General features: G+C 44.9%; 1 protein-coding gene across 3 annotated transcripts; it reads left to right on the top strand.

The window, feature by feature from the left end:
* The first annotated feature begins 33,082 nt into the window (after positions 1-33,082).
* On the top strand, positions 33,083-104,214 carry TP53INP2 (tumor protein p53 inducible nuclear protein 2). 3 transcript variants are annotated; one of them, XM_078652170.1, is made up of 4 exons: positions 33,083-33,322; positions 70,486-70,833; positions 82,136-82,283; positions 92,580-104,214. In XM_078652170.1, exons 2-4 carry the CDS (start codon positions 70,713-70,715, stop codon positions 92,827-92,829), a joined length of 519 nt encoding a protein of 172 aa, XP_078508296.1. In that variant the 5' UTR covers positions 33,083-33,322; positions 70,486-70,712; the 3' UTR covers positions 92,830-104,214. The 3 variants fall into 3 exon arrangements, with proteins under 3 accessions (XP_078508296.1, XP_078508295.1, XP_078508297.1); XM_078652169.1 differs by having other exon boundaries at positions 33,089-33,322; positions 81,926-82,283; XM_078652171.1 differs by having other exon boundaries at positions 33,113-33,322; positions 82,139-82,283.
* Positions 104,215-144,179: the final 39,965 nt, after the last annotated feature.

Below are 144,179 nucleotides of genomic sequence, written 5' to 3'. Positions count from 1 at the left end.
ACGCAGAAGCCGAATCCCTAAACGCCAACATATGGTCTGAGCTACTACGGCACCGCACGTCGCTGCATAGAGTTTATCTTTTTGAATCAATTGAAGTCCTAGGTTTGTCTGACACCTGGGAAACGTCTACAGACCTCCAGGCCTTTAAAAAACTGGCTAAAAAATCAGCACGCATCATCTCTGCGATTGAAGACAAGAAAGTCTTAGCAAACAGAGCGTACGGATGGACAACCCTGGGTGGCTATGGTAAAACACAGTCACAAGCATACCTTAACATCGGGATGAAAATACAACTCAAAGAAAAGTTCTTAAAAGTGCGCCTCGGTGTAATCCCGATATTAGCACACCTCCCCCCCTGGGTGAGACCATCCGCTTTGCAACAATGTCGCCTGTGCAAGTCTGGCACGGAGGATATTGTCCACGTGATATGTATATGCCCCAGACTGAGGGACCTGAGGCGCAATCTCCTGCTTCCATCTTTTAAGTCACATGCTGTACGGACTTGTAGGCAGGCAGTTATACTATGCTTTACTTCTAGCAACACAAAATTTAACTGCCAGGTCGTGAAATTCTTTGATGCATTAAAAAAAAGACTTGACATCGTTTATTTTCTTCTTCACTAGCACCTGAGGACATCTTTGATCTGCTCACAGTAATGCAGTATTCTTTTTAATCCTAATTACAGTTTGGTTTTTAATGTTGCTACTGGTATTTTATATTTTTGTAAAGATTTTAATTAATCATGCACAAATAAAAATATTACTTACTTACTTACCTACCATGGATGAAACCATTGATGCAATTGCGACCACACACAGGGGGAAAGCTCCAGGATTAGATCTGATATCGGGTGACCTCTATCTATCAGAACCCCAAATATGGAGTGTCATACTCAACCACATATATAATGCTATATTAAAAGAGGCAGAAATACCAGATTGCTGGCTAGGTGCCGAGGTCGTCCCCATTTACAAAAGGGGAGACGAAAGCGACCTTGCAAAAACAGGACCCATCGGCCTTATAGACAGCACCCAAAAAATATTCTGCAGTCAATTGTTAGGCAGAATAAACAATTGGATAAGGGAGAGGGATCTACTTTCACCCCTGCAGGCAGGCTTCAAAGCAAAGACAAGCACCCTAGATCAGCTGTTCCGTTTTCTCCTCATTCTATGGAAATTTGTGTTAATTGGGAAGGGCACCCTATATGTGGTATTTGTAGATCTCTGCACTGCCTTTGATCTAGTGCCATGGGAGAAACTTTGGGTAGCTTTGGATAAGCTTGGGATCCCAAACCATCTCCTGCATACCATCAAAAGACTACACATAAATAACTATGCCCAAATCAGATAGGGGAAGAAAGGTGGGCTCAGAAATCGGATAGGGGTGAGTCGTGGAGTAAGGCAAGGGTGCGTTCTCTCACCAATGCTTTTTACACTTTATATACACTGCATGATCTCTACACTAACAGATTGTAAGGGCGATCCACCCAAGCTTGCAGGCCAAGAGGTGCCTGCATTACTCTTTGCAGATAACACTTTACTCATTTCACGAATGGCGATGGGGCTCCAAAATCTAGTAGACAAGTTTAGGAGGGCCTGTATAGACCATGGATTGGAAATGAATACTAAACTCATGGTTTTTACCAGTCCAAAGACCTTTAAGCACAACATAATGTTGGGTTCAGCCACATTAGAAGAGGTGAAACAATTTGATTATCTGGGGTTACGGTTTAAAAACACACTCTCTTGTTCACCGCTATTAATGAAAAGCCAGCTGTCATTGCAACATGTGGGGATGGCTCTCATCAAAAAATTAAGGAAGTCAAACTATAGACCACTGAACCCCGCAATTCAAGTGTACCAAGCTAAAGGATTAGGGGCTGCACTCTATGGTGCAGAATTGTGGGGACATATCAATGCAACCACCATCGAAACAACAGAAAATTACTTTATTAAATCCATTTTGGAGCTCCCTCGAAACGCCCCACTAACGCCAATGTGATCTGGGCATGAAGAGCATAGCTCATGCAATTCACTTACAGCCTCTAATCTATTGGATGCGTATTTGGTTAAATGAGTCCCCATTGCCAATGAAAGAATCACTACAAGAAATACTACTGCTTGACACCAAAGGTAGTGTCTGTAGGATTGTGTGATGCAGTCTAGTGTCTGGGGGGTGGAGCCAGGGAAGGAACAGGAACGGGAGGAGCTGGGGGACGGTCTAGGGGCAATTAGAATAGGGACAGGAACCAGCATGGAAGTATAATAAAGTACTCCTATTTACAACATAGTCCAGCGTCATTATTGGGGTAGCAAGATGCTACAGCTGGCGACGAGGGTGGGATCGGGCACACTGTGCACCGGACACCGATCCCGTGGTGCTGCATGACCCTGTCCCCGGTGATGCCGATGAAGAGTTTGCCATCGCAACCACCGCGATCAAAGGGAGCGCTGCGGCGAAGATTAAGCCGCCAGAAACACTGCCTGCCTGTCCCTAAGCTCCGTGGCTGCGAAGGCTGCGTGGAGCATAGTCTGCTGCAAGTGAGCGCCTAGAGGAAGCAGCGAGCGTGATCGCGCGCCAAAAAGGATTCAAAAGCTCACCCCCAAAGCGTGAGTGTCGAGACGGGGGACACGACGTCGGGAGCTCACCCCGGTCAATCCCGTGCTGTTCGCTGCTGTGGTGGAAACAGTGGCAGTTTCTGCATCCCAAAAGGAGCCCCTGCACCCGGTGAGTGCTGCGAGTGGGGCCAAGTGACTGCATGTGGGGAGAAAAGCCAAATCTCGTGAGAGACGAGACCTCATAGCAGCGGCCATCTTAGAGTCAGGCGGCCAGAGAGACATCCCCATGTGAAGAATGTAAGCGGCCATTTTGAGGTCAGGCAGTATCCAGAATCAACAAGCACAAGCAACTACAAAACAAGCATTGGCAACTGTGAAAAACAAGCATCGGCAACTGTAATGAAACAAACATTGGTAAATGTAAAGAACCAGCACTGGTCAATGCACAAGAGCAGGCAGTGGCATATGTAAAGCAACAAGCATTGGTAAAGGCAAGAAATATAAATGAAACAAGCACGGGCAAGCACAAATAACAAACAAAGACGACCTTGAGCACAATCAAACACTGTTACAAGCCAGTACAAACCTCGAATGCGATAAATGTAAGAGGTAAAGCAACTACAAACAAGCATTGGTAAAGGCAAGAAATATAATGAAACAAGCACGGGCAAGCACAAGTAACAAACAAAGACGACTTTGAGCACAATCAAACACTGTTACAAGCCTGTACAAACCTCTAATGCGACAAATGTAAGAGGTAAAGCAACTACAAACAAGCATTGGTAAAGACAAGAAGAGAAATAGTACAACAAGCATTGGCAAATGCATAAGAGCAGGCATTGGCAAAGGTCAACGGACAAACACTGATACAAGCAACAAAAGTGGAATGAACAAAAGTGACTGTTAGAAACAAGCGAAGATTGCACTGAATATAAACAAGCACGAGTACAAGCAACATGAACTGAAACGAACAAAAGTGTCAATAAACACAACAAGCACTGGCGAGTGCAGGAGATACACTGAAACAAGCACAAGCCCACACCAATCCCGAATGTAACGAACACGATGTCAAATGTACCATGCCTCATCGCGGAAGAGCCACAAAACACCTGCAGCTAGCATGCAACTCTAAAGGAAGCGGGAGATCGCTGAGCCACGAGTCACGAGTCACGCATGGTGTAGCTGAGTGGTGGCCATTCCGAACTCAAGAAATCCAAATCTCACTCACTGAAGCATTCCAAGATAGTTGCGAAGCTCACCAACCTCAAAAGGAAACGACCAGATCAAGGATTTCGGCCGAAGAGAGCCAGCAAAGAAGACGGGTAGCAAAGTGAACAGTTCTGTGAACGTATCAGATCATGGCGGTGGGAGAAGCAACACGACGGTCCAATCCCTGCATTGAAGTGCCACCCCCAGTGACACAGACTGACGTTCAGAGTTTGGGTCCCAAATGGAACGAGTGGTTGGAATCACTAGATGACTTTCTTGACGCAATCGGTGAGCGAAGAAATGGAAAATGTCGGATGCTACTCCTCCAACTGGTGGGTCATGAGGGCCGACGCTTAATTAGAACATTCTCTGAAAAGGACACAGAAACCTATGAAAGACTCCAAGAAAAATTACGCGCCCATTTCAACGCACAGGCAGACGTGGAACATGATCGCATTGCCTTCAACACAGCACGGCAGGAACCAGGAGAACCATTGCCAAACGTCATCACCCGGTTGCAAAATCTGCCACAATGCTGCCATTTCAACACATTTACAAATGAGGAAGCAGTTCGACTCCGGATAATCGAAGGCTGTTCAAGTTCTAACACGAAGCGCAAGATCCTTCAAGTGCATTGGTCGCTAAAGGATATCATCAGGAAGGCCGAAGTTGGAGAGTGGGTCAAAGCAAGGAAAATATTCAATAAACTGCACCCGAGTGCAAGACGCAAAGACACTAATAAAGCCCAAGAAACAAACAAAACCAGAAACGGGGAGGGTGAAGGCAGACCAGAGTCAAGACAACGGGAGAGACAAAGTGACATGAAATACTCTGAGTCAACAACACAAAAGACCGAGATGATCCAGGATTGCGACAGCTTCACTGATACAACCTCAAGGAGTTATTCAACCTCAAGGAGTCATTCAACATATGGTGTAAACGATTCTGAAGCAGATGACGTGTCAAGTGGGACAGACCGCACCAATGGACCGGATGACAGCCTGCCCAACAAAGGTGCAAGAAAGGCACACTATAGAAGACTGGACCAGTCACATCAACACTGGAAATCGACACACGATCACACCCGTAACACAGATGTCAGTGCATAAAACAAGCGGGAAGAAGAAGCAAACCGCACAAGACGGACTGATCCACTCAGACACCGGAAAAGGGAAGACAAACGCATCCACGACATCCGAGACAATGAAGAAACTGAGAGGAGGCCATTATCATCACACAAGAGAGACAGAGACGAAATACCCTGGGATCAAACACAAGGAGTAAAAATGTGGTTATCAAACAACCTCTCAAGTGAGGTGACAGCGAAGTCACTTCGAGAAAGGTACCCGGAGAAATATCCCAAAGAGAACTCCGACTCTAGGAGCAGCTCGTCACGGCCTACCTGTTTCAGAAATCCTCCATTCAAGACACACTCAAAGAAACGTTATCAAAGGAAATCGACAAAAGACTCCTCCAATTTCTAAAGCACGTCTGGTCGATCCCTCGAGTCGACCGAGTCATGGACCTGACGACGGTCATGGCGTCAACCACCCGAACACACCCTAGAACCAAAGGACATTCTTCCCATCAAGAGCAACATATCTCACACCAATGTCTCTGAATACTCAATCACTCCACAAGACAACCTGTCATGTCAATCGCAGGTACATCAAGACATAAATAATATACCTTCACCCCTGATGGGGTCAGCGAGGTTGACCCAAAGGACCTACAGAAGGAAAACAGATATAGTGGACATTACCCACCGGATGGGAAAGGACTATCCAGTCACTCTGCAAGGAAAGCCAGACGTGTTAACAGAGACAGATCATCATCAGATGAGAGAGAAACATGCACATGCTCAGACAGTCAAAGGGTTCACCAGTCCTAAACGTGAGTGGGAGTGGGTGAGACAACCAGAGGCAGTGAATGAGTCCCCGAACCAAACCAAGATGGTCTCTTCAGATAGCGCCTTACCGTCTGGTATATATGACTTTGAACAGGAGGGCAGTGTTGCCCTCGACCGGACAAGACAAAAAGAAGTAAAATCATACGCGGGTGCTCGGAAGAGAACCAGAACAACATCCCCTCATGAAGGAGATCGAGCGTCGATCGAACAAGAGCCACAAAGGAAGACAGACTGCCGACATCAAGCTGAGCCTTTCACAGTCACCTCAGAAACTGAAGATGAGTGGATCACCCAGAAGCTGATTGGAAACCACAACGAACCGGAGCACAAGAAGACCACACGAGACGTCTCGCAATTTCAAAGATGCACTCCTGTAATAAAAGATGTTCTCGTCAAAGCGACAGCAAGCCACACAACGGAAATGGAGATGCGTTTCCATAGTTTGAACAGGCGGCCCGCGGACCCGTGTGGCTGACTGAGGAACTATAAACATGTGGAACACAAAGCTTATTTTGTTAACAAGGGGGGAGATGTAGGATTGTGTGATGCATTCTAGTGTCTAGGGGGTGGAGCCAGGGAAGGAACAGGAACGGGAGGAGCTGGGGGACGGTCTAGGGGCAGTTAGAATAGGGACAGGAACCTGCATGGAAGTATAATAAAGTACTCCTATTTACAACATAGTCCAGCGTCATTATTGGGGTAGCAAGATGCTATAGTGTCCAGTGGCTAACCCACATTAAACAAAGGCTGGGTAAACTTGGCATGAATAACCTATGGTTATTCCCCGGAAATATCCCCCAAAAATCTGTCAATCTTCTTAAATAGAAATTTTGCAGCCAAGTAGAGGACACCTGACTAAAAGGGAACAATGCAGGGGCACTAACAATTTCGTTTTTAAATATTAAAGACAAGACGCAGCAGGAAGAATTCTTGGACAGAAAAGAGCCAACGTTTGCAAGATCACTTTATGTTGGTTGCTGGAAGGGTGTCGATGTCTCAACCAGTTGTCCTGGGTGCCAAGTTGTTCTCGAATCAGAAGTCCACTTCTTGTTTTTCTGCCCCATGTATAAGCCAACAAGAAGGACTTGGCTAATCCTGATCTGTCGCATTCTGGCAGCCAATCGCTTAGTAGAGATTGTTAGAATCTTGAGAAGCGATAGTACTGAATATTTAGTTTTTGTTTAGTACAGATATTTATTCTACGCATGGACGGCCCGAAGTAGAGCATTAAAAAACACTGAACGATTAGGGCCAGGGTAGTGTCTCTTATTGTGAAATATACTAGGCTGCACCACTCAGTACATCCACTTCAGATATGCTACATGTGAAGGCTCAAACAATTATGCTGCTATCGTGTTTGTGATGATGATGGAGCAAGGATTCGCACATGAAGAAACTTGCTTGTACTCATGAACCTCGAATAACGTTAATAAAGTAACCAACATGTTTGTCTTACTAATTTAGCATATTTTACATCAACATGGGGTGTCTGAGTGAAGCTTGCTTATGTGTTTACTAATCCTAATACGCTTGCATCTAATATGGCTGCTGCTACGCGAGGGTTTCTATTGCGCATGCGTCTGTCATACTCACGTGACATGACGTACTCTTTGCTTTGGATGGAAACTTTACGCTTCTGTGCACTAGTGCAGTGTTTCCCAAACTGTGGTCCGCGGACCCCCAGGGGTCCCTGACACATTCCCAGGGGGTCCGCAGGCAGCAGTTTTAAAAGCACTGCAAAGTATCTTGTTTAATTAGCAGTTTTCAAAGAACAATAAAAGTGTCAAGATAATGACAGTAATAATTTTCCCTGCTGGAGAGACATGAGAGTTTTGTCCAGTGGCAGCTGTGACTGAAGTAATGTAGCACAGAGGGCTAATATGCCTACTGCAAAGAATCTGTACCATGCGTTTTAAAAAACAGTATTTGATATGCATAGATCAGTGGGTTACTGCTTTTGTCAGAGAGATTCTTTTGTTACAGTGCTGTTCATAAGTGACAATCGCAATCTAGCACAGTGATCAAAAAACTGTCATCAAACAGCTGCTTGCAAACTGCAAGGTGCAAGTTAGTGACTTATGTTTTTTCTCAGTCTTTCAGTATCCTGATGCTTCTAAATTGGTTTATTTGGGTGGAAAAACATTTTTATTGTTAAAGTCATTGCTAACCACTGTGTTATGTTCTGAATCCTGAGTTTGTGCTTCTCCAGACCAGCCTCCTTGGCTTAACAACACACTCCACTACTTCAGAAACGCAGGGCTGCACCATATTTACAAGAATATGGTGCAGCCCTGCGTTTCCCCTGCGCTGGCGCTACACTTAACAGGGGAAGATTGTTTATGTACAGGAAGGTCCCCCTTCCTGCTCATAAACAATCTTTGAAATGTCATTTTGTCACTTCTATGTGTGGTGCTTAATGCATCACACATGGAAGTTACAAAATGTCATTTTTTTCTAAAGATTGTTGATGTGCAGGAAGGGTCGCCCTCCTGCACATAAACAATCCAAGGTGTTTTGCTAAAATGAGGAGTAATGAAGCATTTCTCCTTGTTTCCCCAAGTTAAGACCAGGTTTTCCCTGGTTTTAATTTTGGCGCTGCTTCTCATTTACGCTGCTCTTTTAAATAGGGGGCAGCGTCAAAATGAATGGGTGTTGCAGGGGAAACGCCCACCGCAACACCCACTGCCCACCCCTTTCACGCTAAGCAGTGTGTGAAAGGGGGTCTTATTTATAAGGAACTGTTAAGCCACGTTCAGTGGCTTAACGTTGCCTTGTAAATAAGGCAAAGCCCCTATCGCCACGGAAATGTCTCAATAAGTGATGTTCCCATGGTGATAGGGGCTTGTAAATATGCCCCTAAAATCATTAGTAATTTGAGTATTTGTTTTGTGTGCACATGTGTGTTAATCTTTTTCCGAATTACTGTTTTAATTTTTGAAATTTAAATCTTACAAATTGCTTGGGGGTCCCTGGCTTCCAGTGGTGACTCAACGGGGGTCCTCAGGAGTCAAAAGTTTGGGAACCACTGCACTAGTGTTAATATGGCTGCTCTATGTTCTCACATGCGAGAAGCTTACACTGCTGCTTTCGCCAAGCTGTTTGTTCTGCCTAATGCAAACGCTATAGTTAAAATTAAGATAATGGGTATAGAGTAGAAATGGTATACAGTCAAAATATCGAGTTTTTAATATCGAGTAGCAATAATATTGAGTAAAAAATATAGAATAGACATAATATCGACTATACAGAATATAGACTACCAAAATATTGAATAGAATAGTATTAATATCGAATAGAATAGCATTACTATCGAATCAAAAATATAGAATGGACAAAATCTCGAATGGACAGAATATAGACAACAAAAATATCGAATTTGAGGTAAGTTAGTTAATATTATTTTTAATTTTTGTGTAATATAATTCTGTAGCGGGTTGTGGGTTTATAGAGGAATAGGGTGGAAAGTAATTTAATTATAATTAATTAAATATGTTAATTTATTTATTGGAATTTATTTTGAATAATTGTTAATTAATTATTAATTGGTAATGAATTAAAATATAATTGGTAATTTATTTTAATTGATTATTTGATAAATATGTTAATTGTATTCATTTATTTTTTGTAGCGGGTTGTGGGTTTAGAGAGGAATAGGGTGGGAAGTAATTTAATTATAATTAATTAAATATGTTAATTTATTTATTGGTATTTATTTTGAATTAATTGTTAATTATTATTAATTGGTAATTCATTAAAATATAATTGTTAATTATTTTTAAATAATTGATTAATTGATAATTATGTTAATTTAATTAATTTATTTTCTGTAGTGGGTTGTGGGTTTATAGGGGAATAGGGTGGGAAGTAATTTAATTGTAAGTAATTATATTTTTAAAATTTTTATTTTTTGATCCAATTTTTTTAATAATTGTTAATTAATTTATTGTTATTTGGTAAATAATTTGTATTAGTAGGTAATTATTAATAAAAAGTAATTTTTATTTGTATTTTTAATTGATTAATTAATATAATATATAAAAATGTTAATTATTTAAATTAATTTGTAATTGGTATTAATATTTATGTTATTTTTATTTATATATGAAGTATTTACTTTCCCTACTGTTGCACTCACTGGAGTGGGAATAGTCATTTTTACCCTCCCACTATCCAACGCATTCCCTACTATTGCACTCTCTGGAGTGGGAATAGTAATTTTTACCCATACGCTATCCAACGCTTTCCCTACTGTTGCACTCACTGGAGTGGGAATAGTAATTTAAACCCCTACGCTATCCAACGCGTTCCCTACTATTGCACTCACTGGAGTGGAAATAGTCATTTTTACCCCTACGCTATCCAACGCTTTCCCTACTGTTGCACTCTCTGGAGTGGGAATAGTAATTTTTACCCCTACGCTATGCAACGCTTTCCCTACTGTTGCACTCACTGGAGTGGGAATAGTAATTTTTAACCCTACCCTATCCAACGCTTTCTCTACTGTTGCACTCTCTGGAGTGGGATTTGTAATTTTTAACCCTACGCTATCCAACGCCTTCCCTACTGTTGCACTCACTGGAGTGGGAATAGTAATTTTTACCCTCCCACTGTCCAATGCTTTCCCTACTGTTGCACTCTCTGGAGTGGGAATAGTAATTTTTACCCCTACGCTATCCAACGCTTTCCCTACTGTTGCACTCACTGGAGTGGGAATAGTAATTTAAACCCCTACGCTATCCAACGTTTTCCCTACTATTGCACTAACTGGAGTGGAAATAGTAATTTTTACCCCTACGCTATCCAACGCTTTCCCTACTGTTGCACTCTCTGGAGTGGGAATAGTAATTTTTACCCCTACGTTATCCAACGCTTTCCCTACTGTTGCACTCTCTGGAGTGGAAATAGTAATTTTTACCCCTACGCTATCCAACGCTTTCCCTACTGTTGCAGTCACTGGAGTGGGAATAGTAATTTTTACCCCTACGCTATCCAGCGCTTTCCCTACTGTTGCACTCACTGGAGTGGGAATAGTAATTTAAACCCCTACGCTATCCAACGCTTTCCCTACTATTGCACTCACTGGAGTGGGAATAGTAATTTTTACCCTTACGCTATCCAACGCTTCCCTACTGTTGCACTCTCTGGAGTGGGAATAGTAATTTTTACCTCTACGCTATCCAATGCTTTCCCTACTGTTGCACTCACTGGAGGGGTAATAGTAAATTTAACCCTCTCGCTATCCTACGGTAAAAATATTGTATATGTTTTGTTAATAATATGTATATGTATATATATATATGTATTAAAAAAATGTTTAAGTTACATTAATTATTTATTAATTTTAAGTTTATTTATTTATTTATTTATTTATTTATTTAGTGTATTTGTAATGCGCAGACCTGTCACCCAGAGGGCATCCTGGCGCTATGAACTTCTGGACGGTACACTACTCACTGCTCAACCAATTTTCGGAAAGGTGCGTTTTCAGCGCTTTCCTAAACGGCAGGTAGTCCTTGTGGCTTCTCAGAGAACTAGGCAGGGAGTTCCAAAGTTTGGCAGCTGCAACACTAAATGAGCGGCCACCCATCCTAACTCTCTGAAACCTCGGGACAACCAGCAGTTGTGCCGAAGAGGAACGAAGGGGCCGCGAGGCAGAATACCAGGCAAACATATTCCGCAATGGTATCGGGCCCAGTTGGTGTACCACCTTGAACACCAGGCACGCGGCTTTATACGACACTCGCAGATGTACCGGAAGCCAGTGTAAGTCTCTTAGAGCAAGAGTGGAGGAGCTGGACCTGGGACGGGAAAGAGCCAACTTGGCGGCCATGTTCTGCACTCGTTGTAACTTCCCCAGCAGATTTTTAGGGGCCTCCAGAAGTAGCGCATTACAATAGTCTAAACGACTTAGAATGGTGCTGCGAACTACTTCCGGCCTAGGCTGGGCGGGGAGAAGGGGCAGAACTTTTCGCAACATGCGTAACAGCATCATGCACGTAGAGATAGTTTTATTGACGTGCAGATCAAGCTGTAAATTTGGGCCGAAAATCACCCCCAAGTTGCGTGCTGATCCAGCCGCCGCTACTGGCTCGGGGAAGGTGGTAGGCCAAAAGTTCTCTGGAAGAACACGCGGAATCCGGTCTATAGAGCAATAGAGCACCTCCGTCTTCGAGCTGTTAAATTGGAGGGAATTGGCCCGTAACCAGTCCGCTGTGGCTGTCATACAGAGATGAAATGTCTCCAGCGGGACCGCATTGATTCCTTCCAGAGAAAAGACCAGTTGGGTGTCGTCGGCATAGTTAAAAGCCGAGACACCAAAAGATTTGATAAGCTGGACCAGGGGGCGAAGGTATAGGTTGAAAAGTATCGGGCTGATGGCCGAGCCCTGTGGAACCCCCTGTCCAACTTTTCTTGGCTCAGAACTGAATGGGGGAAGCGAGACCAGCTGTTGCCGATTACCCAAATAAGATATCAGCCAATCTCTTGCACCCTCTGTGACCCCACATTCCTCCAGTCTCCTGATAAGGGTCTGATGGCAGACCGTGTCGAACGCGGCCGACATGTCGAGCAGCACTAGAAAGGCTGCCCGACCACTGTCGACACGCGACCGAATGTTGTCCAGTACGGTTACAAGGGCAGATTCCGTCCCGTGCCCGGGGCGGAAGCCAAACTGGACCTCGTCAAACCATCCGATGTCCTCAAGGAACGCTGAAAGCGAGCGGGTCACCCATTTTTCCATGATCTTAATAGGAAATGGGAGCAAAGAGATTGGCCTATAGTTAGAAAGGCAAACAGGGTCCAGCATTGGCTTCTTGAGCAGAGGTGACACTACTGCTAGCTTCTAACACTCAGGGACCGAAGCCAACTCCAAAGACTGGAGGCAGATGGAATGCAGGGGTTGAAAGAGTTCTGCGTGAAAGGCCTTCCAGAATTTGGGAGGTAGTGGGTCGAGCGGAGAGCCCGAGGCTACCGTATGTGCCAAGCTACAGAAATCCTCAAAAGAGGGACATGGAAACAGTCTTAATTGGGGTCGACTAGAGGAGATCTCCGGAGCTCCCAAATAAAGAGCTGGGTCACTCGGCTGGGGTCGACTGGGTGGTCCATCCGGAGCTACCAGACTGGGGCCAGACGTGCCCGTCTGGGGTCGACTGGACGGACCAGCCGGAGCTCCCAAGCCAAGAGTACCCTGTGCGAGAGCTACGGCAGTCGGCTGGGGTCGACTGGGTGACCCGTTCGGAGCTCCCGAGCCAGGGCAGAGCCCTACTGGCCGGGGTCGACTGAGCGGGCTAACCGGAGCTCCCAAACCGAGAGCAGCGGGCAGAGGGTTTTTTAAGCCCTCTAAGATCTTTACAGTCTTCTCCTCAAAAGCACCCGCCAGGGAGTCGCACAGGGCTTGCGACGCCACGACCGTGTTGGCTGCACACACTGGGTGAGACAAGTCCCTGACAATTTTGAACAGGGCTTGAGATTTATTAGGCGCCTTATTCAAGGTGGATTCCAGAAAGGCCGCCTTTGCCAACTTAATTTGCGCCTTGTAGCCCTGCAGTGCGAGCCTAAACGCTGCCTTATCCGATGCTAAATACTGCTTCCTCCAGACTCTCTCAGCACGTTTACAGCTCAGCTTTCGCTGTCGTAGCTCTTCCGTGTACCAGGGGAAAGCACGATTCACTCTCCCTCGAGACCTACGAAGGGGCACCAGCTCATCTAACGAGTCAGTGATAGACCGACACAGGAAGAGGTAGCTTTCCTCCACCGAGTTGCTCAGACAAAAATTGTCTGGTAGTAAGGAAGGCAGTGGAGATGACTTAAAAAGTCGGGACCAAGGTCTACCCAGTTTCGATAATCCTACCCCGGCAGCTTCAGAGGGATGAACCCCTATGCAAAGGGAGAAAGCCACCAGTGCGTGGCGGTCCAGCATTGGCGTAGGATATCATTGACCACTACTGATTGAGCGTCAGCGAAAATCAGGTCCAGGGCGTGACCTCCCCGGTGAGTAGCGGCGCCAACCAGTTGCTGCAGCTGAATATCACCAACTGCTTGGCAGAGTGTCGTGAACGCTCCGTCCAGTGGGCCGCCCTGCCATAAGTTGAAGTCCCCCAGGACCAACAACTTAGAGTGAGTATTCGATAGGTCGTATATCAGATCAAGAAAGTCTGATAGGGAGGGAGCAGAGCCCGGTGGGGGATAACATAACACACCTGCAAGGAGTGTTCTCTCCAGGTCTTTAATGGAGAATCCCATCAGTTCGAAGCCCGAAACCTCACTGATTTTAAGCTGGAAAAGACCCAACGACTCTCTATAGATGATACCAATTCCACCACCTCTGTTCTTCAATCGAGGGGTGTGAATGATTTTAAAGCCTGGGGGGCAGGCCAATCCCAGTTCAACTAGGCAGTCCTCCCGGGTCCAGGTTTCTGTTAAAAACAACAAATCCAACCCTGAGGATTCAATCAGGAAGGCAATCTCTATATGGTGCTTGCAGAGCGACCGAACGTTAAGAAGTCCACAGGACAGAGAATGAGAGGAGCCTGGGGCAATAACCCTCCGAGTCAAGGGCGCCAGGGACAGTCTTAGTTCCAGTAAGGCAGCCCGAGAATAGACTAGGCGAGGAGAGTGCGATGAGCCAGAGGGAGCGGCCCTATGCGCGCCCGTTGCGCGAACGGGCACAAACGGGCTTACCTCTGGCGCACCTCCGGCGCGCCTACGATGCGCCCACGACGCGCCCGCTGCGCGTAACCGCTGCGCGTTTGAATCTCCATCCTTATCTGGTATTCGGCCGAGCGGAAGTCCGCCTCCTGCGTCCCTTGCCCTCACCAAGATGGCGCCCGAAGTGCTCCCAGCCTTGACCCCCACCCAAGATGGCGGTCGGACCCGCTACACTATCTGTGTCCCGCCAAATGCGGGTGAATGCCAAATTAAAATGCAGGTAAGCCTGATCTGATTCCCCGGCCTAATGATCCGACACCTGGGAAGCAGCGCGAAGTAAAATGAGCCCTAGACGCTCTGTAGCGCGATGACCAACAGCGCGAGTAAAAGCACAAGTAAACACAGTTAAAAATTTAAGTATTTTAAGTATGTTTAAATTATTTATATTTATTATTATATTAATTTTAAATTACTTTTAAGACATTGAAAAAATTTGATATTTTGACTTACTATATTTTTTACAATCGATATTTTGGAGTCGATATTTTTGTACTTACCTGTTTGTAGATAGGAAGTCGATATTCTGGCATTCTATATTTTCTCCACGATATTTTGGCAGGTCGATATTTTGCTCCTCGATATTCTGTCAGTGATCCAGTAGAAATACATGGTATACAGTGTATTCATTTATTCTGTGTTCTAAAACTGTTTCTTTTCCATTTCATGTCGCACTTTGAAAACTGGCCTGGCTTATAACGCTGTACTCCATATTTGTTGAAACTGCGACTGTGCAAAAATCTCAAGTCTCTGGAACAGTGACCTTTGGACTATAGCCAAGGAACTGACTGACTAGAAGATGTTCATGAGAACATGGACTTTTGAACCCAAATTTATACAATGTTAAAAACAATGTACTTGCCAATAGAACATCCATTTTTGGGTGGAATAAAACCACATGAGAACCTGAATTTGATGGGCGGGAACGTAAATTTAAATAAGAGATGGTAAAAGTCTCAAATTTGGTGTGGTGTGACGACCTCTCCTCCTCTTTTGTCCAATCGAAATTGGGGATCCTTACACTTGCAACATTGGGGGGTGGTACACTGACCTGTAAAAAAGTATAACTAGCGTAGGTTTAGCTAGTGAAATTGTCCGACTTGTCAGAATAGCTGACCTGTCACTGACCCAACTCACTCAATAGGTGACTAAGAGCAGAGGGCTGCGGAGCACTCTGTCAGAAGATTCGCTGACCCAATCAGGGTCCAGGAAGCTGAGGTGCTGGCGAAGCACTTTGACGGTGAAATCGATAACCCAATCGGGGTTCTGACTGTTAGCTGCAGAGAGGGAGCAGCGCAGGCATTGCAACTGAACTGCGGTTGCTGGTCTTAACTTTTGGTGGTCTGGTCCTGATCCAAATCTGGTTTATCCTGTCCTGATTCTGATCTGCACTTGCTGGCCTACTGGCAACTGCAACTTTTGGGGTTTCCTGTCTTTAACTGACCCGTGGCCAGGGTTGGTCTTCACACCATTCTAGGTAAATATAAATCTGTGTGGGTATCGTCATTATATTTCTGTGTCCTTTTCTTACCTTCCCTAAATCGATAAAAGCTTTGATTGCATATGTTCCTTTTGTTTCTTACCCTTCCCTTTTAATGTTAGTGTGTTCCATTTTTCTTACCTTCCCTATAGTCATTTGCTTAAAATGTTTTCGGGATTGCATATTATGTTCCCTCTTCTTACCCACCCTTTGGTAATTGCTTAAAGTTGTGTTATATACAATGGACATATTGAGGCGCCGGGGGGGGGGGGAGGAGGGGTCCGGGAGTGATGGACAGTGTGGGGGGGGGCTTTAGTTCGGGGGTATGGTAGGTGCCTTGGTACTGCATAATGGTTTCCACAGGAGTTTGATCCATGGGTGTAGGCCGCTGTGGGTCATGAAGAGGGGATTTACTTGATTGAATTGTTGTATTTGCCAATGAACTTCCGATGCTGACTGATGTGCACTGAAATGGAGTTGTCTTGTTGTAATAAAAAGATCTTAAAAAAAAAAGTTGTGTTATATAACATGTCCTTTTTTTCCCTACCCTTAGACAAATTGTGCAAGTCTGTTTTAATAGCATGTTCCCTGTTCTTACCTTCCCTTTACATTACTGAATGATTGGCATAATATATCTTTTGCATAGCTATACATTATTTCAGATTTTCGTTATTGAGTCTTATTGTGTTCAATCTATGGATCATGAAAATTTATGAAGTTTAGATAAAGAGTTTAAAACATTCCCGAGTCTGTGGTTATTATATGAGTGCTTATTATCCTATTATTCTAACTCCCTGATCCAATAGGTTACAGGTACCAGTGACAAGGATTGGTAAGTCAATGGTATAGGACCTAGTAGGTAAAATATCTGGTAGTTAGAGCGTAGGTTACCTGATTTAAGAAATGTGTAATTGATTATGGGCCCAGGTGAGTATGGTAAATTCCTAGTTGGGTGACCTGCGCGCTCTATCAATGACTACCTTGATGTTTGATGGCTCATATACCTGTGCAGGACTATTAATTGTATCCATAATTAACTGTTAAACGATGCATAGAGTTCTGTGATCGCAAGGAACCAGGCACTTTCTAAATAATTATAATTGGGAGTTTTACGTTGTGTGTAGGTAACAACAATTTTTAACTATGATTTGACTGAATATATTTAATTTTATAAAGACTGTTTAGAGTTGTCTGATCGCAAAGGACATAGGCTCCCTATTCTGATCGTGATGACCACCTTGATGTTTGATGGCTTATGTACTGGTGAAGGAAATATTAATTTTATCTTTGATTTTACTGTACATAATTAACTGAAACGATGGCAAGAATTTTATGAGCGCAAGGCACCAGGCACTTTATAAATAATTTTAACTGGGTGTTTTATGTTTTGTGTAGGAAACACCAATTTTAACTATGAATTTAATATATATATATATACTCAATTTTCTAGAGACTGCTTAGTGTTGTCTGATCGCAAAGGCGCTAGGCTCCCTATTGATAATTCGCCAAGTTTTACAGCAACCATAGATACAGTATGGCTCATAACTACTGATAGAGCAAGCATCGCATTGCGACTTGCTCAAGTCATGAACCTCGCCCGTGTGTAATCGATTAATAATTTGTACGTCTTACTAATCTTTATTTTTATATTTGAACGAGGTAGATGAAACTTGTCTATGTGTTTTCTAATACGATTAATCGATGTCTCTAAAATGGCCGCCGCTTAGTAAATGGCTTCTGCGCATGCGTCAGTCACACTCACGTGCCCTGACGTAGTTATAAGTTTGGAGGGAAAGGGTGCGCATGCGTAATACACAGCTTGCGTGAATAACGTGGTAATGCTCTTGTGAACGTGTATGTGTTGCTAACATTTCAATTGCATAGTATATTTTTATAATGATAAGTTGAAAGTACAAACCCAATGATGTGTTTACGTACGTTTATTTCTATGTTTTAATTTGTTCTCGCTTACTTTTCATGTACTGCGGGAAATGGGGGTCCGAACCGGTTGGGAGCCATATTGAAGGTCCCTTCTGCGCAGACTCGTGGTGCCCTGAAAGGTGGCAACATTGGACCGTGGAACTCAGCCAGCTGGCAGCCACCGTCAAGATGCCCATGGGAAAGCCACCTCTGCTCTACGAGAACGGAGAAAGTTGCTCCTTATATGATACAATGTGTGTTGCGCTACTGTTTGCCATGCAGTTTCTCATGGGAACCCCAATCTCGCTAGGCGGTACCCAGAGATGTAAATTAGGCCTCTAAATAGTCTATTCTGATTGGTGTGTTACCCAAAGCCTACCTTAGGACCAATCCAAATTGAGGGATTCTGACACTTTGCAACATTGGGGGGTGGTACACCGTCCCACAACAGTATAACTACCCTGGGTTCACCTAGGGAATTTGCCCGACTTGTCTGGTTTAGCTGACCTGTCACTGACCCAACGCACTCAATAGGTGACTGAAGATACAGAGCACTGCGGAGTACTCTGTCCGAAATTGACCATAGACTAAGGTTTTACTAAACCTTAAAGTGCTGGCGGAGCACTTTGCTGGGAGTTCGCTGACCCAATCGGGGTCGTGATCGATAGCTGCAGAGAGGGTGGAGCGCAGGCGTTGCTTCCAAACTGCGGGTGCGGTCCTGTCCTGAGCGGTCCTGTCCTGAGCGGTCCTGTCCTGAGGGGTTCCTGTCTTGAGGGTCCTGTCCTGATCCTAATCTGGTTTCCTGTCCTGTCCTGGGTGTCCATTCTGCACCTGCTGTCCATTGAGGGGTATCCTTCCTTGAGGGTTTCCTGTTCTTAACTTACCCGTGGCCAGGGTTTGGTTTCCACACCAGTCTAGGTAAATATCACTCCGAATCTCTTGAAATCTTGCACCTTTCTATTTTTTCTGTCTTTTGCTTTAATAAAGACATACCTTTGCACATGTTAATTTTCCATGCTTTTGCCGCAACCATTGAATCATAAAGTCAATTGCATATATTCATAACGTGTTCCTATGTTACCCTACCTGTTAGAAATCATATTTTGCATTGCAGTTTGTCATTTCCTGATATGGTCTAGGACCTCCTTACTTAAATTGTCTAAAGAACTTTTGCCGTAAAGCATAGCGTGTCTCTCTCCATAGACCCTCCTAGTTGTATAAATGTCCCGAACTCCTGTCTCATTGTTCTGAGATAATTCTAGAATACTAGTCCTAATCGAAGCCTGTCCCATCCCTAGTGATTCATCTTAAACGTTCTAAATTCCTGATTCTTCATTTGAAATGTGTCCTGATTCCCTTAGATTATAAATGGTTGCTCTGACTTATTTGCTATTTAGCTACGTACTTTATGTTATTCTGATTATCGATTGCTTACTTACTGTGAATTTGATGTTTTCAGAATTTTACTAAATTAGATAAAGACTTTAAAACTTCCAGTTGTCCGTGGTCATTTTACAAAAGTATTGAATGATATTGGTTGGGTTTGTATTTTGCTGCCTTTCCTTTTACAGCTAGCTCTCTGATCCATTGTGGTCATAGGTACCCGTGTCGGTGGATGGTAAGTCGGGTACTCTGAGGAATAACGAAAGAAACTCACACATATCTGATAGCAGAGCGTGAGGTCATCTGATCAATGTATATGGTGATTTGAAATATATGGGCCCGAAGCCGGAAGTGGCGAAATTATTGGTCGGGTGACCCCGCGCGCTCTATCAGTATTTCTGGTAGCAGAGCTATGGTTAGGGACTAGTTAAAGGTTAGGCAGGATTAGTTAGACTAGTCAAGTCGGTAGCTGCTAGTATATTAATGCTGCTACAAGAGCGGCCGTTTCGAGGAACTGATCACTCTCTTGAAATGTGTTGCTTTTGAAACTTATGAATTGTTTTACAATTGTTATTCTTGTTCTTATATTGTTATATGTATTAATCCAAGCATATGTAAAACGTACTGTTCAGTGTTGTCAGAACTCCCCGGGGAATTGAATAGGCAAGTGGTGAATAGAATCCATTGCCTTGAGGTCGCAGGCTCAAGGAAAGTTAGGTGCAGGTTAGGTACAACCAGGAAGCACTAACTAGGGTTTTTTCCTGAATACGTGTGTGAATAAATGTCAGTAACGAGGTTCATTGGCAAAATTCCAATAGTGGCGTAACCTAAAAAGGGTCACATCGGAAGAGTAGCAGGTTCATCGGAGCTTGGGTGAAAGCAAAGGGGTCCGCTGGGAAACCTTAGACTCGGATATATCCCGGAAAGAGTGGATGGGTCTAGGGGAGTAACAGGTTCACTGATGCTGGAGTGAAGGGTAGGCGGAAGAGATCTACCCGCAGCGCGTGAAAAGTAAATGGAAGTAGTTTACTTGTAGTAAGACAAATCTTTTTTCTGTCTAGACACTTGAGCACTGTGGCGAATGTGTATTCGTTGTAAAATAACCAAGCACTAGCACTTTAGAAAGAAAGAAAGTTTCCGTTACCTTGTGAAGGGAGGGAGTCAGTCGCGAAGCGTCTCTGACGTCACTCCGTGCCGCGCTGGGATTGGTAGAAGCAGCGGGCGGGTAGCGGGGTTGAAATTGTGAAGGAGGGGTGAGCGCCGAAGCGTGAGAACTGTCTCGCGAAAAGGCCGCGCACCCATTGGCCGAAAATATTTGAACGCGTGCAACCTATTGGTCGCACGGAATTGCAAGACGCATTCTGATTGGAGGTAACTGTAAACAAAGTTAAGCGTAGAAATCGTATGTGGCACTCGTACTGTCCAGAGACTAGACCCGATCCAAGAAACCAAGGGTTTGAAAGGGATCAGTGGAAAGCCAATAGATACGATATTATGTACGGAACCAAGAGAAAAATGTCTCTTGTAAATAAGATGAAGAATTACTTCAAAAAGGACAAGCCGATTAAAACTAGAGAGGGCATTGTTATTCCAGCACCTAATACTCCCGCCTCTTTCATGATGTTTGACAGAGGGTACAATACCTGTGTGTGGTTAGAAAATTGGGTAAAATACACAAAAGACGACGGAATAATGGCCTTTCCGTTAGAAGGTACCTTTAATGGTAGGATCTTATTTAACTTAAGAACCCGAATGAACGAATTACATCCCAGACCGAGACTAACGCAGTATGAGGCATTAGAGGAATGGGAGATTGAGGCTTTCCAACGAGAAAAGCCGCGAATGGATAAAGGGCTGACAAAGTATTACCCAAAACCGAGACAAGAATCCCGAGATAAAAAAATGAAACAATGGAGACAGAGCATGATTGTTGAGGGACTGTTTCCCATGATGCCAGCAGAAGATCCTCCCGGGGGGGGGGAAAGAACAGAAAAGACCAAACATTGGGGGCCCCTGGGAGAATCAGATGATGAATTGTTAGATGACATGTGCATGAGAAGTCCGCCTCCTTATAATGAGGGACACCGACCTTCGAGCGCAGGAGATATTCCCCGGAGACCCCTACAGAGGGAGGAGGTCAGGTCCGTAAGTGTGGGAGGGGATTATCTAATTCCTCCTTATACTGAGAATCTGGGACCCGTAGAAACCCGAAGTATTTATCCCAGGAGACCCGTGGGTGGGGAAACGGGTTATTCACGTGAAGGAGATTTTTTCCCTCGTCCCCCTTATGGAGGAGAGGAGAGGTCTGTCGGTTCAGGAATGCCACGATTACAGTCCCGGGAGGAGGAAGATCAGAGAATTCTAGGCACAGGAAGTTTGTTTCAGAAACCTAATTATGGTGGAGGGCCGAGTGAAACTCATCCCACTGCCCAGAGTTATGCTCCCATTCTGACCCCGCAGGTGTTACATGGAAACACACTGGACAGGTTATTGGAAGAAAAGGAACGCGAAGCATTAGGAAATCAGAGAACTGAGATAATACAGAAAATGTCACAGCTAAATGCAAGTCCCGAAGCCTTGACGATCCCAGTAACAATTGGACCGGTGGTTCCGTTGTATGGGGACCGTCAAGGAAGTCCGAAACCTCCTGTAATTACTCCTGTCATTGCACCGTCCAGACCAGAGCCCTTAATTATAGACGACCAGACCAGTGAGTGCGAGTCGGAGGTCTCGCTGCTAGATCTGCCCATTATGAAGACTGGGAAAAGAATACCGAAAGGACAAAATACTCTTAATGCGAGGGAAATTCAGATGGAATCGACCTCAGGTACTAGGAGTGTCACATTGGTGACTCCTGAAGAAATCGAAAGATGGAGTCAAGAATTGGAAAAACAAGCGTCCCCAACGAAGCCTTTAGATCTCTACAAGCTGAGAGTAGAAATAGAGGAATTGATGGCAGGAAATGTAGGATTAGACAGATTAAATACCTACTCTGAAGACGAAATGCTGTTCATCTGCAAAAGTCTCACTCGAAATACCAGAGTACTTCATGAAAAACTGACAGACACAGCTGCTAGCATGGGAATAGATATTTCTAGATCCAAACCGCTGCGAAAACCATACAGGGCAGATTTCTCAGACAAAGATTTGGAAAACTTGAATATGTCGGGGAAGAAAGCGCAGGTCAAAGAACTATTGACAGTATTGGAGAAATGGGGAGATGTGGACAGATGGAAAGCCAGATGGTCCAAGAAAAAGGATGAGGCCAGGGCTAGGCAGGCAACTCCCGAATTCTTGCTAAAAGAAGCTGAAAAACCAGAACAGTTATGCCCCATGCGCGAAGTACCAGGTGGAAGGTATGTGCACGTTCCATGGTCCAGACAGGATATTGTGTCCTTTACTAACGATTTCCCCAAATTGCGCGAAAAGCCAGTGGACTGGTACCGGCAGGTGGAAAGGTTCGTAAAGGTGCAAAAATGCTTGTGGAAAGACCTGGATGGGTTTTTCGACATTGTGGTCCCGGTAGATCTATGGACCGAGTGTAAAATAGCCATAGCTTGGCCTAGTGAGGAATACCCGAGAGATGGCAACACAGGGGAACCATCGATAGAAGTGATGAAAAAATATGAGCAAGTAATTCAGCATCTGAAACAAAAAGTGCCAGCAAAGGAAACTGATTGGACCAAGATAGATAGAACCACGCAGGAAAGAGACGAGACAGTGCATTCCTTTTATGAAAGGCTGTTGCAGGTGTTCAAAACGTACAGCGGTATAGACAACATCGAGATGAAGGATATGACACATTTTATTTACAGGTTTGTAAATGGTTTAAGACCCGAAATTTGTCAGTTGATAAAAGATAACAAAATCTGTTGGCATACTAAAAAGATGGATGAGGTCCTGCGGTACGCAAAGTACTGCGAGGACGAGATGGCAGAAAAGAAAAAGGCTCTCAAGGAGAAGGTTATGTGGGCTCAAGTGAAGCTCGCAGAACAGCAGGAAAAACAGTTGAATAAAATGGCCAAATCCAATGAGAACAAAAGTCCTGGGACAGGGGGAGGAGGCAAGCAAGGGCCCAAAATGAGCAGGGAGGAGGCTAAAAAGAAATTTCCCTGCCACCAGTGCGGAGAAATTGGACACTGGCGCGACGAGTGTCCCTATTTGCAGGAGGATAACTCCCAAACACCTGATTTAATTCCACAGACGCAGAAAGAAAGACCAAGAAAGACACAACAACAGGTAAAAACGATTCAGTTGCCCAGAGCACCAAAGCAAGTATTTAAGGGAAAATCACCACAGGGTGATGACGTAGAAATCTGGGGATGCGATGAGAACAGAAATACAGCAACTTCGCAGTATTTACTCAATGATACCTTCCTTTGTGATGACCAGTACTGACGGGGCCTGAGAGGGGAGGACAAGGAGTGCGTACTTGGCGCCTCCTTGCCGGTAGACCAGTCCGGACCATATATTGAAGGAAAGGTTGACGGAAATGATGTCACTTTTCTGTTGGACACTGGCGCTACCCGTTCTACTGTAAGGACAGTGGACGTTCCAAACCTACCCCTCTCGGGAGAAGCCATCCAAGTAGTGGGTGTATCTAATCAACTGATTAGTACTCCTGTTACCGAGCCCATGGAGATCTCAATTGGAAACTTTAAACAAATGCATAGATTTGTCGTTTGTGACACCAGTCCAGTGAACTTACTGGGACGTGATTTGCTGTGCAAAATGAACTGTACCATCTTTTGCACACCAAAGGGTGTTGAAATTCAGACCCCAGATGAAGATGGCATTTATAAATTAATGTTAATCAGACCTGACTCAGAAATTAAACGAATGACTATGCAGGATTTGCCCAAAGAACTCCAAGAAACAGTGAAGCCAGAGGTATGGGACTTTACCGGAAAAGATGTAGGATTAATGAAAAATGTAGATCCCATACAGATAGCCATCAAGGACAATGCAGTGTATCCTAATACTAAACCCTACAGAATGAATGCAGAAGTGAGAGCAGGTGTTGCCCTGGAAATACAGAAATTGCTAGAAGGAAACATCATACAGGAAGTAATGAGTAGCCCATGCAACTCACAGATTATGGGCATCAAAAAGCCTAGTGGCAAGTACAGAGTAGTTCAGGACCTAAGAAAGGTAAACAAAATAGTGGTTCCTTGCTGCCCTATTGTCCCGAACCCAGCAGTGATTCTGTACCAGATTCCCTGGGATGCTGAGTGGTTCACTGTGATAGACCTGTGTCATGCATTCTTTTCCATTCCCTTGCATCCAGACAGCAAATTTCTTTTCTCATTTGCCTTCAACAGTCACGTGTATGTCTGGAACAGGGTCCCCCAGGGGTACACAGAGAGCCCCTCTATCTTTAATCAGATCTTGAAAAAATGTTTGGAAACTTTGGTCTTACCTCGAAATTCTGTCTTGGTGCAATACATTGACGATCTCTTGGTGGCGTCCAAAAGTCATAGGGACTGTGTGATTGACACCATTGCCTTACTGAATCACCTGGGTGAGAAGGACCATAAAGTGGCCCCTGAGAAATTGCAGTTCTGTACAAAATCAGTAAAATATCTGGGGCACCAGATAGAGAAAGGCGTCAGGAAAGTAACGTCAGAAAGAGTAAGGATAATTCAAAAGATGCAGTTACCCCGTACTCAGAAAGAAATCAGAATGTTCCTTGGAGTGACAGGATACTGCAGGCAATGGATTGTGGGATTTGCAGTCCTAGCTAGACCCTTGATAAAAATGACCAAAAGAGGAGCGCCAGATATTGTAGAATGGGATGATGAAAGCTTAACAGCCTTCACCAAACTGCGAGATTGTCTGTGTACAGCCCCTGCGTTGGGAATGCCAGACTATTCCAAGGAATTTGCCCTATTCTGTGACACTCGCGATAATTGCGCGTTGTCAGTCCTAACTCAAGAACATGGCACAACCAGAAGGCCAGTGGCATATTTCTCTGCCACCCTGGATCCAGTGGCTGCTGGATTGCCAGGATGCCTGAAAGCAGTAGCTGCTACTTGCACAAGTTTAGAGCAGAGTGAATCCATTGTCATGGGACATCCTGTAACTGTGTATGTTCCACATGGAGTGGTAATTTTGTTAACAAGAACGAAAACTCAGTATCTCACCCCTAGTCGGCTGACTAAATACGAGAGGATTCTCGTGGGTGCTGCGAATGTAAACATTGTCAGGTGCAACATTCTGAACCCCGCCACTCTGCTTCCAGACTCAATGGATATGGAAGGTGGGGGGGAAGAGGAACATAACTGCATTGATTTAACAGAATTTTGTACAAAACCACGCCCAGACATTAAAGAAACACCTTTGCCTAAACATGACATGGAATTGTTTGTGGATGGTTCATGCCTAAGACATGAACAAGGAGGCCTGAGTGCTGCCTATGCGGTAGTCTCCTTAACGAAAATTATAGAAGCAGGTTATCTATTTGGAGTAAAGTCTGCACAAGTAGCCGAATTGATCGCTATGATAAAAGCTTGCAAAATTGGGAAAAACGTACGCCTAACAGTGTATACTGACAGTCAGTACTGTTTTGGGGTTGTGCATGACTTTGGCCAATTATGGCTACAGAGGGAGTTCCTGACTTCATCAGGTACCCCTATTCGAAATGGAAAAGTTGTTCAAGACCTTTTAGAGGCAATCCAATTACCAAAGGAATTGGCAGTGGTCAAGTGTACAGCCCATAAGAGGGACATTGACTCTGTATCATTGGGAAATGGTTTGCTGATCAAGTGGCACAATTATGCGCCAGAGATCGATATATCATAAGTCCAAAACGGGGAGGGCCCGGAACCAGCTGCCAACTTCAGGTGTTTGAAGAAGTGCCTACATGGGATGAAGTGAGAGAATGGCAGCAGGCGGCACCGTGGCAAGAGAGAGAGAAGTGGAAGGAAGAAGGGTGTAGACCAAGACGTGAGGATGGTGTCATCTTGGGCCCAAATGGTATGCCTGTGTTACCCAGACACTTGCTTGGCACAATGGCAAGATTGATACATGAAGGATCACACATTGGTAGGGACGCCATGATTCTAATATTCCAACAGACTTGGTACAGTAAGAAGTTCAGGAAAGTAGCAGAGTCCCTCTGCCAGAGGTGCCTGTCATGTCAAAAGATGAACCCAGGCAAGAAAACAATGGTGGAACTAGGGAAAATTGGGAGGTCAGGGGGTCCCTTTGTGAGAATACAGGTTGATTTCATCACCATGCCCCGTTGTGAAGGGAAGCGTTATGTCCTTGTCATTGTCTGCCTATTTTCAAAATGGGTGGAAGCTTACCCTACTCCCCAAAGTGACGCACTGACAGTAGCAAAGTGTTTACTGAAAGAACTGATACCTAGATTCGGGGTTCCAGTCACGATTGAATCAGATAAAGGCCGACATTTTCAGAATGATGTGATCGACCAACTCTGTAAAGCATTTGGGATCTCGCAAAAACTCCACTGTGCATATCGTCCAGAGGCATCTGGAGTAGTGGAACAAATAAACGGGACCATCAAAACAAGACTAGCGAAATTGTGTGATGCAGCTGGCATGACCTGGGTAAAGGCCCTGCCTCTGGTTCTGATGGGACTCCGAAGTATTCCAGACCGGAAGACAGGCCTGAGCCCCCATGAAATCCTGATGGGAAGAGTAATGAGACAAGCATGGGTGCCAGGAAGCAAATTGTTGAGTATTACTGATGATTTAGTGCTTGAATACTGCAAGAGATTAGGTGACCAAGTGCGTTATATCTCTCGCCAGATCGGAGAAGACGCCGTCGCCAATCCAACGACTCCTCTCCACAAACTGGTTCCCAGGGACTGGGTCAAAATAAAGAAGCATACTCGGTCGAACTGCCTGGAGCCGAGGTGGGGAGAGAAGCGCCAAGTGATCCTGGTAACGACCACAGCAGTGAAGTGTGCAGGTGTTCCACGTTGGATCCACGCCAGCCACACCCAGAAGGTACAACCCGACAAAGAGCCTGGAGAAGAAGACGGTCCAGCAGGGGGGTCTGCAGAAGCAAGACCAGAAGTAACTGACGACGCACAGCCCAGTACCAGTCGAGCTGAGGGGTCTGCAGGCGTTGGTCCAGGAGTGGTTGATGACGAGCTACCCAGAGTCCAGCCTGCTGAAGGGTTCCCAAAGGTTGGTCCAGAAGTAGCTGATGACGAGCTGACAAACATCTGGCCAGATGAGTGGATACCCTTGATTGACCTCACCGAAGACCCGATCAGAACAAGCAAAAGAATCTGGAAAGGTAGAGAGTGGAATAGAGAGGAAAAGCAAGGCACAGGCAAAGAACCTCAGACTCTTGAGATTCACGTCAAAACTGAGGAAGGAGAAGGTCAGACAGGGACTGAGCAAATAATTGATACACCTCCCCAAACTCCAGAAGGGGGAAAACAACAGATTAGACCTAGTAAAGAGATTCGAGCGGAAGAAAGTCAAGAGATCGAAGTGCTCGAACAGGATCAGACAGGGTTAGAAAAACGTGTTCAGGACACAGAAACAGAGACATTTGAAAAACAAACTCAAGACTCTCCTGAACCAGGCCAGATTAGTAACCAGGCAGAAGAAATAGATGCAAGTCCTGGAACTAGTGAGATAGGAAGGGACGAAGTAGCAGAATTGCCACAAACTAATGAAAAGAAAAGGGCAAGAGAAGAAAACAAGGTCTCAGTGCCAACTAAAAGACTGAAGAAAAGAAAGCACATTGAGCACGGATTCATAAAGAAATTGAGGCTGAGGATAAAAACAGTAGAAGAGAAACGTGCAGAAGAGAGGAGAAGTGCTCGCATAGCAGAGCAACCAGAAGACCCTTCCAGAAGAAGGAGCGATCGAATTAAAAGACAAAACAAAAAGTACAAGTCTCCTGAATGGACGCTCGTTTTGGAAGAATTTGAAGATCTTGATATAACTGACGAAAGCGACGGAGAACCCGTCCCTGAGTACTCGGCCGAAGAAGAAGACGAGCCACCGTGAATTTGCACAAAGTAAGCTACTCGTGTAAAGACACAAAGAGGGGTCGAGAAACTTCTTCTGAGCCAAAATGTCTGATTCAAGCGTGAGTGGTAGGCCTAGTCGCAGTTGTTGCAAAACATGCTGCAAGGTATGTGTATGTAGTATAGTTATACTGATATTAGTTTGGATAGGACTAACAGTTTTCATTCCTTTTGCGGTGAGCAAAAATACTAACGTTGACCCTACTGAAATTGTAAATACTGACAATGAGGAGCTGACAACACAGAGTGTAGCAAGACATGAGAGAGCACTTAGACAAACAAAACGAGACTTAGAAGCATCAGATGAGGGAGGACTACATTATCATGGAGTTAAGAATAAGACACATTTAAATGTTTTCGCAAACTTGTTAATACACTATGTAGAGACTATGGAAATTGAAGATTGCTATGTCTGCATGAAGCTACCTACCTCTGTGGCTGAAGGTGTGACATACCATCACCTGCACCTGACATATGGAATCTCCTGTAGCATTTTAGCAAGCTTATTTTACAAAAGAGGACCGTTACAGTACTATTACTCTAACAATGACGTGATCTTTTCTGAACTTCCTATACGTGGGAACTTGAATCCTGTACATACCAAAAGTGACGTTACTCGCTACATGGGCGAATACTTTCTGACTATAGGTAATATCGACATAGGTGACGCACACAGAGATAACTTGACTTGTTCTTTGCGTGAGCAGGAAAAGATGTTCCTGAACATGGCAGAGAAAAGGAGAATAAAAATACAAAGAAAGGCAGATGACGAGAGACAGAAAACGCCAAAATGGGCTGAGAACATGGAAGGCACCTCAAATGGTGGGGCGGGTCCTGCTCTGTTGCTGGATTTTGAAAAGAAAGGCAAGCTATGTCTTCACCGCAAGAAGACTAGCTATTATAATAACATTTTCATTGGTTCCAGTGAATGTGAACATAATTACAAGGTAATTGGAGGATGGGGTTTCAAAAATGGGTCAGAGCCTGTGTTTCCTGGAATTTATTATATTTGTGGGGACAAGGCTTATTTCAAATTGCCGGATCACTGGTATGGAAGCTGCTACTTTGGCATTGTCTTCCCGAAAATATACCATGTGAACAAAGTTGCTGGAAGCAGTGAAAATACTAATGGCTTAGTGCGTAGTAAAAGAGAAAGCGTAGGTGAAATAATGGGTAGTATTTTCAGTGCACTGATACCTGGAGTGGGAGTGGTTCTGAACACTCACAGAATTTGCAAATTGTCCACCATAGTGGATGTGTTGTCTACTGAGACAGCTCATGGATTTCTGCTGGTCAATACCGAAATGGTTGCGATCAGATCAATGGTTTTGCAGAACAGACTTGCTCTTGACACCTTATTAGCAAAAGAGGGCGGAGTCTGCCGGATGTTGAAGGCGCAACATTGTTGCACTTATATCCCGGACAAAAGTGTACAGCTCAAAAGATACGTGAAAAATATTACTAATTTGGAAAGAGAACTCAAACCACTCGAGGTTGACAGTGCCTGGAAGAGACTGGTAGATGGTCTCTCAAATGTAGGTCATTGGCTTGCTAGTTTAGGCAAAAGCTTATTGTTCAAGGTACTGATGCCAATTGGAATTATAGGTCTTATCCTATTTTTCATATTTGTCTGTTGCAAATGTCGTAAGCACACCAGAAAGCATCAAGTGAATGCCAGAGGAGTGAAACGAAGTGTGGATGAGCTTGAATTAGAGGAAATGAATAATCAGATATACAAAAGGGTGAAGAATTCTCACCCTACCAAAAATGAAAAGGAAAAGCTGAATCGCTTGCTGGAAGAGATAGAGTTGTATAAGGTGTGAAGAAGTTGGCATCTGGTTCCATTATATTTTTGTGATGATAGTAAATGTCATCAAAGAGGGGATTGATAGAGCAAGCTTCGCATTGCGACTTGCTCAAGTCATGAACCTCGCCCGTGTGTAATCGATTAATAATTTGTACGTCTTACTAATCTTTATTTTTATATTTGAACGAGGTAGATGAAGCTTGTCTATGTGTTTTCTAATACGATTAATCGATGTCTCTAAAATGGCCGCCGCTTAGTAAATGGCTTCTGCGCATGCGTCAGTCACACTCACGTGTCCTGACGTAGTTATAAGTTTGGAGGGAAAGGGTGCGCATGCGTAATACACAGCTTGCGTGAATAACGTGGTAATGCTCTTGTGAACCTGTATGTGTTGCTAACATTTCAATTGCATAGTATATTTTTATAATGATAAGTTGAAAGTACAAACCCAATGATGTGTTTACGTACGTTTATTTCTATGTTTTAATTTGTTCTCGCTTACTTTTCATGTACTGCGGGAAATGGGGGTCCGAACCGGTTGGGAGCCATATTGAAGGTCCCTTCTGCGCAGACTCGTGGTGCCCTGAAAGGTGGCAACATTGGACCGTGGAACTCAGCCAGCTGGCAGCCACCGTCAAGATGCCCATGGGAAAGCCACCTCTGCTCTACGAGAACGGAGAAAGTTGCTCCTTATATGATACAATGTGTGTTGCGCTACTGTTTGCCATGCAGTTTCTCATGGGAACCCCAATCTCGCTAGGCGGTACCCAGAGATGTAAATTAGGCCTCTAAATAGTCTATTCTGATTGGTGTGTTACCCAAAGCCTACCTTAGGACCAATCCAAATTGAGGGATTCTGACACTTTGCAACATTGGGGGGTGGTACACCGTCCCAAAACAGTATAACTACCCTGGGTTCACCTAGGGAATTTGTCCGACTTGTCTGGTTTAGCTGACCTGTCACTGACCCAACGCACTCAATAGGTGACTGAAGATACAGAGCACTGCGGAGTACTCTGTCCGAAATTGACCATAGACTAAGGTTTTACTAAACCTTAAAGTGCTGGCGGAGCACTTTGCTGGGAGTTCGCTGACCCAATCGGGGTCGTGATCGATAGCTGCAGAGAGGGTGGAGCGCAGGCGTTGCTTCCAAACTGCGGGTGCGGTCCTGTCCTGAGCGGTCCTGTCCTGAGCGGTCCTGTCCTGAGGGGTTCCTGTCTTGAGGGTCCTGTCCTGATCCTAATCTGGTTTCCTGTCCTGTCCTGGGTGTCCATTCTGCACCTGCTGTCCATTGAGGGGTATCCTTCCTTGAGGGTTTCCTGTTCTTAACTGACCCGTGGCCAGGGTTTGGTTTCCACACCAGTCTAGGTAAATATCACTCCGAATCTCTTGAAATCTTGCACCTTTCTATTTTTTCTGTCTTTTGCTTTAATAAACACATACCTTTGCACATGTTAATTTTCCATGCTTTTGCCGCAACCATTGAATCATAAAGTCAATTGCATATATTCATAACGTGTTCCTATGTTACCCTACCTGTTAGAAATCATATTTTGCATTGCAGTTTGTCATTTCCTGATATGGTCTAGGACCTCCTTACTTAAATTGTCTAAAGAACTTTTGCCTTAAAGCATAGCGTGTCTCTCTCCATAGACCCTCCTAGTTGTATAAATGTCCCGAACTCCTGTCTCATTGTTCTGAGATAATTCTAGAATACTAGTCCTAATCGAAGCCTGTCCCATCCCTAGTGATTCATCTTAAACGTTCTAAATTCCTGATTCTTCATTTGAAATGTGTCCTGATTCCCTTAGATTATAAATGGTTGCTCTGACTTATTTGCTATTTAGCTACGTACTTTATGTTATTCTGATTATCGATTGCTTACTTACTGTGAATTTGATGTTTTCAGAATTTTACTAAATTAGATAAAGACTTTAAAACTTCCAGTTGTCCATGGTCATTTTACAAAAGTATTGAATGATATTGGTTGGGTTTGTATTTTGCTGCCTTTCCTTTTACAGCTAGCTCTCTGATCCATTGTGGTCATAGGTACCCGTGTCGGTGGATGGTAAGTCGGGTACTCTGAGGAATAACGAAAGGAACTCACACATATCTGATAGCAGAGCGTGAGGTCATCTGATCAATGTATATGGTGATTTGAAATATATGGGCCGGAAGTGGCGAAATTATTGGTCGGGTGACCCCGCGCGCTCTATCACTACATTTCAAGAAACAGATAATGGAGCTTGTAATATGGTTTTATGATTGAGCGACAAAGAATAGGTGCCAATCATAACCTAATATGCCAATCGGATTATCACTGTGGAACATGTTTACCCCCCGCCCCCACACACACACATACACACACCATCCACTTTCTGTCTGAAATTGTATTGCCGAAATGTTTGTTAACAGTGTGCTTTTATTATGAAAATCGAATAAAGATATACTACTACTACTGCCCATGGCAGTATAAAACCAAACCGATGGGAACGGTATGATTCTTATTTAATTGGAGGTATTTCTGGACGGGAGAAATATAAAAATAAAGCCGATTCAGATTTAGAAATTAGAGCGTTCGTTAGGAGTGTTGGCACGTATGCAGACATCCTAAACATTGCCTTTCAAAAGAAAATGCAAAGTGGGCGGACCCTGGCTCATTCAGATCAAACATGACTTCAGGAGCTAGTAAAGCGTAGCACCTAAACATGATGTCAATAATACCAATACGTCTGTCATCAATCTTCAATATTTTGTATTTGTACGAATATAGGACAGAACGGGAGTTGCAAATGTATTTTCAAACGGGACGGTTTATTTTCAAATCCAATATGGCGGCACGGATATTACAGTATGTAAACACCAAGGCCATATCAGGTTTCAGCATTTTTCAAGGAAAGTTTGCTTTTCAGTCGTCCTTTTACTGTTTCTCGCCATTCCTCGCACGCTCCGCCTAATCCTGTGCGTCCCTCATAATACTATACCCCTTAGGCCGGGGGCTGTCCAAAGCTGAAAGGGGCGGAGCCATCTGCAACGGTGTCCCTTTCCTATTGGGCAAGTGATTATTGCGACTCCGCAAAGGGAGGGATCTGGTAGCTGTCACGTCACAATCAGCTGTTTTTGAAGCGGTTCTAATTTCTGAGCCGAGAACAGAACGGGGTGAAGCCGCAATAAACAAAGAACAGCAGAGCCAGCTCCTTGAAGCCAAGATCTAGGCACCCCTGCATCCCGGCGAAGCACCCCAACACCTGCCAACTACCTCAGCCAAGACCTGCCTAAAGCTCTGCTGCAAGGACCGGGGGGCCTTCTGTTTACATGATAACTTATTACCCAGGGGCAGGTAAGAAAGGGCAACGGCAGTACTTGTTTATTTGCTCTTATATATTTATATAGGTCTAATATATTAGGGGATATACGTATTGTCAGATTTCTGTCAGGTTAGACTTTCATATGCTTATTTTATTCGAATTCTGTAGGCCTTTTTTATCAGGTTTGCATTTGATTATAATTTTTTTATCGATATTACTCTTGGTATAAATTGAATTTTACTCTGAAAATGTTGTATATAGATAGTATTGCTGTCTACTTTCTTCAGGAACGTTAATAAATGTTTTGTTCAAACTCCTATATATTTGCTCACAGAACTATTTCTATTACACGCGTATTCCTGGTTATTTTAGGTTAGTATATCAATCATAGTAATACTTTAATAAGATTATATATTTAAAACAGGGTGCCAATGTTCCTGATCAATGTATTATGCTTGTTTTCGAGAGTAGGCCTTTTACATGTCCTGGATTAATGATAACCAGATGTTACAGTTAATCTCATTTGTTTCTACGTATTATTAGAAACGATAATGCAAATGTTGACGCAAAATCGTCATATTTCTTCACGATTTTATCAAGAATCTAAAAACTAGATAGGTGGTATCGTTAAAACTGGGGTATCCTTTATTTGGGGGGGGTCAATAAAAGCATTGAATGGAGCTGCAGGAACAGTCGTTATTGTAACAAAAAAGCATCGGTAAACAATATGGGTACGTAGCAGTACATTAGATGTATCCACTGCACTGAGAACCCTGTAATAATTCCGTACATCCATTGGATTAAAATAAAGGAGGTTGCATGAAAGTGGGCCAATGCAAAAGGGAAGGGGGAGGTAAAATGGCTGCAGATAATATTCATCTATGTTTGCATTCTGCTTTGCAGGTGCCCTCCCACTCGAGCCCGCGATTTCCATAATGCAAATATTGATTTGTACCCCCTCCCCCCACCCTACACCCTCGTCGAAAATATGATCCGATCCTTTTATGTTCCCCTGTGGCAATGACAGGCTGTGCGACCCACAGTGACGAATTGAAGAAAGGATGTCTTCGAAGGCAGCCTCCTCTTCAATATTTATTGGGTGACCTGCCCCAGAGGGAAAAAAAATATGACCTCCCGGGGGATGTGTAGCGCCCATGGTAGCAGCAGGCTGAGTTTAGTGCTCTCATTCGAACCGTATTAGTAACAAAGAGCAGGCCCTCGCTGCTGTATGATGGCTCCGGTGATGTTTTCGAGCACCCCTGTCCCTGCTGACCTCTGCTCGACAGGCCTGGACCCTCCTATCTTTAGGAAAGGGAGAGGGGAGGGAGGGTCTGGGGATAGAATTATATGGAGGCGCGTCTGCGCGCTGTCTGTCTTTACGCAAGGATGAAGGACAGGCAGAGGACGCTTCATAAAACGGCCTCGGGCATATATTCTTATGAAATAGCTAATGAAAGCCCACTTATGTACCAAGATAAGCCTGAAATAGGGGATTTGGTTGCAAGTGAAGACGGCCAAGGCCTCCAAAGCTGCCCATTTTAAGTCTCTGCATTTACCCTTGTATTCTAAGTTGGGATTTTCCATATTGTTGAAATGAAAGTCAGGGTCAAGGTGAAGTATGAAGTAGAAGTTTATTAAATCAGCCCCACACCTTAAGGCGGTGCGAAGGTCAGTTAGTCAGAATAATAATGGCAGTGGGTGGCAGGGGAACGGAACCTGGACAGGATGGAATGTTGGAGAACCAATGGGAGGGGTGGGGGGCAAGGGATGCTCTCGCGCAGGAGAGCTGGCACACACCACTTGTCATAGGGTCCCGGGGGGAAACCAGAACTAGGTTACAACACATCTTCCTCTCTTGAGGGTTTTGACAGGTATGTCCAACGTGTGGCAGGAAGAACTTTAGGGGTGAGTGAACTGGTAAACATTGGTCACAAAACAGTTTTAAAACATTAGGGATCAGGAAGACTCTCCCTGACGTTCTATTTGCCACGGGAGATGAGGAACGCACTGTGTGTCAGTCTGGGATTCCGTGTGGATTCTGCCCACCCAACGCTGAAGCAGTGACCGCCAAGCTGGCTTCAGAGACAGAGTGGGAGTTGCCGTACAGCTCCGTTTGGTGAACGGAGTGCGTGGGATGGCCCCCAGGGACTGGTCTGAGTGGTTGACAGTCAGCTGAGTCAGTGGCAGGTGGGAGATGGCGTGAGCTGTGTTTATGGGTGTGGGACAGTGTCCAGCTTGGTTGTCGTCCTCAACTCACATATCATAGCATGGAACCTTCAGGGTGGAAACAATGTTGGTGTTTGGTGTGACCCATTCCACATCATCAGACTTTGCATCATTCATCGTGGCAGGGCCTCACACAGTACAGTCACATTCCTAACGTGGATGGTGAGCTTCCGTAAGGGCTCGCTGGGTCTTGTTATCCACAGGTATTATGCTGGCCCGCAGGACCTGTATGCATCTAGTCCGTACTTATGTTTACCACAAGGTGTGGGCATGGTACTGGTCTGAGTGCCCTCTTGTTCCCTTTTTCTGATTCCACATCGTTCTCTCCACCATGGCACTCCCTTATAGTATAGTGCTCCTGTCTGCTGTTACTAGAACTGACTTCTCCACCCTGGTGAGGGACCACGGCTTTGGAATCCTTTTTCTTGGGATATTTCCAGGACCATAATGTGCCGCGTCTGCGCTTACACCTACTCATACCACGGGTATCCCTCACGTTGTCACTCTCAGGGATGGTTCTGACATCACATCTCTTGTAGTACTCTGTACCAGTGTCACTTGTATTTTCTTTTCCAGCAACTCTCATGCCTTCGATACTTGCATCCGCAAGGACCTGTTCTTCCTCTAATTTCATCACGTGAGTTCCCCTAAAGGATGTGGTTGTGTCATCTGTGTCTCTAAATTTACATTCACCCCAGCGTTCCACAAGCCTCTTGTTAATCCTTATCTGTGCTTTGGGGTGAGGATCTAGTACGTGTTTGTGTGCGTTTTTACTTCCATTCTCTGGCTCTACATCATATAACCAGTCATAATACTCTCCTTGCATGTTGCATTTCGACTCTACCAGACACTGACCATCATTTTCTTCTAGGTGACGGTCGTCAGCGTCATTCCTTCTTGTGACGGGTGTTGACTTGATTCTTGCTGTAGAGTGCGACACTTCCACATCTTGGTGGCGGGTAGATTTACAATTGTACTCCACTGGTACCGTGGACAGAGATACCATACACCTTCCTCCATGGGTCAGTTCGCTTTTATCTACCAGGACTTCTTCACTTATATTGTCCTTTACCTCATAACTCGTGAATGCATTATGTTTAGTTTTGAATTTGTCAGTGACTGCTTCATTTTTCCTTATCTTACTCCATGCAGCCTTTGTCCATCCCCTTTTGGTCATGGAAGATGGCTTCTCCTCACTTAACGTCATGGAGCTTGAACTGAGATTGTTGTTGATTTGTGCCAGCCTATTCAAAGGTTCAATACGGTTGGAATCTATCATTTTGTTACATTTCTTCTGTTCTTCCCACCCCAGTACCGAGGGTCCTTCTTCTGAAACATAAATCGTACTCCATGTGCTTCTCTTCATATAGCTCAATTTCGTTACACTACCCCCTGTTAGGTTGATGTTTTCTCCTGTGTATGTTATCGGGGACATTTCAGTTTCCATCAATTCATTGCCTTGTGTCACAGACAATTTACTTTTCCATATATTCATGTTTATCAATGTGCAGATCGAACCTGAATCAGCGATAACGTCAATCCCAACTCCATTTATGTCTATGGTACTCTCAGGTTTGGTTCCACTCATGTTACATTCATTTTTGCAAACACCATTTTCTCGGTGCATTGTGACATTTTGTGTGTTGGCCAATAGTTTTTGTTTGAAATGTTCACTTAAGTCATCCATCACCTCCTTAAAAACATTACTGTTCGCTTCCTTCTTGGTTTCTTTTCCTGGTGGGGGTAAAATGCACATTAGGTTTTTATCCATGTTGCAGTTGCAAACCTATTAGACTTGTATTATTTCTCTTTTGTGTGTTTTATCACGGAAAGTTTCACACCGTATGGCGCCTTACACTGCGTTCCAGTGACGTGGCACGCCTTGGCGCATGCGCAGACGGGTACACAGGAGGGGCGTTTATGGCGCGAAGATCCCCTGACAGGATTTTCTTCAGTCAGACTTGTACAGGAAGGCCAGAAGGGGCTGACGCATACTGGTGCAGAAAGGTCTCTTCACAATGTGCTGCTGAACTATTAAACAATCATGGGTTTACACCGTCGCACTTCAAATCACTTAGGACACGGCTAAACAGTTGTGAGAGGCACTAATCTTTGACGCTGTGGAGAACTCTATGCATTGGGATCCTTTAAATGCTTATGCACACGATCATCTTGATGACCAACGAGTTCATGAAGTGTCACCAGGTGGAGTAGATTACCTTTCGCGATTTACCCTCTATTCACATTGGGGGAGGTTAAGTCTAGGAAGGGGAGCAACACGATCCGTGTAATTGCAGCAGAGACGTGTGTTATTTCAGTTGGTGTTACCCATCTAGAACTTTCACGTTATGCTTGTAGTATTAGTAGCTTTTTGTATTTAATTAGTGCACAGTTCGCAATCACAACATTGACAGGATTGAACACTGACTCATGGGAGGCGTGAGTGGGACGCCCTTGTTTACTTATTGCTCGAAATGGCCTCCAGCGCTGCGTTCCAGTGACGTCACACGCAGTTGAGCATGCGCAGATTGGCTTGAGGAAGAAGCGCGAAAACAGCTGACTGGAATTTGCCTCAGGGAATATGCGCATGAAGCGAAGGTTCGGCCGACAGGGAAAATTTCATCGATGGCTGTGGTCCCACTTAGGCATCCACAACTCGAGGCACTCAAACCTCGGCACCAGAAGTTGACACCGGCAGGTTCTCACACCGCAGAGGATCGGCACACACCTCCGGCCTCAGTGAGTGGTGTCTTCATCATTATTCCACCACAGAATGTCCATTTTAATTCATAAGCGGGAAGGCTTCACAAGGTATCACCCTTTTTTCATTCGGACAGTTACAACTTACGGATTTGCGCCGCACCTCCCTTTCACCGAAACGCACTTTACTTTAACGTAAGACGCTGTCCATTAGACAAGCGCTGCACTGATTTTCAGTCTTGTGGAGAACTTAGCACACTAACTCCTTTCAACGCTTATCAACTGGCAATTCTCTGTCTTTCACACAGCGTTGTCTCGTTTGGCTTGGGTTTGCGCTGTATGCGAAGAAGATCTCACTACACACGCTAACGCGCAGCTTAAATCACCACAACCCGGCTGCCCAGGCTCACCTCTAAGACTTGTTCAGGATCCAGTGATCATCCGCTTCGGGTCTTTGCTTTACTAGCTCCACAAAAGCGCCCAGAGTTTCATTAGTAATCGCCGGTTACATTTACTTTTTAGAAAATCCACGGTTCATTCACCGCTGTCACTATTCAATTACACTTGCCGAGATTGATGGAGGCTGCTCAGTTTCCTTACTGTACTTCACGGCTCACCACTCACTAGTAGCATAAATCTGCTATGAGTCCATGGATGAATTCACATTCGACCCACTCAAAAGTCGATGGCTCCTTTCACGCTCGACTTGCTCAAAAGCCGGCTTGCCGAAATCACAGAGCTGTTCCTTGCTTCTTTCACGCTCGACTTGCTCAAAAGCCGGCTTGCCGAAATCACAGAGCTGTTCCTCGCTCCTTTCACATTCGACTTACTCACAAGTCGAAGGCTATTTCACACTCGACCCGCTCAAAAGTCGACTAGCCGGAATTACGGAGCTTTCCTTAGCTCTTGACCTGTTGCACCGTGCCTTTAGAAGAGGTTGCTTCCGCATTCAAATTGGAAGGCAGTGGGTTCGTGGTGAGGGGCTGAGGTCCTCGTCGCCACTGTTGAAATGAAAGTCAGGGTCAAGGTGAAGTATGAAGTAGAAGTTTATTAAATCAGCCCCACACCTTAAGGCGGTGCGAAGGTCAGTTAGTCAGAATAATAATGGCAGTGGGTGGCAGGGGAACGGAACCTGGACAGGATGGAATGTTGGAGAACCAATGGGAGGGGTGGGGGGCAAGGGATGCTCTCGCGCAGGAGAGCTGGCACACACCACTTGTCATAGGGTCCCGGGGGGAAACCAGAACTAGGTTACAACACATATATACGAATTGTTCCTTTCCGGTGTTGGTGTCAAATTTATTCCACATAGCACTTGTACATGTTTATTAAATTATACTCCTCAAAAATGCTTCCTTCCCCATTAATAGGGGGTCATTTTACCATTTTTTTGCACATAAGTTTCAGGTTGAATCTTTGTTAGCAGTTGAAGAGGCCTAGAATTTCCCGAAATAACAGGTGACTGCTGTGATTGGTTTACCAGTGCTTCCTTATAGATGTTGAATCTGTGCCCTCAGTGGCTGTTTATTTCCTACAGTTGTTCATCCACTCGGTTCTCCCAGACAACCACCCGCCACTAACTCGGCAGTTGGTAATGCGACCACTGTAGGGGCCGTGTTTGACCTCATGGTCACAGGTTCGACTCCTGGTGGGTCCATTCAGCCTTTCATCCTTCTGACGTCGATAAAATGAGTACCATTGGGTTGAGTAACAAGAAACTCCTGTTATTCAGTGCCAAGATACTCTTCTGGGTGAACGTGCACTTTACAAATACACATGTTATGTTATTTGGATCTTTTTTCCTAAAAGGAATATATATGAGTAAAATGGAATATGAAGAGTAAAATGGCATATGAAGTGTACATATGGCAAAGAGCAATTGGCCGTCTGTGGCTAAGACCAGGCTGAACAACAAGAACTAAGTTGTTCACATGTTAAAGTCTGTACTCCTGCTGGGCCTTCTCGATCAGCCTGGCCAAGAATCCTCCAGTGACCTCGGTTGGACATCTCATATGATGTGTGCTTTGCAAGCTAGCTCATCAGAATCCGCCTTGTATGGAGGTGACTGTGTTTTGATCACACAGCCTAGTCATCGCTTCACCCACAGGCCCGCCTCACCACATCACTATCCCAAGGACTCTTTTGTCACAGACCAAAACATGACCTCCTTGAAGCATATCGTACAACGTTCTATTGTATTAACGTACAAGGTCTTTCAGGCCCATTGTACAGCTGTCAGTGTGTGTATCTAATTTCTGTGGATAAAAAACTGGGAGGGTGGGGAATGGGGTGGAGAGACGGGATGTTTAAGGCAATAAATAACCACAGACTCATGATTGTATGCGTATATGGACAGATTCCTGTCTTTGCTTTCTGGATGTGGCTTGCCGAGGCCGCCCTCCCTTGGAAATGGGACTTTTCTGCCAAGTGTCTCCTGCGATGTTGTACATGGACTGAAGCCAGTTTGTGAAAGTAACGGCTAATCCCCTTTTCTTCTTCTCCGCGTCCATTGGTGTGGATTTAACCTCCCTGATTCGTGTTTCAGTGTGCTGCATGGGTGACTAGCCATGCCCTGCAGTCGCCCCGTTTCAATGTTGGCCTCCTTTCTGCCTCAAAGCAGCCCTTCCCCCAAACTGTTTCTACAATCATCTGGCTGAATATTTATTCCATCCTCACAGCCGATTAAGATTAAATCCGGAGCTCGGTTTCTTTTGACTGCGTCTGATTGGGTGAATGGCTGTGACATGAACCTTTCATTTGACTATGACCTTGGTGTGTCACTGTGTAAAGCCGTTTTCTACAAGGCCTTTGAGTTCTCTTTTGACCTGTGAGGGGAAGATTTAATGTGCTTATTGTTATATAAACTTCCCTCCTGTGTTGTATTTCGAATTCATATTGCACGTAAACTATTTTAACTTTTTTTGGGGGGGGAGGGTGCTTGAGTTCAAAACACAGGAGATTGTCCCCCTCCACACTCACAGCAATACCAGACCATACCTTTAAAGAAGTGTCAATGTTCTTGTGTTGGAAGACATAGAATGGCTCCTTGGGAAACTTGCTGCCAGTGCGGTTAGGGTGAAAAAAGGTATACGGTGAACTCATTGTGTGCAACTCCGACCCTACCCATCTAACAAAGGCAACTAGCCTCCTAGAGGAGTTGCCATGTCAGCAAATTTCAATTACCTCCACGTTCAAGTTACTCATGCGTTACTTAAGAAAGAAGTCTCGCTTTCAGACAGGATGTCCACACACTGTATATTTTTTAAAGCTTCACCCTGCCCTCTCTGGGAGCAAGGCTTAGCTTATCTCGGATATCCTAACATGGTTTAACTTGTTTTCTTGAGATGGTGTTCTTCTTCTGTGCTAGGAAACCTGCTGGATTAGTGCCTTGAAGTCATCCTGACCTCTGCCCATCAACCGGGCGGGGCAAGAGCAGTGAGTTGGGATGTTGTCATCTTTTGAACTTGGTTCAGGAGGCTAGTACAAGTAATCTGGTGGGTTGAGTCAGAGGTGTGGCCAGTGGCTCACCAGGATGTTGACAGAAGGTATGGCTGACAAATGCTGCGTGAGACACTTTTAATTGAAATGCGAGGAGTTTCTGCACCCCTGTTGGCACGGAGCTGCGAGAACATACTCGAAGACACATGTAGAGCAGTATACAGCCTTATGGGAAAGGAGAGACATAATCACAGTCACACCGCTAGAAACAGAGAAACATAGTAGTCCTTAAAGTCTGAGTTGTGTCATTTTCCTCCTTACCATTTGAAAGGGGACAAAGGCATCCACTAAAAGAGAAGCAATTACTCTCCGACCTGCTAAGAAAAGAGGGTAAGAGATAATGAATAAAGGAGGCCATGGAAAGTGGACGGGTTCCCAAAGACCAAAGCAGCAAGATTGCTCTTGACTTGTAAAATCATGCCAGAAAGAGTGGTCTGCCAGGATGAAGATGTCTTGACAGAGGCATTAAAGAATGTGCTGGACCATATTTTTTGAGCATGTAGTACCAGGCTGGCGAGGAACCTGGACCATCCAACAGATCTGTGATGAAACAGTATCCAAATCCCACGGATACTAGGGTTGCCAAATTCAGCGGAAAATGAAGTAGGTGATTTTGCATGAGTGCAAAGGGCAACAAATGATTTCCCTACCGGGATCTGAATCTACGATTTAGCAGAGACAGGGATGTTACCCACTGAGGATGCACTATAGACAGATTCTGCTGGCCAGTATCACTAGCAGACTCTTTTATGGGGACCTATTATTACTAGACCAGGGTCTGGATTACATATCTGGTGCACTGAGTCTGGTGGCGCAGACTTAACTTGGTGGAAACTGGGACAGTGTGCCCAATTACAAAAAATGCACTGTTCTCAGTGGAGGTGCAAACTCGGTCTGTGCTAGGAGCAGGACATTAGTGAAAGGTAGATCGACTGGATGTTTGAAATCTCCAGTCTGCATTTCACTCCAGGTGGCAGACACAACCTTACTCTAAAAAGGGTGCGAGGAATCCCGTCAGGCTGGTGGGTGGAACCTTGAGGATCCCTGGGACTGCTGTGTCCCCCTCACAAAGGGCGCTTCTGGATGTGCATTGAGTGCACCACCTCATATGCAGTGCACTCTTAATGTGCCTCCTGACAACTTCTTTGCCCCTGTTGAAATATGGCACGCGCACAATGGCAAAGGGTTTTCTTATTTGCATGGAGGACCATTTCCCCATGCAAATGAGGAAACAACCCCTCGTGATCGCCCAGGTGCATATTTTACACTGGCACGATCCGCACTGGTGCATATTTTGCACTGTCACGATCCTTATTACAAATGGGGTGTGCAAGTGTCTCTCTCCCCACTTCTGTTATGCCAAAGTGCTGAGGGTAGCATACAACTTGTGTGCATGCCTGTTGCACCCCCAGGTCTCTATCCATAAAGGTAGTCAGAAAGGAAAACTCAACATAAAGTAAATCTTATGTTGGATGGTGTCAGGCCTTTTGAACCAACAAGTTTGTAGCATATGCTTCTCAGACATTTATTTTCAGACTTTAATGACCTGGTTCAAGCCATTGAGCAAGGTTTGTAGTGTTCTGGACTACTTACACATATGAAGAAGCAGGCACAACTGATTTCAGACTTATCCTTCCACGCAATTCGTGCATCAGCATAATTGGCTACATGGCCATGCATAGCCACCAAGTGACACGTCCACTTAAGGGACTGGAGATTAGATGCATCTCTATCAGGCACTACAATCAAATTCTTCTGGTTTTCAGTTCTCAAAAGGCACAGCCTGTTCTCAGTTCTGCATGTTCAGGCTGAAAACTGCACCAAGAGTCTTTCACTAAGTCCTGACTCCAGTGGTAGCGTATTTGCACTGCCAGAATTTGACAATCTTCCTTCAAGCAGACACCCATGGCTGGTGAAGGTGGAAAAAATGGCTGAGAACATGGAACTCTCCAGAATCATGGATCCTCTTCAGTTGGAAGAAATTTCACCATGATCTTCTGCAAGATATTACATTTTTCGTGGCTATTATTGGGTAAATACGGCCCCAAAGCATCTGACAAAAATGTATTAGGAAAACCACGAGGCAAGGGAATAAACACTGTCTAGGTTCCAGATACAAGTGTGCATGAGTGTTTGTGTTCCTACTTTCCAGGTTATCTCTGTGTCCATCTCAACTGTCACTGGTCCCCATCACTAGTGTGCTTCAAGGACTTGACCCCAGTATCAAAGGTACTTCTGAAATGTCTGTGGGTGACTCAATCCAGCCTACTAAATGGAGTACCCTTTTGACCCACCACCATAAAGTAATCCTCCCCACAGTGTCCAGTAGAGTAGGATGGGAAGCTACAGTGCGGGGCTAGATAGGTGCTTTGTCCTTCTCTTAGAAAATGTCCTTAAACTGGGAAGGAGCTAAAAGAAGTATCCATGTGATTAAAGCTTATTACAATAGCAGCCCTTGTACCAAAACTGGACTACACACCACAATAGGTAATTTTGATTATGAGAGAGTACTTGAAGTATTTTTTATACAATCTAAATCTCAAAGTACAGATTAGTTCACAAAATAATCACACACATTCTTCTTCTTTCAATCCATGTAAGAGGAGGGAGCCCAAAAAATAATATTCCACGGATAATGTTATTCCCTTAAGAGACATATGGACATGAAATAAACTTCAGAAGCTGCTTGTAACCCGTATAATTAGGACATTTATCAAGTATTCTCTCCCAAGTGGGATCACCAAAGAGGTGTAGCATTTTGTGTGTGCACTCTGTTGCCGGATAGCAGCGTGGAATATTATATTCTTTCAGATTACAAAGAAATAATATATACAATGACTCTAACCCTGATGAAGTCCTTTACAGGATGAAACGCGTTGGCTGGGCTGAATTACCGAATATTGATGAAATACTAATAAAGATGTTATTACTGGGAAATCGTTTGGCTACCTCCTCTTATATGGGTTGAAAGAAGAAGAATTTATGTGATTATTTGGTGAACTAATCTGTACTTTGAGATTTAGATTGTAGAACGAATACTTCAAGTGCTCCCTCTTTTCTCAAAATGTCCGGCATATGTGTTGTGGTGTCCGGGCGGTGAAACCACAAGGGGTTGAGCACTATCAATAAACTCATTAGACACTAACTTCAGTGCGGCTGATCTGGGGCCAACACTGCTCTACTCTTTTTTGCTTAAATCACCATAGGTGTACATTTGATAAACCATAATTGCACTACAAAATGTATTATGTTAACTTGCCCTCTTGCAGTATATGACTATCACAACATAATAGAAAGCTGTGTATTGTTGCAATAAATAACATTATACCACTTTTAATATTGAAATGTCTGTATCAATGTCCTCCCTTAAATGGTTTCTTTTTTTATTTCTGTTCTAGTTTTACTGATTCCTATTTTAAGGATTCGTAGGTTATGTGCGTAATTTTCTTTTGCTAAACCATGCACAATTGGTTGAGGAAAATAATATATGTTTTATAAGCTCTGTATTACAAGGTAAAAAAAACAACGACCCAAGGGAGGTGTGTCAGGTTCTTGATGTTCATCATGGAGAGACAAGTACATGTTCTCTGGTAAGGAGGAACAATATTGAAGCACTTGGGGTTACAGGAGTTTTCTCTGAGGACCTTGGCCGAGTATACGCTGAACACTTATGTTTATTTTCTGCAGAGGACATCGGAAGGGCGGCAGACTGAGACTTTCCAGCATTTGCAGAACAATCCTGTCTGAAAGCGATATTTGGACTGTGCAGTGTATACGGGATGCTTCTACAGGACTTATTTGCATCCCCACACAGTGCACTATGGCCTCAAGTTTGGATGTGGGTTCTCGAACATAAGGTGTAGATGCTTGCTTAGTCAGTGGCTGGTTGCTGGGTTGTATGCCTTCCACCCGTCCGTCCGAATCCTACTTTGTTAAGGCAGATAAGATAAAATAAAATGGCCATAGTAGTGTTGACAAAACAGTTATGGCATTTCTTCTTTCTCAGATTGCAGCCAGTCCTCTTTAGAGATTGAGATCCCTTGCACCTCCAGTGCAAGGGAACACTCACTGGGAAATTCCCATTTAGAATTTGGCTGTTATGGTTTGAAGATTAAGTAAGCGGAACTACGGCATAGGGGCATGCCAGATTCTATCGATCTTCCTTTCCTCTCTTTCGGCATTGTGTAAGTATCCACACAACATTAGTCATTCACCTCGCGTGACCAGGTCATGGAAAGAAAGCATCCACTACCACAATCCATCAGTGTATGGATTCAATTCATGATTCCAGAATTTTAGTCTTTAGCTCAGGATCTCTGACCCCAGCTTGAAGGGAGGGATGGCTATCCAGACTTGATGGAAGAGTGCCTCAGTCCTTAGTGCAGTGATTTGCAAATTCCTTTGATCTGTAGTCAGTAAATTCACACGAGGTGTTTGCATTGTTTATTGACTGTTTGTTTTGCTTTTTTTGGAGCAGGTGAGTCTGAAGCCATGCAACTGTGTTGCTTCTCATAAGTAAGGACCGGTGTAAGGAAGAGCGACCTGGAGTTAATGCGCAGATACTTGTTAGAAATCTCCGTCAGTTTACAGACCCTCACACACCCCAAAAGCCTGTAGTCTCATTACGTTTGTTGGCGTCTTGCGTGGCGATTGTAATACCTTTGGAAATGTATCCCTTGTAATACACATTACAGATTAAAGTCTGAAATTACCTTACGCTGAATTTCATTGAGGCTAGTTAGTATTATCCATGCAGACCTTCTTAGCAATTTGATTTAATCACATAACCAATTAAACATTGTCTCCTTCAGTGCGCAGTTTCCTCCTATCCTCTCATTCTAATCCCCTAATCAACCCTGTCCCTCCACAACATTATTCCTTCTCCTTCTATTTGAACCTGCCTGCACTTTCAAAGAGGTTTTGAGATCCCCGTGCAGGTGGGTGCAGTCAGTGACTGCACCTGCCTGCAAGGGGATGTGGGGGGGGGGGGGTCCATGTGGCACCCTGTACCCCCTGCAGAGGGCTGCTGTCAGGATTCGCATTGATAGTGGGCCACCTTTTAAATGGCGCACTGTCAGTGTGCCTCCTGAGGGCAGCTGTAATGTGGCGCGTACCCAGAGTCAAAGGAATTCCCTCATTTGCATAGGGCGCGCCCCTTGTATAGTTTGTGCTGCAATTCCACAAAAACCGATGTCATCCTAAATGACTTAAAATATCCACCTGCAGTGCATGTGCAGCCTGGCTGTCAGAGGCGGCTTTATCTTGAAGGCTTCCCGGAAGGTCTGTCTTTCTGAACATCTGCTTCTTTCTCCCGTGGATTAAGGAGCTGGTCGAAGCGGGTACTCATCGGATTACCAGCGTTAGGTCTTTTGTTATTCTAATCATTGCCATGGAGTTCCAGCATAGATGAGCCGGTCTTGCAGTGCATAGGTTATGGCGGGTGCAACAGTCAGTGGCAAGAGGAGCATCAGATTCATTAATTAATTCAAAGGTGAGGGCGAAACAGGGGTACTTCTCCCATCTTTATTCTTAATGGATGCTCTAACCTTTGCATGATGTACAGGTGTTTTTCTTATGTTCCCTGCAAACTCTCTCCAAGTTCTCAGAGCCCACAACTGAGGACAGCGGCACAGTAATAGTTTCCTGTAGGGACAGGGGGACCCCAGTCTAGGCGCACGCAGGTGAAGTCTGGACAGGTGGACCCCAGTCTAGGCGCGCTCAGGTCAGGTCTGTAGGGACAGGTGGACCCTAGTCTAGGCGCGCTCAGGTCAGGTCTGGACGGGTGGAGACCAGTCTAGGCGCACGCAGGTGAAGTCTGGACAGGTGGACCCCAGTCTAGGCGCGCTCAGGTGAGGTCTCTAGGGACAGGTGGACCCCAGTCTAGGCGCGCTCAGGTCAGGTCTGGACAGGTGGAGACCAGTCTAGGCGCACTCAGGTGAAGTCTGGACAGGTGGACCCCAGTCTAGGCGCACTCAGGTGAGGTCTGGACAGGTGGACCCCAGTCTAGGCGCACTCAGGTGAAATCTGGACAGGTGAACCCCAGTCTAGGCGCGCTCAGGTCAGGTCTGTAGGGACAGGTGGACCCCAGTCTAGGCACGCTCAGGTCAGGTCTGGACAGGTGGAGACCAGTCTAGGCGCACGCAGGTGAAGTCTGGACAGGTGGACTCCAGTCTAGGCGCGCTCAGGTGAGGTCTCTAGGGACAGGTGGACCCCAGTCTAGGCGCGCTCAGGTCAGGTCTGGACAGGTGGAGACCAGTCTAGGCGCACTCAGGTGAAGTCTGGACAGGTGGACCCCAGTCTAGGCGCACTCAGGTGAGGTCTGGACAGGTGGACCCCAGTCTAGGCGCACTCAGGTGAAATCTGGACAGGTGGACCCCAGTCTAGGCGCACTCAGGTGAAGTTTGGACAAGTGGACCCCAGTCTAGGCGCACTCAGGTGAAGTTTGGACAGGTGGACCCCAGTCTAGGCGCGCTCAGGTGAAGTCTGGACAGGTGGACCCCAGTCTAGGCGCGCTCAGGTCAGGTCTGTAGGGACAGGTGGACCACAGTCTAGGTGCGCTCAGGTGAGGTCTTATCAGGTGGACCCCAGTCTAGGCGCACTCAGGTGAAGTCTGGACAGGTGGACCCCAGTCTAGGCGCTCTCAGGTGAGCTCTGTAGGGACAGGTGGACCCCAGTCTAGGCGTGCTCAGGTGAGGTCTGTAGGGACAGGGGGACCCCAGTCTAGGCGCGCTCAGGTGAAGTTTGGACAGGTGGACCCCCGTCTTGGCGCGCTCAGGTGAAGTTTGGACAGGTGGACCCCAGTCTAGGCGCGCTCAGGTCAGGTCTGTAGGGACAGGTGGACCCCAGTCTAGGCGCACTCAGGTGAAGTTTGGACAAGTGGACCCCAGTCTAGGCGCACTCAGGTGAAGTTTGGACAGGTGGACCCCAGTCTAGGCGCGCTCAGGTGAAGTCTGGACAGGTGGACCCCAGTCCAGGCGCGCTCAGGTCAGGTCTGTAGGGACAGGTGGACCACAGTCTAGGTGCGCTCAGGTGAGGTCTTATCAGGTGGAACCCAGTCTAGGCGCACTCAGGTGAAGTCTGGACAGGTGGACCCCAGTCTAGGCGCTCTCAGGTGAGCTCTGTAGGGACAGTTGGACCCCAGTCTAGGCGTGCTCAGGTGAGGTCTGTAGGGACAGGGGGGCCCCAGTCTAGGCGCCCTCAGGTGAGGTCTGTAGAAACGGGTGGACCCCAGTCTTGGCGCGCTCAGGTGAGGTCTGTAGGGACAGGGGGACCCCAGTCTAGGCGCGCTCAGGTGAAGTTTGGACAGGTGGACCCCCGTCTTGGCGCGCTCAGGTGAAGTTTGGACAGGTGGACCCCAGTCTAGGCGCGCTCAGGTGAAGTCTGGGCAGGTGGACCCCAGTCTAGGCGCGCTCAGGTGAAGTCTGGACAGGTGGGCCCCAGTCTAGGTGCACTCAGGTGAGGTCTGTAGGGAGAGGTGGACCCCAGTCTAGGTGTGCTCAAGTGAGGTCTGTAGGGAGAGGTGGGCCCCAGTCTAGGCGCACTCAGATGAGGTCTGTAGGGAGAGGTGGACCCCAGTCTAGGCGCACTCAGATGAGGTCTGTAGGGAGAGGTGGACCCCAGTCTAGGCGCACTCAGATGAGGTCTGTAGGGAGAGGTGGACCCCAGTCTAGGTGCGCTCAAGTGAGGTCTGTAGGGAGAGGTGGGCCCCAGTCTAGGTGCGCTCAAGTGAGGTCTGTAGGGAGAGGTGGGCCCCAGTCTAGGCGCACTCAGATTAGGTCTGTAGGGAGAGGTGGACCCCAGTCTAGGCGCACTCAGGTGAGGTCTGTAGGGAGAGGTGGACCCCAGTCTAGGTGCGCTCAAGTGAGGTCTGTAGGGAGAGGTGGGCCCCAGTCTAGGCGCACTCAGATGAGGTCTGTAGGGAGAGGTGGACCCCAGTCTAGGTGCGCTCAAGTGAGATCTGTAGGGAGAGGTGGGCCCCAGTCTAGGCGCACTCAGATGAGGTCTGTAGGGAGAGGTGGACCCCAGTCTAGGTGCGCTCAAGTGAGGTCTGTAGGGAGAGGTGGACCCCAGTCTAGGCGCACTCAGATTAGGTCTGTCCAGGCACATAAATCAAGGGTGAGATTGCCAGGGTTCCTATATAAAAGTTTACCTTTTTGTAAAAAGCTGATTTATCTAAAGGACTGGTAGGGAGTCAGTCACACCTGGACCCATGTCAACGACTGTCTCAATGCAACCTTGCGCTTCAAAGGCACCACTTGCATTCCCCTTTGAGAATGATTCAGAAATGCAGTGTATCCTTTTAGCAGCATAGTGCAGCAATAGAGATTTACTCACTTCAGCACCTTATTTCTTCATGGCGGTGAAGTAATTTAGGCGTTCAGGCCATAGACCACAGCAGGGCTCCAGTGACAGCAGTGCTTCCTCCTCTGGCTGAAATGGCATGGCGCCAGCTGGGGATGATGCAGAGAAGCATGCAGATGGGGAGGAACACACGGCGGTTCCTTCTTGCGCATGAGCACGTCTGCACACTGCAAGAGTGAACGAGCTCTCCTCGCCAGCTGTTGTCATTTGAGCAGGATTACGCTGTCTAGTGACGTGGTGCGTCTGAGTTCATACTGTACTGTGGATTAGCAAAGCGCAGCCAGATTCATTACCTTGGAGACTTGCCAGTGACTTTCCAGGGTGTATTGATCGTCATGAAGCTACTGGAGATGTTGTGTTTCTATTTGGAATTCGTAGAGCACCTTATACCGGAGGGTGTCAAAGCGCTAGCCATAATGAAAGAAGCAAAAAACACGCAGGAGGCCTCCACCAGTCATCATGGAAAGGACAAGAGCCACGTTTTGAGTTTCTTATGGAATACTGTGTGGGAGGTGATCCCACCAATGTTGGGACGGAGCGCATTCCACAACCTAGCTGCAGCCTCTAAAAAGGTACACCCTTCTCATCTGGCTTTCTGGAACCTTGGAGTATTCACCTTCCTAAGAGAAGACAATCTCGACAGTATGTTCGGAATATACCATTGGAATGGTTATTTTAAGGCAAGCGGGCCCTGCAAGTGCAGGGCAGTGTGAACCAGACACAAAACTTTAAATGTCACACACTTACTGATCGGCAGCCAATGAAGAGACCGAATGCTCTCCCTAACCGAAGAACGTTTAGAGCCATCCAGGATCAAGCGTGCAGCCCCATTCTGAGCAAACTGAAGTCTGTTATGAGTATATTTATTGATATTTAAATACAGCGAGTTGCAGAAGTCCGATGAGAGGTAATCAAGGCGATGGCCACTGCAACCCTAAGCGGGACAAGACTAAAAGGAAAGACCGTTTTCAAGATTCTATTGATGAAAAAGTAGGCGCTTCTTGTCTTCTTTGCCTGAGATGTTGAAACCTTTTTCCTGTGGCGGATACAATGATGAGGTCTAGAGATTAAGAATTTTTAAGCAATGTGTACCCAGGCGCCAAAGCAAAGTGTGAGGATGGCATTAGGCGTCCATGATGATGCCTTCATGTGCCCCTGTCTCTGAGGGCATTGATAGCAAATGATGGGAGCACACCAGCTCAACTTTTTTACTGACCTCATATTGAGCAAAGGGCTACCAAGGTTCACACCAGCGGCCTTCAGAATACTCAAAGAAATCTGATCCTGACAAAATGTGCATGGCCACCACTCATCTCTGGTAGTCATTGCTGTGGAGTGTGTGTGCCTCTCCAGCCTCAGTACTGTGAGGGTTCTAGACAACAGGGAAAGGTAAACTGACCCCAACCTGTAAAGGTATATCAGCTGGCACAGTCTGAGCTTGGTGAGGGGGGGTAGCTGGGTCTCTGACGTTGTTGTGATTGTACTTGGAAAAGCAACTAACTTTCCTTGTGACTTTGCTCAACTCCTCTGCGGCTGTTAAACCTACTCGTGGGAGTGCGACAGGTTTGGCTCTTGCCCTTTTTGTGAACACACAGACACACACCCACCCACCCACCATGTTATGTGGCACAGCTTCTCGCTCTCTGGGTTTTTCTTTCTTGTTTTGTCTCCCCGCTGCTTACTAGAGAGGACATTAACCTTAGAGCCACAGGTCTGTCAGCACAGGCGAGTACAGTCCTGTTTGTCTTGTAAAGGTGACTCAGGTTCCTGGTAGCAATTCACAGAATAATAGTGTTGATTTAATTAGAGTTCTTCCGTTTGAGCATATAGTAACGGCCGAGAATAAACCTAACAACCAAAGGCAAATAGGGTCAGGTGCACAGCAACCAGAAAAGCATTCCTTCAAAACCGGCCACTAAAGAAGCACACTATTATTTTAAGAATAAAACATTGGCACTTCCACCCACCCCAAAGATCAGTGGAGTCGAAGACAATGGTATAGTAAGCCATATCCACCGCCGCACAGAAGTGAACGAGTACCACTGTACATCTGCTTATTAACAGCAAATTGCAAGACACCTTCCTTTCGGCACACCTCAACAGAATTTGAATGCGGAGTGTGTTAGTTAACTAGTATTACCATGCATTAACAAGCATTGGCAAAGTCAATAGTTCTAAGTTGCCTTACTGACCTATTAGCTGTGCCAATGTTTTTGCCAATGTTATACAGCATTAGCTAAAAAAGTGCTGGGAGAACATACTAACATCATACCGCTTATTTTTTTATTATCGCTCCCCTGAGGGAGCACGGCGTAAGGAAGGGTGGGAGGCAACACAGAAGACAAGGGCATGGGTGGGGAAGGAATAGGAAAAAAGGTTATATAGATGCTTGTGCATACGTTGATGGTATTGATGACTAGATGCAAACATGGGAAGTCTTTATGGGAAAGAATAGTTATTGTTTTATCAAACTTAATTTGTAGTAACCAGCAACAAACATTTGCTCCATATCACTGCCATAGTTATTTCCATACTACATAAAGAAAGAATGCTGCATCCGTCAACAGGATACCAATAACTAATGCTGTATATTAGTAAAACTAAAGTAAATAAGTTGTCTATGACTACCGTTTCCAACGCATGGGGTAGTCTTATCTAAAGATACTTGCCTTTTCAGCACAGACTAGTCCTTTGCTAACCAAAATTGTTTTCATTCTTACACCCCAATTCATTTTGGGCATAAAGTTTGTGTTTTTAGTGAGCCCAGATTGAATGCATCTTTCTCCCTGACCCATGGCCCAAAGGAGTGTGAACAGAAGCCACATGTTCAGAATGTGGATGGAGTGTCCCTTCCTCATTTATTTATATAGTTCCATGCCGTTCCTTGTGGGGACTTGAGAGCATTTTGCATCAGTACAATGTGATCCTAAATGGAGTTGGACAGGTTTTGTAGTATAAATAAAGCACTTGTAGCCCGAGTTGAGAGACTTGAGTGTACTTCTTAATCCGTGAAGTCGCCATGGAGAATAAAGTCACTGTTTTTTGGTGATGAATTTTAAGGAAGGCATTACCATCCAAACAAACACAGAGTTAGGGGTTTTGGTTGAGTGTGGTGGGGGACTGAAGTAAGTCTCCAAAGCCGGGTGTATATAAGCCGGGCCTGGTGTGCTCTTTGATCAAAGGCTTTCCAGATTAATAGTTTGAGTGTTTCTGAGACACTAACCAGCATACAGTTGTTTTTTTTTTGTTTTTTTTTATTTTGTGGTCTGTCAACAAGGGGAATTGATGGGTCTTTATATGATCAAATGTCCGAAGGTTGATGGCTCCGGTCTGCGGGGGTCTACGCCTTTAAGTTGTGTGCCACGGAATATTTGGTGGCCATGTTGGCAAGGTCAGGCCATACGGGTGCGCGTGGATTAAGACTCTAACACTGAATTTGTTTGTTACATTGCTGTCATCTTCCTGCTGCGTTGTATGTGGCCTCATGGTTTCTGACAGAAACGAGCACATCCTCTCGCCCTCCACCCTGGTCAGCACTTTCAGGACGCCACTGTCCCTACTTTATACCTAGTTTCTGCAAGAAAATGGCTAGTACCAATCAAAATCAACGTCTAGTCCAATGAAAATGCAGGTTGTACTGCTATGCGACAGCCCCTGCCGAAACAGGTTGGATTATAGAATCTGGGGAAAAGTTCAGAAGCAGTCAGTGCTTCTCAAAGCTTTTCCTACACTGTGATTATCTGGTCTTCTGTCGATCGGCCTTTAAAGTAGAAACGATGTGTCGGGACATTGTGGAATCTCGCCATAATTCAGTCTGCGGAAATGCCTTTGCATCTCCATTTGCATATTTCCCAGTTGTTTTGTTTTTGCTTCAAATGTTGTCCGGTAGTGCAATCTCTTGTTCTCACTGTAAGTGGCGTGAAAGTGCCCTTTGGTTGTTGAGATTTTTATGTTGAAGAAAACTCAAATCTGGTGAAGATAAACACACTGAAGTATTTCAAGACAGTATTACAAGACTTGGAAAGACAAAAACATCTGATTGAAAATCGGAGTCTTCGTCCATAGCAGGAAGAGTCTGTCCCGAGTGACGCTAGAGTTGGTGGGTGTGCCGGTCCAAGGCGTCTGCTCCAGCCTCATATTTGTGTTGCTCCTCATCTGCCAGGCTAGTTATGTCTGTTCTGCCACATTCCTGTCTAACGCATCAGTATTATGTTCTGTTCACCCCGAGTGCTCCGTGATATTGCTTGCTGTCTGTAGGCGGATGAATTCTTTACATCTGTAATTTCAAAACAATGCATTATGGCAGCAGATAGCCCTGTGGGAGATGTACATATTTCTGCAGGAGCTCACCGCGTATGTCTGTGATGTAAATACATTCTGGGTTTCACAGCAGTGAGGCTGCTAAATATTCATTCTTTTCTGGAATTGTCACCTCACCCAAGAAAGAAAAAAAGGGAGTGACCCACCTATCAAGGGGCTGGGTACTGATTATAGTCAACAAAGAAAAGTGCCCCTTGAGCAAGAAGGCTTACGTAATAATACAATGTAAATGCATTTACATTGCATTATTACGTAAGCCTTCTTGCTCAAGGGGCACTTTTCTTTGTTGACTATTGTCACCTCACCACCTGTGGTCTGGGTGTGCTGGCGGTCTTAAGAAGTATGACCAAGGAAATTTGGCAGTGTTACCAACTTCGAGCTGGGTGTACCAACATCACTGAGGAGTCTGGAATAGAATTATTGGTAGTAGCGTAAAACGACTCCGTAATGATTCTGAGGGAATCAGGCACAGTGTGGCCCTCACACCCCTTACCCTATAGGGGTTGTCTGCATTTCTTTGGGTGTGTAACACACATAGTCATTCGCAGTAGTATTCCTTATTTTGGGTTGGCCTGTCCTACAAGCACTAGGAGTGTGGCATAGAATTCATGGGTACTTTTTGGCACAGTAGGCTGTTGTTCGGGTCTTGCTGTTGTTGCTTATATATGACATGCCGGAAGATCCTGCTGGTAATTTAATTTAACCAGCTCTTTTTGACACAAGCGGGGGTCATTGTGTTATCTGAACTTCAAAAAGTGTGAGGACACCTATGATTTAAAAAATTCCCAGACGATTAAAAGTGAAAATTGCGAATCGTTAGGATCCTAAGAGTTGGAGCTGTGCACATGGGGGAATAAGCATGATTACGGCTGCAGGACGACCCTTGCAAGCTTCCTGATGGTGGTACCAAAGCCCCGAAGAAGCCCAGCATCCAGTGTCGTCCCCCGTGGTGTACTAGCTCAGTAGCTCACAACTTCCCTGCATTTTGAAGACCCACCTTAAAAGAGAATCAAATGGGATCTGTCAATTAAGATTGAATGGTCAGTCACTTGGAAGAAAAGAGGAAGGTTTCACTATGATTCAATTTCTGGGGAGTGGAGATGGCAGAGCTACAGGTAAGAGGTCTGTACAACTCTATGGTTGGGCACAAAGTTCTAGAACTTTTCACCTTGAGAACATTCCACACCTACCTGGTGATTTCTTTGCTAAACCATCCGAATTAAGAAGATGGTTTTCACTTATTTGGCCATTCAGAATCCTCACAATAGCACATTTGAGACCACTTGCAGCGAAGAGGCCAAGAATTGAACGAGCTTGGAGCCAGAACTACTTGCAGCCCCACTTGCTGGGAAAGTACAGTGTGCTATGGGTGGCCCGTTTCTGTGATTGTGCTCTCAGTCCAAAACCTTTTATGAGCATTGATTTCACCAAAGCGCCGCGAGACAGTTTAGTTCAGGGTGCGTGCTATATACAACAAACACTGGCCAAGCCTAAAGGCCTGTCTCAGTGAGTCCCGAGTACTCAAAAAAAGGTGGCTGCACTATAAGAACAAAACAAAAATGAATTCCTGTATACAATGAGTCTACGAGATAAAGAACTTAATAAGTGATGGTTCACATTACTTTTGGGATGTAAAATAGTCCATAATACACTGCAGTGTGAGCATTCCATATGAGGCAGAATGATACATCAAACAGTCATTAGGATATGTTCCATGTTTGCAGTCTTTGAGCAGGGCCACTGAAATTATACGATTTTGCAGCCACACATTTTCCTGCATAATTATGGACTTGCTGCAGCTGCCACCGTATCCATCATCTGCTTCATTTCCTACAGATGTTAATAAAAAAGGGTTCAAGCTGAAACGGAACAAGCGTTAATTAAAGCATAGCAACTTGTGTTGCTGCGCAATGGAAGGCCCTTTGGAAAGGTTGACTGTCATCATCCTGTGTCTTCTTGCTGGCTTTGGGTGTCTGACTGGAGCTCATGAGCTGTACCCTATGCCTAGATAATGATAACAAGTAAAACAACAACATTAAAGGGTAAATATTGAAGTATCACAAAATGTGCCACATTATGTCGGATAATATGTCTTTTCTTGCCGCACAGTTTGGCCTCCCCTGCCTGCTTAATTCCAGTGGCCGTGCCCTTTGAGTATAAGATTGAGCGAGGTTAGGGGAAATATCAGGGACATTTCATTCGTTTTTAATTAATTAGTATTTAATGAAGGAGATTGTTCGCAGGGAAAAAATACTCAATTGGCAAATGATACGTAAATAAAAAGTATATTCCAACAAGACATCCGAACCGAAATCCCAGAACAGGTCAGTTCAGAGTCTGAAAGTGCTGGAGTTTTGTGTTTCAACACTTTCTCCAGATTTGCCATGTTTACGCACACATAAATATACATTGAAGTTACACAGAGGCGACATTTGAAAGGGAGGGGCAGTGGTCTTCCAACATCCACAGACACTGCTGAGCACTGTCCCAGGTATAACTATGAATTCCTGTTCGAAAATGTATTTACAGGCTAACTCCCCCCGCGCGAATTTCCGCGTGGTCGCCTGATCATGTGCACACTTCCTCGGGAAGTAACAATGGCTGCCTTTTTATCTTCTATTATCATATGGAATGTCTACTATATCCCCCACCAGTCTGTGCGAACTGCCAGTCACACGCAACCAGTCAATCATATGCACCAAGCCTGTTGATGATCAGTTCACAGTCACTCCTCTGCAATCGCATATTATGCGTTGGACCACAATGCTTCCGTTGTCGGTCACCGAGATACAGCATTGTCTGTTACCTACTTAGAAGATAATAAGAGAAAAGAAGACTGATATGCCGTTATTACTGAAGCAGATTGTCGAATTCAATATATCCTTTACATGTATACATTGTAAAATAAGGCATATCTGTGTTATTATCCTGTTTTATTAAGTTAATTTTAGAAATGCTGATTTAGAATTCTAGGGCATAGACAGTATGTCAGTTTAGACCGGTGGTGTATCTTTGGAAGGCAAACAATATTTACCTTGAAAGAGTGTTAAACAGTTTGAAAATAAAGTTTCAAAAAATCGGTAGATGACGCTTAACTTAAATGTTTTAAAAGTACAGTGCTGTAAACCCTCCATGTGTGCACTTGTAGCATGGTATCACTAGAATGGTTCTGCCCCTTACACCCTTACCCTTCGACTGAATGACCTCCGTTTCTGTCGGTTCGTTGGCTCCAGCTTAATATTCGAAGGCTGGTGAGGAGTGGGCCCAGAATGCCGGGTGTTTCAACATGGGATAAATTGGCGCGACCCTCGGCCTAAAGCTGCGTCTCTGTTCCTAATCCTTATTGAGCGCTGTTGCCCTGCGTGACCTTCCTGTACAACCAGCTTACGGTTGTGAGGTATCACCATGGAAAGTCTACACGGTGCTGATACCCGCGAGTGCCAGTGACTGTCTCTCTCTATGCGCGCGCATCTGAGTTCTGCTAGTGTATGCGTGCATATGTGTGCCCTAGGGTTTTCACCACCTCACGCTGGTGCGCCAGTATCTTTGCATGTTCACAGTGGTGTTAGATTGAATGCGGGTTGTTAGACTTGGCCTCTTTTAGCGTGTTTCCCCTGAGTTTTTGTTATCTGACCTTCCGGTTTTGACTCTGTTTTTGCTGGCGTTGTGTTTCTGTGCACTTTTCCCAAGCTGATCAATGTTAAAGTGCAAGTGCTCCTGTGTTAAATTGTGTTAGGATTGGTGTTTCCATGATTGGATATTTGATTTACTTGTTAGTCCCTCGTAAAGTGCACTGAGTGTGCCAAGGCCTGTGAATCAAATGCTACTAGTGGGCCTGCAGCACTGATTGTGCCACCCACTTGAGTAGCCCTGAAAAGGCAACTCAGACATTGCGGAGTCTGCGCGTAGTTTGTACCTGCCATGTCGACTTGGCCAATTTGATAGCGAATTACAGCCAATTTTGTTTTTCTCTATTGTAAGGCTACTGGTTCCCCATAGGACAGAATGGGGAGTTTGTTTATAACATCTTATATACATAACTGGCCCGGGGAATTAGGTAGGAAAATAAAGTTTAGTATGCCTGAACTCAGAATCTAAAGATCCATTTTTTAGTGAAGGTGATTTTTACATTCGGTGTTTGAAAATACCACTTTTAGGTCTTTTCTTGCTCAGTCATCCCGTGTGCCTCTGCTGGAATGTGATTGCCTGTCTGGGTTTTGGATGACAGAAGGCTGAGGAGCAGGAGTGGCTCAATCAATCAATCAATCAAGACATTTATAGAGCGCACTACTCACCCGTAGGGTCTCAAGGCGCTAGGAGGGGGGGGGTGCCGTTACTGCTCGAATAGCCAGGTCTTGAGCTTCTTCCTGAAGGAGAGGTGGTCTTGGGTCAGGCGCAGGTCGGTCGGGAGGGAGTTCCAGGTCTTGGCGGCCAGGTAGGAGAAGGACCTTCCTCCTGTTGTCGCTCTCCGGATGCGGGGGACGGCGGCGAGGGCGTGGCTGGTTGATCTGAGGTGGCGCTTGGGGGCGTAGAAGTTGATTCGGTTGTTGAGGTAGGTCGGGCCTTGGTCGTGTAGGGCTTTGTGTGCGTGGGTGAGGAGACGGAAGGTGATTCTTTTGTTGACGGGGAGCCAGTGCAGGTCTCTCAGATGTCCGGAGATGTGGCTGTTTCGTGGGATGTCGAGGATGAGTCTGGCTGAGGCGTTCTGGATCCGTTGGAGTCTCTTCTGGAGCTTGGCGGTGGTTCCGGCGTAGAGGGCGTTGCCGTAGTCCAGTCGGCTGGTGACGAGGGCCTGGGTGACAGTCTTCCTGGTCTCGGTGGGGATCCACCAGAAGATCTTCCGTAGCATGCGCAGGATGTTGAAGCATGACGAGGAGACGGCGTTGACTTGTCTGGTCATGGAGAGGGAGGAGTCCAGGATGAAGCCCAGGTTGCGTGCGTGGTCCGTCGGTTTGGGTGCGGTGCCCAGGGCGGGGGGCCACCAGGAGTCGTCCCAGGCGGAGGGCGAGGAGCCCAGGATGAGGACCTCCGTCTTGTCTGAGTTCAGTTTCAGGCGGCTGGTCGTCATCCAATCGGCTACATCTCTCATCCCTTCGTGCAGGTTGGCTCTGGCGGCGGCAGGGTCGTTGGTCAGGGAGAGGATCAGCTGGGTGTCGTCGGCGTAGGAGATTATGTTGAGGTTGTGTTGGCGTGCGATGGCCGCGAGGGGGCTCATGTAGACGTTGAAGAGGGTGGGACTCAACGAGGATCCTTGAGGGACGCCGCAGATGACTTCGGTGGCCTCTGACTTGTACGGTGGTAGGCGGACTCTCTGTGTTCTTCCGTCGAGGAAGGAGGTGATCCATTCCAGTGCCTTCTCCTGGATTCCGATGTTGCCGAGGCGTTGCACTAGGGTGCGGTGGCAGACAGTGTCGAATGCCGCGGAGAGGTCCAGGAGGATGAGGGCCGCTGTTTCTCCGTTGTCCATCAGGGTTCGGATGTCATCGGTGGCGGCGATGAGGGCGATCTCTGTGCTGTGGTTGGCTCGGAAGCCAGACTGTGAGGGGTCGAGGGATCCATTTGTCTCGAGGAAGGCGGCCAGCTGTTTGTTGACGGTCTTTTCGATGACTTTGGCCGGAAACGGGAGGAGTGAGATGGGACGGTAATTCTTGAGTTCGGTGGGGTCCGCTGTTGGTTTCTTGAGTAGAGCGCTGAGTTCGGCGTGCTTCCAGCTCTCAGGGAAGGTGGCGGTGTCGAAGGAGGTGTTGATAATGTCCCGCAAGTGGGGTGCGATGACAACGTCGGCTTTGTTGAAGACGTGGTGAGGGCAGGGGTCGGTCGGCGATCCGGAGTGGACGGAGTTCATTGTGCGGACGGTGTCTTCGGTGCTGATTGGAGTCCAGGCGCGGAGGGTGGCGGTGGGTGGCGTTGCTGCGGCTGTGGCGTGCGTCGGTTGGATGCTGAAGCTGTTGTGTATGTCCGCGATCTTGTTGTGGAAGTAGGAGGCGAGGGAGTTGCAGAGGTCTTGCGATGGGGTGATGTTGTTGTTTCCGGCGTTGGGGTTGGAGAGCTCTTTCACGATGTTGAAGAGTTCCTTGCAGTTGTGTGCGTTGTTGTCCAGCCGGTCCTTGTATGCATTTTTCTTGGTGGCGCGGATCAGTTGGTGGTGTTCCCGGGTGGCGAGCTTGAGGGTGGTCATGTTGTCCATTGTTGGTTCCCTTCTCCAGACTTTCTCGAGGGCTCGGCAGTTCTTCTTGGAGCTCTTGAGTTCGTCGGTGAACCATGGGGCTTTTCTGCTGCCGGGTCTGCTGGGCGGGGTCCTCAGAGGGGCGAGTTCGTCCGCGCAAGATAGTCTTGGTCAGGAAAGGGCTGAATAGACCTGGGCTGCAATTGGGGAAGGGGGAGGAGATTTCCTTGCACCTCAAAGGGCCTGGTCTGCCTCTGACCATGCCGCCTCCACCTCCTGCCAGGAATTCACACCAGAGAAGGTAGAACTGGTTCTGGCTGGGCACAGACACTCTCTGCCTAGGAGATCAAAGGATTTGGGGATATAAATATTGGGGCCCAGACCCATGAACTTTAGAACTCTTTTGGACCAAGAAGACTGCCAAGAAGAAGTGCCGGAGAAGCTGTAAGGAGAAACTACCACTTTGCTGTGTTGGCCTGCAGTGGCTGCTTCTGTCTTGGGCAGTGAACGGACTGGACTGAACTTTCTGCAATCTACTTTGTGAGTTTCTCCAAGGGCTTGAGGTAGAGCTTTCCCCCTGTTCAAGAAGTCTCAGGAATAGCAAATACTTCAAGCTCTTCTGCCCTTAGCACTGGGGACTGTGTGTTTTGTGCTGCAACAGAAGAAAAGCAACCCGACAACGTCTACGACGCTGCTGCCTTCTCTGTGTCCTGAAGGCACCGCAGTGGGCACTGCCACAACGCCGCACTGCAACCCTGGTCTCTCCGACAATGCCTGCTGACACCGCCACCGAGCCACTGCTCGCACAGCGACCTGTGGGCACCGCACTCCGCACCACCTCGCTTAACGACGACGCCTTGGTATCCCCAACGATGCCGCTCCAAGCCGATATCTACGCCACTGCTTGCGCCATGGTTCGAGGGCACCGCTCGTAAGGTTACACGAAGCACCGCCCTCATCCCGCACCGCAGCCTTGGCCTACCGACGCCGGCGCCATCTACTCCAGTTCGTCAGATGACGAAGGCGCTTCAGCAAAGACAAGGAGAGGAGTTGGCCTAATGGCTAGGGCGCTCGACCTCGGACCTGGGGATCTGGGTTCGAGTCTCGGTAACGACGCCAAAACCTCCTGTGATTCTGGGCAAATCGGCGATTCAGTTCGGGTCTAGTTCGCGCTATATAAAACTCTGCAAAAAAAAAAAAACACAACAGCGCTGCTTGTACCGCGACCCGCCAGCACCACACCGAGCACTGCATTCACCTCACACCTCTACCCTGGTCTCACCGATAATGCCATCTGATGCCCCCACCTAGCCGCTGCTCGCACCGCGACCTGAGGGCACCGCCCCTCTGCCCTTCGCACCGCATCCCCCGACTCCTGCCGACGCCAGCGCTCCTGGCTCCAACAGAGAGGAGGTCGATCTGCAACGCATGTGACTTCGAGGGTTCGAAGACTCCTGCATCGACCTCCGGGACCAACGCCTGCGGATGCCGTGCTTTCGGAAGCTCAACAAGAGGTCGCCGACGCCCTGCATTTCTAAAAGATACTGTTTGCGAGTCTTCCTGACACTGTAGCTGGCCCCCGACACCGCGGTCAGCCAGAACTGTTTGGATCTGTTTGCTCACGATGCCGTGATAGCCCCGAACTGAGCTATCAACATCAAGGAACTGTTTTTCAAGCATATTTTGATAACCAAAGAATTTTAAGTACTGTATAGTGGATTTCTTTATCGTTTTTAGTCTTGTCTTAAGTATATAAAAATATTGGATATTTTTCTAAACTGGTGTGGTGTCCTTTTGTAGTGCCTACGCTGTATTGCTGTTGGTTAGGTGCAAATGCTTTACACACTGCCTCTAAGATAAGACTGACTGCTTGTGCCACGCTACCAGGGGGGTGAGCAGGGGTTATTTTAGGAGTGTAACTCCCTTATCCTGACTAGAATTGTGATTTCTGCCTGGCTTTGGCACATGCCCAAGCCTACCAAAAATCCAATTTCTAACACGGGTCTTTAAACAAACATTGCATGAAGTACTTTAATTAAAATGAAACTAATACCGTGTGGTCTAGGCATTTCCTGCATGTTCACGATTCACAGGGAAACGTGTTGACCATGTAACCACAGAAGTGAGCCTAGGTACTGTACAAAAAAGGCCAACCCGAGAATTGTATGCCACACAGGCTGCTCATAGTGCAAAGTTTCACCTCTGCCTTTATCTACTGTTGGTCCCTTTTTTAATGTTTAACACTCTTTGAAGTACTTTACTTAGCTCCTTTTTTCCCTGCCACTCCTTCTGGGAGGCTGTTCATAATTTTACCACCCATTCCATGAAAACAAGTTCTGGTGGTACTCATTAGCTTTTTAATAGTGTGCCATTGGTGCTCTGTTACATTTATTCACATTGTGACTCTCTGTGTCGAGGGGAGAGGCGGAGTTGAATGATCTTTCATCCTTCACTGACCCATGCTACTGTGAGTGAAGGCGTTTGAGGAGGTAGGCACACTCCTACACTTTGGTGCTCCGGAAGAGATTGCTGGGGTGGGATCTTGCAGCCTTCCAGTCTAACCTGTCTGAAGTGGTACTCTGCGGTGCTGGGTGCAGTGGGGGATCTTGCAGCAGTGGATCTCTGCTCTGGGAGTCTCGGCCAATCCTTGTGCTTCTTATGCTGTTGTAGTGACCTATGTGGGTAAGTGCTCGAGTAGTTGCAGTGTTTTCATGACTGGACTGATTCTTTCCGGGGGGGCGGTGTGTGTCTTTGGTGGGGGGATGGTTCCTGAGCTTGGCCCTTAGAGAGCCGATGTTCTCCTACTTACTTGTTAATGTGTGGAAATGGCATCACCTAGTTTATTGATTTGTTTTGATTGTATCAAAATATTTGTTACCACCACATTTCAGAATTACCAAAAAAAGTGCTTCGTTATTGCTTCCATAATTTTTATAAAATCTGAAATATTTGCTCAGTTCAATTACAAACATTTAAATGTAATTGTGTGCTAGAAAAAAATAACATTGGACAGCCTACCTCCAGCACACCTCAAGTACACAGCATGATAGTCCCAAAAAAACTCTCACTTTGAAGTCCAAAAAAAAAAAAGTTAAAACCAAGCTCCCTCCGAAGACAGAGCCTAACATTTGACCTTTTTCTTTGAATGCACAGCAAATGTGACACGATAAAAACGAAGTTGAAAGGCCTGTTTATAGAAAGCAAGCACTTCTGGAAGAATACAGTAAATAGGCGATGCTCCACAGGAGGTACAAAGACCTAGTGAACAACCTAAAACAAATTAAGCCAGCAAATACAAAGCAAGCAACAGTGAGCTACAAAACACAAAGTCAAACGGGACACCCTCCCAAAGGGCCTAACAGACAGTCTAGTACAGACAGGACGCGAGCGTAGCGAGGACGGAGGCAACCTGATTCCGGCCCATGACTGCGGAGATTAACTCCTGAGAGGACCCCGGTTTGGCACATAGGCCATGACGCCACAGTGAGGACATTATTTATTATTCAAAGAGATAAAGAAATTAGCAGCTCTAATACACATATCAAGAAGCAAATAACCTAACCACACCACGTCCCTGCTCCAGTCCCTAACCAACTGTTGCTGATTCATACTCATTCGTTGAATGAACTGAAGACACTTATTCATCTACATCTATTACACCCATAAGCAGGAATTGGAAGAGACAGATTTCAGGAGGCTCATCTAGTCCTGATGATGATCTTAAATCAATAAAGATCGAAACGTCGTCGACCTCCCCCCCCCCCCCCCAGGAAAATTCCCCCACCCCATTGTATATAGTTCTGTGGATTACTCCTTGTTTTATGGGCCATTTTCGGATATTCTCACTTAACTCACTCATGTCACGATATGCACCCTGTCACTTATATGAGCACCTGAAACGCATTTCTACATGTTGAAAATACAGAATAAATATTTTTTCTACATGTTACCCTACTTGTGTTTGCTCCTAAAATTAGCTTGATATTGAATGATTCTTGTTATTTCAGGACCTATTCAGGCCACCCCTGAAACACAGTTTTTTCTAAATATACTCTACAACCCCTGGTTCACTTTATGGGGTACCCTTGTCTTTTGAAACTACCCTCCGAAGACAGAGCCTAACCTTTGACCTTTTTCTTTGAATGCACAGCAAATGTGACACGATAAAAACGAACTTGAAAGGCCTGTTTATAGAAAGCGAGCACTTCTGGAAGAATACAGTAAATAGGCGATGCTCCACAGGAGGTACAAAGACCTAGTGAACAACCTAAAACAAATTAAGCCAGCAAATAGAAAGCAAGCAACAGTGAGCTACAAATCACAAAGTCAAACGGGACACCCTCCCAAAGGGCCTAACAGACAGTCTAGTACTCACCATGATCCCAGGGCAGCTCCACCCTAAATTGTTGAGGGTTAGGCCTAATTGCAGGATACTGGGGTGTTGCGATGAAGGAACTCAATCTGCTCCAGTCTGACCAGACTTGTGGGTCATCTAGTTAGTGTGTTGGGAACACAGTGAAGGGCTAAGTGGTGAGGGGAGCTTGGTGGGAGCGGAGACCTCCGCCTACTTAATTCCAGAATATTAGACGGTGCTTACAGCAAGCTGCCATGGTCTGGTGCCCTTCCCGCCAACCTCCGACCACGACCTGGCAATGGGGCATATATCCAGTGAGAAAGTACTGTAGTCCCAGAGCATGATGATAATAATATCCACCATAACTCCTTTATATATAGAAGTTTATACCATCCATCTTCTGTTTCTAAGCGCTCTATATAGCTGGTGTTACTGTTACCCAATTTAATGGTACCCTCTCTACCAACCTCGGAAGGATGAGTCGGCCTGTGAGTTGCAGATAATCACGTTTCAGGGGCAAACATTCGACTCGATGAGCTATAGTTCCAGACAGAGAGCCTGTGTCCTATCCTTATTACCAATTCAAAGAAAAGAGCATATACTCCCCACAGGTGGTGACGGAGCAGGATGAGGCAGGTGTTGTGTGAAAGGGGCACAGCCTTGGGAAGTGTGTGCATAAGGTATTCAAAGCAAACGTGGATGAGACCCACCTTACCAAGTGCTCTGACGTCCGATCTATAGGGGATTCCATTCATAACCTGCGCCATGGGAAAATGATTCTCTTTTACGTGTCGAGTGTGTCCGATTTCATACAGTACGGCAGAGCGACACCCTTGGTTGAAAACATGTTATATAAAAAGTGAAATATACAGGGCTGGGTCAACATAGTGGCACCGTTCAAATCGATGTACTGGGACCCCTGTCTAAACGCGTCACTAATGCAGACACGCCTTCTGTAAATATTAATTCTGTCGTGCACCTAAAGAATAAAACATGTATAGGCGTGACTGACATGATGATAAAAAAGACGCTATTTTTATGTATGGTTTACTTTAAACACCAGTAACGGGGCCAAAGTATAATCTGAATGCAGCCAATCTGCCTATAGCCTGGCCTGCACGCCCCCAGCTCCCTTCATCAGTGGGTGCTCCATAATCTTCTCAAGAGATATGGACCCCTTTTAATTTAAAGAGAGGCAATGCCTTCCTAATGCCTATAATTATAGGATTTGCAAAGGGAATTAATAAAAAAAAAATTGGTGTCCACGTGTCACAGGATGCATCTATTTTTGCAGCTTATTAACAACCTTCTAGGAAGGAAACATTTTTTCAAGTTAATTAACAAAAGAAACATGCATTATCTCTGATGGTACCAAATATATAGTTTATAGGGCAGTGGTGGGTATAGTTTTATCATTGACGACAGACTATTTTTTTTTTAACATTCACCATGTATTGATTTTGGAACGTTTTCTTTTGCAGCAACATTGCGTTTGCGTCCTTTGCCTTAATGCTGTCTGTTTCCTGAGCCTCACATTATTCAAAGGCCAATTGTGATGTCATTTTTGTCTACTGAGATCTGAACCTTTTAGTTTTTGGGTAGGGCTTGCACCCTTGAAGCATTTTTATGCCATTTTCGTGCATTTTTATTCCTTCTTAACTAAACCTGTATTCAGTAGCAGGAATATTTCAGTGGCAGCCTCTCCAAGAAATCTGCATACCTTTGTACTCGCCTGCCAGTGTATCTTGGGCCTCTGCAATGCACACATTAAACAGGAGTTTTAGTCTGCTGTGAGAGTCAGTCAAACTGTTTACCCGACTAATGCTTTTTAAGAAACGGTTTGTAATCCTCGTTACCCAAGCTGCCTAAAAAATATATTTATTCGGCACAGGGAGACAAGCACATTCTCCCCTTCTCTGATACAGTAGGTAGGCCCGCCAGCACCAATCTCTATCTGCTACACCCACCCAGCTTATCCCTGCAGCTTGGAACAGTCCCCTGAGGCAGAGGGGGCATTCCTTGAATTGCTAATGACTGAATTAGCCTGAAACCCGCACTTCCGTATCATCTGCCCGTGGAGGATTGAGACATGCAAGTAAACCATTGTGTATACCTGTGAAGGACTTCAACTTCCGGTCAATCTATGTTATAATTTAATGATTTCAGTGAATAACTCATGCAGAGTGATGGCTGTCTGGGCCGTTGCATCAGATCCATTGATTCTGTGCAAATGACCCCACCCCTCTTTTCTTCCAGCAGTAGGATACCCCATATTTTTAGGTCCAGCCTGGACAGCGCATGCACCGCTACGCGCGGGAAGCTGTATTTGAGTATGGACTTAAAAACCCGCCTACTCTCCGCCCATAATTGTCATTGGCTTAGGTCACTGTCCTTTGTAAATGCTAGCTTCTGATTCGTTAATAGGCTTGTTAGTCCCTCCTTAGTACCGCCTTGTCTTCATCTGTAACTGGCTCTTTTACTTGAGTTGTTACACGGTATGTGTTATTTAGTCTCAAGCACTATTTTCTTTAACCCCTTCCATGCGCATGACGAGCTGAGCTCGTCATGAGTTGCGCCGCTCGCATGCTCATGACGAGCTCAGCTCGTCATGTAACGCGGCTTTTCGCAAAAAGCCGCACAGCGCGAAAATAGCCGCCGCACGCATGCGGTTAATGAGTTTCTCCTACTGCAGGCACGACATGCTTTCCTGCTACATTCAGCACGCCATGCGCACTTTCACTTTCCAAGCAGCACAGGAAGATGGCAGCTGCTTCTTTGAAATGTAATAGGTCTCGCATTTACAAGAGTTTGAGCTATTGGCATTGTAAATGACAATGCCTTTTATTTATGTGTTAATTATTAAAACAGGTAAATAAAAGGCATTGTCATTTACAATGCCACTAGCTTAAACTCTCGCAAATTCGAGACCTATTGCATTGCATATGCTTGTTTGCCCTTTGTGTGACATAATCAAAATAAACCTAGTCTTGGGTGGTCAGTAGTTGCTAAGGGATTGAGGTATGGTGGGACCATATTTATTGGTGAGGCTTGACCTTGTATGTGCATTTGACCTTGAAGCTTGAGCGAGTGGTACATTCCCTGCACAGTGCATGTGGCGTTCCTGACCCCATGTGATTTGAATGAAGATTAGGGAGTAAATGCAAATGTTACAGAAAAGGGGAACCTTTTTTGATTTCATGGTATCTGGACCTTGGAAGACATTATGAAGTTTATGACCCAGTGGGAGCCAAAAAGCATAGTTGTATGGTCGAGGCAGATCGGAACAGTGCTGATGCCACAGGTCTGCAAGACATACATGGTGCTTTTTGGTGTAGGCCTTCGTGAGAAGTTGTCTGTATGCCAGATCTCTAATCCTGTGACTAACCACTGCTTTATTTAATGGTCTCCGCTGCACAAATCCCTTGAGACCCTGTAGCTACTCTGGGACTGTGGCATTAGGACATGGTGTTCCATAGGGAAATCTCTGACATAGTGTTCTGATGTGTGCGAGGGAAGTTAGGGGGGCTCTGTAACTTCACTTGATAAAGTGTGCCAGGGATCTTTTTGACAACCGTTCCTGGTATGTAATACAGTGATCTCTGACCTTGCGTTGTGATGTGTGCCAGAGGGGGCTCTGTGGTATCGCTCCACAGTTTGTGCCAGGAGTGTGCCTGTGATATCCGGCCCTGGCATGTACCACAAGGATCTCTTACATCATTACCCAGTGTGTGCCAGGGATGGGATGTCTCTGTGGCATCCCTCCATGGTAAATCCCTGGGGTACTACTCGTATTTCGTTGCTTAATGGTGTGTGGCCAGGGAGATGTCTGTGACATCACCTGATGATGTGTGGCAAAAGATATCTGATGGTATTGGGTGAGGGAGCGTCTTTTGTATCCATGTGCTGTTGCTGCAGGGCTGCCCCTGAACAGTTGGGATGGGATTGTTTGTTTATTTGCACTCAATACTCATTTTGTGGGTTTGATTTTGGCACGTTCTCTTTTGCAGCAAGATTGCGTTTGTGTCCTTGGCCCCAATGCTGTCTGTTTCGTGAGCGTTACATCATGTGTAGGCAGATGTCTGGAGCACCCTGGGCAACGTGTTTGTTTGTCAGAAAGCCTAACGACTCAGGAGATCAGTTTCGCAGGATTATTTGAACTATCCTCATGAAGTTCTTAAGCCTTTCATTTCATGTATCCAGGCATCAATTAGCTATTTGCACGTGTATTTTGTCTAACTCTGACCAAATGAAGAAAATAGAACCACAGTCACTGATTTCCCATGTACAAGCCCGGGCAGCCGGACTGCTACAGGCAGGTGGGAAATGTGTGCAGAAATACAGAGGCTTCTTAGTAGGGTGGTGTTTATGAATTGGCAGTAGGGCTGGACAGGGTACCTCTTCAACCGACCTTCCTGACCACTTTTCAGAGACTGCAGCCTTTGTGATTGAGACTGCCCCCTGCTGTCTGGATCCGATTCTGGGCTGGCAGGAAGACTTGCCTGGTGGTAACATATTCTGACTGGCCAGACCTGCACTGTGAGTTCTGAAATGTAATTCCATGATTGGAAATCGAGCTTTACAGTCTGTTGTTCTGGAATATAATGCTTAAGTAGTCCATTTTGTACCTCAGAGGGCAGCAGTCTGGGCTCAGAACATATTCAATTGGATAGATGCAACAGAAGGTCATAGCTTAAAAGGAGTTCATTGGTCTCAGAATAGCCAATCGGATACAAGAGCTTAGATTAGAGTTTGCACTAATCCCAGCAAAGGCACGAGTACTTCAGGCAGTGATTCATCTATACCTGGAATTTGTATATACAACACAAGCAGTCTCCTTTCCACGTTTGGTAAAGATTAGCCAAAAATGAACTCGTCAGGGATTGAGACCCCTCGTCAGGGATAAGCTCTGACAAAGGGTATATACACCATGAGATGAAGATGTCTCGTGCCTGCTCCATGAGCATCATATGATACCCTCCGACAGCTAAACAGCATTACTTTCAAATTGCAAATAAGCAAGGGGTCTTAAATTGATACGTTTGTTATTTGCTGTTTCATGTGTATCAGCTCCCTGCAGAACAACGGGTGTCGACAGTGTATAAACAACTGTCCGACTATTGAACATGTAGGCTTGAGGTCTATTGCTCTGCATGCCGAAAGAATTCAGTGCATCACTCCACCATTGGTGGACAATATGCACATACTGATTTGCTTGATTTATAACCAGAAAAGAGCTCTTCAAATTATTTTGGCAAAATATTTGCCTATTGCTACTGGAATTGATGAGCTAGCTTTCTTTTATTTGAAATGAGTCTGATTACGATTTTATCTTGAAGATTTTTTTGAGTGTTTTTAATCCAAAACTATGGAAATTGAATTATATTCGATATATTTCTAGCTTTTTTTATTTCCAACAGTATTTTTTAATATTTAAACTACTTTTTCAAATTGAAATGTATTTTAAGTTCATATAGATATCATTAAAGCACAATAGACTGTTACATTATGCATAAACATCCAAATAAATATAATCCTTTACAGTGCTGACTGGGTTTATTTTTCATTTGCAGGCCTTTGCACTGAAGCCAGCAAGAGAAACCCGGGAGAACCACCTTCATGTTTGCACTAAACGGACACTGTCTTTGCTGAGACCATTCTGAACGAAGAGTGCTTCTGTTCTGCATTGGACAGGGTGTATAAAGTCCTACTCATACGAACCACGTCTGTCCAATCCTGAGGCCGGCCTCAGTCCATTTCCTGTGCTTTTGTACCAGGTTCGCTTGAGACCACTCCTGCCATGTTTCAGGCAATAACTAGCCTCTTCTTCAGCGAGAGCTCCTCCGATGGACTAGAGGAGGAGCCCAAGGCTTTCGTCCTAGAGGAGGAGGATGATGGCTGGCTGATCATCGAACTTCCAGGTGAGCTGACATGTTCCAGTGTAAAATCAGTCAATCATGAGGTTCTTGTAGAGCACAACAAATCATACCGGGTGGTTTCCAGGCACTGAGTTCTCTCGTCCTGGGTCGAAGAGCCATGTTTGGATTCTAAATGCTAAATGCTTGAAGGCGGGTGGGTGATGGAGAAGAGTGAAATGTCCTACTGCTCAGGGAGAGTTAGAATCAATAGTAAACTGGGGCGAGTTAGACTTCCCACTGAATGTATTACTGATGAGGCATCCTCTGGAACATTACCTTTACTTCTGTAGTCGAGGTCTGGAATATGGTCTCATATTCTCAAAGCCATATCAGTGGTACTGTCACGTTCTGGAAGCCACAACATCTGTAGTCCTGAAAAATAGTTATTATTGTCTCTAGTTGTGGAGGCTACATTTGCGGTATTGCACCCAAATCTGAAGGCCACACTTGGAATATTGTGTAGCGTTCTGCATTATTTATCTCTACAATGACAAAGCCAGGTTAGAGAGAGCCCAGAAGCTGAAGTCTTAAATGGTGACTGGTTTAAGTCATGTGTAATTTATGATGGAAACATACCTTCTGAGAGAGTTTATTTTTCAGGGGAAGGGTTCTCCTACACCTAGATCTTAATCTGTCAATCTGTCAAACTGAAGAGGGATGGACAAACCTCATGAGTAATGTTGGATATGTTCACATAATGAAAAGATAAAGAGAATGTGGGACAGCGTCTTAAGAAAACCTGGATCAATCAAATGAGGGCTTTGATGGGGAGGAGAAAAGTGCAACAATGCAAACCTGAAAAGTCCTTGTATCATAAGGCGTATACAGAAAAATGGTAGGCTTAACGCTTGAGGTCCTTATTTGCTGTCCATTTCGGCTTTTCTATATGACATTTCTGTTAAGGAGCAAGGGCTGTTGCATAATAGTGAGTGACATTTAATATTATGTGTTCTCACTTGCTAACAAGGAGATAAAATACATTGATTTACCAAGCTCTGCTCAAATAGGCTATGCTGGGAGAGGCCCCTCTCCTGATTTTGAACCACGTACCAGTCTAGAGACACAAAATTAAAAATTTCTCATACATAGGCAATAAAACCCAGATAGACTCATTTAGGTTTTCATAAAGGGCTCTTGGTTGGCCATCCAACTAGCAGGAACACAATTGTTACCAGGTTGGCTGGGCAGGAAGCTAAGTGGCTTTCCATACCCCATCCAAACATGAGCAGCCAAAAGATGCTCATGTTTCCTACAGCAAAAAATGCTGTAGGAAGTGGGGCTAAAGTTATAACCGGCCTTTCCCTATTCTAAAGGGCACAGCTATTTCCCCAACTACCTGTACACTGAAGGTTAAGGAAAGAGATTCCATTTAAGTGGTGTATTCTGGATTTTATGTGCGGGTCGATAGCGTAATCCCACAAGGGGCATAAGGACTAGCTCAAGAAACCACAAGACTAGCCCAATAAACCACAAAGCACAGCCTCCAACCCCTCACAGCAGGATGCAGAGAAAGTACTCCCTCAAGGAAGACAGAGAACTCCTTTGGGATCCCCTTCTCTTAGTGTAGCTTAGGATGTATGATACTTGGTAAATCATTCTATCTTATGTGCCTTACTTTCTTTACCTGCCAAAATTCTGGATTTGTAGGAACAGGCTTAACATTCAATAATAAGTGGGAGCGACTGTGCAGTCTGAGAACGGTCAGTTGGCCGGTCAGTTAATGGGCATAGGCGATGACCTTAGTATTAAAGAAGGCTAGAAGGTGTAAAAGGAGCGAGAGGAAGTCTTAACTGAGCTAAAGCAGAAGCTCTTGCTTCTTCCTGGGACAAAATATTTGACAGGAAATCTCACTGCATAATAGATTTGTATAGGCAGGGCTTTAAGTGGGCCCGTGCCTGCCGGTGCTCAACACTAGCAGTTCTAAACACAAGGTGCTGAGACTAGTCGCTATTGAACTCTCCATTTTTGCCCTCCAGATGAAACAAAAAATCTTAACTCTGCAGCAGTACAACCCTTCACTGCATTTGATATAACTTCGAAGAGACTCATAATAGTTCTTTCACAGTCTCATAATTTCAGAACTGAAGCATTTTCAATATTCTATACAATGAAGCTATAGTTGTTGCTTATTTATCTTATGCACGAACAACCATTGGCAAATCCAATAGTCCTGGCGTATTGCAGGTGTAACGTTACTTGTATGATATATCGCATGTTGTATGATATATCTTGATGCAATGACAGAAGCAGCAAATTACCAGTCAGGCGGCACACTATGGTAAACACAGATTTTTAGCTTACGTATTTTAAATGACGCCCTAGTTACATCAGCCACATTCCTTCGAGAGACCCTCCAATTTTTTCATCCCACTTAAAGCCCAGTGTACAGGCGCAATCTTGCCGACGGTGGTAGATTTGTATATGCGTAATGCTGCCAGCGGCAGTCTCCGTAGCAAAAAGAAAAAACGCCTTATTGTCATTTAGTAGCAGCAAGCATATTAAAAAAGGATTAGAGCTGATTGGGCCCTCTCCTCCTCGACTCACTCACAGAAAATATATTTGTGTTTCCCCAGTCTCCAGCCTATGTTTTTTTTCCTAAGAAATAGCCTAGAATTAACAAATCCTAGGCATCATAAGTCCTACTATGGCCCATGGGAGCACAGAATGACATGGCTAATGGACAGCAGCGTGACCTATATAGGGCTAAACAAAAATCTTAAGAGGCAGGTGATGCATCGCTCTCACCCTCCACCCCCCTTTTGTGAGCCTGGAGATCATCTGAGAGATTGTAGAGCCCCCTACTAAACATGCGGAAGCAGAGCCACTGTTAATATGTTCCTGCTCTATAGCAGGCGAAGATTCGTGGACCTCACACCCAGATATTTAAACAAATTCACAATGGTTAGACCCATGATCCAAAGTGTCACATCAATGTCTTCTATTTTGGTATGGTGAGTCACAGTAATTTATCTGGCCTTACCCCCTTATTCATCAAAGGCGTAATAGGAGCAGATGATCTTCTCTAAAGAAGGTGGACTGGTAGACAGGTGCTCCGATGTGTCGGAAGGTGAATTTTCCAAAGCATTTCAATAGAGCTACCTTCTCATTCTTCCACTCCAGTCTTGATTTTTTTCAACAGTGCCTTGAAACTATCGCTTGCCCAGCCAAGTGACGAAGCTTGAGCCAATATAATAACAATTTGAGCGCTTATGCAGTCTCTAAGTGCTTTAAATAATAGGTCAATAGATACTCTTAGTCAATTTAATGGAGCCCAATTTACTGATCTCGCAAGGCCGAATGGAACTCATGGCCTGCAAGTCACAAATGTGAATGTTAAGGTGCTGAACCACCTTTGCCAGCCTGTTGTACGGATTCTGCGGCTGCATGATATTGTGCAGAAAAATGTTGTTGGATATGAGGAAAATAGATTTGACCCAAACTTGGACCACAAACCACATACTTGGCGCCAGATCATGGGATAAGACAAGAGACCTGCTCCGAGCGTGCTGTTTACAGTATGGCGATTCCATGTGTCTTGCTGGTTTATCCGGGGAGTGAAGCTAAATATCAGAGCTCCTTAATCCGGGCTAATGATCCTGGCCGATGTGCACTCAGTTTCCAGACAGCCGTTAAAGCGGGAGCTTTTTATAACCATGGAAAAACGATCTAAATAAAGTCCAATCCTCAGAGCTGCTCTAAGAAATGATACCTTGCACATAGGTTGCCGCCATGTTGTACCTTCAGTCCTATTTCTGTCAGGATGGGAAAGGTTCCTGCCCTCAGTGCGAATTCCGAATATTGATAACAGGACAAAAAAAGCCCATGGTTGTGCTAAGCGCTCAGACTGTAGAATACGTGTTATTATTGACGTCATTGTTTATATTTGTATTCTCCTTTTTAGCATTGCCTGTGTATGTGTGGCCCTAGTTTTCAACCATTCCTGTCCTGGCTGACCAAGTACATCCTTTCTGAAGATGCCCAGAGGAGGAGTGTGGAGCAGACAGAGACTTACCCATAAGGCCGCGCGGCTCCCAGTGGGACCAAAGCCCGTCTCTAGCAGGGGAGTGAAAGCCTTGGACAGGCAGGAGCAGAGGCCATCTGGAAACCGCCGAGGGTTGGGGGGAAGGGAGAGAGAGATGGGGATAAATCAGCACCAGAAACACAAAGGCGAGGGAGGCCTGTGCTGTGAATGGGAACGGATCGCCCCACAAACACATGGCGCTGGCAGCCTCTCCAGGGACCAGGAAAGCATCTCCTAATTAGATCCGTAAATGAGGGAAACCTTTCTCATTACCTGCGTTTGCAGCTGCGGGCCACGAAGATGTTTTCCGGCAGAGCAGGCCCGTGTGTCACAAAGCAATGTCTCGGGTATGATTGGGGGGAGGGAGTGGCGGGCTTCAGGGGAGGGGGGAGGAGATAACCAGTGACGCCATGGACCCCTCCGTCCCTTCATACCATTGGTTTTCATGAACTGACAGGTGCTGCGATGAAAACCCCGACCTCCTTCCAGGGTAAGCTGCGTTCTAATCAGTGCACCCGCGTTTTTAATAATGCGTAGTGTTGGCGTTTCGTGCATTTTGAGTGCTCACAATTTGGGCAGATAAGGAGACAGGAGGGGGCAGGGCATACGAGTGATTTGACAGCGAGGCCCTGAGAAGGACTTGGCCTCCTCGCGCCACACCCGGACAAAAACGTACTCTCCAGTCAGCGGTTAGCTCGACACGGCGCTACTAGCGGCTGTTGTGCTTCACCTAATTCCAAGCAACATAACATTTGGCAGTTTTGCTACTAGACCACACTTATCTATTGTTGGAAGAGGTAGACTTCCGGGGAGTGGGGGAGATAACTGTAAAGAGACTTCCTTTGTAACGCCCCCTCAGCTAGTCATTGCTTTTTAGCAACAGCACCTTTTTGTGGTGCTGTCGAATTTATTTATTATTGTTATTGCGTGTGGCGGGGGACTCTGCTTCATGAAAGGTGATAATCATGTGTTGGGCTTAAACATGCAGGCGCCCTCGACATTTCCAAGGGCACAAACAGTTTCAGACTGTGTGCTAAACATAGCAGCCTCCGAGCGGCATTGCTGTGGATGTGGGGGTCGGTAGGTATCTGAATATTATTAGCTAGAGCAGCAGGCCGAAGGGAAGTGACTGTTGATGTAATGAAATATACTGGCGTTGGTGGTTTACAATTTGCTTTCCTACCAAAACAAGGTAGCAGGTAGGGTGTGCCTTTAAGGAACAGAGTGACGTATAAGGAAAGGAGGTGAAGGAGACAGAGACTCTTCCATTTCACCGCTACCCCTCAGCACCCCCCCCCCCTGCCAATGAAGGTATTCGAGAGACCGTCCGAAAGAAATATACAGGCAGAGATCAGATGTAAAAATATGGAACTAAAAAATAGGTCCTAGGAGAGGCGCAGAGCGTTCTAAGAAGTAGTGTGTGCCTTCTGACTTGGTGGGGAATAATTGTCTCTTATTGCACAGTTACCCCCTTCATTTGTGTCGACTAAAGAATGGCATAGTGGAGGGTATAATCCTTTTTACCCCTCTCAAGGCCGTAGAGGCCAGGAGAAGCTTAAAGAGCGAGCTAGAGGAGGATGAGAAAGGGGGCACACACTGGAAAAAATTGTCAAGAGATGGCTAGTATGCGGACATTGTCTGTCGGCAGATGTAGATGGCTGGACAGGAGGAACAGCACAGCGTGCCAACAGTGACGGCTGGTGAGATTTGAAAGTGGTAGGGCGTGAACGTTTAAAACAGTAACACACAGGATATCACACAGAAAAACAGCGTCCTCCGCCCGGTTGGTTGTTGGGAGAATACATGTCACAACAGGCATCACACAATACTGTCCCACACACAGTCAATCACACTGACTTCTCTCTCCTGCCCTTAGGGCCAGCCCTAAGGGGCCAGTCTGTATCACGTAAGGTCAAAAAGACGGAGACACTGTTCCTAGGGAGGGTTTCGGTGTGTCACTCATCCCTTAAAAGAAAGAGAAGGAAAAGGAAAGACAGGGATCCTAGGCCTAGAACCCACTAGTGAGAGGGAAGAACAAGTCTTTACCCTTGTTGCCCTCACACATCCCGAAAGATGTCATGCTTCTTCAGCGGGCAGTTGCTCCTCGTCGGGCTGGCGCTGCAATGCCCTACAAGTTCCTCGAAGGTTCACTTTGTCGGAGATCTTCTGCGAACTGCAGTATGGTCCATCGGGGTGTGCGGGGTGAGTCCTAAGTAAGATGTGTACAAGTGCGTGCAGTGATTTAGAACTGACTAAGGGTTACCAGGCGAATGTGTTTTAATATGGCGTTACCCTTGTCAAAGTAAAAAACCCATAGGTTGAGTGTTACCCCACAAAGCGTAATGTACCCGGGTAACTCAAAAGGTCGACATGTTTCGTGCCTGTAAGGTCCAGTGGGATCCGTGGCGCTTCTTTAGGACCAAGTGAACATGGTGTGGTGTCTAGTGCACGTGGTGGAAAATAAATAATAAACAAGCAATCAAAGGAGGTCAGTCACCCTCTGGGGGATCAGGGCAGGCCCAAAAACTGTGACTCTTACAGATGGGCTACAACTGAATAGTTAAGACTGCTTCCTGATCGTGGCCTAATAAACAACGGAGAAGTACTCCGAGCGCTAGAAACGTGGGGTGCCAGCACCTTACCGGAAGTTTAGCTCGGGTGCCGGCTCATCAGCACCTACCCGTCCTCACGTCTGCCCGAAAGGCAGTCTGTTTCACCGATACCACTTTCTGCCAGTACAAAAGTCGAGAACTCTGTTAATCAGGTGTGGCGTTATGTAGACAAATAATACCCTATTTTGCATTTTTGGGGCAATAGGACACATTTTAGGGAGAAATAAGCTCACATACCAGACTGGCCCTTTGCTGCCTTGTGTTTGCACTTTGCAGTGTTACAGAGCATGAACCAGCAATAAATGACACACTTAACCATACGTGGTTTGCACTGGCAAGTCCAAACAATATTTGTTTTACTGGTGCAAACGCACCAGTAATCAGCAGCAATTAAGAGGCTTGCAGTGAACACTGCAGGCGTTTTTCCATATTCAGTAACCTCAGGACACAAGCTATGCAGTGTGAAATAATACACACAAGTTATTGGAGTCCTGAGAAAGCGTCTGGTTTAACCTGGCAGTGACGAATAGCTGTAGAAAGTTATAATAGGAGTCTCAGTCCGGTACTGTCAGTCAATGTTTTGGGAGCAGGCCCAACATCACATATTTTAAACAAAAACTCTTGTAAACGATTTTCAATGTTGAACACAGGTTGTGCAGACTCCTGAAATACTTAAATGATGCTGGTGCCCCAAGACCAATAATGCATGTAATTATCCCGCTTTCCCAATGTAAAGGTTTTTATTGGTGCTCGGAAGATAAGGGCTACGTCAGGAATAAAAAGCTGTTTTATCAGATGGGGCTGAACAGTTTGGAAATGCTTTACACATTTTGATGAAATAAGGAAAATTAAAACACCCACTGTTCAAGCCATGAGTTAATGTACCATTAAATGCAGCAGCACGGAGGATGCTGAAACTTGAGGATCCTGAGGGCTGTTGTTGAGCACTTTTTTTTGCTCTCCAGGTTACGGGCACCTCCCTGCATGAGAGAGAGGCTCAGGCATGTGCTGGCGTGACTCCTATCACTCGAGCTGCACCATGCTCCGAGCTGCTTCCCAAATAACGGGCTCTCAGTCTCCACCGCTCTACTCGCGCCAGAGCTTCCTCTGTAATGGGAAACACCAATATCACTGCAGCTGGGCCCGTACGCGACCGTTAGCCCCAACCACCACTATGAAAGCAACAATATAAAATCAGATCTGAGTAAAAAGCACAGCATATTGTCCTTACCTCCAGTCTTCACGTTGAAATTCTGTCCTCGGTACACACAGCCTTCTCCCAACCCTGCGCTGTGTTGTCATGTGACATGCTGCCAGAGGCCCCTGCGTCTCTCAGCCAATACAGACACTGCTCCTGCCGTTACAGGAGTGCCTGGATTGGCTGGGACAGGGGACCTCACTGCTCCTTACTGAGTCCGGGGGCTGCGGCTTATAGTCAGCCCCGGTTCCAGTATCAGCTACTGGAGAGGCTCTGAGCGGCCTCAAGTGCGTATGTCGGGTTGGCTAGAGCGCTGAAGCCGCCTGACCCGACAAGCGCACTTGGGCACCAGGTGCGCTGCTGGCTAACTCTGATGACAGTGTCAGTCAGTCTGTGAAGCCACACCCCCTCCTCAACCCTCAATACATCAACCGGGACGACTACGGACGAGATCAATCCTCCAAAATAAATATATGAACCGGGGGGCGAACGGGGCCAAAATGTAAGTGGGGCAGCGCCCTAATAGAGAACCGCCCCTGCATGCCAGTATTTTATGATGGCTTTCTGAATTACTAAAAATGTATTGTGAGGCATTTTCATACAATAAATGTCTTTTATATTTTCAACATTTATTTTAGAAGTGCCACCCTGCATTTAGAGCTGCTTAGAAGCAGCAAATTCTGAGAAGTCCTGGAGAAATGAGGACTTTCACTTCAACAAGTGATTCTCGGGATCCTTATGTAAGATGATCTACTGTAACATAAAAGTTTTGGGGCATCCGATGAGTTGTACCCCTCCCAGTGCTTGCTTGGGCCACTTCAAGGCCTTTGCGTCAATACTCTGCAGAGACATACATGTCAGCTCTACCAGCAGCCAGTACAGATGTATGCAATTATACTGATATATGAAATAAAGTGTTTCCTTGTTTTATGCTACTACCTAGAGCTTGCATCATTGAAGCCCCATCCTCTAGGGGCAGACATTCCACTTGTTGCGGGCGGTAGGCAGAATTCACTAGCTAAGCTTAAGAGCCAATCCAGGTAGAGAAGGTTATCTCTCTAATAAAGGCATGACGTTGGGTTGTGAAACTTTGCTTTGTGTTTGAGTCCAAGCTGGAGCACTGACGAGCAGCCAGTGTCACATCACTAATTGTTGCCACTTGTTGAAAGACTTTTATCCAGTTCAAAGTATGTTGGATAGTACACACTGGTCCTGGCTTTCAGCGGAATATCCTTGATGGATATGTCAAGTTCACTCCGTGCATGACGCAGGAGTGCTATAAACAGCTCTGTTGCTTGGCGCAGTGACAAATGTTTGTCCTGAAGGCATGTACAATGCTGTAGCAGATCCAAGCCCTTGCATTTATGACGCAGCCCAGGGCCTAATGCGAATAAAATTCTTTGATAGAATTAATAAATCAACAGATCCGTGTGCCTTCAACTCTTTCTCCCTATGTCGCTTTATCCCAGTACCAAAAAAGGTCTCTCCTTACCCTAGTTTCCATATCTGCGTTTCCCTCTTGTGTTGTCCATGTATGCCTCTCATCGCCCATTCCAGTGGCTGGATCTTCCTGGCCTGATGTCTGGTAGCCCACTACAGTTGTTTTCTCCCTGCAAAGAACTCGTTGGGGAGCATTCGGAAAGTTAGAGACAGTGGAGATTTTGCAGTAAACTATTGCCCACTTATGAGGAGGAGCAGGGCTTTAACTGGAATGTTGCTGCTGTTGTCATTGCATACATATATTTAATACAAGTAACATTACACCTACAGCAAGTCTGGGCTGCTGGCTTTCCCAATGGCTGTAAGTGGCGTAAGATAAATAAGCAACAACTATGGCTTTGTTGTATAGAATATTGAAAATGCTTCAGTTCTGAAATGATGAGACTATGAAAGAACTATACAGAGTCTCTTTGCAGTGAAGGGTGGTACTGCTGCAGAGTTAAGATTGTTTTTTTTCACCGTGAGCTGAGGGCTAAAATGGAGAGCTCGATAGAGACCTGGCTCAGCACCTGCTTTGTAGAACTGCCGGTGCTGAGTACTGGCGAGACCCAGCCCACTCAAATCCCTGGGATGGAGCACCCTATTACTGTGTCTCTCTGACCCAGTGCCCTTTGCCACAGTGCCTGTGTCTCCTTGTGCCTCAATGTGGACTTGTTTGTCTTAAATGCCTGAGGTCACCATGACAGTGTCCTGTCAGTCCGCTTGTCTAAAGTTTCTATTTTCCCTTGCGTTTGGGTCTCCATGCTCCAGTTTCTATGTCTTCCTGCATGAGTGAGTCCCTATTTGCGATGTTTTTCGTTAAGAAGCCCTTTAGTTGTCATGTGAGTAAGTGGCAGGAGGCAGGTGGGTTAACTAAATGACATATTACGTAAAAAAAAAAATGTAGATTAAAGTACATAAGACTTGGCCCCACCAGGAGCTAGATGAACATACTCTGTCCCGAGGTAGCATTTGGCGGATCCCAACTGTTGCATGTAGATTCCCAAGAATACAACCCGATGACCTCATAAGCCGTGCAGGAGGAGGGAAAGAAACGACTCTGTAAAAACACCACTCTAGGAAGACTGGGTCAAATCGTAGCAGCAACCCCAATGCACTAGAATAAAGTTATAAGTGCTGGGTTATTTCCTTTGTGAACTATTAAACCATATATATGTTACTTAAGATTTGTATGGTGCTTAGCTGGCCCTTCAAACTTTGTTCAGGGGTCCTGTGGTTCTCAGTAGCCTAATAATCATTTGAAGAGTTCTGTATTACTACGAAGGATAGGTGAGGGTCTCAGTAGTATTTGTGTGAGCTAACCAGCATTACTTGGTGTTTCTGCGTTACTTACCGATCTTGCCAAACATTACTCAGGTTTTTCAGTTATACCAGAGTATCTTAATGAAGCTTGCTCCAGGTACCCTAGTTAAGCTTGCCCAGGGTTTCAGTCATACTTGGGTGTACTATTGTTCCTGCTGGTATTTATTTAATGTTACCTTGCTGAAGTTCTGCATGCTATTGTTGTTTGACTTCAGTAAGCTAAAAATATACCACTTGGGGTGTCCTTATACTAATAATGCCCCTTTTCCCTTCCCTCTTCCTATTTTTCCTGTCCCATCTACCCCTCCTCCCTCTCTCCTGTACCTGCCACATTGTATACTGTATGTATGCGGGTGTGTGTATTCCTCTGCATAATGTTTGTTCTCCACTCCCCGCATGGCTTAAACCTGTTGTTTTTCGTGGAGATTCTCTTACCATGTGAATGATGACATTCCCTTCCAGTTAGTTATGCTTCAACGTTAGTCGAAGAACAGAGGGTGGGCGGGAGGGCGTCCGCATGCACGTCTCTTCCTCCACACGAGTCCCCTCCACCTCCCGCTTCTTTGCCCCACTCGCCCTATGACTGTGGTGCTAAATCCATGCCCTCTCAGCCTGACCCCTGCTCGATGGACGAGAGTTGGTTTGTTACCCCTCCCCCCTGTTTTACTGCAGAAGGACCCGGCCCAGTGAACGTGGAGAGCAGCCCACTGGAGGACCTTCTGATCGAGCACCCAAGTATGTCCGTCTACGTCACCAGCAACAGCCTCGTGCTGGAAAGCGCAGTGGAGACCGAGAACCCGGAGGAGCACGACAGCGAGAGGTAAGATGCACTCTAGTACGCATGCTTGCAATTCTCAACACAGTGTTGGCATTCATTATAAAAGAAGAGAGCTTAGCCTTTCCATATACAGATGTAACACACCAGAAGGGGTGAAGCTTAGCAGCCTTTGGTGTCAGTCCAAGAATGCGACTAGCAATGAGCCTCTGCCCACACTCCACCTCACACCACCTCACACCACCCCCACGTAATTGATGAAGATAACATTTTTTAAAAAAAAGCATGGACAGAAATCTTGGATCAGTACTAGCGGCACAGTTGACGGAGACTGGGCAAATTGGGGCAGCCTGACAGTCTGTGTCCTCCACCAGATACCATGTTCTGTGTTTCTTGGTATCGTGATCCATTTCAGGTTGAGCAAGTACCCATACTTCTGTTATGAAGGACACCTGTAATTATCCTAACAAATGTAAACATCATATATTTAGGGGCATATTTATCAAAGTTTTGCCTCCTTTGCCCCGCGTAAGGTAGCGCAAAGGCGACGCAAAACCTAGAATGATATTTTCCAAGCCGCGCTAGGCCACCTTGCATGGCCCTGCGTGGCTTGGTAAATTTGGAGTAACGCAAAGCAGAGCAAGTCACTGGCTTGTATTACTTTGCCCCAAGGAGGTGTTTCATGGGTGAAGTGTGGGTATTCCCACGCATCCGTCCATGAATGTTTGTGCATTCCCAGATTTACCGAGACTGGTAAACTTGGGAACGCATCAAAATGCTGCACCTTCCCATGGGAGGCGTAACGAGGATTCATATCTTTATTTCTCCTCGTTTGTTTTTTTCTTTGTATGTGTGCTTTCTGCACGTGTGCTGTGTTTCTGCAGCACACACAGAAAAGCAAAAAGCCTCAGAGAATTGTTTTTGTGAAGGAAAATGTCCCTTCCTGCACAAAGACAAACCTGTCTACAACGCAGGCACTTTTGCACCATGGTGCAAGGGTGTCTGCATTGGCGCTAGACAGAAGTTTGTGCGTCAGCGCAGGCAGAGAGCAGGAATGCTCCATGTCGTGATTAATATGGCGCATTCCTGCTCTCTCCCTTTCACGCAGGCTGCGATATTAAAAATATTATAAATAAGATGAAAGATTATGTTGTAAAAGCTACCTTAATTTAAGAGAAAAGGATGATATGAAGGACAATAATATAATGGTAGAATAACTTACCTGAAAAAATATAGCGGTAATCGATATAAATGGGTCGATGTTATGAAGGTTAATTTACACCCATGCAAACCGTAAGAAAAATAGACTCGGAAATATAAAAAACAGTGCATGGAAACCCGAAGATCTTAAAATGTCAGACAGAAACTTTAGTTGCAACCAAGAACAAGCATTGGCAATGCAATAGGGCTCGCATTTGTGAGAGTTTAAGCGATTGGCATTGTAAATGACAATGGTTTTTATTTATATTTTAAAAACCAAAACATAAATAAAAGGCATTGTTATTTACAATGTCAATAGCTCAAACTCGCCTTCATGCGAGACCTATTGCATTGCAAATGCTTGTTGTTATTTACAATACACTGAAAGCTATCATAGTGACGAAGAAAGGCACAGCATGTGGTTTACTCTCTAGAACAGTTTGCTTGTACCAGCTAATTAAGTGCGAACAGTGGATGGTGTTATAGATAAGAGTAACAGATTCACCTCCAAACAAAGTGCTAGAGGGATGTTTGCGGCCTGTAAGAAATTTGTAGATGGCATACGTTTACCAGCTGCCACATAATATTGTGGAACGTACTAAACATGCCTTAACAGGGTATTATAGTACCTGCATACACCTAAAAAGTGCATACTGTTCCGACAAACAAAGTGCAGTTAGGAGATTGCATTATGAAAGAAAAGTACAGGCATTTTCAGTGTAGCTAGCCTTCATTTTGTTACGTAGGTACCACATATTTCCTGAATCGTAGTAACTAAACAGCGATAGCTAAAGGGGTTTTCGGGATTTGTGTCTATCAATTAGGGGCGAATGGTACACAGTAGAACAGTGGTTCCCAAACTTTTGACTCCCGAGGACCCCCATTGAGTCACCACTGGAAGCCGGGGACCCCCAAGCAATTTGTATGAGTTAAGTTTCAAATATTGAAACAGTAATTCGAAAAAAATACACACATGTGCACACAAGACAAATACTCAAAGTACTAAGGATTTTGGGGCCAGATGCACGACCATTTCATTTAGCGCCTCGCAATAAGCAGCACATTGCGAGTGGCAAATTGCGAGTCGCTAAATGAAATGTAAAACAGTGTGTTTAACACTGTTTGGGATTCCCAATGGTGTCGCAAATTTCGAGGTTCATTAATATTAATGAGCCTCTCACAATTTGCGAACCCATTGGGAATGCCAGCCCTCCCAGGTATAGTGGCCTGTTGGGCTCAGCAGGCCACCATGTCTGGGACTGCTTTTAAATAAAGCAGTTTAAAGAAAAATGAAGCCCGTTTACCATGCATTTAAAAAAAAGAAAATGAAACGTTTTCGTTTCATTATCTAAGGGCAGGCACAGGTCCCTGGGACCTCTGCCTGCCCCTAAAAAAATAATTGTGCATGCATTTGCAAAGGGGAAGGGGTCCCGTGGGGACCCCATCCCATTTGCGAATGCATTACCATCTACTTGAAGTAGGTGGTAATTGCGAGTGTTTTGTGACAGCAAAACATTTGTACATGGTTTTGAGACTCGCTATTTGGAAGGGAATGCCCCTTCCAAATAGCAAGTTGCAAAACCTGTTTAGCGAGTCGCAAACAAATTGCGACCCGCAAAATAGGCAATGTTCATGGCCCAATAGGTTTTTGCATGCACAAATGGGTTCGCAAACCCGTTTGCGCATATAAAAACGGATCGTACATCTGGCCCTTAGTATTTTATATTGAAGTAATAGCCCCTCTGTCACATGTGTTTCATTTCATTTTATTTTATAGCACCTCTCATGCCATTGTAGGATGTCAGAGCACTTCACATCACACACATATAGAGACATTGACTCATACATGTAAATCAGTGTGTATATAAAATGTTTAAAGAGTGCTTGGTCTGAAAAAGCACAAACTCAGGATTCAGACACAGTGGCTAGCATTGACTTTAACATTAAAAATGTATTTCCACCCAAATAAATCTTTCTAGCAGCATCAGGATAATGAATAACTGGGAAAAAACATAAGTTACTAACTGGTAGCATGCAGTTTGCAAGCAGCTCTTTGATGACAGTTTATAGGTCCCTCTGCTACATTACGATTGTCACTTATGAAGTGCACAGTAACGAAAGAATATCTGTGACAAAAGTAGTAACCACGAACCTATGCACATAAAAAATACTGCTTTTTAAAATGCATGTTACACGTTCTTTGCAGTAGGCACATTAACCCTCTGTGCTGCATTAGTTAAGTCAAAGCTGCCACTGAACAAAACTCCTCACGCTCCAGCAGGTACATTAATCACTGGTATTATCTTGACACTTTTATTGTTGCTGGAAAGCTGCTAATTATACAAGAAACTTGTCTGTGCTTTTCCAACTGTTTCCTACGGACCCCCTGGGAATGTGTCACGGACCCCTGGGGGTCCGCGGACCCCAGTTTGGGAAACACTGCAGTAGAAGATCCACAGAATATTATCAATTTTCTTTATAGTAACAATTCAGTTTCTGGCCACTTGGTGGCGGGACATGCAAGCATATGAATTTATGGATGTTCCCAAGCAGCAGAACTCGTGTTAAAGGAACGCAGCTCATTCGCGACAACCCTAATGTCCCTGTACCAGTGCTTAATAAGTACAAGCAAATACATAAAGAATGCCTGTGCCCAAAACTTTTTTAGGAGGTGGACGTCTGCTATCACCACTGGTAAGGATTACTTTCAACGCTGTGGTAGCCAGCACTTAGTTTGTTTTATTTTAAACTTACAAAAAAAAGTGGTGTATCATCATATGCAGCCACCGTTTTTACTCTGACAACTAGATTGTGTCAGCAGTCGCTTTGCTGTGGTGTCACTCACTCTGCTCTGCTGTGACAGCACTCACTGCGCTCTTCTGTGACAGTGAGTGCTGGAAGGGAACACATTGATTGGCCATGTATAAGCCAGCCCAGTTAGCTCCAGGATTTCCCTGCCGCCTCCTGATGTTCCTCCTTTGGGGCCGGCAGTGGTAGTCTAGCTGTAGGATAGATGGTTTTCTCGCCTTCAGACAAATGACTGACATTGGCAGATTCGGGGACAAGACAGTTCACGCAGAAGGTGGGGGTCACACCAGTGTGGTCTGAGACGTAGAATACAGATAGGACAGAGATCGGTTGAGGACAGAGCAGAGACACCTCAGGTGGGCAGAACAGATGCATTGTATGGGTAGAGCAGAGCTACACCGTGTGATTTGGGCCACTCCTGGGCTAGACACTCTTTGCTGGCAACATTGATGCTTCCATGGCTGGGTGGAAGGTTCAGGTGCAGGAAAGCAGCTGGTGCAGGCACTAGGGGGCATACCGACACAACAGTATTAGCAGATGCAGCATGGTCTGCCAGGCAGGCTTAGTGCCCCCGGTGACGCAGGATTGCCGGAGTGCCAAAGAGTGCAGGGATTTGTGGACAGCTGCTGTGATGGCGCAACTGGTTATCCCTGCAGAAGATAGAATGTGCTCTCAGTACCCAGAGACCTGCAGAGGGGACAAAAGACCTGATGCAGATTTCTCAGACCTTATAAGTAACACTTAACATAAAGGACTTAGCAGAGTACCCCATCCCGCATGCTGTGGGGTGTGGCAATTGGTTCTGTTCTTCTGTCTTGGTGTGCAGTTATTAGTGGTGTACAATAAGCACCTTAAAGTGCCCAATGACCAATGTACAGAAAGAGGTTAGGGTGCAAAGTGAGAAGTTAGTAATATGCAGTAAACAGTGCACAGTGATCACTGTGCTGAAACAAAGGATGAGTGAGCATGTGGTGGTGTGAGTTTACATTACGCAGCTTGTAATGTACATTGAGCATGCTGCTCCAGTAAGCGCTCTCAAAGTAATGCACACTGATCAATGAGTGATTCACAGGGCTCACCAGGCGGATTCTATTGCACAATGACTAATAAGCAGTGTGTACTGGGTGGTGAGCAGTGTGCAGTGACTACTGAGGGATGTACGTTGTTACAACGCATGCTTTTACTGCGCCTGCCTTTACAACGCAGGTTTTTCGACGCAAGTCGTTACAACGACCTTGCGTTGGGGGGCGCTGGATAGTGAATAGTTTAATTTACTATTCCAACTCCAGTCCCCGTGGATAGTAGGGAAGGTGTTGGATAGTAAATTAAACTATTACCTATCCTAGAGCGCCCCCCCAGCGCAATTCGTTGTAATGACTTGCGTTGAAAAACCTGCATTGTAAAGGCACTGCGTGGTAAAATTTGCGTCGTAAAGGATGTTTCCCCTACTGAGCAGACTGCAGAGCCTCGGAGTGGGCAACCCAACAGATGCACTAGGAGAGCCAGAGGCGAACCAAGGGTTTAGATTGACTCGAAGAGCCAGTGCACCAGCCAAACCCTGAAAATAGTTGCCATGAAAATCATGCAACTAACACATTTGAAAAAAATCGCTTGAAAATGTCAAAAAACATATTTGTTTAACATGCAGAGGCTTTAGTGCATCAGATTATATAATTGCACTGAGAAGTAATTATTAAAAGTGATGTTTTTGAACATGAACTTGAACCCATTCTTGTCCACGACCACCGTCCATGTTGCAAAGCCATTAGTGAACAAGGAGGTAAGTCAGTTGTCATCTGTACTGCATATGTGGACTAGACTCTTATTATACATGGACTAGCATTCTATTTTATTGAGCCCAACACGTGGAATTGTGTACAATGGACATCATCAGCTCCATTATTTGATGCTGCTTGCAGTGTGATAACGAATAAAAAGGTGGCTCAGTGAAATAAAGCATTTGCCTGTGACTATACAATTTAATCAAGTGGGGAAGCCAGGCTTAAATTTTTTTGGTTCTACGATATAGGTTTTCTGGTTTCGTGTTATGCAATTCAGCCACTAGATGGCTATCATTTGCTACCCTTTTTAACATCCATGGTTTATGCTTTGTTTTAGTTTTTTCTTTGAGCATAAGGTGCAAGTGTGTTGGCAGGCAGAAGCCGCACGAACGTTCGGCTCGTTTTGGGCTCGATGTTCCAAGAGGTCCTTGAGCTGAGACAGGCCTCTAGCTCGAGCCTTCAGTGGCTGGCTCACCTCTACAGAGTATTGCGTGTTCTGCATTGTGTAGAATGCAGCGAGTCATGCAAAGGGCACGCTGATCAGCGAGCAGCTTGTACTGAACAATCAGCAGTATGCAAGCAAATTGTACTGAACCCTGAGCTGGGCGCGAGGCACACCAAGCAGTGTGAACTGCAAGATGAGTGTCGAGCAGCATGTATTGGGCAATGCACACAGAGTAGTGTGAAGTACACATTTTGCCCGTTTCTCATATTCTCTCCTTTTGTATAAATACCAATCTGTGCTTAGATAGTGTGCCGCCCGACTTGTATTTTGCTGTTTCTGTCATTGCATCCAGATATATGCTAGAACAAGTAACATCATACATGCAACAAGTTCGGACTATTGGCTTTGTCAATGGTTGTTAGTTGCTTAAGATAAATAGGCATCAACTATGGCTTGTATATAATATTGAAAAAGCTTCCACTTAAAGCCCTGGTGACACCACTACAATGTTGCTGGGCTGGGTATGCTCAGACGTGAGTCCCAGGCTCTCCACACCACTGGAGTCAAGCTATCCAGGCTGATGAAGGCTGATAGCCAGAAACCGGTCCTTGGATGCTTGATTCCGGTCTGGGAAAGACATGGCTTGGTAGTTCGGACTGGACTGTTCCCATGAGGCACAGGGTCAGAGCTGATTTGCATATAGCCAGTGTGTAACCCAGGGTGGTGTGGAGTGCAAAAAAACGACGGATTTAGGCCCAGATCCTTGTACTGGGGTGAATGTATCAAAACAAAACAGGGAGTTCCCCCTTAATCCTATCTGGGACGGGGTTTCACAGGTTTACAACAACGAGAAGTCCCACCTAGTATCTGCTATGTGGCAGCGACTCAATGTATGAGTAAAAAGACCTTGTGTCTCAGAGTTTATAATGATTATCAAAGTAACCATTAGGCCATAATGGAGGCAGGAGGTTTGAAAATACAATATCAGTGCACACACAAATATATTCCGTGAGGGGAGTTCTATGTCAAACAAATATGACCACATGTAAGTTTTTTTTTTTTAATTGTGTTACTTTTATTATTAAAAAACATAAGAGGGATAGCCTCAGTTAGAGAAAAGAAATACAATATACACTATTACAGAATGAATAAAAACATGTTAAAATTTCACAATAGTATCATAGTCATGGTTTTTCTATGATACTATTGTGAAATTTTAACATGTTTTTATATTTGTTTGACATAGAACTCCCCTCACGGAATATATTTGTGTGTGCACTGATATTGTATTTTCAAACCTCCTGCCTCCATTATGGCCTAATGGTTACTTTGATAATCATTATAAACTCTGAGACACAAGGTCTTTTTACTCATACATTGAGTCGCTGCCACATAGCAGATACTAGGTGGGACTTCTCGTTGTTGTAAACCTGGGGTGAATGTATGACATTGTTCTACATTCTGTCCATCAACTGTGTTTTTTGTAAGGTAAATAGGCATCAACTATGGCTTGTATATAATATTGAAAAAGCTTCCACTTAAAGCCCTGGTGACACCACTACAATGTTGCTGCTCCTGAGTTTCAAAAAGAGAAGGGAAATCCAGAGAAAAAATTACTCTCTTTAAAGGATTTCCTTTTCCTTTAACGCTCGACTAGCATGACGTAACCTCCACTAGTGAGAAGTGAGCAGTGTGAGCACACGCACATGATGTGCCCGCTGTCAGTGCAGTTTGGAAAAAGACGGAACGCCTGTGCCAGGGCACAAAATAGAGATGATAGAGACCTGTTTCGAGGCACCCTTTTAAAAACTGCCAGTGCTCAGCACCGGTGAGACCCGGCCCAATTAAAGCACTGGTCATGCGCACACTACTTTGCAGTGCCCTATTTTTTGACCCACATGTCCTCCAGCTTAACCTGGCCTATCCCTCTCTGCCTGGTCTGTGCTTGCCTATCCTTTCTCTCTCATCATTACAGCTGTTTTTGGTCTCTACCTCTCGGCGTTTCTTTTTCAACTGTCTGCGTGACGTGAAATATTTTGCACCAGTTTAATAGAGTGCTTATTTCAATGATGTACCTATAATGTATTCCATGGAGCTCATGTGATAATGACAAAGTAAGATAACCGGTAAACCTTGAGATGGGAAGTAGTAAGAGTGATGGCAGAGCAGGAAGGCGAGGGAGAGGCACGCCAAGTGGAATGAAGCCGGGCTCTGTGAGAGGCGCAAAAGTAACTGGAATTCGAAAAGGGGGGAGGATCCCGAATAAAATATTCCTTTGGTCTGACACCGTTTTCAGTTTCAGACTGCTGTTATATTCCTCTCTGGACAGTACAGTAAAATAGCTGCCCCGTAGCACCTGTGGCTCACACTTTGTAACAGCGAAATCATGAAGTATAGAAAACAAAGCATAGGAAGGTATATAGCAGCCAGAGTCGCTATTCCCTGACTCCAGACTGCACATAAACAGATGCAGCTGGACCAGGCAGACTGGGGGGGGGTGTTCTGTCTGTACACTGTACACAGCGTGCATTGTCACAGCCTCCCCCTACAACGGTAGAGGCCACTTCAGCTTCTGTGGCGCTTGTCTTCCTGGCTACCACTGATATGAGGGTGACTGGATGTTTTTGTGCTGCTTTTGTGTTTTAAAGAAACTGGTATAATACAGAGCTGTGCAGCATTTGGAGGCAGGCAGCCATAGTCCACGTCAAGCAGGTGTTCAAAGGAAGGTGGCGTAGAGACCTCCTTTTTAGGTCGAGCCTGCTAGACAGCGCATACACTGTCTGTTGCAAGGCTTATTGTGTCTTACCAAGAACATAGCGGGGCTTGGAGCCCACCCATTGCTAACCATTGGTTGGATTGCCTTGTCACTCTCACTTGCCTGCTTCTTATTCGTGTGCCAGCTTGTCAATCTTGTGTCTGTCCCTACCATAGTACATCGCCTCTTTACAGTCTCTTTGACTTTCATCGCTGCTTCCACTGCATACTTCAGCAAGCACTATTTTTTGTGTGTGAAGCACTATACTAGAGCGCATGTGTTTTTGTGCCATCTCCCTTGTGTACATCTCTCTCCCTGCATTCCACGTTGCTCTCACTTGCCCGACTACTTCTCCTTGCAGTCTTCCATCTTGCACTCCTCCGTGTGCTTCTGCCCCTTGCTACCCGCCACTCATGCCTTCCGTGTTTCTTTCCCTTGTTACTTGTACGTCCCTTCCAGCCCCCCTACCAGTTGTTTTGCAGTTGGGCCCCCACCCTTTCTGTGTTTATTCCACTCTCCCCTATCCTCCCTGCGTTGCTTTGCTGTTCACACTCACCCTCCTCCATGTTGCTTTGCTGAGTACTTCACCACCCCAGTGTTGTTTCCCCTCTCCAAGCTGACTTAAAAAACACGTTTCCACTGTTTATTTCCTTTTTAGATATCAATCCAAATCAGATCTGCAACTAAAAGGGGTGGGGTGGGGTGGACACACACGTGTCATTATGCAGGCACAGGCATGTGTGGTGTGCACGCCTACAAAATGACACAGGTGCAGCGGCAAAGGCTTTTGTGTGTTTTTTTCTTTTAAACTTTAATGGCTGCACAGCATTGCGGATACTGGGCATCGTGGCTAAAACAAACTTTTGGCAACCCCAATAGATCACACAGGCGAGACCTATTGGCTTTGCCAATGCTTGTTTGCATGAAGACTCCCTGGTGCCTCGTTGGTAGATAGTTAACCCCAAAACACATAGTTTGACGTGGCTATGAGTGCAGCAGACAGCACAGTCGGCTGGCCTATGAATCTAGTTGGAGCAGCATGAAGGCGTGATGAGTTTCATGAATGCCTAGGCTCAGAGAGACAGGCAGTCTTCAGAATTTTTAATAAGGCTGCCTGCAGTTTGAGGGACCGCAATAATATAGACCATATCCCCTGAAATAAGTGCCAGTGGTGCTCACCTGCACAATTTAAGTATTGCCCTCCTCATCTGCTAACCGAAGCACAGCCTGACCACGCTGCATGCATAGTACATATTCCCCCCGAAGTCACAGTCCAAGTCTCATTCTCTTAGCCTCCTTATAGTCTAGCCTTAACTAACTAGTTGTCTTGTTTTGCTTTGTGATTTTTCCAGGCCTGCCTCCAGGAGCAGGGTGGAGCGCCGTGCTACCCACCACCCCACATCTATTGCCACCAAAGCTGCCATCCTTGAGAAGGTGAGCCAGGTCTGTCGGATCCAGAGGGCGAAGGAACGAGTGGAACGACACAAGCTGTCACGCAAGGCCATGCAGCGACAGAATCTCACCAGGGAAGTCCATCCGCGGCGGGCTAAGCACTTCAGCAACTTTGTCTACCAGCCCAGCCAGCGCGTCTACAACTACTAGCCCTGCTACAGGGAGTTTACAAAAGGGGCATTAACCGCATTTGGAGACCACTACCCGCCCCTCTTTGGGGTAGTGGTTCTTTAGTCTTTCCCCCTCCCACTAGTCATTTCCCTTTCTGAGAACACCCTTTTTTGTTTTGATGTACTTGTAAAAAAAACAGCTGTGCTGGGCCGCAGAAAATGGTGCTTTTCTGGTCTCAGATGGCGGCCCATCAACACTATGCCTCCCTGTTTTAACTCTTTCTAACTTTTCACTTTTGTTTGTAACACCCTTGCTCAGGTTTGCAGTCGGAGTTCATTGGTAAATGTAGAAACTGAACTCGCAACCTGCTGTATGATGTGCTTTGTTCGGAACTCCAAAACAGGTTACGCCCCAGCTGCAGTGCTGAATGTAGTGTGTTCACCATCTCAGTCCACTACTGGTTCTTAAAATCCACCTTCCCGTCCATTCTGTTAACTGTTCTTCTAATTTCAAGCCCCATGATCCATTCAGGTGGATTTGATCACCAGAAGTGGCCTGTAGTGTGGCATGCTGAGCAGTATGGCGAGATGGCCGACTTTGTGGCAAGATCTGCTCACAAAACAACACCTCATTGGTTATCTTCCATATAAGCTAGCATCGAAAGTGAGAGCAGTTTGCTACTCGGAACTGCGTTATGGAACATCATGGGAAGTACATCTGTGATGCCACAGTAACACTACAGAGAGGTTCGGTCTCTGGTGAAGAAACACTTATTTAGATCAGACATCCCACCAGAGTAACTCTTTAAATACTAATAATAGTGGTGAATCTTATAATGAACAATCCCTTCCAAGATGTCTGATTTATATACAAAGTTTATAACCGAATTATTATTTACTACCAGTTCTCATGTTATCAACCTCAGAAGGATGAAATGTTGAGTCAGGCCTAATGAGATTCTGACCTTTGGTCAACAGGTCACACACAGAGTTTCCAACAGGTCCATTAACAAATTAAGCTATCCAACAGGTAGGACCATAAGTCCTGTCCAACCCTGAACTCAAAATAGGTTATTCCATCTGGTCATTCTACAGTCAGACAAACAAGGTTTGGGTCTTTGCTTTTACCCAGTTTCTTTCAGGTATATGGATAGCCACCACCTGTCCTGTTACAAGACTTGTAGAATGAGGTGGCTAGTTCATGCTGCCCATTTTATGCCCTAAACTGGTGTCTTGACAACATTTGAGAGTGTCTTCTAGCATAGGCAGATCACTTGCTTTATATAAATCTTCAGTTATGTAGTGGTGGGAGGTTTAGCTTGGTGTATTATATGAGCAGTAGATATCCATCCATACACAGTTGGAGGGTGGAAACATCTGGCTGCAGATAGGGAGGCTTCCAGGGAAGCAGCAGTACACACTGGAACTGTTGAAAGGGCACAGTGATTCCCAGTATGAGCTGTCCATCCAGATGTTATTTTGCATTTTTATAGTTAGAATATTTCTTACCCACACTATAAATGCTGAATACGATTACTAGAATCCAGGACTGTTCACACCAGATGTAGCACCCTGTGATACCTCTGACCGACTTTCCCTATTTTCAGTGTCTGGTATATCCCCCCTGGCTTTCTTGGCTTCAGGGCCTGAATCAGTTGTTCCTTTTTAGGTCGAGCCAGGGCAGCTCATGCGCTGCTCTGTGAGGAATTCTGTATTGAGGTAGGGACTTTAGGCTCCGCCCACATTTTTCATTGGTTTGTGTCATTGCCCACTTTGAACTGTGGCTGTTCATTGGTCAATAGGCTTAGTAGTCCCTCCTTAGTACCGCCTTGTCTCATTTTGTAACCTCTTATAGTGACACCCCCTGTTGCGTGTGTTGTTGCTCGGTAGGCTTTAATTACAGTCTCCAAGCACTATTTTCTCAAGTAGCTTTGTCCTGCCTGTTGTAGGGAGGACACGCTCTCTCCTAACACTTTTTTTATTTTTATAGCACGCATTTGCAATGCTTTAGGTCTCGCATTTGCGAGAGTTTAAGCTATTGGCATTGTAAATGACAGTGCCTTTTATTTATCTGTTTTAAACACAACGCATTAATAAAAGGCATTGTAATTTACAATGCCAATTGCTCAAACTCTCATAAATGCGAGACCTATTCCATTGCAAATGCTTGTTTGATGTGGTTCAAGGAATAACTATAAGCAGTCTTCAGTCAAACTCCTGATTAGTTGTTACGTCCTCCTCCGAGGCCAGCCCTTAGTAGTCTACAAATAGCTGTCACCCTTCCTACAGAAGGAGAAAGCTAAGCCCTGCGTAGTATCCAGCAGTCAGTGGGCAGTCTAAGTAGGGCCTTCTAGATGCACACCCACACACTCACTACCCACTCGTACAGTGAGAGTACCACGTTAATTTCCGAGTTGAAGAAATCCCGGGGAGACATCGCCGCCAAGTAACAAAGAGCGCCTGTCCCGAGTACCCTACCACCGCCACCCCCACATGCGTACGTACGCACTCTTGCCTCTGTTGTGACCTCCCACACCAACATTATCACTTGGTTCATTTAATTTATTTTCTAGAGATTAATCAACCTCAGCTGTTTTTATTTATTTATATGTAATAAAGTATATTTATTGCCAAAAATAATTTCCGTGACGTACGGGTTAAATGTCGGAAAGCAGTAATGTGAGAGAAAGGGTTGTGAGTGGAGGCTGGCTCACCAAGAAGTAACAAGCACTTGCCTAGCATTTCAAAGCTGCCCAAAATCAATATTCAGTAATACTGACCGATGCCCTCATTCAGTAGCGAGGGTGACTACCTGCAGGGCAGAGTGCATGATGGGAGTGTGTATCATCATACAGGCGTTGCTGGAATTGACTGAAAGAGCACACGGAGCCTAGTTGGTCTAAAATAAATTACCTGTCCTATCCCACAAGTACAGGTGGCCCCGTAGGCTCGAGTTACGTGTTGGCCCTTTGCCAGATGTGATATAATTATCTTGACCTACGGCCCCAGACTGACACCATTCAATTACAATAATTGGGAATAGGTAGCTATAGCTGCTCTGGGGTCGTTTTTCACACTCGGTTCTTACAGGGTCCTTCAGGCGGAGGATAGTCTCTCTTCTGACTCTTCATGGCAGTCTCTGTTTCTTTCCTCCATTTCTTCTGCCGCATCCAACCCACTTGAAGACTGAAATCCGTCTCCTCATCAACGCCACAGTTTTCACTCTTGCAACCCAATCCATCTGTGTTGTTTAATTGGGCAACATTTTGAGCTTGATATTGCTGAGCTTTAATTGTCCCAGGAAGTTATTTTCCTCAGCTTTTGACTTAAGTGCAGTGTTAGGGGACCATTAAAACGTCCCAACGTGCTTTGAAGGAGGAGTGCTGTTACAGCAGAAGGTATATGTATGTGGTAGATGGTGAGAGACGAACGTGTAGAAGGTGGAACGATGTTGGAGGAAAGGTGGGAACCAGAGATGGCTGAAAAGGAAGAGAATTCAAAACACAATGTGCACAAGGTGGTGTTACAGACAGGACATTGCGCGGCACTTGCACTTACCCTGGGAAGCTCTGGCCTGCATTAGAAGCAAGCAGTAACTGTTCAAACTCTTTGTAGCCTATTGCCCATCTCCAAAGACATCCCCTTCAACATTCTTGAAACAAAACATTCAAAAACATAGTTAGGAATCTTTCATCTAGTGCTAACAACCCATGATAGGTCCCATATTTTGTGTGTCTTGTAGATTACTAAACGGTCTTTGATATGTTCGGAGTTGACAATGCTCTTGTTGGTCTTGCAGCACTCAAAGGTATGGCCACGGAGCATCACATGGAAATCAGAACAAACCTGAAAAGCAGAGGCATACACGCAATACCATTTGAGAAGTAAGGAGAGGCCTTACAGAGTTTGAGGTGTTACAGAAAGGAGGGGTGACAGTCGAGATGAGCCAAGCAACCATCAAGAACCATGATATTATGAACCCAACACACATTTGTGGCTCCCTCAGCCGATAGTCCCTCTGAGACAAACTTCCTATATGTCTTTTTCTCAAGGCACAAAATTGCAAACTCAACAAACTTCCATATGATCTGGTTGTTGTTTAGTGTACCTTAGTGTGATAGGTGAGACAGTTCTGGCATCTTTAAAGGTTGTCTATAGGTTACTGGGTAGCATGGATTCATCAAACGACAACCAGACTCTACTGGATTTGAATAAATGTGTGAAGGGGAATGTTTCCCAAACACAGCCATGCTTATGAGTACCCATTATTATTGAGTTCTAAATATTGCTGTATAAAATTGGTTAATCATTTTGTAGTACTATGGGTGGATTAGTCCTGATTGTCATTGACTTTCATTAACGCCCCGCCCGCCCAAGTAACCGGGCAAAATATGTACATCCTATTCTGGTATTCTGATTGCGTCACCCTTGGTGGCAGGGATTTGGTATTGAGGTTTAGTAGGCCATTAACTGTTATCACACATTTCTGTAAGTTTAAAAGATTGCCAGGCCTGTTCGTGGTAATAGTTCTGTAGATACCAAGCATAGCACCACCTCTGTCTGTCCTGTCGAGGTAGAGATAGCGATCTTGTAGGCTGACACTAAGCACTGGCGTCACTACAAAAAGTGAATCTAGAAATGGGTGTGTATTTTAAAAGTGGTTATTATGTGGGTAATCATCCATTTCACTGTCTCCCACAAAAGGACAGTTTCCTCCCTTCAAACTGAGGTGAGGCTCCACCAAAGACCTGAAGATGCAGCCCTTGTCGGAGTGACTTCTTTTTAATTTTGAATTCACACCTTGAACGTGAAGCTGATCAAATTACCGTACCGTTTGACAAACGTTAACCTAACAACATGGTTTCTTGATGGCTAGAGGTGTCCTGGTGACACAGGCCTTTGCAACACTGCACACATGAATGAGGAGGTAGGACATTCTTCGGAAATCTCATCGTTCCAGCCTGCCCATCTTCATGTGTGGTTGTCATTTGTCCTGAGATGCATAACTTTTTTTCCAATAATGCCTAGCGGGTTAGGGCATTTTCCGGTCAAGTAATGACCAGGTGCCCAAAATATTTGACACAGGGGGCTCTTAAATGTCCTAAGAATTGTAGGGCCCAACAAATTGCAGCAAAATAAATGTTTGCCATTATGAACCTTGGGCACGATTAAAAAATTAAAAAAAATGTGGTTTCACTCGGTGTTACCAGATGAAGAGTCCTTTCCTTGCCATTAGGTCCACGCAAGACAAGGAGTTTAATGGGTTTCAGAGACTCTAGCATGAGTTACCACCATATTGTCTCAGCCTTGATTATAGTTTTCATTAAATTGAAATTCTATGTCGCAGTACTCCTGGTGAAAACCTGTGGAGTATGGTTGCTCAACAGCCTTAACTAAACCCGTTTTGCACGTGAAAGTTACCAGAAGATCTGAAGCATTTGTCTGCCCCATGTGGTGCAATCTAAAGGTGCTTTAGGTTGCACCGGTCTCCAACGATGAGGCATGCAGAAGCGAGATAGTTTGCAGTACTGACGGAGACAACAAGCTTTGGAAGCATCTCTCTGCAACCATTTTGGAAGGCCATTGGAGGCGATGGACTGGTCGGTCAGAGTTGCTCTCAACAGGAAATTGGATATGAATAGATTTCTCTGTATCCGACCCAGAAACCGATTGGAATAAAAAGAGCGTAACCTGGCCCTTTAGTTAAAAGTTATTATTGAAAAGTTTAATTGATTAATTCACACTGTATTTTTCTGTGCCGGTTAGATTCTGATGTCTATGCAGATTCTTTTGTAGACATATTTCTTTGTGGAGCAGTATCTACCCCCATGGCCAGTTAGATCATGCCAAAGAACCCCCGTTTTGTGGATTTTTCTTGCATTGCAGGAGCCTGACCTCTGCTATTGCCTAAGCAGTCCTATGTTTAGACTCATGTCGCCAATCAAGAAAATATAGGTTCTATTTCACGCTTATTTCAGGACTTCAGTGTTGGTGTTTGTACTGCTAAACCTGAATGTGTGCTTTTGAATAGGTTGCCGGAAGCCTCCAAACCACAGACTCCAAGGAGAGAAACACTTTTCAAATTTAGACACCCTGGTAACCCCAAATAAAGGTTTAATTGAATACTGGACTTGATTTTCACTCAAACAATTCCTTTACACACCTACGCTCCTTACAAAAGGGACTCATATTTGTTAGTGCTCTAAACATGGAGATCAGTAGAAAATTAGTCTATTCTCCGAGTACTCTATATTGTCCTAGGCTCTGATTAATCTTTACAACCCAAAGTTCAAGAAAAAATCAAATCAAACAGTATACTGGTAAGGAGGGACAGTGCAACCTGTCTGACATAAAATGAGCAGGTAACAGCAGCAGACGTCCTAGCACAATTTTCACCAGAACAGTACAACCACAGGTTGCCCCTGACCCTACAACTCTAAAACCACACCCAAGCAAAGGTGCTCAAACAACAAAAATGTGTAAATATTTTAAGAGTGGATGTAAGTTTGCATTATGTTTTTACAACATGTAATTTGGTGTGTGATGTGTTTGTGACGAACAGTGTCAAAAAACTGAAAGACAAAGTCTTTAGGAATATTTTGATGGCATCTTACGCTATAGTTATTAGTTTGGGATTATCTCACGACCCCACCTCATAGGAGAAACAACCGCATGGACTCAGGGACGTAGAGTGTTTCTGTATTGTAGGATAGGGTGCACATATCAGGATTGCCTGGGATTCTGAGACTCTGTATGACGCTTAGGATACTAGAGTGCATATCCTAAATTACAAGTATGACCTTGTAAACATTTTGTGTGCTCGATATTTTTTATAGCATGACCAGAAATAGCTTGCCACTGTTTACATGTTACTACTGCCTTTCAAGGAAACACAACTGTGAGACTTCCTTGCTCCACAAGAGAAAATGGGAAACACAGGAAGTCATGTCAAAATGTTCTTAGCATGTGATATGGGATGTGATGAAACTTGGGTGATGAAGTTGTGCAGCTTGAATGATAATATTTCTAATTCCAGTCCACTCCTGTTTCCAGAGAAGTCATAGTTTTCCTGAGACATCGTTAATAGCGCTAGGATTGTCTCATCTTGTGTTCACTAGACCCAGTCCTCTGAGTACACTGACACGAGTGAGCAGTTGGCTCTTGCGAAAAGAGTGTTACGTTTCGAATAGTAATTATTCAGGGTTCCTCAGTACATTGAAGCTTCAAAAACAGTGAAAAACAGATTGTACGTCTAAAATGTAAGATATCTTGGTTGTCCCGCAACACCAGTGTGGTCAGCACTGGGTATCAGTACGTTACCCAGTTTGAGCTTGGTTTGGTTCTATGACGTACTCTGGATGGGAAGGACATGGCGGGGTCAACTGGGGGAGGCTCTCTGTCCTGTCTGGGAAATGACATGACTATTCATGTAACATATTAGTATACTTCTGACATTTTCGGTAAATTCCTTCCCTGTGACCAGTTACTGCATGTGCAGAGCATGATAATTAAAAATGTATTAAATAATTTTTAGATCTGTGTAAAAGACAACAAACACATCTTAGTGCAAAATCTGCACATCTCAAAAGGGGTTCTTCCTGCACTTGCCCAAATCCCTTAGTACCCAGTCTTCCAAGCTTCTCTCAGATTTGGCCACATTCTTGACCTTAACTGTAGAGTCTTTCTGTTGCCCCTTCGTCCTACTGAATATTGCACCAGACCTGTATCCATCAAATACCAGATCAAGGATGCAGTTCTTTCACAGAGTTTCTAGGACTCTGTGATAGACCTACAATCCACTTGTCAGATGTTTGCTGTCTGCCAAGAGGGATGGCTGATGTCATCCCCATCTCCGTGTTTCCCTGTGGCATGTTTACTGAGGACGGGGAATCCCACTCCTACCTAGCAACTACTCTTGTAATCACTTCAGTCTATGAGATTCATCTCCAGCTGGTGACTCATGCAGAACACAGTCAAGACAAATCAGCTGATGCTTACCATGCTTGCCTCAACACTTAGTAGTCAATGTTGGACAACCCCTAGGTATGTGATCTGACAGTTTATGACAGATATCTGCATTGGCACAAGGGAACTGCGTGACCAAATGTAAAGAAAACATTTTTGAGCTAAAAATAATAGCTGAAACGAGCTGAAAGGGGGCAATGATCAGATGTACACACAGTTGACGTAGCATAGTACCCTGCAGAGAGTGTCTACTACTGTCCCACTACCTTGAACAGTACTCTACTTTAAGTGCTCAATTGTCTTAGGCCTGCCCTGCATTATCAACAGTTAGTATTCTTGAAGTGCAAGGATAAATCCTGTTTTAGATTGATACCTGAGGGTGCCACAGAGCTTTACTTGCTAACCTGCTTGCCAAGTGGAGCACCACAGTGCTGCTTTTACCCATTCCTGAATAATCAAAACACAGAAATGCAACTATTTCATTCAATTCGAGGTTTTGCTTCCTTTGGGTTCAAATTTCTAATGCCTTGCACCATCACAACCAAACCCTAACTGATGCCTCAGCTGAAGGTTGTAGCATTAAAGTGAAAGCAATATATTTCTTTAGAAACTAAGAAGGATTGAAATCAAGGCTAGGGCTGGGCACGTCGACCCACAGCATAGAAAAACAGAGTCGGTTTTAAGAATGACCAGTAAAATGTATTATATACAAACATATCCCATGCTATCCAAACTCATCAACAACAGATCATTTTGCACGTTTGCCCCTGAGATAGGGCTGGTGTCTTGCAGGACCTGCACAGCAAGGAAGACGGTTGGTCCTATGCTTGGCTTCATCAGTGAAGTAGAATGGACTCATGGCGCTATCAAGTAAATTTACAGTATAACGCTTAAAAGTGGGTGGAGGCAGGGCCTCATTTGGTATGCGTTACAATGAGGAATCGATATGTGGAGGTAATCCCAGATTCCATAAAAGACACAGACTCCTAAAGTACTACAGAAATGGCAGAAGTGCCCTATAGGGATGCCAGTAACAAAATATTATACATATTCATTGCAGATATCTGGAAAACACGGCTACTATTCCTATTCAGTGGGTCGACTATCCCAACCCTAATCTAAACCTCTTGTAGCTAGTCCCAGCTATGTACAAAATACCTTTTCATACTGTATTCACTGTGTATGTGCCTTTCACTGCTTGCTTTGTGAATCTTGTAACATCTGAGGAACTTGAATATGTTAAGAAACACTTGGGGAAGTCCTATGCAAAATCTGAATGAGCGTTTGGGGTAAGGGATGAAATGTGGTAAATTTCTGTTACATTTGGAAAGCTGCAACATGAACTACTGCCAGTTTATGAAAGACGACCACTGGTTGTAGGAATGACACCAGCACTTTGCCAAAACCTGTGTTAAGACATCTGTCTGTGCAAGTGTGCAAGGAATGCATGGTAATGGGGCACAAACCTTTGCCCCCACTTGTGAGTTTTACTCTGAAGCTGCAGTTCCCTAAAGGGTGGATTCCATTTCTTAGTGGCTTTCTGCTGTTCATTAGAAACTTAAATACACATTTTTTATTTGGAGGTTACCCCAGTTAAAAAATAAGCAGTATCAAGTATCGTGTTATTAGTCACTTTGTGTGTTTCCAGATAGTGTGAAGAAGGGAGGAATTATTTGTCAGATTAGTCATGTGCGAAAGGACTCTGGTATGGTGCTTTTAAACTCAGCAACTTCCCTCTTGACCGCATTTGCTATGTCTACTTTGGGTTTCCACCACAATTTTCATTCAGTTGACTAAGGTAGAAATCAGGTGTTGGGATGAGGCAATTCATCTCTCGCAGGCGGGTGTATGCCGTGGAGCATGTTAAAAGATCTGAGATGAGCCCCATGACCTGTAGTAACTGAGTCGGTCAGCAAAATACTGTACGGCATAGCCTTCTGAAGAAATGTAATTTTAACAACAGAAAGGGAGACAAATCACAAGGCATTTTTATGTATGGTCACACAAGACTAATCAACCATATGACTTCATTTCAACATGATGGTATAGAAATAAAACAGGTTTATTTGGCACATGTGTACCGTTGTGTTGCCCATACCCATAGAAAAGGAAATTGGTACATTGATGAATAAGCATATTTGATAGACTTAGTCGTCCTGTTAGCGCGAGAGACGTGAAAGTAGTGTTGTCAGGGGCTTAGGGAGGAAACAAACGTAGGGCAGTGTCCATTTGATTTCTAGTTTCAATCGGAGGTGAAAACCATTTCTGCACATGAAGGGATCATGGTTTCCATATTGTAGTACACCCTCTTGTCAATGGTTTTCAGGTCTGAGGAGTTTCCAATCAGACACTAGGCAAGAACCAGTGCATGTCTGAAGTAGACTTGGAAAGTCAGATTGAGTGTTCTCGTGTAGGATGAGACATTGTCATAGAAGGGTGCTAATTGGGATATCATTCAAGTGTGACTGGTCAATAATTACTCTAATTGCCCTTTTCCTTATTAAATACCCTCACCTTGATACAAGGAGAAAAGGTTTTATAAACGCAGGTAAGATTAATTCCAAACCTTAACTAATGCAAGAAAAAAGCCTCTGCCCAGACAGTGCAAATGGAACACTTTGGACAGGCAGACTTTTTTGTTTGGAACTGCAGCTTCATACCTCACAATGAGCTCAGCTGGAGAATCGGGCTATTTTACCCTGACAGGCCGATAAGAGTGGGGCAAAATCAGTTTGTGCCCTAGTGCTACAGGTCTTTCAGAGGTACTCTACTGTTCTCCATCGAGGCCACCTCTGAGGCTAGCGCCTACCCTTCACTAGATCCCTTTTGCTTACAATGTCATCAAATGTCCCTATTCTATTTGAGTGACTGCTACCACCTGCCTAGGAGGGAAAGGAAATATGCTACTTGTAAGTGTGTGTGTGAGCGTGTACGATATCACTATTTGAAGTATGGTGTAAAATATTCAGAACAATAAAGCAAAACCAAGTTCAGTATTTATTTATTATCTTCACTGAGTGGTGACTTTGGGGCCTTTGAAACTAAGCCTTCGGTGGCCATACATCTTATAACAGCAATGCTAAGGGTTCGGAAGCCGACAGAAATCTTTCCGACTTCACCTACACACTGTAAAACTGAAAATCTGCTCAGTGGTGTTATGTTTTTTTACCTTGACTTAAAACAAAGAGATGTCTAAAATGTTCTTGAGTGTTGTAGAGTGTTAAAGCAATGTCTGCTGGAATGGGAGGAACACTACTTGTGAGACACGGTTAAACTTGCAATGGATAGATTGGTGTGACAGACACAACATGCCTCGAAAAAATGTTATGTAGTGTGCCTGTGTGTATGTAACATGAGATTTTTTTCGATTGTTAGACTGTAATGTTGTCCTTGACTGAAAAAAAAGTATATAATATAATGGAAAAACACATGAAATAAAAAAATATATTTAAAGCATAAATTTGTGTTGTATATTGACTTTCAGGAACTCCTACCTTCTTTTCACAAGCAAGCTGTAGATGTAAGATAGCCAGCTTAGATGATGAAACAAAATGATTTAAGCATAAGACAAATGCCCATCACCAGTAAAAGTCACAACTGATATGCACCCTCACCTGTAATAAAAATGTAAAATGGTTTGAGCGAAACAACATGCCCATCAATAGGAAATGCAAGTAAAGTTTGGGGCAGCAACATACCCCCTCAAAATGGTTTGAGCTCAAAAACATGTCCCAACAACATATGTACAACTAGCAAATAAGGTTTGGGTAATAGGGTACTTGCTCCATCACCAGTACAAATAAAGATTTGTTCGGGATGCATACAGATGTATCCCATCCTCGTCGCCAGTGACGAATTCTAAGAATGAGGGTAGCCAGCGTAGATGATGAAACAAAATGAAGATGTATTCCTCAGTTTCAAGTAGGAGCCATAGTTTACAGGAATTGTAAGTTATGAGGTAGCAGCCCCACCGGAAGCAGCATCCCAGCTGCTCAGCTCACACACTCTAACTGACATTCACTCAACCAGGCACACATAAACATTCTATGACATCACACACACTCTGGTTGAGCAGCAGCGCAACGAAGACAAAGGAGGAAATACATAGCAATAAGAGCAGGATACCACACAAGCTTTCTGTAGTAATGTTGTAGCACTTTTTTTGCAGCCTTGCAATAACATTTGAAGCGCTATTGTACAGATTCCGATGTATGATAAGCAGGCCAACGTACAGTGGGATGTTGGGATCCAGTGGGATAAAATCATGACTATCAACCCAAACGAGACTCAGGTAAATGATTTCTTGAGGAACTCAGTCTTAACAAGTTTATGGTATCTGAGGTTGTTTGGTTCAGCTCCGATTTGGGGGCCAGGGCTTTTTACTGCTTAGGGCCTAATACATTCAAGGAGCGGCAGCCATGTTTGCAAGTGTAGCAGCATGAAAGGTGCATAAATAGCAACTCTTCACCCAGGGGCAGCCCACGTGTCCAGTGCTGCGATTGTTGTAATTGTGCTCCATGGCCTCAGCTCTTTTCTCGGTCAGCAATAAACCCTGCGAGCTGTAGTTTGTCCCCAGCTAAACGAGAACAGTCAGGGGTCCCGCGGTTCGGGTGTGGTGAATGTGCTATACAGCACCAAGGGCACTCCTCCGCAGCTGCTTGTCTGGAAGCAGTGAAATCTGGGAGATGTATGCCCCCACTCCAAGCACACAGAACAGTCTGATGACCCACTCTGTGGGTGTAGTGAATGTGTTATATAACACTGAGGGCATTCCTTCAGCCCTGGCTCCTCCGCTTTGGTGGAGGAACGTCAGCCCCCGCCAGTTGCCTCAAAACGGCAGGAAAGGAAAAATAAAATGATAATAAACACGTTTTATTATCATTTTTCCTTTCCTGCCAAGTCTTTGGTTGCGGGCCTTGGGGGACGACAGTTGCAGGAGGAGTGGTAGTGCACTGTGATCAGTGCGCATGAAGGTTTACCAAACCGTCATGCGCACTGACGCTTTCTCCAAACCAGCTGTATTGCTGGGTCGGAGACAACAGGCACAGTCTCCCTGGGAGCGCAAATCCTCGGCGCTTAGGCCAATACTGACTCTGCTCTCATGACATGAGAGCAGCGTCAGGATTGGCCACAGTGGAGTCTAGGAGCCTGTGACAGCAAATAGAGGAGCAGAACTACGCAACACTACTGGCTGCAGGTTCTTTATTTTGTCCCTCCACAGCACAAGCCGCTATTGTTCCTCTACAACCCCCTTCTCTTGCAGCAATGAGTCCTCTAATGTATAGTCCTTTCCTGCTGCCCCACACCTCCCCCGCCAGCACAAATGAAAGTCATCTGAGCGTTTTAATTGTGGAACTTAGTGCCAGACAAGTTTTAAAGTAGAGTGCGAAAAATAATCAGTAAATGTGTGCACACATTGCGAAAACCAGTCTTGATTATTATTGGTCTCTTCTTTAAAAAACTATTTTTGAAATAGAAATAAACACAATATAGCCATCTATTTAGGAATATTACATCATAATGTACAATTGAACCACATTATTGCAAAGTAATGCCTCAGAATACCATCTCATCTACCTTCTTCCCTACCCATTTAAAGTTTTTGTTCAATTGCTGCACTCGCATGCTCAGGATTTTGATAATATTAGTGAGCAGATGACCCTGGCCAACAACCAGTCAGGAAATAGTTCCAGTACTACTGGCCCCACTTCATTACCCATAGAAATGCAATTCCAGTAAATTAACATAACCTAGTAGCCGCTGACAGTTCCCATGACTTAGCAAAATGTTCCTATACTTCTCACTTTTAACCACGTTTTTAAAGGTATACGCATTGGAACCCGCCCCACTCCCTCTGAATTCGCCTGTTCCTCCAGATGTGGTTCCTTGCCCAAGTTGTAGAAATAGCGTGCCCTGAGAGGGTCCATCCCCCTTTGCACTACTGGATCCCTGCAGTCCGGGGTTGATTAGTTATTCAATGTTGAACATGAAGTGAAACATAAAATGTTTTTCAACAGGTAGACCATGTTTAATCGTTTTCTTTCTTATTGGATTCAATTTTCATTCATTGCTTAGTATCAGCACTAATGTCAATCCATAACATTGTTAGACACAATCCTCTTTCCCTTTTCTCCATCCCTCCCGTTGCATTTCGGCAACAGGCCCTTCGTCAAGGGATAGTTCTAGAGGAATACATATGTTAAAAAAAAAAGAGAAAACCCAAAACATCAAAGAATCCGTAGTCATCCCACATACACTGGTGTGGTGAACGATGATTCTGGGCTAACGCAATGTTGTGATTGCAGACCTTGAATTTGAATGTTAAGCATAAGGGCCTACTCCATACTGTAAATATACTGATCGGTCCAAGTCAAAACGGTGATAAAAATAGTGACTAAATCATGCCAAACTCTCTATATTGTAACAATACCTCTAGTCATGATCATGCTGAAAAGTGTCACATAAACTAAACACTAGGATAGCATATACAAGCGGATAATCTTTGTAACCAGTTGAGTAATGTGAGACCGAACGTATATCACACTGGTCAAAAACGTCTGGGTAGTATCAAAACTATGGTGAAAAACCATGTCAGTATACAAACGTATACTAACTCATGCAAGAAAACTGGTTAAGACCGGTAAAATGGTGAGATAAAAATCAAATATGTGAGTACCGGGTAAAGCAGTATTTGTGTTTCTTCCCCACAGGCAGCAAGGAAGCACGAGTAACCCCTACGTTTAATACGGTATCATGGAGTAGTAAACTCCTAACAAAACAGTATGTTATGCCCACTGTGAGCTTCACAGAATCCTCTTATTTCCACAATAAGTTTATGACTCGACAAGTATCACATGGGCTGACTACAACCCAGAATACGCCTAAAAATTAGAGTGTGTGTTTTATGTTACATGTGTGTCTGTCTAGTATTTATCCCCTTTTTTATATGTATATTTTCACTACAGGCACGTTCCACATGTGTAGAATTGCACTAACGTGTCTTGATTTTCGAACCGCACCTTTTTGTGACTGTGTCCACGGGTAAATATGCCTATGGTTTTTTTTAAGGAATGGACCACCAGAAAAAAAAATTTTGTCCTTCTCCTTACAGGTCAGCAAAATAGCAGTCATTCAGTAGGTACATTGTATTGCCTGCACTTGTAAATCTCACTTTTTTAGTATATAAAAACTCTGAAGAAGTAGAGAAACGTGAGTAAGGTGGGGATATGTGTACCCCAGTCCTGAAGAAGGTGTTTTTACACCGAAACATGTTGACACGCACATAGGAGGTGGCGCACATAGGTTACGCCCAAACCTCCGCTCTCACCCCTTTTATTAGTACCAGCCCGGGGGCCAATTAAAAAATGTTTTTTGTTACCCCACGAGCCAGACACTTTTTAAACTTCACTCACTATCAAACCCCACCACAGCACTCACTTATAAATTCCCTCACCGACACCACACATAGCCAATATAAGTGCTCCCACGCAACCGTAGGTCGCAGCACGCTGCATCCCATAGAGGGGTGCGAGGACCCCAATGATGAAGCATGACACCAAGGGGCCTGTTGGTGTGTGATGGATACCAAAAACAACAAGTGTGTTCCCAACCATCTTAGGGACACCTCCTTCCCATTTCCCAATGGATTCCTTTTGTTTATAAAACGAACCCAGGGAGAACGAATCCATTCAAGATAATTCTCTCTCCCTCTGTTGTTAATAGTTGTATACAGGCAGCGCACAGCTGCGGGAGCTCCCCTATCCTAACCAAGACACATACTATCAACACATTACACACATAGAATACACGCTCAACCACACGGAGATGGAATCAGAACACGGACTCACGTTCGGCGAGGAAGTTATTGACGAGATCCTGGCAGCCCTCAACCCATTTGAAGGGCTTAGCAACACTGAACCAGCACCCAGCGTTGTAGACTGGGATGAACTAATCAACCTGAGGAAGACACAAATAAGGGCAACACTTCATGGCCTACTAATGACCGAGTACCTGAGGAACAAGATAGCACCACAGGGTCTGTTGGCCAAAAATGAGCCCTTCATCTTCCAGAATGATAAAGTCCTCAAAAAAGAATGGTCACTGATTTCGTGGCACTGTACACGAGATTGGTTGGTACTCATAGTAAAGACCGCCACAAGAATTACACAAGAATTGAAATTGGACATACAGAAAATTGAGGTACAACTAAAAACCTATATAAAACCTGCAGAACTCAAAAGAAGGTTGGATGAATTAAACCAACAAATGGCTGATTTTGAAGCCACACTGAAGCAAAGCAAATTTAAAAAACTGGGCAAGGATAAAGATCTTTTCACTCCCGAGACAGCATATCCATATACTAAGGATGATTACACCTCAAGGAATGTGAACAGTGACAATGAAAGTGATGGTTCTGACAGTGGCTCCTCTGGATCAAGCACCTACAGCAACCAACGACAGAGGGGCTATCAGAGACGACAGGGCCAACAATACCCAAGATGGCGAGGATACCAACCTCAACCATACTTTCCACACTTCACAGGACCAACTCCCTTCACACCATTCAACTTTGGTCAAGGACCAACGGGACCTATGTACCAGCCACGGGGCTCAGAGTTCGACCCGAACTTCTACAATAACCAGCCTTTTTTAGGGACACGCCAAGGAACACGCAGAGGACGGAACAGAAAAGGCAACACAGTGATGTGGCAAGACCCCAACCAGGGAGACCCCAGGGTGAACACCAGGAGCATGACAGGAGCCTTACAGAGCAACCCGTCAACCAGCCGCAAGGGGACCTAGTGGTGAACATCACACCATGGGAACTTACACCCACCCAGAGGGCCGTACTAAATAAAGGTCTAAGTTTTGTCCCAACAAACAGAGGGGACTCCTTCAAACTTCACACAGAAAAGCAGGAATTTCTAAGAAAGATCAAGTTACAGGTCTTCTTCAAGGACAAAGAGAGTGTTCCAGAAACAGACACAGGATTGAAACTGAAGTCTACCTTCACACCACCGGATGCCTTACTACCCATTGAGGTTTTGGCTTTCGAGAAGGCAGTAATGACTGATCTTAATAATTTGAACTCCTCTGAACGCACCGTCTTTCACAACACAAGTAAGATGGAACAAGAGGCCATCCGTGAACTGACCAACAACCGTGATATTACCATTAAACCCGCCGACAAAGGACGAGCCACGGTGGTACAAACAACAACAGCATACAACCAGGAATGCCTGAGTTTGTTGTCAGATAGACGAAACTACACAATACTAACTGTGGACCCGACCGAATCCCTGAGAATAACCATTGGAGGGATGGTAGAGGAAGCTTTGGCACACAATTGGCTCTTCAAAAAAGAGTCTGAGTTCCTAATACAGAAAAACCTGAGAACACCATACTTCTACTGTATCCCGAAGATACACAAGAACATGGATAACCCACCAGGGAGACCTATCGTCTCCGGTATTGGTTCCATCCTAGAGCCTCTCTCAAAGTTTTCAGATGCTTTTCTCCGCCCCGTCATCCAAGCAACAGATACGTATCTTAAGGACACAAAATCAGTTTTGCAAATGCTAAAAGATCTCACCTTTGATCCAGAGAACCAACTCCTGCTCAGTCTAGATGTCGAGAGCTTATATACGAGCCTCCCACACGACGAAACACTAGCAATAATCGAAGAAGTCTTGTACAGCACCCACTGGCGATACCAGACTCCAAGGGGAGTGGTAATGGAGTGTATCGCTTTGGCTTTGACCAAAAACTTTTTTGAATTTGACGAGACAATTTATTTACAGAGCCATGGCACAAGCATGGGGAGCACATTTGCGCCGAGCCTAGTCGGACTGTATGTACACCACATGGAAACCAATAAAATTCTCAATCATGACAATCCCTACAGACAACATATACTAACCTGGAAAAGATACATTGACGATATCTTTGTGATCTGGCAGGGAAACCACGAGACGGTCATTCAATTTATGGAGTGGCTCCATAACCAAGACCGCTTCCTCTAATTCACACACTCAGTTTCGAATGAGACACTTGTTTTTCTGGATCTCAACATATACCACCAAAATGGGAAACTAGAAACAACCACACATTTCAAGCCAACAGCAAGGAACTGTCTACTCAGATACAACAGTTTCCATCCACGCCATCTGAGGATGAACCTCCCATATGGACAATTCCTCCGACCTAGGAGAAACTGCACCCAAGTGGACAACTATAAATCACAGGCCCAGGATCTCAAAGTCAAACTACAAGCAAGACATTATCCAGACAAGATAATTAATGCAGCCATGAAAAGGGCAAGGAACAATAATAGAGATGCCCTTCTGGAGGTCAGAAGCGGACCAATCACTAAACAAACAAGACCAATATGCGTTACAATACAACATATAGCCCCTGTTCCAATGAAGTATCAAAAATAGTGAATAAACATTGGCGCATTTTGACGTGTGGGTCACTGGAGATTGAGAAACCAATGTTTTCCCATAGACGTGGGAAGAACCTTAAAGACATACTAGTCCACACCCGCCCGAGACCACCGCAACAGCAACAACGTACGATACAAGGAATACAGGGACATTTTCCATGTGGCAACTGCGCAAGCTGCCACCTAACCAGAAAAAGTAAGCAGCTGACCTTTGCCAATGGCACAAAATGGGAACAACGAAGATTTACGAACTGCAACAGCAAGAACGTTATCTATATGGTTGTGTGCCCCTGCAACCTGGAGTACATTGGCATGCCCACCAGAGCCGTAAAAACACGACTCAGTGAGCATAAGAGCAACATCCGCTGTAAAAAGAGTACCACTAAGATGGCAGCTCATTTCCTGGAGATGGAACACTGTGTCAATGACATCAACTGGACGGTAATTGAGCAATTACCAACGGAACAGGGTCTATTTGAGAAAGAACAGCGCTGGGTTTTCCGCCTAGGTACTCACATATCTGGGCTGAACGATGCCATCCACTGGGGCCAACTAAGGCCTTAAGCGACCCACAGGGACGGAACACTTTCTCGTATATCAGCCTGGTTTAAAAGCCATTAATAATACTCCCCCATTTTTCTGAGTTCGAATAAATTCTGCTTCCGAACAATTTTCACATAAAATTCTTAAAATCTCAATCATCCTGAGCCCGGTACACTCCATATAGGAAATAAGAAAAATTGGTCAACAGAACGAAAGTAGGATTAATAGACTAAAGTATTAGTTAATTCCATTTGTCTTACTAAATCTCCTTATCTTTTTCTTACTTTCCTCTGAATTGACTAAGTACATCACAACCTAATCGTAATCGAGCTACCCCCGTTTTTTATGAAATCCCTTTTTCAGAATATAATATCTATGGCACTGCAGACACAAACCCTATTCATCGTGGGGAGAGATCAGTTCTAGTGCAAGCAAGTCCGGGCATGCGCGATGAACATCAGGGTCTCGTAGCCCATAGCGCATGCGCCTCTCTCGCTAAACACACAATCGCACATGCGCGGTCGAGAATAGGAGCTGATAGAAGGATTCAATTACCGGCGAACCAAATACGGTCATACCCGGTTCTCCTAATGTGCCAATAATTCAATTAGGGGCGAGTCAACAAGAGTATAAAAGGGCCCTTTGGAAACACCACGGCACAATCAACGGAGCCGGCGTAAGGGGCAGCGAAGAGGGATTCTCCTCAAAGACTCGTGAGTAATACAAACCCAAAAAGGAAACCATTTTACCACCCCTGCAAATATGTGAGTACCGGGTAAAGCAGTATTTGTGTTTCTTCCCCACAGGCAGCAAGGAAGCACGAGTAACCCCTACGTTTAATACGGTCTCATGGAGTAGTAAACTCCTAACAAAACAGTATGTTATGCCCACTGTGAGCTTCACAGAATCTTCTTATTTCCACAATAAGTTTATGACTCGACAAGTATCACATGGGCTGACTACAACCCAGAATACGCCTAAAAATTAGAGTGTGTGTTTTATGTTACATGTGTGTCTGTCTAGTATTTGTCCCCTATTTTTTATATGTATATTTTCACTACAGGCACGTTCCACATGTGTAGAATGACACTAACGTGTCTTGATTTTCGAACCGCACCTTTTTGTGACTGTGTCCACGGGTAAATATGCCTATGGTTTTTTTTAAGGAATGGACCACCAGAAAAACATTTTTTGTCCTTCTCCTTACAGGTCAGCAAAATAGCGGTCATTCAGTAGGTACATTGTATTGCCTGCACTTGTAAATCTCACTTTTTTAGTATATAAAAACTCTGAAGAAGTAGAGAAACGTGAGTAAGGTGGGGATTTGTGTACCCCAGTCCTGAAGAAGGTGTTTTTACACCGAAACATGTTGACACACACATAGGAGGTGGCGCACATAGGTCACGCCCAAACCTCCGCTCTCACCCCTTTTATTAGTACCAGCCCGGGGGCCAATTAAACATTTTTTTTTGTTACCCCACGAGCCAGGCACTTTTTAAACTTCACTCACTATCAAACCCCACCACAGCACTCACTTATAAATTCCCTCACCGACACCACACATAGCCAATATAAGTGCTCCCACGCAACCGTAGGTCGCAGCACGCCGCATCCCGTAGAGGGGTGCGAGGACCCCAATGATGAAGCATGACACCAAGGGGCCTGTTGGTGTGTGAGGGGTACCCAAAAACAACAAGTGTGTTCCCAACCATCGTAGGGACACCTCCTTCCCATTTCCCAATGGATTCCTTTTGTTTATAAAACGAACCCAGGGAGAACGAATCCATTCAAGATAATTCTCTCTCTCCCTCTTTTGTTAATAGTTACAATCACCTGTAACCACAATCAATGAGCATACTGTAAAGCAAACACCTCACTGCATCACCCACCCAGTTTATCAGCCCAAATAGCCTCATGCAAAGGATCAAAATATAACGCTACAAACTCAAAGCCCCAAACAGAGCCCCTTTTGTCACGACCTTTAGAACGCCACCTCTTACATTCCTCCAGAAATGCCCTGGCTGTGTCCGCTTTCACAACAGATGCACCTTTTGGTCAACTGTATCCCCATTGGCTCCACATATCACAAACCCTCCACCGCATCTAGCTGGATAAATGCCTTCGTGGACCTTGTATTTTTGGAATGTTGAATTTTTCTTCCTCATCACTTTCTTCACTGGATCCAGGGTCCACCATAATTGCACTCTCCCTAGTAATGGTGTCACGCATAGCCACTGAGGGAAGTGCTCCCTATGCACATCACCAGAATCTGGGCCTCCTCCTTCTTCACCTCAGAACTGAGGAAGTTGCTCATCAAGCCAACAGGTTCTAATTCACCTTCGTTAATGCAGGGAAAGAAGCAGACTCAAAACAAATTCAGCCACACAATCCGTGGCAGCCTCCAGCCTGCCATGCATCATCTCCACATTTTCTTCGCTATTGTGTTCCTTTGTAGTCACCATCAGTAAAGATTTTCCACCTGACAGAGCCTCTTAAGACCGTTCCTCAGTAACATGAGCTGAGATGGAGTCACCGACAGAAGCGCCGGACCTGGGAGCAGTAAAGTCCGACGTCTTAATCTTAGCCCTTTGTTCATTCGGTAGCATCATTCAGAAGTCCAGGCAGCGTTCTGCACAGCTGGGAACATGTAACATGAGAGCACCCTAAGGTATACATACTGTTCAGGGGCGGCTCCTCCACTAGGGCGGAGAAGCGTCGCCCCACTGCTTTCCCGCAGTGCAAGAAGCAGAAACATAAAATGGTAATAACAACCAGTTATTACAATTTTATGTTTAGTTGCGGGCGGGTGGGTGGGGCTGCTCTGCGAGCAGGGGAGGAGTGGTGTGCCCACTCCTGAGGGCGCAATGACTTTTTGGTCGCCCCTCTGGGGCCGCCCAAACCAGTCATGCGCACTCTGCCCTTTCTCCATGCAAGCTGCAGTGCAACCTACATGGAGAAAATGGCCTCCCCCTAAGCCCCTGGCTGGACAGCATCCCCATTAATCACAACGCTGCCATTGCAGCATTGTGATTGACTTAGGGAAGGGAGGCTGCCTGCTTCCTGTTCCTGCTGGAGGCAGGAGAGCAGGAGCAAGCGCTGAGAAAAAGCGGTACCTTGCCGGCGGACAGGTACGTTTTTTCTTTATTATTAATTTACTTCTCCCAGCCTGGCCCCCCCGACCCCTCACCTGCGATTCATACCGGCTGCGACTGACTTATCATCCCTGACAGGGTGGCATCCACAGCCTTCAAGGTGCAGGACAAGCTCTCTTGTTCCTACCAGGTCTTCTGCACCACTCTGACCAGGTCATTAAGGGACATTCTGCTTCCTTGTGTGTTCGCAAAAGTTGCTGAACAGGAAGGAAAAAAACCTTTGATGCCAATACACTACAGCACTCTCAAAACATGTGCACCATGTCCCTAGGAGCGCTGGCTGCTCATTAGGTAGGGCTGTGAACGTGATTTGGACGGTATTAGTAATGTGTCAAGGTCGCTTTTACTCAAAGTGGGTAACATTTAACTTGCAACATTCGCAAAAATCTATTTTAAGTTAACAATTGAAATCTATTTTGGGTAAGGTCGATCTAATCCACATCTCATCCATCCAATAGTATGTTCAGCATAACCCTGACTCCCAAGTGCTCACATTTTAGTTTACCAGCCTGCCTATGCCTTGGTACTGTACTGCTCTCATTTGCTAAAATAAATATCATGACATAATCTTCTTTCCTTGTGGTACTTTCTATTTTGTGTTTTTTTTCTTGCCACCCAAGAGGTAACCCTCACCTGATAATATTAATTTCTGCCTCCCTTTCAAATTATATACCTTCTTGCCCTCACAATATCACCAGTCACGGACATTAAACCTCCAAGCAGTTCTCCATCCAACAATAAGGACAGGTACACACATTGAACTCACCCCCACACTATCAATAATTCTAGGGTAAAAAGTTGCATATGTGAGAACAGTTCCAGGAATAAGCCCCCTTTTCATTAGGGCTTATATACATATAAAGGTTATTTCTTTGTTCTGTATGAAAAGATAGCGGCCCTGCGGCAGATTCCATTAAGACTAAATAGAGTGCCCTTCCTATATATCATGAACACTCCTCTTGTCTTAGTGGAGCAGAGGAATGAAGTTGTAGAGGATTTAAGGGAGACAACAAACAACAAATATTTCATTTCAACAAATGGGTTTGTTGTAGAAGCCCCATATTTTCTTTTTTGCATCAAGCTATTTAAGAAGGGTCTTGCATTTCAATGAGGACTTAAGACCCTGCACATTAAGTCATAGGATTGTTCCTAGGCCATTATACAGTTAGCACACTTTGTGAGTTTGTAGTTGTTCATACCTATGGAGCTATCATCCATAAGAGGCAAGGTTGCGTATTTCTGTTCCAGAGGTAAGTATAACTCTGGATAACCACGCTGACATCTCTTAGGCTTGCCATTGCAGAGCCTGTGTGTGCATCTTAAACTGCCATTTCGACCTGCCAAAGTAAACCTTTTGCGAGGCCCAAACCTTCCTTTAGAATACATAAAAGTCACCCCTAGGGTAGGCCTTGAACAGCCCAGAGAGCAGGGTGCAATGCACTTAAAAAGTAGGGCATATACTTTTAAGTTTTACATGTCCTGATAGTGAAATACTCTTAACCCTTTCGCTGCCAGGCCTCCATACCCACCCCACCAAGACCTTTTTTGGCTATTTGGGGTAGTTTACACTTAGGCCTTCATAACTTTTTGTTCACATGAAGTATCCATGCCAAATTTGTGTCCTCCTTTTCCAACATCCTGAGGATTCAAAAGGTACCCTGGGTTTGTGGATTCCCCTTGAGGGGATTGAGAAATTCGCCAAAATACAGCTGAATTTTGTGTTTTTTGAGGTAAAAAGTGCTGCAGAAGAAAGCGTTTGTTTTTTTCCATGCAAACGGTATCAACAAAGGATTTGCGGTACTAAAATGACCATCTTCCCAGCTTTCAGGAGCAGGCAGACATTTGTCAGTTTTGGCATTTTATCGTGGCATAGCCTATTTTTCCTATTTTGTTGTGTTTTCAACCTCCTTCCAGTTAGTGGTAGAAAAGAGATGTGAAACCAAGAATAGATCCTGGAAAGCTATACATTTCTGAAACCTAGACAAAATTCTGAATTCAGCAAGAGTTCATTTATGTAGATCCGTCAAGGCTTTCCTTTAGAAAGTAACAGTTGGAATAAAACAATATTGAAATTGAGTTGAAAAAAACAGCCATTTGTGCCTACATTTTCACCTGTACCTTCTTCTAACCATGGTAGAGTTTTGAAAGCAATATACCATTACATCCGCAAGATCCTTCTAGTTGCGGGGATATATGGGGCTTGTAGGTTCACCAAGAAGCCCAGAGCCAATAACTGAGTTGCACCTTGCAATGGTTTTTCATTGTATACCGGGTATACAGCAATTAATTTGGTAACATATAAAGAGTGAAAAATAGTTATCAAGAAAACCTATGTATTTCTGATATGGAGTTTAGAAGCAGTGGTTATTTTTGCATCTCTGAATTTATGGGTACCCATAGTAGCATATGAATTAAGAGAGTATTTTTCAAAAGGACTTCTTTTTTACACACTGCCTTACATTTGGAAGGCAGAAATGCATACAAAGACAAATGGTAATAACGCTTGTTCTACTATTCTGTGTTACACGAAGTCTCCGATTAAAAATGGTATTTCACTTGTGTGGGTATGCCTAGTGCCCGCGACAGGAAACAGCGCAAAATGGACACATCACATTTTTCCACTGAAAACTGACCCCTTTTTTGCAATGTGTCTAGCTGTGGGTTTTGGCCTCTAGCTCAGCTGGCACCTAGAAAAACCTAGCAAACCTGTTCATTTCTGAAAACTAGATACCCAGGGTAATCCAGGATGGGGTGACTTGTGTGGCTTTCACCAGCTTCTTGTACCAAGAATCCCTTGCAAACCTCAAACTTTGTTAAAAGAAACACATTTCCCTCCCATTGCTGTGATGGAAAGTTCTGGAATCTGTGGTGGGCCAATGCTCTGGATAAAAATGGTACCTTACTTGTGTGGGTAGGCCTAGTGCCTGCAACAGGAAACAGCCCAAAACGCAACATGGACACATCACATTTTTCCAGTTAAAACTGACCCTTTTTTGCAATGTGCCTAGCTGTGGATTTACAGCCAGCACCTAGGGAAACCTAGCAAACCTGTATATTAGTGGGAACTAGATACCCAGGGGAATCCAGGATGGGGTGACTTGTGTGGCTCTCACTCGGTTTGGTTACCCAGAATCCCTTGCAAACCTCACACTTGTTAAAAAACACACACACACACACATTTTCCTCACATTTCTGTGATGGAAAGTGCTGGAATCTGTTGGAAGTCACAAACTTCCTTCCACACAGCATTCCCCCAAGTCTACTGAGATTTAGCTACCCATATTAGCATATGAATTAGAAAGTATTTTTCAAATGGACTTCTTTTTTACACACTGTCTTACATTTAGAAGGCAGAAATGCATTCAAAGACAAATGGTAATAACCCGTGTTCTACTATTCTGTGTTACCCTAAGTCTCAGAATAAAAATGGTATCTCACTTGTGTGAGTAGACTTAGAGCCCGTGACAGGAAATGGCCCAATAAGCAACATGGACATAACACATTTTTGCACTGAAAACGGACCCTTTTTTTGCAATGTGCCAAGCTGTGGAGTTTGGGCCCTAGCTTTGCCGGCACCTAGGGAAACCTAGCAAACCTGTACATATTTGAAAACTAGACACCCAGGCAAATCCAGGATGGGATGATGTGTGTTGCTCTCACCAGGTTCTGTTACCCAGAATCCCTTGCAAACCTCAAACTTTGTAAAACAATTAAAAAATCGAATTCCTCAAATTTCTGTGATGGAAAGTTGTGGAATCAGCGGGGAGCCACAAACTTACACACATCCAGCATTCCCCAAAGTCTGCCAAAAAATGGTGTCTCACTTGTGTGGGTAGGGCTAGTGCCTGCAACAGGAAATGGGCCAAAACTTATTGGGGGAAAATCAAATTACTTATCACAAAACAACCTGGTTTTGCAAGGGAGTAACCTGCGTTTTTGGTCCCGGGCTCGACGGCCATCTAGTGAATCCTACCAAACCCAGACATTTCTAAAAACTAGACACCTGACGGAATCCGGGGAGGTGTGGCTTGCATGGATCCCCCAATGTTTTCCTACCCAGAATCCCCTGTAAACCTCAGATTTAGCTAGCTTCCTGTTGCCTTTCTTTGCGGAAAAGCCCCCTTTCCATAAAGGACTCCTTGAGCTCAGTCAAACTGTAGCTCTTCACACTGATGACCTCAAATTCCATTCTTGCATGTATAGGCACAGGCAGAATAAGAGTGAATTTGGGAAAAAAGCAAAAGAGCTAATCCAGGAGAGTTAAAAAAATTCAAATTGGTATCAAATTATTTATGTTGGATTTTAGTGTTACACAAAATCACTGTATGGCACTGCACATACACAAGTATTGAATCCCACCACTTAAGACAAATGTAAGAAATTGGGTTATTGATTGAGGGGTGTGAAATCCTACTCAACAACAACAACTATTAGTTATGAATCACTTCAAACAATAATAAAGTGAAAGCACGACACAAGAAAAATTCGACACCAATTTAGAAAAATAGATTCAACTTAAAAAAATTATTTAAGACCAAAACAACAACAATCTGATTAGTAGAACCGGAGATATGCAATTTTAAAGGTTTTAAGAAAAGTAGGGCTTAAAAGCAAAAATAATGGTTATTTGATTCCAGCTGAATGGGTCAAAGCCAGGCCATCCAAGGTGGAGCGCAGCCCAGATACAGGACTAGTTCAGTCTGCAGTACCATGGGTCCTGGCCATCGAGATGCGAAGTCCTTGATTAGCCTGCGCAGCACGGCCGTTGAGGAGCCTTTGATGGGAGCTTGCAGTGCCACGTCCTGCATTGAAATGCGATGCGCTGTGACCGTGAACCCACCAATGAGGAGCTGCAATGCGGCCATCGAGGTGCATCGTGCTGCGCCTAGGCCGATGAAACCACCGGTGCTGCAAGGACTTATATTAAGATGCATCGAGATGCTTCGAGCTGGGCCAGTTGTTGGCATTGAGATGCGTCATGTTGGAACAGTGCTTCCGATGCCGCCAAACAGAAGAATCGATGTGTGGTCCTGCATCGAGATACGTTGGCGCAGAGGAGTCTGTTGTGTCCCTGTAACTTGAAACAAGAGACCAGGCAACTAGCCCTTGGGGTGACTCTGGTGGTCCTGGGTTCAAGGCTGAATGCTGGTAAGACGGAGATTATGCTTTTTGGCAATGCCCAAACACTCTGGCCTGCAAAGTGGTGGCCTCTAGACTTAGGTACAGCTCCTATTCCTAAGAAAGTGGCTAAAAATCTGGGTGTTCATCTGGATCAGTCTCTCTCTATGAAAGATCAGGTAGTAGCAACCACTGGCCCCTGCTTTCATATGATAAGTCTCTTACACAGAGTATTTCCTCTCCCCCCACTGTCTGTTTGAAAAACTCTTGTTCAGGCACTGGTTATTAGTCATCTGGACTATTGTAACACACTTTTGGCTGCAGCAAATGAATTATTATTGAATAAACTTCAGGTGGTTCAGAATACAGTTGCTTGTCTGGTCCAGAACATGCCAGTCAGAAAGGTTTCTCTTCCTCTTCTGCGACTACTTCACTGGCTCCCCATACATCAGAGAATCAAGTTTAGGATCTGCTGCATAGTACACATAGCTTTAAATGGCAAATGACCCAGTTATTTAACTGAAAAACATATCCCTTACCAGCCAAGCAGGTCCCTATGTTCTGGGGGAGAATTCCCTCCTTATTATCCCCCATTTTAGAAAATGCCGTACAGGGGGTAAAGCCTTCTACCCGGCTCCCCTGTTATGGAATTAACTACCCTGCGCCTTCGGAAGTGTGCTGATCTCGCTCTTTTCAGGAAACAGCTTAAAACTGAACTCTTCTGCAACTAATTCAGCTGGTCTGCTTTTCCGCCTACTACATCGCAGATATACACCTTAGGGGGTGATTCTGGCACTTTATAAACTAAACTAAAGGTGTAGGTTTAGTCTTTCCTCAGGCAGTAGGGCAGCAGAGCAGCCCTTCATGGAGGCAATGTTGAGTATCAAAGGGGTAACCCACAAAAAACTACCCGACCTGGGTAAGTATTGCAGTACAATTGAGTAAGTGGTCGCGGTAGCAACTCATAGTGAAACGAAAATGATATAGCATTCCCCACTCATACTATTCTTTAGATGCATACATACATTTTATTCATGAATTATAAACACTGAATGCAATTTTCAATCAAAGCATTAGTTTTTGGCAACACAGTTGCTCCAGAAAATCACAGTACATTACGTATTCATAGTGCTCTTGGTGTAGAGAGAAAAGGGAGGGTTGGGAATTTGTGATGAGCGTGTGAGTGAAGGACAAGGAAAAGGTTTTGTGCTATGACACCAGGGCTTCTAAGGTCTAGCTAGGGTTTCTAAGGTCTACCATGGGAATGTGCTTCCTCAGGAGAGTGGTCAGGTGGACTGTTCATGAAGGCTGAACCTGGTTCCCCAGTACCAAATTCAAGCAGTTCTGGCCATAGTGTCACACCCTTTCCCCCACTGAACACCGTACTGTCCCACTGAGAGAAACACGCACTGCCTTCAGCATCAACCCAATTGTGCCCCGCAATAAACACCTGGATGCAACTCAATTCAAATTATGCACAAGAGTAATATGCTGCCTGAAAATAAAGTAAAAACATCCTGGAAAAAGCAAACTCGCGAGGGAATGCAAGATTAGGTAAAGCATGTGAGATGTAAGCAGAACAACATGGTTATTAGCTTAACACTTTTATATTCATTATTTAGAAATCAGTGAGTGTTTTTCCCTGAAACATTAAGCACATGACTACAGGGCCCGGAAGGGACCCATTTGAATGTTGTCCATTGCTTAAATCCTTACAAAACATAAGTAGTATGGTTTAAAAAGACCACATCCCTGATCACAGAGCAGTAGTACACATTTTATAAACTAAAATATTGAAAAGAGCTGATAAGGATCACAATAAACATTTTACACTCCAGTCATCAACCAGGTATTGCAGAACCTCCTGGGATGGTGCATTACCACACCCAGGGAAAACAATGTTGTTCAAGGAATGACGAGAAAACGAAAGTAGCACTTCAGTAGCGCTAATGTGTTTGTGTGAGAATAAACGAATCTGAACACTTTGCAACTGCTGTGTAATGCTTTATCCAGTTATTTATTTTTCCTATTTTGCACCAGTTATTTCTCTTGGTCCCAAGGCTGCACTTTGGAACAGAAATATGTAAGAAAAAGCCGACATTTCCAACAAAAGTGTTTCTTTTTTGTATCCATTTCACATGGGGACGAATGAAGGAAAGTAGAATGAAACTGAGGATAAGAGACGTTTATTGAAGCACGGGTTTCAGCAAGTGAGGAGCTGTGAGAGAGACAGAAAGAGAGGGAATAAAAGGAAGAGGGGGCAGCTGACAGCGGCAGCGCAGAAAAGGTGGACACTTCCTACACTAATCTCACCTTAATACACCTGCTGGGCACCAAGGGACTCCCAAGCGCAACAGAAGCAGGCTGCAGGGTAGGCAAACAAGCCCTGCCTTGACACTCGTGACTCCTTCTCTCTCGAGCTCTCGTGGTCTATAGCACTCCGAGTATGGTACCGCCAAAAGAGGCAAATGAAAAAAAAAATGTATGACAGGCCTGCCTCTCGCAAAATCATTGGTTCAACTTCTCTGGGGGCAGGCCATCAACAAGAAGCAGGGCCGTCATGCGTAACGCGTTCGCGCTATGAATGATTGACGGCCCTATTACAGCCTATTACAGATCCTCTGTGGGCGCCGCAGGAACCGCTATTTTTACACACACCAGGGCAAATGTCGCCCACCATCTCGCAACCTGCCAGGGTAGATTTTTCCCGATCAAATGGGAAAAATGTTGCCCATTTGTGCGAGAAACCGCCCAATCTGGCAACACTGGATAAACCACGCTCTAGGGCTGTATTACAATAAATGCCCCAGGGGCGCAAGAAGCGTTTGCGCCCGCTTTGCGCACCGCGGGGGGACTTTGGTATTATAGAAGGGGGCGCAGCTGCTTGTGCGTCCCCTTCTATAATACTGATAGCGAAGGCGCACTTAATCCGCCAGCGTTACCTTCAGAGGGTGGTCCCTCATTTGCCATGGGGCGTTTCCTATGCAAATGAGGGAATTCCTTTGACTCTGCGCCCGCGCCATATTAGGAAGTGGGCGCAGAGTCAAAGTAGCCCTCAGGAGGCGCACTGACAGTGCGCCTCCTGACAGCAGACCTTTGCAGGGCTTAAAGGAGGTCTCATGGACCCCCAGACATACCCTTGCAGGCAGGTTCCGTCACTGACCTCACCCGCCTGCAGGTTCTTCAGAAGCTTTGACATGCCATATGATAACACACACCTGATTCACTTGAGGTCTGATTTTCCAGCTATAAACACTATTGGCCAACAACCACATATGGCTTAAACGCACACACATCTAGTACCCGCACGCGCGGAAAATGAACATTGTCTGCACATGTGCCAAGTAATAGCAGCTGTGCACACATGCTTTAATCAACACATCAGCTATACACTAACAGGATATTAAAAGGCAGAACACCACCACTCATTAGAATGAAACAGATTGCAGTGGGGGTTTGAAGCAGTGACGGGAGGGGTGATTTGGGAACGAGGCAAGCACCAGGAGGTCAGAGGGAGCAAACAGATCGGTGGGAGGAGGTAGGGGAAATGGAAAGCAGTAACGAAGGAAAAAGCAGGAAGCAGTGGATGTTTACAAGTACTTGGTCCGTGCTCTGGGGGTAGGGCTAAACACAAGAAGAGCCATGACCATGCATTCCAGGGTAAAATGGTGACAAAGAATATGAGTAGGGCTCCCGGTTTTATGGTATTTATTTTCTTGACATTTCCTTCTGTGTTTATCCATATTTTTTTGTTTGTTAATTTAATCTGTATTTATCCATATTTATTTGGGGTTTTGTGAAAAAATTAAGTTGAATCTGGTATATTTCCACATTTATTTAACCGATAAATGTTCACTCAAGCGTGAATATTTTCCAGGTTTCAATGATGTGAACACCCACAGAAGATAAATCAATGCACTTATATAACAATATGCAAATCTCACTATCAACCTTGTGCGTATCTAGTGCTGTTTAAGTTTCTTAGCTGAGATTTCTTTCTTGTTTAACACCCTTACCCATCAATCCACGCAGCTATTGGCCTTGCAGTCATGTCAAACAGTATTTAGAATCACTCAAAAAGCAACCCAATTTCCGTTTTTATCCACATTTAAAAATAAATACAGACAAGAAACTGAATAGTTTTCTGTCTGTATTTATCTGTAAAAATCCGTAAAAATGGAAAGCAGGGAGCCTTAAATATGAAACAGACAATGGAGCGAGCAAATGGGAAGCCTCTGGGTGGGCTAACGCCCACAGATTAAACAAAACATAATTTCTCTTCGACACAGCGCATGCACTGTCTAGCCAAGACCTAAAAACGAAATGTCAGAAGAACATTTATTTTGACAACACCTTTTTTCTCTGTTTCACTGGTTGATGGTAAAAAGCCATTAGCTTAATAGTCAATTTCACATAAACGTTTGCATCCAGCAACCTTGTGGTTGGTATGTTAAAAAGTTGATTTCTGTGATTTGTGCTCAATACTACCTTCTTTCCAGGGACTCTCGAGTCAAACCTTAAAGGAAAGAGCTTTGTAGTATTTGATTGTATTTGGGAGATGTAAGATTCAGAAATCTTTCATGCACTCAGGCAAATGACAACAAATTCAAGTTGCAGGGGGAACTAAGTACATGGGGATAAGATGTTGCCGGAGCTGCATACTTTGGAACCAGGGAACCAGGTTCGAGTCCAAGCATCGGCTCAACAGCCTGTGATTCTGGGGAAACCACTTTTCCCCCACGCCGAAAACAAGATGAATGTGACCTTGTGTAATGTAACTGGTGCTCTTGTAAAGTGCTCAAATACCTTTGGGTCAAGTTTGCACTATATGAATCTGATAAACGACAAATGTGTTTTTGTCCAGCTGGGGAAGTCAAAAGTTTTGCCTTTGCAGACCCAGAAAAGGCATACGTGCATCACTTTTCAGCCTGAGCTGATGTTCTGAAAGCACTCCTGATGAAACCACTACCATCAGAACCAACTTTACTAACTGCATGGGCAGTGTGACCAACTGGATGCATAAGAACTGCTTGAAGCTCAACATTGACAACACTGACGTGCTCACCTTGAGACTCCTCCTGGTGGCCTACAGAGCTAGGACCCACACCAACTCCGACAGACCAAGCCCAAAACCTAGGACTCAACCCGGAACAATAAACTCACCATGGCATCACAGGTCATTGCCATCACTTCCTCCTGCTTCTATATCCTTTGTTTTCTATGGAAGAGCTTCAAGTGGCTCCATTGAATTCCGGACGCACTATTATGCAGGCCTTCATTACGAGCACACTGGACTATGGCAACACACTCTATGCTGGAATCTCTGCCGACTTACTCCATAGAATCCCACCTACCCAGAATCCCGCCACAAGACACGTCCCTGACCTCCCATACCAAGCCGCGCCCACATCACACCACATCTCAAAGAGTACAACTGGCTCCTCAGCCAGAAACGCTGCTAACTCCTCACCCACTCATTCAAGGTACTGCACAACATAGGTCCCACATACCTCACAACCACCTACACTCCCACCAACCCACAAGATATGTGCGCTCAGCATCACTCTCACTTGCACACAACCTGCATCCACAGAAGCAGTGTTGTGAGTTTCCTGCCGGGCCCACTGTAGTTCTCCCCTATGTTAACCTAACTGCTCAAGTAGAAGGCCGTTTTTGCTTTGCACATGTTACGAAAATAACACGTTTGTTTTTTGTGCCACAATATTATTTTAGGATTATTATTTAAATGTTTTTTATTCTTCAGTACTTCTTCCTGTGACTCAGTCTGGACATCTGATACGACTACGAACAACATCGTGCCCTGTTTTTCACTGTGATCGGTCACTAAAAGGAGGAAGTGATGGCAATGACCTGTGATGCCATGGTGAGTTTACTGCGCATGCTACGTAAGATCTTCCGGTGGATCCCCATCCGAAGAGCCACCACAGGGGGACGGTCCTTCTCCTACCTCGCCGCCAAGACATGGAACTCCCTCCCCACCCACCTCCGCCTGACCCAGGACCACCTCACCTTCAGGAAGCTACTCAAGACCTGGCTGTTCGAGCAGTAGCGGACCCCCCCAGCGCCTTGAGACCCTCTGGGTGAGTAGCGCGCTATATAAATGCGATGATTGATTGATTGATTGATTGACTAACACATTCTAACACAGAGGCATAACAGAGAGACCCAGCTGCTGTTTTCTAGCATGGCATTTCTAACCAGATAAGCTGAGACCTGCCGTTTTGAAAACAGAGAGAAGGATTTCTAGTAGAGGATAGGACCCAGGATGAGCACTCCAGCGCTGCGCAGATCTGAGATGCAGACCAGCTAACAGCAAATGCCAGGTATGGGTGCCGGTTCTAATCCCTGAGATCTCTGATATATCACTGCACTTACACTTACGTAGTGAGGTTAGGCTTAGGCAAAGGCAAAGATTTAAATTCACCATGATAGGGCTTTTCAATGTATACAGTTTATTGGTAAGGCTAACTACTCTGCTCAGTTGCATATGTTTTCTAACTGCGGCACAGATGCTTCATGATAGAGCACAATAGTTTCAATAAATGTTGTAAACTTTCCTCTTGTCTTTCTTTTGTTTATTATAGACTTGCATGAGTGAGAGAACAATGACCTGTCTTGTCAAGGGGGAAGGGAGAATGCTGATGGGCACAGTCCATCCCCTCTATCTATATCCAGCATGGATTTGTAAAAGCCCTCATCTGGGCTAAAAAGCTTGCGCTAGTCAAAATTGGTAAACAGATTTTAGAACACAAATGTATTAAAAATGCTTTCACGGGGCCATTGAGATACCTGGAGTGCCCCTACAGTTGGCGTGCCCATTCAGGAAAGACAAGTTCTGAAAGGCAGAAATAACTTTTTTGCAGTGGAATAAATAAAATGTTGATGTATAAATTGATTAACCTCGAAGCATTAGCATCGCTATTGCGTCTAAACTGGGCATATCTTTCTAAAACAAAATATTTGCAAAAGATCGTTGCCTCATCAGTAATGCCGACATACCTATACTTATTGGCTGCATATTTCTCAAACATTGTAAAATACCTGACAGTATTGTACACTTGTGCATAAAGATCTTGTACTTGTGCGCTCTACCGCACAGAAGCTGCTGTTACTGAACTTCATCAATAGTCCACTTTCTGTTATTAATAAGGTTTTAAAATGCATCATTTTTGGAATAAATCTTTTAACTTATATACAATAGCAAATACATTCTATGAGTAAATTATGTATATAGAAAACACTCATATGTATATTTTAAGCAGTATTAAACAGTAACATAGGCTGCCATAATATCCCCATGCCTGAAAAAAGATAAGTATTTGCAATGCAATTCTCACATTTGGGAGAGTTTCAGCTATCGGTTTTGTACATCCATGTAAACGTATATATGTACATAGGCACATATATAGATATAGATGCATACATGAGTACATACATGTGTATTTACATATTTACATATTTACAGATATGCATACATATTTGAGCATATACTAATATACATGCATGCATACCTACATGAACACATACATTTACACATACATGAGACATTAATGCATGTTTACATTTACATTCATACATGGATATACATATACTTGCACATGTACATACATGCATGCAATCCTATATGTTTGCATGAACCTGCTTAGCAAGTCCTGCGAAGAAGGACCCGGGCATGGTGCACACAGTGCACTTTCTTCTGAGTGATGGTATTTATAAGACTTAACATTGTGTGTGGGCTCCCAAGGATGGGGTGTGAATGGGACAGAGCAGGTGTTGTTTCTGAAAACAAAGGAAGCCATCGCCTCATTTTGAATTGAAAAGCTGACTGTGTAGACAGTGTCACCTCTAAAGTTCAGATAACGTTGTTTGCCATCACATCTCTCAATGGAGTAAAGATAAATATTCTATTAGTGTGAAAAACACACCTCTGTGTTTAAGCATTATGCAAATAAGACAAACTGCCTCCAGGGGAGCTCAGGATACAAAATGACGGTTCTCTGATGCTGGTACCAGGGGGCACTCTCCGGAGGTGGGGGCACATAGAGTGCATGGTGGGACTTACGGAGAGGCACAGCAGGGGAAGCAGCAGACACGAGCTGGGAAGGAAAGCTCTCTTTTCCTTCTGCCAACCTTAACCCTGGGCGTAGTTCACGTAGTAGCGCTACACGTAGCTACGCGAAGTGCAATTCGCACTACGCAAGCTACACGTAGCTATGCGAACTGCGTAGTGCACTGTGCAAAATGCTGTTTGCACTGATTGCACAGTGCTGGATGCTTGTTCGCACTGTGCAATCAGTGCAAACCACATCTTGCACAGTGCACGCGGTCGTTTTCTGCTGCTCGAGTAGCTTTCTACTCGAGCAGCAATTTTCTCAACGCAGACTAGTAGTCTCTCATCGCGAGCGGTCGCGAGCATACGCGACCCCTCGCAATGAGAAACCTGACCTCCCCGTGTTGAGAATCTCACCGGGAGGTTCATTTTCCACGCCCGTGATTGGCAACTTGATGTTGCTGATCGCGAACGAGGAAAAAGTCTCACCGGAATGTCGTTTTGCTCGCTCGTAGTCAGCAACTTGACGTTGAGGACCGCGACCAAGCAAAAAATGACCGCTAGGCTACGCGTGTTTGCACTGTGCTACGTGCAATGTGCGAAGTAGCGCAAACTACGCCAGTGTAGCGTAGTACTTCGCCCGGGGTTACCTTCAAGGCACTTGCTAGGTCTCGCCAATGCAGTGCGCATGCACTTCATAGGAGGGCCTTTAGCCGTCGCTCTGCTCATTTCCAAGCACACACTCGTGCTTGTGGTGGCATCCACCTTGCGGGAGAGAACAGGGGCACGCCACAAGTGCAGTGCTTGAAAATGACCAGACTGTGCGTGCATTTTTCACTGTCTTCATTTCACACATTTTCTATCCTACTTTCACCTGTATGTTTTACATTGTTCTCTTTCTTTTTTTCTGTATTTATTTCCTCTCTCACCTCATTTCTTTTGTTGTTTTCTTCCACATTATTAAAAATAAATCCTATTCCATTCCACACAAATATCGACTTTACTTTGAGCACGATGTTCTTTTATTTGGAGAGAACGTGTTTCTTCGTAGGTATACAATATGTGTTAGTGTTAGGGGTACTTGTTATCTATCAGACGTAATAAACGCCCCATTGAAATCATTTTACTGTTTCAGGAATATAGGATTCACTGTGCACCAGCGCCTACCAACCATTAAAAGACGTTCCACACACTATAGTATTTTATTTTGTTCATCGAGTGTTTTGAAAAATCGTGTGTAGCGTCAAAGCGTCTTCTTTCATCCACTTTGCGCGCTTTGATAGACCACGTGGCTGTAATATGCTCTCATATTACTTAGAAGTTTTGCCTCCATCAACAACGTCCCGTTTCATCAAAGAATGAATGGGCCTTCAATTGTGTAATTTCCTGATGTGTTTAATGAATTGCATTTCCTGATGTGTTTAATTAATTATATTTACATTCTTCTGTGCGCAGTCTGCATCGGACCACAGGAGCGATGGTTTCATATCAAGAAGAGAAAGACAGAGCTCGTCCGAGGTTTATATATGTATATAAATAAGAGTACAATAAAAATAAAACCTGTTGCCAGGGACCTTTTGTTTCCATTTCTATGTGACATGCAATTATGCAGCACAATATCCTTGGTGCAACATTAACTGTTGCATAGCTAAACACTTAGAAGGTCCCAGAGGCATGACCTATTGGCTATGCCAATGCTTATTTTTTAACAGTAATGGGGTTGGCATTGACGCAGCAGTGGTGGCTGGTCATGTCATGAGAGTGGTATGGGACAACAACATAAACAATGTTCCTTTTTGCAAAGTCTGACTCCCCTGCGTGAGTGAAGGAGAGTTAGGCTCAGTCTCCACTCAGCTCCGGAGCAGGGAGAAAGCCTCTCCCAGCTACTGCCCAGGCAGAGGAGGGAGTCCCGTCCAAGCGCTAGACTGCAGAGGATGTCTGAGCTGAGTCAAACGAGCCTTGAAAGCGCGGCGTGCTGGGCCACCATTTTGCATATAAACCTGCTGTAACTAAGCATAACAAAGTAGTTATAACAAACGTCTACATGAGCCCCCTCGCAGCCATCGCACGCCAGCACAACCTCAACATCATCTCCTATGCCGATGACACCCAGCTGATCCTCTCCCTCACCAACGACCCCGCCACCGCCGTCTCCTCGTCGTGCTTCAACATCCTGCGCATGCTACGTAAGATCTTCCGGTGGATCCCCACCGAGACCAGGAAGACGGTCACCCAGGCCCTCGTCACCAGCCGCCTGGACTACGGCAACTCCCTCTACGCCGGAACCACCGGCAAACTCCAGAAGAGACTCCAGCGGATCCAGAACGCCTCAGCACGACTCATCTTGGACATCCCCCATCGCAGCCACATCTCCGGACACCTGAGAGACCTGCACTGGCTCCCCGTCAACAAGAGAATCACCTTCCGTCTCCTCACCCACGCACACAAAGCCCTACACAACCAAGGCCCAAGGTACCTCAACAGTCGCCTCAACTTCTACGCCCCCAAACGCCAGCTCCGATCGACCGGCCACGCCCTCGCCGCCGTCCCCCGCATCCGAAGAGCCACCACAGGGGGACGGTCCTTCTCCTACCTCGCCGCCAAGACATGGAACTCCCTCCCGACCCACCTCCGCCTGACCCAGGACCACCTCGCCTTCAGGAAGCAACTCAAGACCTGGCTGTTCGAGCAGTAGCGGACCCCCCTCCCCTAGCGCCTTGAGACCCTCTGGGTGAGTAGTGCGCTATATAAATGCTTTGATTGATTGATTGATTGAAAGTGCAGCGCTTGTGAAACGGGTGCTGCAAGAGCGTTGAAAGGGCAGTCGGATGGGGCAGTCTCCCCATCCGTCTCCCCCATCTCTCTCCCCATCTCCCCATATTATCTCCCCACAATATCTCCATTATACCTCCATTAAATCCCTGTTTTATTCACATTTTATCTCTGCTTAATCTCCATGTTATCCCTGTATTATCCCCATTTACCGCCACTTTAGCTCCATTCTATCCCCATTTTATCTCCACTTTATCCCTACTATAGCCCCATTCTATCCTCGTTTTAACCCCCACTTCATCCCCATTTTAGCCCCATTTTGTGCTATTTTATCCCCATTTTATCTCCACTTTATCCCTATTTTAGCTCCACTTTAGCTCCGTTTTATCCCCATTTTCCCTCCTTTATCTCTATTTTATCCCCAATTTATCGCCAGTTTATCTCCATTATCTCTCTACTTTATGTACATTAAATCTCCATCCCTTACCATCTAATCTCCATCTCTGCATCCCATCTCTATCTCCCCATCCTATCTCCAACTCCCCATCTCCATCCCACCTTCATCTCCCCATCCCTTCTCCATCTCCCCATCTCCATCTCCATCCCATCTCCATAAAATGAGCATGATCATAGTCATTTTCCTGCTTCTAGGGAGCCAAAACTCAAGATTTGGCACATGGGTAAAAGTGACTCAAAATTACCCAAATGCTCACTTTGAGGGCTTAAACATGTTTATTCACTGCAGGAAGTGATATAAACACCATAGAGGTAATTCATGTTCATGCAAGAAGGTCCGATTTTTCATGCAAAAGGACCTGAGGAAATTGCTCTGAGATGACCAAAATGGTCCGTTTTGATAATTTCCATCTTCCAACTAATTTTGACTTTCAGATGTGGATCATCACTTTTGGAGATAAAATTACCATATTTATAGTCATTTTCATGCTTCTAGGGAGCGAAAACTCAAGATTTGGTGCAAGGGTAAAAGTGACTTAAAATCGCTCAAATGCTCACTTTGAGGGCTTAAAATGTATTTATTCACTGCGGGAAGTGATATAATCAACATTTAGAGGTAATTCATGTTCATGCAGGAAGGTCCGAATTTTCATGCAAAACCATCGATGACGAGCGACCTGAGGAAATTGCTCTGAGAGGACCAAAATGGTCCATTTTGACAATTTCCATCTTTCAACTAATTTTGACTTTCAGATGAAGATCATCCCTTTTGGAGATAAAATTACCATATTTATAGTCATTTTCATGCTTCTAGGGAGGCAAAACTCAAGATTTGGCGCATGGGTAAAAGTGACTTAAAATGACCCACATGCTCACTTTGTGGGCTTAAAACGTGTTTATTCACTACAGGAAGTGATATCAACACCATTTAGAGGTAATTCATGTTTCCAACTCCCCATCTGTCTCCCCCATCTCCACCCTCTCCCCATCAGTCTCTCCCTCATCTTGCTATCCCTCATCCCCCATCTCCCTCATCCCATGTCCCTCCTCATCTGTCTCCACCATCTCCACCCTGTCCCCATCTCCCTCTCTATCCTCTCTCCACCTGTCTCTCCCTCATCTCCCTCATCCCTTGTCCTTCTCCGATCTGTCTCCCCAATCTGGTCATCGGTCTTCCCCATCTGTCTCCCCATCCGTCTCCCCCATCTCTCTCCCCATCTCCCCATATTATCTCCCCACAATATCTCCATTATACCTCCATTAAATCCCTGTTTTATTCACATTTTATCTCTGCTTAATCTCCATGTTATCCCTGTATTATCCCCATTTACCGCCACTTTAGCTCCATTCTATCCCCATTTTATCTCCACTTTATCCCCACTATAGCCCCATTCTATCCTCGTTTTAACCCCCACTTCATCCCCATTTTAGCCCCATTTTTTGCTATTTTATCCCCATTTTATCTCCACTTTATCCCTATTTTAGCTCCACTTTAGCTCCGTTTTATCCCCATTTTCCCTCCTTTATCTCTATTTTATCCCCAATTTATCGCCAGTTTATCTCCATTATCTCTCTACTTTATTTACATTAAATCTCCATCCCTTACCATCTAATCTCCATCTCTGCATCCCATCTCTATCTCCCCATCCTATCTCCAACTCCCCATCTCCATCCCACCTCCATCTCCCCATCCCTTCTCCATCTCCCCATCTCCATCTCCATCCCATATCCATAAAATGAGCATGATCATAGTCATTTTCCTGCTTCTAGGGAGCCAAAACTCAAGATTTGGCGCATGGGTAAAAGTGACTTAAAATGACCCAAATCCGCACTTTGAGGGCTTTAAACATGTTTATTCACTGCGGGAAGTGATATAAACACCATTTAGAGGTAATTCATGTTCATGCGAGAAGGTCCGATTTTTTATGCAAAATGACCGATGACCTGCGACCTGAGGAAATTGCTCTGAGAAGACCGAAATGGTCCGTTTTGAAAATGTCCATCTTTCAACTAATTTGGACTTTCAGATGTGGATCATCACTTTTGGTGCTAAAATGAGCATGTTTATAGTCATTTTCAAGCTTCTAGGAAGCCAAAACTCAAGATTTGGCGCAAGGGTAAAAGTGAATTAAAATGACTCAAAAGCTCACCTTTAGGGCTTAAAATGTGTTTATTCACTGCGGGAAGTGATATAATCACCATTTAGAGGTAATTCATGGTCATGCAAGAAGGTCCAATTTTTCATGCAAAATGATCGATAACCTTGGACCTGAGGAAATTGCTCTGAGATGACCAAAATGGTCCGTTTTGGAAAAAAATTCCATCATTCAACTAATTTTGACTTTCAGATGTGGATCATCCCTTTTGGAGATAAAATTACCATATTTATAGTCATTTTTATGCTTCTAGGGAGCCAAAACTCAAGATTTGGCGCATGGGTAAAAGTGACTTAAAATGACCCACATGCTCACTTTGTGGGCTTAAAACGTGTTTTTTCACTGCAGGAAGTGATATCAACACCATTTAGAGGTAATTCAGGTTTCCAACTCCCCATCTGTCTCCCCCATCTCCACCCTCTCCCCATCAGTCTCTCCCTCATCTTGCTATTCCTCATCCCCCATCTCCCTCATCCCATGTTCCTCCTCATCTGTCTCCACCATCTCCACCCTGTCCCCATCTCCCTCTCTATCCTCTCTCCACCTGTCTCTCCCTCATCTCCCTCAACCCATGTCCTTCTCCGATCTGTCTCCCCATTCTGGTCATCGGTCTTCCCCATCTGTCTCCCCATCTGTCTTCCCCATCTCTCTCCCCATCTCCCCATATTATCTCCTCATAATATCTCCATTATACCTCCATTATATCTCTGTTTTATCCACATTTTATCTCTGCCTAATATCCATGTTATCCCTGTATTATCCCCATTTATCGCCACTTTAGCTCCATTCTATCCCCATTTTATCTCCACTTTATCCCCACTATAGCCCCATTCTATCCTCGTTTTAACCCCCACTTTATCCCCATTTTAGCTCCACTTTAGCCCCATTTTATTCCCATTTTATCTCCACTTTATCCCTATTTTAGCTCCACTTTAGCTCCACTTTAGCTCCATTTTATCCCCATGTTTCCTTCTTTATCTCCATTTTATCCCCAATTTATCTCCAGTTTATCTCCAGTATCTCTCTACTTTATTTACATTAAATCTCCGTCCCTTACCATCTAATCTCCATCTCTGCATGCCATCTCTATCTCCCCATCCTATCTCCAACTCCCCATCTCCATCCCACCTCCATCTCCCCATCCCTTCTCCATCTCCCCATCTCCATCTCCATCCCATCTCCATTAAATGAGCATGATCATAGTCATTTTCCTGCTTCTAGGGAGCCAAAAATCAAGATTTTGCACATGGGTAAAAGTGACTCAAAATTACCCAAATGCTCACTTTGAGGGCTTAAAACATGTTTATTCACTGCAGGAAGTGATATAAACACCATAGAGGTAATTCATGTTCATGCAAGAAGGTCCAATTTTTCATGCAAAAGGACCTGAGGAAATTGCTCTGAGATGACCAAAATGGTCCGTTTTGATTATTTCCATCTTACAACTAATTTTGACTTTCAGATGTGGATCATCACTTTTGGAGATAAAATTACCATATTTATAGTCATTTTCATGCTTCTAGGGAGCGAAAACTCAAGATTTGGCGCAAGGGTAAAAGTGACTTAAAATGGCTCAAATGCTCACTTTGAGGGCTTAAAATGTGTTTATTTACTGCGGGAAGTGATATAATCAACATTTAGAGGTAATTCATGTTCATACAGGAAGGTCTGAATTTTCATGCAAAACCATCGATGACGAGCGACCTGAGGAAATTGCTCTGAGAGGACCAAAATGGTCCATTTTGACAATTTCCATCTTTCAACTAATTTTGACTTTTAGATTTGGATCATCCCTTTTGGAGATAAAATTACCATATTTATAGTCATTTTCATGCTTCTAGGGAGCCAAAACTCAAGATTTGGCGCATGGGTAAAAGTGACTTAAAATGACCCACATGCTCACTTTGTGGGCTTAAAACGTGTTTATTCACTGCAGGAAGTGATATCAACACCATTTAGAGGTAATTCATGTTTCCAACTCCCCATCTGTCTCCCCCATCTCCACCCTCTCCCCATCATTCTCTCCCTCATCTTGCTATCCCTCATCCCCCATCTCCCTCATCCCATGTTCCTCCTCATCTGTCTCCACCATCTCCACCCTGTCCCCATCTCCCTCTCTATCCTCTCTCCACCTGTCTCTCCCTCATCTCCCTCAACCCATGTCCTTCTCCGATCTGTCTCCCCATTTTGGTCATCGGTCTTCCCCATCTGTCTCCCCATCCGTCTCCCCCATCTCTCTCCCCATCTCCCCATACTATCTCCCCATAATATCTCCATTATACCTCCATTATATCTCTGTTTAATCCACATTTTATCTCTGCTTAATATCCATGTTATCCATGTATTATCCCCATTTATCGCCACTTTAGCTCCATTCTATCCCCATTTTATCTCCACTTTATCCCCACTATAGCCCCATTCTATCCTCATTTTATCCCCATTTTAGCTCCACTTTAGCCCCATTTTATTTCCATTTTATCCCTATTTTAGCTCCACTTTAGCTCCATTTTATCCCCATTTTTCCTCCTTTATCTCCACTTTATCCCCAATTTATTTCCAGTTTATCTCCATTATCTCTCTACTTTATTTACATTAAATCTCCGTCCCTTACCATTTAATCTCCATCTCTGCATCCCATCTCTATCTCCCCATCCTATCTCCAACTCCCCATCTCCATCCCACCTCCATCTCCCCATCCCTTCTCCATCTCCCTATCTCCATCTCCATCCCATCTCCATAAAATGAGCATGTTCATAGTCATTTTCCTGCTTCTAGGGAGCCAAAAATCAAGATTTGGCACATGGTTAAAAGTGACTAAAAATTACCCAAATGCTCACTTTGAGGGCTTAAACATGTTTATTCACTGCAGGAAGTGATATAAACACCATGGAGGTAATTCATGTTCATGCAAGAAGGTCCGAATTTTCATGCAAAAGGACCTGAGGAAATTGCTCTGAGATGACCAAAATGGTCCGTTTTGATAATTTCCATCTTCCAACTAATTTTGACTTTCAGATGTGGATCATCACTTTTGGAGATAAAATTACCATATTTATAGTCATTTTCATGCTTCTAGGGAGCGAAAACTCAAGATTTGGCGCAAGGGTAAAAGTGACTTAAAATGGCTCAAATGCTCACTTTGAGGGCTTAAAATGTATTTATTCACTGCGGGAAGTGATATAATCAACATTTAGAGGTAATTCATGTTCATGCAGGAAGGTCCGAATTTTCATGCAAAACCATCGATGACGAGCGACCTGAGGAAATTGCTCTGAGAGGACTAAAATGGTCCATTTTGACAATTTCCATCTTTCAACTAATTTTGACTTTCAGATGAAGATCATCCCTTTTGGAGATAAAATTACCATATTTATAGTCATTTTCATGCTTCTAGGGAGCCAAAACTCAAGATTTGGGGCATGGGTAAAAGTGACTTAAAATGACCCACATGCTCACTTTGTGGGCTTAAAACGTGTTTATTCACTGCAGGAAGTGATATCAACACCATTTAGAGGTAATTCATGTTTCCAACTCCCCATCTGTCTCCACCATCTCCACCCTGTCCCCATCTCCCTCTCTATCCTCTCTCCACCTGTCTCTCCCTCATCTCCCTCATCCCATGTCCTTCTCCGATCTGTCTCCCCAATCTGGTCATTGGTCTTCCCCATCTGTCTCCCCATCCGTCTCCCCCATCTCTCTCCCCATCTACCCATATTATCTCCCCATAATATCTCCATTATACCTCCATTATAGCTCTGTTTTATCCACATTTTATCTCTGCTTAATCTCCATGTTATCCCTGTATTATCCCCATTTACCGCCACTTTAGCTCCATTCTATCCCCATTTTATCTCCACTTTATCCCCACTATAGCCCCATTCTATCCTCGTTTTAACCCCCACTTCATCCCCATTTTAGCTCCACTTTAGCCCCATTTTATTGCTATTTTATCCCCATTTTATCTTCACTTTATCCCTATTTTAGCTCCACTTTAGCTCCGTTTTATCCCCATTTTCCCTCCTTTATCTCTATTTTATCCCTAATTTATCGCCAGTTTATCTCCATTATCTCTCTACTTTATTTACATTAAATCTCCGTCCCTTACCATCTAATCTCCATCTCTGCATCCCATCTCTATCTCCCCATCCTATCTCCAACTCCCCATCTCCATCCCACCTCCATCTCCCCATCCCTTCTCCATCTCCCCATCTCCATCTCCATCCCATCTCCATAAAATGAGCATGATCATAGTCATTTTCCTGCTTCTAGGGAGCCAAAACTCAAGATTTGGCGCATGGGCAAAAGTGACTTAAAATGACCCACATGCTCACTTTGTGGGCTTAAAACGTGTTTTTTCACTGCAGGAAGTGATATCAACACCATTTAGAGGTAATTCAGGTTTCCAACTCCCCATCTGTCTCCCCCATCTCCACCCTCTCCCCATCAGTCTCTCCCTCATCTTGCTATCCCTCATCCCTCATCCCATGTTCCTCCTCATCTGTCTCCACCATCTCCACCCTGTCCCCATCTCCCTCTCTATCCTCTCTCCACCTGTCTCTCCCTCATCTCCCTCAACCCATGTCCTTCTCCGATCTGTCTCCCCATTCTGGTCATCGGTCTTCCCCATCTGTCTCCTCATCCATCTCCCCCATCTCTCTCCCCATCTCCCCATACTATCTCCCCATAATATCTCCATTATACCTCCATTATATCTCTGTTTTATCCACATTTTATCTCTGCTTAATATCCATGTTATCCATGTATTATCCCCATTTATCGCCACTTTAGCTCCATTCTATACCCATTTTATCTCCACTTTATCCCCACTATAGCCCCATTCTATCCTCGTTTTATCCCCATTTTAGCTCCACTTTAGCCCCATTTTATTTCCATTTTATCTCCACTTTATCCCTATTTTAGCTCCACTTTAGCTCCATTTTATCCCCAATGTTCTTTTGCAAAGCTATCCCATTGTTGGTCATGCTAGAGCATCAACTGAAGGCGGTGTCATCAACATTCCGAGATGATGCTGAAAAGCAAGACACATATCAGTTGGCGGAGAGCTTATTAAGCTGCCTAGTTGCCAATGAAAGGCTTAAAACCATACATACAGAACAACATTACATTTGTGCCACTATTCTGGATCCACGGTACAAAAAGGCAGAGGCCAGCAAAGAATTCATTCCTTTTGATGAAGCAGATGTTTCAAAGGACAAACATTGGCTAGCTGTGTCAGCCACTCGGTTCGAAAAAGAGCGGCAGAAAATTCAAGGAGCCGGCAGAAGTACAACTGAATCAGCAGGCCATCCGGCGTCAAGTTCCACTTCTCAATCCGCGGCCGAAGGGAGTCACTTTCCCTCACAGCCGTTAACGACACCAGCAACCGTATCATCATCCTCACCTGCACCAGACCGCCCAAAAATATTGTCGGAAGCGGATTGGCTAACTCAGCAAGGGCTTGCTCGGTCCACTGCTGCAAAGGTCGCAGATGTTACGCAAAGTGGATCAACCATGGAGAACCTTGAGTCGGTGGGGCAGGCCTATCTGGATGACCCAACAGAGGACTGTCATAATGAGAACCCATTGGCATATTGGCATATTGGTATATGAAAAGGTCTGGATGGCGACTGATCACTAACTTAGCTCTAAATTATTTGTCTTGCCCACTCGCAAGTGTATCTTCTGCACGTGTTTTCAGTGCTGCTGGGGCCATTTTTACTTCAAAAAGGACCCGCCTTTTGCCCAAAAATGTGAAGAGGTTAACAATAATAAAGATGAATCAGCACTTCATACCACCCGATTACAAAATACGTGAATGCATGCAGGAAGAAGAGGACACCGACTTAGGTGACGCCAACGGAAGTTCTTCTCTGTCACCAGACCTACTCCCGTCTCAATTAATAGACTTTGAGGACGAGCTCTACTTCCCTGACACCGAGGCCTGAAAATTACTTCCTTTTTTTCCGTACTTATTCACTTTTATTTCTGAGTGTCTTTCTTTGTTTTGCAAGTTTTACCACAACAAAACTCAAATCACCTAATCACAACAAGTCCATCATGTTCACTGTCTTCATCTTATTTCCCTTATTGATTTGAAGGTGCCGCAGTCTGCATTCCTGATGTTCACAAGTTCACAACTCAATCATGCTCCTCTATCCTCCTCCTCCAGACTCCCCCTATCCATTTCCCTCAAGGCAGATGGATGGATTATGGAGAAAAAATATACTTTGTCTTCGTAGACGAGTCCCCTCAAGTTGGACTGAAATAACTGACTGACTACATGTTTGCTGATTGTTGACAGACTTACTCCTGAAATTTACAGGAGAGGCTGCCCTGTGGGCCCTCACTTTCCGAAGAAGATGCGGACAAAAAGTAGAACAGGTAATGAATAATGAGAAGATGGCATGCAGTGGACTGTTGAAACCAATTGCAGTTTGTTTTTTGTGAACAGCGCAATTTGCCATGTTTTGAATATACCAGTATTGCATGTTTTTGGGGGTTCCTTTGGGGGTGTTCTAGATTTGCGGTGCTGGGTCGGGGGGTCTGGGATCACTGCTGGCACAGTCTAATTTTGATTGCATTTTTTTTCTCCAGGAAATCCATGGTGGAAAAGGGGAGTTATGGCCTAGCTGCAGAGCGCGCTTGGAGTGATTTTGTAATGAGGCCTAAATATTTCTAAGTGTGAGTTTTTCCGGTTTTTCTTTTTGCCTGTTTGGGGGTCTTCTACTTTTTTTCGCCTGGGTTGACGGGTCTGTTGGCATTGCTGGGAAGGTCTAATACCATATAAAAGTGGTTTGGACAAAATCCATGCTGAAAAAGCTTTTCAGTTTTTGCTCACTTGCCTGTTTTTGGGGTGCTGTTTGGGGGGGTTCCTGGTATTTGGGGGTTGGTTAGGGGGTCTTGGAGCAACGCTAGGTATGGGTAGTTTTGATTGCAAGTTGTTTGAAGAAAATCCCTGGTGGCAAAGGGGAGTTAGGGCCTAGCTGCAGAGCGCGCACTGAGTGATTTGGGATTGAGGGCTAAATAATTCAAAGTCCCCATTTTTGTATTTTTGCTTTTTGGCTGTTTGGGGGTCTTCCACTTGTTTTTGCCTGGGTTGACGGATCTAAGGGCATTGCTGGGAAGGTCTAATACCGGATAAAAGTGTTTTGGATAAAATCGGAGGTGAAAAAGTTTTTCCGTTTTTGCTCACTTGCCTGTTTTTGGGGTGCTGTTTGGGGGGGTTCCTGGTGTTTGGGAGTGGGTTGGGGGGTCTGGGAGCACTGCTGGCACAGTCTAATTTTGATTGCCTTTGTTTTTCAGGAAATCCATGGTGGAAAAGGGGAGTTAGGGCCTAGCTGCAGAGCGTATTTGGACTGAATTCCAGGTATGCCCATGTTTGCTTTTTGCCTGTTTGGCGGTGTTCTGCTTTTTGGCGGGTGGCTGCAGGGGTCTGGGGGCATAGCTCGGAAGGTCTAATATCGGATAATAGTGTTTTGGATAAAATCCATGTTGAAAAAGATTTTGTGTTTTTGCTCACTTGCCTGTCTTTGGGGTGCTGTTTGGGGGGCTTCTAGGTTTCTGTGGGTGGGTTTTGGGGTCTGGGAGCACTGCTGGCACAGTCTAATGTTGATTGCATTTGTTTTTCAGGAAATCCATGGTGGAAAAGGGAATTTAGGGCCTAGCTGCAGAGCGCATTTGGACTGAATTCCAGGTAGGGCTCAAATTTTCTAAGTCTCACTTTTTGCGGTTTTGCTTTTTGGCTGTTTGGGGGGGGTTAAACTTTTTTCCGCCTGGGTTGACGGGTCAGGGGGCATTGCTGTGAAGGTCTAATACCGGATAAAAGTGTTTTGGATAAAATCCATGCTTAAAAAGTTTTTAACTTTTCAGAGTTTTCGGTTACTTTCGTGTTTTCGGGGGCCTGCTTGGGGGGTTCCTGGTGTTTGGGGGTGGGTTTTGGGGTCTTGGAGCAACGCTGGGTATGGATACTTTTGATTGCAAGAGGTTTGAAGAAAATCCATGGTGGCAAAGGGGAGTTAGGGCCTAGCTGCAGAGCGCGAACGGAGTGATTTTGGAAATGTGCCTAAAAATTTCTAAGTCCCCAATTTTGTATTTTTGCTTTTTGGCTGTTTGGGGGTCTTCTACTTGTTTTCTCTTGGGTTGACGGGTCTGGGGGCATTGCTGGGAAGGTCTAATACCGGATAAAAGTGTTTTGGATAAAATCCGTGGTGAAAAGGTTTTTCACTTTACAGAGTTTTTGCTCACTTTCATGTTTTTGGGGGCCTGCTTGGGGGGGTTCCTGGTGTTTGGGGGGTTTGGGGGGTCTTGGAGCAACGCTGGCACAGTCTAATTTTGATTGCATTTGTTTTTCAGGAAATCCATGGTGGAAAAGGGGAGTTATCGCCTAGCTGCTGAGCGCGTTTGGACAGAATTGAAAGAAGGCCAAAAATATTCTAAGTATGAGATTTTCCATTTTTGCTTTTTGCCTGTTTGGGGGGGTTCTGCTTTTTTGGGGGTGGGTTGGCGGGTCTTGGGGCATTGCTGGGAAGGTCTAATATCGGAATCAAGTGGTTTGGACTAAATCCATGGTGAAAAAGGGGAGTTAGGGCCTAGGGTTAGAGTTAAGGTTAGGGTTAGGGTAAGGGTTCTGAAATCGCTGTTTCCACTTTACACATAGCTTGAGGGGAAAGATCTGCAAATTTCTCCCACAATTATTTATCCTAGAAAAGGAGACTCTGAGTACGCACTTTCGAAATGATGCTTGTATGTTTTGTAATACTGTCGACTCTGAAACTGAAAGTGTTATTTTTGCACTACACAGCGTACCTTATATTTTTTCTCCGTGGCGTTTAAATTTCACTTCCTGTTTTCCCATCAACAATTACAGGCCGGCTTTTACCCTGTGCAATGACAAAAAGGATGACCTCAGGCTTAGCGACCCGCAATTCAGCATCCGCCAGGCAGTCAGCGGACAAGGTGTCTTCTGGTCCCCAACATTGATCGGCGGAGCGTCAGATGGAATGGAGGAGTACCACGAAAGAGGAATGGCTGGATGCATGCAACTTCCCAAATTCAACAGGACAACTCCAACAACATACAGTTACAGTATCCATCTTCATTTCAACTTATCTTTTAAGTAATGTTATTGCTGTGAACTACTGTGAGTGTGACACTGTGCATTTGTTTGCTCTCTGCTTCAATTCATCCCTCCAGCCATTGTATACTTTTTTCTTTGCTATTTTTTAAACTAATTTAATGTACAAAGTGGTTCTTCTCACAGAGGGCAGATAGGCAAGTGAAATTACGTAATTACTGCAGCCCTGTACTGTCACATTGTTGTTTCTTCATAGTACATTGTAGAAAGTACTACTTACTTTACAAAAACCTATCCATTTAGAAAACAACTGCATGCATGCAGTAGTGCATGTACCTCCTTTATGTCCCTTAAAAGATTTATGAATAGCTTCGTATCCAAAGATTTGTTTATCTTCATTTGTTGTTTGTCCATGCTGTGTTTTTTTTCCCTCTCTCCACAAAACTTTACCCGCAAACCCCATTCCCATCCAAGTTTCAAACCCTAACCCTTTTCCCCGGGCTGTGTGGTTATACAATAATTCCACGCACTTGCTGGGGAGGATAAGGCGCAAGCAACCTCCTCAACTCAATTTTAAGGCAGCTAGATGAATCCTAGGATATTGTAATTTTGGGTAAAAAAACAACAATGAGTATTTTAAAATAAATTCTAAATTTAATGCCCACCATCGATTGGATCCATCGTCAACATCATCCTCCTACATGTCAAGAAGACTTGTTGTGTTACGCTGCTGTGTCACTGTTCTTGTTGTAGCCATAATCATCCATGCAATTCTTTTTTTCCCATACTTATCTTCAACATTGCTTAGGCTACTGTTCCTTCTAATACTCCTCTCATGCCACTCAATGTCTAATTTTTTTACTTTGTTTTTCATATGCTGCTACTGCTAGTGTGGTACCACTCCTACTACTAACACCACAACAACGGAATTTCGGTCCGGGATGGTGTAATCGCCATTTGCCATGCAGCCAGCGCTGTGCCTAGCTCTGTTCTCATGTTACATTAAACAGGGTTGACCCAAAGGAAGTCACAGGGACCTGGGTAGTTAGTGTTATGGACAGGGGGTCCCGGACTAAAAAGGAACAAATTATCTTCAGTAGAGAATATTACAGTAAAAAATCAAAAATAGAACGAAATAAATTCAGAGTACCATGTTTTTATTCACAGAGTACTCACAGATAACCTTATACTCGGTTTAGGATATGTATCATCAATAGTTATGCACTTTTTCAAATAGCTTATGCCCACATATATTGCAAAAGTGAGGGAGGGAAGTGCCGTGAGGGAATTCAGTGACAGGAGTGAACAGTAACAAAATTCTCATTCGTCAAATAGAAAAGATTCGTTAGTCATTACTTTTCAATACAATCATAAAAATGGTCCCCCTGAGATCAGGGCCACATGAGAAAATGGCGCAAGTCATTACAGAAACATTTTTAACCAAACAGCACATATAGCTGTACAAATCTTGCTGGCGCTGGGAGTTGGTAAATGAGAACCAGAGCTATACGATGAATCGGAAAATATTGTGAAATTCCGCCTGCCCCTAAAGCCACCACGTCCCCGGCTAATGAAACGCCCTTGCGGGTCTTGCCGATAGTAGTCTTCTTGTAGGTACAGGTAGGTCTTTTTTTTGTCAT

This window comes from Lissotriton helveticus, chromosome 7 (genome assembly GCF_964261635.1).
Source record: "Lissotriton helveticus chromosome 7, aLisHel1.1, whole genome shotgun sequence".
Classification (NCBI taxonomy): Eukaryota; Metazoa; Chordata; class Amphibia; order Caudata; family Salamandridae; genus Lissotriton; species Lissotriton helveticus.
Note: the sequence above shows the minus strand (reverse complement) of the source record. Positions and strands in the feature narration are given on the sequence as shown.

Coding starts and splice junctions, on each gene's coding strand:
- TP53INP2 (XM_078652169.1), top strand. CDS start 70,713: ATGTTTCAGGCAATAACTAGCCTCTTCTTCAGCGAGAGCTCCTCCGAT. Junction 70,834..81,925: donor GCTGATCATCGAACTTCCAG/GTGAGCTGACAT, acceptor ATTCCCTTCCAG/TTAGTTATGCTTCAACGTTA. Junction 82,284..92,579: donor GAGGAGCACGACAGCGAGAG/GTAAGATGCACT, acceptor TGATTTTTCCAG/GCCTGCCTCCAGGAGCAGGG.